The sequence below is a fragment of the Schistocerca piceifrons genome, chromosome 11 (genome assembly GCF_021461385.2).
Source record: "Schistocerca piceifrons isolate TAMUIC-IGC-003096 chromosome 11, iqSchPice1.1, whole genome shotgun sequence".
Taxonomy (NCBI): Eukaryota; Metazoa; Arthropoda; class Insecta; order Orthoptera; family Acrididae; genus Schistocerca; species Schistocerca piceifrons.
Genome location: NC_060148.1, coordinates 40,989,419 through 41,133,597, shown reverse-complemented (window position 1 = coordinate 41,133,597; position 144,179 = coordinate 40,989,419). Strand labels below are relative to the sequence as shown.

Genomic DNA, 144,179 nt, shown 5'->3' with positions numbered 1-144,179 from the left:
ATCAAAGAAATCGCTTGTCTTCTGTTCACTGCAATGCGATATGTTACCACTCGGAGCGCTAGCATCGCTGCAGCGTTCTGTCGTCTGTAATGTTTTTATAACCATTGCCGGTAAATACAATTGGTGTGTGCCGACAACTACAGAATTAATAGAGATGTCTGAAGCTTATGAGGCGCTTTACAACGTGAGGCACCCTGGATACAAAAATACATTAAGAAGATTGGAGACCTAACCTAACATAACCCTCTCGTGTAGCAAGGAATCGGAGTGTTATAGTGAGCCTGTCTTCTGAAGATATAGCAGTTCTTAAGTGAAAATTGTGCTTTGTGATATGAGGATACACTTCATTGAGCACATACAGAAATGTATGCTCATCCATTCTTAAGTAATTGATGTACGACTTGACGTCTTCCACTGTAAGCTCACGTAACAAGTTTTGTTGAATGCTTTTATCGTGTCGTCGTAAAACCCACGGCTTCACCCAGATTAGATTAGTTTTTCGTTCCATAGATCCGTGCTGAGGAGATCCTCGTGGATGTGGAACATGTCGATTTTTTTTAAGCTGAAATAAAAATACTAATAGTATGACTAAATACAATACATCATTTGTTTCTATTAAAAATTTCGCCAATGGAGTAGGAGGAGTTGGCCAGTAGTAAGTCTTTCAGGCTCCTTTTAAACTGATCTTTATTTCTAACTAAATTTTTTATGTTTCCTGGCAAATTATGGAAGATGAGTGTTCCTGAGTAGTGGACCCCTTTTTGAACTAAAGTAAGTGTTTTTAAGTCCTTGTGCAGATCATTTTTGTTCCTGGTATTGTATGTATGAACTGAGTTGTTTGTTGGAAAAAGAGATATATTATTTACGACAAATTTTATTAAGAAGTAAATATACTGAGAGGCAGTAGTTAACCTGCGAGCCGGAAGTATAGGGAGAGACTGTCATTTGGGCCTACGAGAGTTATAGTTTTTTTTTGTTTGTTTCTCTTGCCTAGATAACTGTACAAACATATCGTTGCATGTATTGTAATAATCATTACATATAATGATCCACATGCAACAATATCTCTACGGAAGTATCTAGGCATGAAATACAAAACAAAAAAAGCTAACCTGCAAATCTCGTACGTCCAAACGACAGTCTCACTGTACTTCTGGCCCGCCAACAGTTTCATTTTCTTTCTTATTTTCCCCCAGTACCAATGCAAGAATCTGAAGTACCCAGTTCTTTGAAGAGGTTTCTGCAGGAGGTCCGTGAATTTACTCCACAAATAATACGTATTACACGCTTTTGGACCTTGAAAACTTTTGTTTGACTTCAAGATTTACCCCAAAATATTATCCCATATGACATTATGGAATGAAAGTAGGCAAGCTTTTTCATTTTTATGTTGCCTATGTCTGCTAACACTCGAATTGCAAATACAGATTTGTTAAGGCGTTTCTGCAGTTCTGTGGTGTGCTCCTCCCAACTGAATTTATTATCAAGTTGTAATCCCAGGACTTTTAAGACTGTCAACCTCGTATGTATGGTTCCATTTTTTCCCCCCACTTCTTTTCCGCATGTGCACACAATGCAATTGGAGTACGTAGAACTGCTGCGGTTAATAACAAGTTGTTGTCAGCCATCTTGAACTTTGACGAAAAATTTGATGACAGTGTAATACCCCTTGTAGCGCTACGTCAAAGATCTTTGTCAAATATATTGGACGGAATATTGGATCACATCTTTGATCAAATCTTTGACAAAGAAATTTGATAGTGTAATACCGGCCTTAGCCACAGCCTGGGGGATGTTTCCAGAATGAGATTTTCACTCTGCAACGGAGTGTGCGCTGATATGAAACTTCCTGGCAGTTATGAGGACCGGGCGTGAGTCGTGCTTCGGTAGCTCAGATGGTAGAGCACTTGCCTGCGAAAGGCAAAGGTCCCGAGTTCGAGTCTCGTTTGGGCACACAGTTTTAATCTGCCAGGAAGTTTCAAGTAGATAGTTCTCTCTAGCGGGACATACGGAACTAGATGTCACTATCGTTTGCTGTATTCGTAAACACTTCAGATAAATTTATCACTCCACTCGTAACTACGTTGTGGGATAGCACTTTCTTCCGCCGAACCTTTCATATGATACAGCAAAATTGAAATGGAATAAATTATATGACTTCCGTTTGAAGCACAAACAGGCCACAAATGGTAAAACTTACCTCAAACAAATGGCTAGTCTGTGCCTTGTATCAATTGGCTCTCTCCAGTTCGTTGTGCACTTCTCGGTGCTACCTTTTTATCAGGCGATGCAGTTCCTCGAAACATTCTCGCGACATACGAAAATATTTGAAGCACCTATCTTCGTCAGACTCCAGATCAATACACAGACGATGGTATTCTCCTAAGCTTTCTCTCTTGCTATTAATGTCGTGCACCCAACATCTCCTCTTCTTGGTGCCATTTCGCATCGCTAGTGCGAGCTACTCATTTCTGCACTTAAACAAAAACTCGCACAAAGAGAACGTGTCCCGCGTGAAGCTTCCAAATCGTCCAACGCCAAGACAATCACGCTACGCATGCAAGCTTATTAATGGGGTTCGGCCCCTTCCACAGTGTAACAGCTGACGCGTCAAGAGTCGTTGCGGCCGGCCGTTGCCTGTGTGGTAGAGATGGGCAAACTGAAACACGTAACTGTTTCGAAACAAATGAAACAGTACAATGTAATGTTTCGATACGCTGTTTCGAAACAGTGAAACAGTTTGTGTTTAGTAATCTAATAAACCTACACATTTTATCATCTTGAATGTCTACTGTATAAGTATGTCCATATAAACACAAATGAGGTGCGAGAGCGCTAATCATATCCCAGAAAGTATGAAACTATCACTTGGGCGTCTTGGCAGTTTCGTATTTCCTGCAGCAAATGCGCTGCTTTCGTGTCGTGTGACTTTCATACTTTTCAATTGGCTGAAGACAGCCATAGCTGAAGACAGAAGAACCACCACGAACGGAACTGGAGGTGGGAGCAAACTGCAGAAACAACGGATATGCTACTGGGATTCCCACATTCCGTTAGTATGGGTAATATACCCATCCTGCTAATTTACATGCACACAAAGGGAATCATTGTGGATAATAGGCACAGTGACTATAGACTCACAGATAATTCGAATAAATAACAAAATAGGGACTGATGACCTTAGCTGTTTAGTCCCCCTTAAACATCCCAACAACAACAACAAAATACAACAGAAAAAATTTTGTCTTTCAAGGTGTTTCGAACCGTTACTGTAAATTCACCATGCTTCCCAGCCCTTCCTGTTCACCATTACACTATCAGTGATACGTCAAACAGATTGCTTGCAATTATACCTACATCAAATTTGTGTATGTGTCTAATAACTGTCACTCTACGCCTTCTTTATTCAAAATGTTGTAGGTTTACTTGTGTTTCTTAATATGATTACTGTACAAGAACAGAGAAGCGTATGTTATAAAAAAAGTGTAATTTAACTGAATGATTTTCACATATTTATTACTTTGACTGTGAATAGTATGCGTTGTTTTATTGTTTGGTTAGTGTTTATAAAGCAGATGTTACGCCATTTTGGAATAGGACAGTCAGCTACAAACGAAGCTTTATTTTCGGATATCTTAAGCTTCATGCTATTGCCTGTCAAAAAGATTTCGACACTCTTGAAAATGTTTCACGAAGTGCTATGTTGTGTTTCAGTACCTGTACCGAGCCCGGATCTCGTCCGACACAGAGCGGAATGAAACATCACTGTTTCGATACAATTAGTCCGTTCCAAGCACAGGTGGACTGAAACAGCCTTATTTTGAAACAACGATACAGTTTCTGTGTCTGGCTCGAGATCGAATCTGGCCCGGTTATCAGAGACAGGGGCGGAATGAAACACCACTGTTTCGAAACAGTGAACCACAGCCGTTCCGAAACACTGAAACAGTTCCACGTATCGATACACTGTATCGAAACATAGAAACAGTGGCCAAGTCTACTGTGTGGCGTCCCTGGCCGCTGACTGGCCCGGCCTCCCGCTGCGCCGTTCGTCTCGGCGGCAGGCCGGATTCTGTCTGGCCAAGCCTTCAGACCGCTCGGCTAATCCCGCGCAGCTCATCAAACACGACAAATCGCAACAAACGGAATAAAAATTCACCATATAACTGGTGCAAATACGTTTAGCACTCGCACTGGCACAACGTTTGTTATTACAGGCCATCTGTCTTAAGATGACCGCAATGTAACTAAAAAAAATTACACCAGACGCGTTTCGCTTTTATTTGCAAAGCATCTTGTGTGGTATTTTGCAAATTGGATACACACGTTCGTATATTTATGTTTTGATTCTTTTAGGTTAAAAACAGCGTTTTCTTTTTGAAGTTGGTCTCTAAGCAACGAGGGTGAGTCAAATGAAAACCATAAATTTGCAATAACAAATCGAAATTTCGCGCTGAAATTTCCTGTCAGTTGGTAAGCATGCTACAAACAGCGTGCAGAATGGCCTGTAGTTGGCAGCATAGTGCAGATGCCTTAGACCATAGATACTAGTAGACTGGCCATGGAGGTAAGAATAAGGGGAGATGGCGCTACGTATCCCAGCCGTACTACGTTTTGAAGCCATGGGGGCGTGGCTCGCTGCCATGACACTCTGACCAAAACATTGCCAGTGTGCTATAGCGCTGCGTGTATTACAGTCGCTAATTGCACCATATACGCATGTAACGCCATCAGATTGGTTGTTTCAAAGTTTTTGTTTAAAATAAAATCTCGTAAAGGCGAAATTCCGCATTTCTTCTGATTAAAAATAGTTTTTAATGTAATATTACGAACAGCTAGCCTTCAATGTAAACGATACAATGTTGTTAATTCAGTAATAAACGTGTATCACAAACTATATAATAGAAACTGAAAACTAAGTTAGCTATACCCTCCCTCCAAAGCCCCATAAATACATCTTGTTTGTTATACGTACTGGGACATTTCAGTTACGTTACACTACTGGGAAACACTGTTCATTACCACCAATATTTACTGAAATACGGTACATAGAATGGCAAATCTACACAGGGTCCTGTTTAGGCCTATACTTTACGCCAGTTAATGTAGTGTTAGCTTTTAATTTGGTACATGATGAAGACAAAGTGAGTTACTCAACACTTCGATTATTGACGATACGTACGTATTATACTGAAACGTGAACTTGAAAACTAAGAATTTAATTCTTTGAATTAACATACCTTTTGCAAATGTTTTGGGTGTGTAGGGAAAACTGATGGTACAGCATTTTCTCGGAGCCTTACTGTTGAAAGGGAAGTTCGGTCTATGTCCTCTTCTCGGAAATGCTGAGAACATATAGTGCTCCATTTAGACGCACACCAATTCTTCCTCCCCACGGCATTCTCCCACAGAGCTTTCCGACTTTCATTTTTAGGAAATCCACAGGAGAAAAACACGCTATAGTACAAGTACCGATGTAGCACACGTTCATTCACAATGAAGTTGTAAAATCACACTTAACGAGACAACTTACACATGAAATGTTATTCCCTTCGATTTCGCATCACAATCAGAAAGATTCGTACATCCGAACACCACACAAGTCACCATAATAGCGCAAAATCCTTCCAAAAGCGAGCGACAAGCCTATGCACACAAGCTTACAGCAGCAATGTTTTGGTCGGATTGAGATGGCTACCCTCGGCTTCACATAGCTTCACAGCTGTGACGTCACGGCGTCTCCCTCTATTCTTACTTCCACGAGACTGGCCTTGCTGTGCAGAAGCTATAGGGCTGGTGTGGCTCCAACATAAACCACGTGACTGTTGGCAAAACGTGGCGGGATTTCAAATCAGCGGTCTGTCATCCTATGTTTGTATCGTATTTTACCCACATTTCTCAATTGACTGTCAAACGCTTCCTTTTTGATTTGCGAAAAATTATGGCAGAACTACATTTGACCTGGATTTGCCCACAGTATCATTTATAAAATCTAACAAATACATCGAACGCCCCTCTGGTGGGCAGTGGGACGAAATTACTATAAACTATCAATTAAAGTAAAATGTCGTAAAAATTCTTTTAAATACTAAGAGTGGGCTCGTGTCAAAACTTTAAATATTGGATTAGCCGCGTTTTGAGCTCTAGTCACTTTATAAAAGAAAATGGTGTATGGGAATTGTGTCAACTATAGGTGCCAAAATTGTCGACTTTAGGAGCAGGTCCATTTTAGAGTATCAATTTTAGGTGCACTTCAAAGGTTCAGTTCCTACGATTTTTACAAAAGTTTAAACTATCAGTTTACAAAAAATGATATTTTAGATGAAAGGTGAGACTTTGAAGTTTCAGAAAATAATTTTGGAGCCTACATTTATTTAATAGTATTAGAAGGTAGAAAAAAATTCTCTTCAAATGTCGACTATAGGTGCTCTTACCTTATTATAATCTCACTTGTATATACAAAAAGGCGCATATGTGCCGATGGCTTAAAGTTTTTCCGTTTCAGGGCCTGTATCCAAAGCTGCCTTTGATTTTCATCCTTAGGGAACCTATGAGTAGGAACGAGAAACAGTTATATTTACTTCTGTAACCGAATTATCACAGATAGTTTCCAAAATTTAATATGAGTCTGACTTTACATGCATCACTTTCACACTTTAATTTACGTGATACTCTATTTCAAGAGTAAAAAAAAAACATATAAAAGTCACTTCAGCAGATTTCAATAAACGCATCTGCACTGTCATAGAAACACAAGTGAAATGTAATGCCATTTTCCCCGACAAAACGCTGAGTACAGCCATAAGCGCAACACGAAACAACCATGTTTTGCCAACATTCACGTGACTTTAGTCCAGAGATGTTGGAGCCACAAAAATGACGTCAGGGCCAGTCTATTATATTTATAGTCGAAGGCAGATGCACACATACCGTCGCAGTATCAGTATAAAGATGGCTGCCCCACTTGGGACTTGCACCAGGGAAGAACAGCGTTCTGTTATTCGGTTTTTGCGTAGTGAAGGTGTGAAACCTATTGAAATTCATCGACGAATGAAGGTTCAGTACGGTGATGCACGTTTGTCACGGCAGCAGGTCTACGAATGGAGTAGGGAGTTCGCAAATGGTGTGACTTCAGTGGAAGATACTCCTCGTCCAGGTCAGGCACAAATAGTTGTGACTCCGCAGAACATTGCAGCAGTTGAAGCCATAGTGAAGGAAAACCGCCGAGTGACACTGAATGACATTGCACCATGTTTAACAGATTAGCCATGGGCCAGCAGACCACATTGTGCACGATGTGCTCCAGTTTCACAAAGATGGGTGCCACGGCAGCTGACTCCTGAAATGAGAGAACGACGTGTCGATGCTCGTGAAGAACTACTTCGGCGCTTTGAACGAGAAGGTGATGGCTTCCTCGCAAGAATCTTTACTGGGAACGAAACCTGGGTTCACTTCCACCAACCGGAAACGAAGAGAGCGAGCAAGGAATGGTGCCATTCCTCATCACCAAAACCAAAGAAGTTTCGAACAGAACCATCAGCATGGAAGGTCGTGCTGACTCTCTTTTGGGACGAAAAAGGCGTCGTTTTGGAGCATTGCATGCCTAGAGGGACCGCTGTCACCAGTGTGTCATACACAGATCTACTAAAAAATCATCTGCGGCCTGCAATCAAATCAAAGCGATGTGGATTGCTGTCAGCAGGTGTCCCTTTGCAACACGACAATACATGGTCCCAGACTGCCCGTACAACAGTTGCAACAATCACAGACCTGCATTTTGACTGTCTTCCTCATCCACCAAACTCACCAGACCTTGCCCCAAGTGATTTTCGTATCTTCGGACCACTCAAAGACGCAATGGGAGGAAAGAAGTTGCGTTCTGATGAAGAGGTACGCCACGCGGTGCACGAGTAGTTGCACGGACTACCAAAAGAATTTTTTTCTAAAGGAATTTATGCACTTTGTAAACTCTGGAGGACTTGCATTGAGCGTGGGGGATATTACGTTGAAAAGTGTTACAGCTTTGTACCACTTCTGCACAATAAATAATATTTAAAAAAATATTTAAGGTGTTTCTTTACATAGTCTGCACCTTCCCCTCTTGATAGCAGTGGTTGATGTAGGTAGGTTTCATTTCACACCTGCACTATTTATAATTGACATTCTTAACTGTTTTTCATTCATCGCTGCTACAGTGTTTACGCCTATTCGTTTGTTTTTGTTCATGTTGTGAGTGTTGCCAACCTATAAAACGATTGTATGTGTGTGTGTGTGTGTGTGTGTGTGTGTGTGTGTGTCTCAGAGAGAGAGAGAGAGAGAGAGAGAGAGAGAGAGAGAGAGAGAGAGAGAGAGTTAGTGTAATTGTCTTGTATGTACATAGATAGGTGAGAGGGGTGATGGTTTTCCATTTTTTTCTTCAAAGGGGGGGGGGGGGGAGGGGGGACGACTGGGATGGCCTGGACAGTGGTTATGGGACAGGTCTGGGAGGAAATGGTAGTGGTAAATGGAGCCTGTGATTATATTTGTACTTTTAATGTTATATTAAGTGTGCAACCAGTTTAAAGAGTTTTTCTGTATTGGTTTTTTGGATGTGCTAGCTTTCTTGTAAGGTGAGGAGGTGTTTCTTGTTGTTTATTTTTATGATTTCCATGTCTGTGTCTCTGGTTGTAATTTTATGTTGGTGTTGGTGTTAAGTGTTCAGTTGGTATATTCCTGATTTCTGATACAGATCAGTTTTTCCTATTCTTTTTGGGAAGTATTTCTGAACTGAGTTGTTGGTTTTGTGTGCTATTTTTATGCCCTGTTTTTTGAAAATATTAGATATTCTCTTTATGTATTTGGGGTTTTATGTCATTGAGTACCATCTTTTACTCTGTGTTTCTTTCACACTTTGTGTTGTTTCTATTCTTGTATTTTGTGTATTTGCTTGTGTGTGATTCTGTCCTTGTGTTGGTGACAGTTGGGTGTTTGTTCTTTTCTCTGTTTCTTGATTTTCTTGTTCAGCTTTGTTACTAAGTTCTCTTTGTATCCATTGTTTGTGGCTATTTGCATTATAGTATTCATTTCTTTTTTGACCGCCGTCGTTCATGGATAGATTTTAGTGTCCGATTCCACTCGTCCGCTTTGAGCAATGACGTCATACCAGAGGCAAGGGCGCCACATGGAGTTTATGTCTGAAAGCAGCGGATGATAATCATAAACAAAGGACTGTAGCATGCGATAAAATTACCATCACAATTCATTTAGCCACAAAATATAGCGAAATAAATAAAAACAAAAAAACAAATATATATATATATGAAACAAGCAAATTGTTACCGCAGTTTATACGAGTAAGAAAAACACAGAACTCCGCCAAAGCCGGTCCCAAGCCCGGTTGAAAAAGGAGGAGGGGGAGGAGTAACACCTCGTTAAAAAACCTTGGCTCACCTGGCCCGGGTGATAGTACCTCGTGAGGGTCCCTAGCCAGGGAAACGGTGACGACCTCAACGGCAGTGAAGGCGGCGATGAAGATCATCAGAACGGCGGAACTGGCGGAAGAGGCAGGCTTTTATATAAAAGCACCAGACTGCAGCGTCTGTTCCCACAGTGGGCGGCTGCAAAAGGCGTCTGTCCCACATGTTAGTGGCGGCCTCACTTATAATTCTAAGCTAAATGCTTGAATTTTTATCATCGAAAGGTTCAACTACCTTTCCCCAAACCAAACTTTAACCTAAGACATGATGGTAAATTTCAAAATGGAAACTACTCCCGGAAGTAACCAATCTTCCATCGCTATTCATGGCGGTGCAACTAGGCCTTTGGATTCTGGAGAGCCTAGAACATCATGTAAGGAAGAGTCGGAGCTTCCTAGTACTTCTTCAAAGATAAGACCCAAGAAAAAACATGTACTGGGGACTCTGAATATCAACACACTTATGAAAGTTGGAAAACTAAAACACCTAACGGACACTCTCAATCAACGCAACATACTTATATTAGCTCTTCAAGAAACAAGGTATCTGGATGAAAATGCATTTGAATCAGGTGGATACAGGATCTACAAAGGAAAACCAGCCATTAAAAATTCCAATAATACGACTATATTAGGGACCGCATTTATGGTCAAACAGCAACTTGCGGAATCAATAACTAATTTTGGCTCCCCATCAGAACGAATTTCATTTCTGACGTTCAAGTCAGGCAATAAACGCTACACTATTATAAATGCACATGCACCTACTAACCAACATAACAGAACAAATGTTGACAAAGTGAAAGCTTTTTGGGAAATGCTTGAACACGAAACATCCATATTACCAAAAGAACGTATAAAAATTTTAGTGGGAGACTTTAATGCACAAGTTGGCAAAGAAATAAAATTTAAATCAGTAGTTGGAGATTATCCAGCACATGCAAGAACTAACAGAAATGGGGGAAGACTCATGGATTTTTGTAGACAGTCTAATCTAAAATTAATGTCGACATGTTTCAGGAAACTTGCAAGAAAGAAAAAAACGTGGGTATCACCTAATCCAAATCAAGGTGAATATCAGTTGGACCATGTGGACTCGCAACTACAAGGAAATCTTGGATGTCAGAGTGAGGAAGGGCCTACACATAGACTCAGATCATTATCTGACAGAAATAAAGACCATGTTCCAACCAAACAAACCTGAACCAAAACCAAGAAGATTTCCAAGAGTAAACACTAAATTTCTCCTGCAAAAGCAGGACAAATTCTGTCATATACTAAACACAAGAAAAATGGATAATTGGGAAGAAATTAAAGAAACAATGATAGAGTCAGTTAAAGAAATGGGACAGCCACGAAGAATACCAAAACACAGATGGTGGAATGAGCTGTGTGATGAAGCAATTGACAATCGACTAAAGGCATGGAAAAAATGGAACAGTAATAAGAAACACGAATACTGGGAAGAGTTTAAAGAAGAAACGAAAAAGACAGCAAAAATCATCAGATCAGTGAAAAGAAAATATGACAAAGACAGATTAGAAGAAATGGATTCTGATTTCAAAAGGAACAACACTAGAGACTTCTATAAGACTTTCAGAGAAGTTTTAACAGGATTCCAGTCACCAAGTTTACATTTTAAAGATAAAAATGGAAAAATGGTTCTAAGCAATAAAAAGAACTGCCAAATCTTAGCTGAATACTTTGAAAATCTATTAAATTGTGGGGAGCCTAATGACAGGTTACAATTTCAAAAACCACAACATGAAAATCCACCGTCGGAACCACCTACAGTAGAAGAAATAGAAAAGATTATCAAAGCATTGAAGAATAACAAAGCACCAGGTGAGGATGGGATAGTGGCAGAAATGTGGAAACTAGGGGGCTTATCCGCATGTCAGAAAATTCACAAAGTAATTAAAGACATTTGGACAAAAGGAATCATACCCAGTGACTGGAAACAAGCATTGATCCGCCCTCTCCATAAAAAAGGGGAGAAAACAAACACCAACAACTACAGGGGCATATCCTTGTTACCAGTGACATACAAAATACTTTCTAAAGCACTTTTAAACAGAATAGAGGAACAAGCAGGACCTAATATAGGAGATTATCAAGCAGGATTTAGAAAAGGTAGATCATGTGCAGAACAGATTCTTAATTTAAAAACAATTTTGAGAGTGAGAGCTATACAAAATAAAAATACAGTAGTCACTTTCGTAGACTTCAAGAAGGCCTACGACTCTGTTGACAGACAAACACTATTCCACATACTTTATGAATCAGGGATAGATGAAAACACCAGAAGACTTGTTGAACAAAAACGCTCACAGATACAACATCAAGAATTAAGTTTCAAGGCGAAATTTCTGAACCATTCAAAATCAAAACAGGAGTTCGACAAGGTGACGGACTGTCCCCAATTCTCTTTAACTTGGTTTTAGATAAAGTAGTAAAAACATGGGAAAACACATTAAAAAACAGAGGCACAAAGGGTATAAGCATGGGCCAAGGAAAGAACAAATTTGAAGTAAAATGTTTAGCCTTTGCGGATGATATGGCATTGATAACTGAAAACTGAACAGACGCACCAGTTATGCTTGGTATGTTACACGAGATTGCTGAAAAGACTGGGCTAAAAATATCCTACGAAAAAACCGAGTATATAGAACACAAACATAATACAGAAAAGTTTATGAAAACAAAGTATGGAAAAATTACAAGAGTTGATAGATTCAAATACCTGGGGGAGTGGATCCAAGCCAATGGACTGGATAACACAACAAATAAAGAAAGAATAAAAAAGTTGGAATTTGCATATAAATTAACACAAAACTACTACAATAAGAAATCAATATCCATACAAGCAAAGATTAAACATTATAATTCAGTTATTAGGACACAAGCAACATATGGATCAGAGTGCCTAACATTGAATAAGAAAGGCGAATTAAGAGACCTAGAAAAAAGAGAGAGAAAAATATTAAGAAAAATTCTAGGTCCTGAGAAAAACAAGGAAAATAGGTGGATTAAAAGGAGAAATGGAGACCTATACAAAAATACAGAAAAGATCACAGATACAATGAGGAAGAGACGGCTAAAATTTTTATGGACATTTAAAAAGAATGGAAGAAACACGGATTACAAGGAAAATTTTTAATTACGTTAGTAAGCTGAAAAACACTGTAGGATGGATAGAAGCAGTAAAGAAAGACGCCAACAAAATAGGTGTTACAGAAGAAATAATACGTGACAGGAATAACTCTAGGCTACTTATAGAAAACGCAAACTATGAAGAAGATGCGCCAAAACCTCGATCCAAGAGAGTGTGGACAGATGAGCAGAGACGAGCAGTTGGCGAGAAAATGAAGAAGTACTGGGAAGAACGAAAGAAAAAGAAACACCATAAGTCTTAAGTTGTATGCGGTCCATAGCTGGCCAAATTCATAATAATAAAAAAATATATATATGAAACAAGCAAATTGTTACCGCAGTTTATACGAGTAAGAAAAACACAGAGAGCCTCTAAATTCAATTACAGTATAGCGCTTGGTGACGTTGTGGTGACATAAAATATCGTTAATTTATAATAATAATTATTGGTTTATAGGGACTGTCGCAGGAAATTAGGGGTTTTGGGCGGGGAAAAACTAAAATAAGACAATGCGAAAACGGAATATATAATAATGTATATGAACAGTAACATGAAATTTGAAAAATCTGGCAAAGAAATCCTAAAAAAGGCCAGTACACAAATAACGAAAATTCTCAAAAAGTAACTAATATTGGAATCGTTAACTCGAATTGACCTATATAATTCTAGTTACCGATTCCAATGTTAGCTATATTTTTGCAGCAGTTGAGAGAGCAATTACAAGAGCATTACATTTCATTGCACATACCTGCTGCAAAAACGATTTAAATAATGAACCATGGAATTGTTGGAATCCATAATTAGAACTCACGTATATAGGAGGACAATTCTAGTTCCCGATTCCAACCAATCGGTAGTTGATGATTTTGACCATGTTTGCAGTAGGTGTGTGTACTTCGTTTTTGTAGGATTTCTAGAGTTCTTACTGACCTTTGAGCTACTGCGAAAAAGTAACAAATATTGTAGGTACTGATTTCAAGTTTTTTGCTTTTCCATAGTAGTACCTAATGTAGAAATCGTATAACACTTTAGTGCACACGTTTGTTGTAAAAACTGTCTAAATAGCCAACTGTGGGATGATTGAAATCAATAACTAGAATTAACCTATACAGGTCAATTGTAGTTACCGATTCCAATATTTGTGGATTTTTCGCTTTACTTCAGAGAGTAATAACAAATGCAGAAATCCTATTAGGTTTCAGTGCATACAAGTGCAGGAAAATGATCTAGATAATGAACCATACAGTTATTGTAAACAGTAACTAGAACTGATCCTAATATTTTTTTCTTTTTGTGAATTTTCGTTACTTGTGTACAGGCTGTTGCTTTACAATTTCTGTGGCGGTTTCTCCACATTTCATACTATTGTTGTTTTGGTGTTTCATATACCGGTATGTTGTTATTAATTTCATTTTCCCGTTGTTGTGTTACATTTCAGTTTCTCCTCACTCAAAATCTCTACTCTCCCGCAGTACTCCCCATTAAGTGCAATAATTATCATTCAAAATTAACGCTACTGTAATTCGCAGTATTCGTCTTCACCCTGCCCTATACTGTGATGGATTTAAAGATTCTCTGTGTTTCTCTTACTCGCATAATATATGGTTATAATTTATTTCAGACACGTATATTTTTCTTTTGCTATTCATATTTTCGTTACTTTAATTCTTTTCGATATAATTAGTGGCTACGTAATTAGTCAGGTGAAATGTGACTGTAATTTTCTCATACACTACATTCGTTTGTTTAGGAATATGATGAGATGCTTTCAAAGATTGCCTCTGTACGGCGTCTTTGCCTTAGGTATGACGCCATTTGTGGTGTGCGTACTGTAAGACCTTCGGTACACACACCATCAGATTATTTGACTTGTCGCTCTAACAAAGTAGGCGAGTGTCAGCAATATGTCTCGTGGTCTTATCGTGGCGTGTTTATCTTCTGCCGTTAGGTCAGACGGTAGAAATGCCACTTGCATGCTTAGAGTAGCAGATTGACGGTGACCAACTTTAAACAGAACTTGATTAATTTTCACACACATTTATTAAAATAAATAAAAGCATAGATATTACGTAACTTGATTCTGGATGCTGTTTACAATTGACAATCTGAAGTTCCTTTGGTCTTGGTATGTTAATCTTATTCTCACATATATCTGATACTTGACAAAAGTGTCTATACATTTATCTTCATGGCTGTGTACAGGAATATGATAATCCTATTAGGCGCAGACTGAAATTTGATTATAGACTGGTACAGACAAATGCAGATGACTAATCGGAGGTCTGTACACTCGTTATAATACCTCGCGTGTTCAGGTATCACTGCGCGAGTGTGATCCACGAGGAGAAAAGGTTCTACGTTAGCAGCAATCTCATTGGCTGCGTTACATATTAATACGCGGATCGGTGGAAGCAGAATTTGGTCCGTCTCTATGGCAGCGCCATCTCGTAGTGCGGAGACGGACAAGTGCTGCGCCTGCGTTGTTGTGCTTAGTGGGGCGCGCTCCATTGGGAAAGTTGTGTACGCTCTGACTACGCGGAACTATGGACACAACACCATTGCTCGAAGCCGAGGGGTGGAATCGGTCAACTGGAACTGACCCTCGTTCATGGCGCCAACTATAGTATTTATCATTATAGTTAGTCTTTAAAGTTAGTGATACAAACTATTCCATGCCTCTCTTGATAGTAAACTGTTCAGCCTTCCACCCTTGTAAGCTATCCTTTATAGAAGTGTTTTACGTGGAAATAAATGGGGTCAACTGAAGAATGTGATACAATCTGTCGGCTTTGAACAATGACGTCACTGCTTACTCACTGTATTGTTTTTTTGGGGTAACTCGACAAACATAGTGCAGATACTAAAAATACAGAAAAAAATCATACGAAATATGTGCACTGCAAATCACAAAGAACCATGTCGACCATTATTTAGAAAACTTAAAATATTAACTCTGCCATCCTTATACATACGTGAGATTATTATATTTTTGTACACCAGACAGGAATTATTTGAGGGAAACCATTTTGTCCATTCTCATGATACCGGAAACAAAGAAAATTTTATGCTCCCCACCCACCACCTCAGACTGTATGCCCAGGGACCCCAGTACATGGGAATGAAAATTTGTAATAAATTAAAAGGGAACAAGATGATGCAGATGAATTTAGGTTCACTTAAAAGAAAACTATATGAGGTACTGACACTGAAGTGTTATTACCCAGAGGATGAATTCATGTGGGATAAACTGGAAATTTGAGCTGAGTAGAATGTCTTATCCTTATAGTGATGTTATTTATTATAGTGCTATTACTTATTAATGTAAAAAACATTGTAATTATTTTATAAATTTTTGACATGTCTCCTGTACGCAAACCAAATGTATTGCAAATGTACGTCATGAGATGAATAAAACACAATTCACAATTCATAGATATTACTGTCTTTATTTTCGAGCCATAGATAAAAAAATCGGTTATATTCTGTGGCGAGTCGTCATCATTGGGTTGATATAAATGTCTTTTAAAAAGACAGGGCAAGACATTGTGTAATAATTTGTCACTTGCATTAATTTAAATCATTTCTTTGTTCCGATTAATTCGATACTTATTTTCATTCTTAGTGAGTTTGGGATATTATACAAGAATTGTTTTTCATTCTGGTCAATTTTTACTTTTTGATTTTCGTTCCTAGGTATAGATTTATCTTTCCTATGCATGTGGAAGACTTGAAGCATGGTTCGTCAACAGCAGCCTTAGTATTACTATGATGTTTTTCAGTTAGTACTAGTACTATCGAAGGCGAAAAGAAGGACATACGAAAAATTTGTATCCCGTATTTCAGTTGACCCATGTAGGACAGCTGAAGAATCCCCAACACTGGCTAAGTTTCACGGAAGCTCGAAATTTAATGCGGACGTCAATGCGAGACGCTATTAATAATTTCCACAATTAAACATTGTCTCAAAATATGGTAGAAAACCCAGAGAGATTCTGGTCGTATGTAAAGTACACCAGTGGCAAAAAAACAGTCAATGCTGTCACTGCGCGATAGCGATGGAAATGTTACCGATCATGGTGCCACTAAAGAGGAGTTACTAAATACAGTTCTTCACGAAAGAAGATGAAGTAAATATTCCAGAATTCGAAACCAGAACAACTGTTAGCATGAGTGACGTAAAAGTGGATATCATAGGTGTTGCGAAACAAATCACTTAAGAAAGGCAAATCTTCTGGTCTAGATAGTATACCAATCAGGTTCCTTTCAGAGTATGCAGATACAACAGCTCCTTTCTTAGCAATCATATACAACCGCTCACTTGACGAAAAGTCTGTTCCTAAAGACTGGAAAATAGCACAGGTCACACCAATATTCAAGAAAGGAAATAGGAGTACCTATTGAATTACAGACCCATATCACTGACCTCTCAATTTACAGCAGAATTTTGGAGCATATACTGTACTCGCACATTATGAATCACCTTGAAGAAAATGACTTATTGACACATAACCCCGTAGTGGCCGAGCGGTTCTAGGCGCTTCAGTCTGGAACCGCGCGACCTCTACAGTAGCAGGTTCGAATCCTGCCTCGGGCGTGGATGTGTGTGATGTCCTTAGGTTAGTTAGGTTTAAGAAGTTCTAAGTTCTAGGGGACTGATGACCTCAGATGCTAAGTCCCATAGTGCTCAGAGCCATTTGAACCATTTGATAAATAACCAACACGGATGCAGAAAATAGCATTCTTGTGCAACACAGCTAGCACTTTATTCCCATGAAGTAAACAGTGCTGTCGACAAGGGATCGATTCCATATTCCTAGATTTGCAGAAAGCTTTTGATACCGTTCATCCCAAGCGACTATTAATCAAACTGCGTGCATACGGAGTATCGTCTCAGTTGTGTGACTGGATTCATGATTTCCTCTCAGAGAGGTCACAGTTAGTGGTGATAGATGGTAAATCATTGAGCAGAACAGAAGTGATATCTGGCGTTCTGCAAGGTAGTGTCATAGGCCCTCTGCTGTTCCTGATTTATATAAATGATCTAGGTTATCTGAGCAGCCCCCTTAGATTGTTTGCAGATGACACTGTAATTTATCGCTTAGTAAAATCATCAGACAGTCAATTCCAATTCCAAAATGATCTAGAGAGAATTTCTGTAATGTGCGAAAAGTGGCAATTGGCACTAAACAAAGAAAAGTGGGAGGTCATCCACATGGGTACTAAAAGAAATCCGATAAATTTTGGGCATACAATAATCGCACAAATGTAAGGGCTGTCAATTCGACTAAATACCTAGGAGTTACAATTACGAGCAACTTATATTGGAAAGACCACACAGATAATATTGAGGGGAAGGTGAAACAAAGACTGCGCTTTGTTGGCAGAACACTTAGAAGATGCGACAAACCCACTAAAGAGACAGCCTACACTACACTTGTCTGTCCTCTGCTGGAATATCGCTGCGCGGTGTGGGATCAGGGCAGCCCGTTTCGTGTTATCGCGCAACAAGGGTGAGAATGTCACTGATATGACGCGAATTGGGGTGGCAGTCACTGAAACCAAGGCGGTTTTCTTTGCGGCGAGATCTGTTTACGAAATTTCAATCACCGACTATCTCTCCCGAATGCGAAAATATTTTGTTGACACCCACATACGTAGGGAGAAATGATGATCATAATAAAATAAGAGAAATCGGAGCTCGAACAGAAAGATTTAGGAGTTCGTTTTTCCCACGCGCCATTCGAGAGTGGAATGGTAGAGAAGTAGTATGAAAATGGTTCGATGAACCCTCTGCCAGGCACTTAAGTGTGAATTGCAGAGTAATCATGTAAATTTAGATACTTCATACATGTGTAACTGCCGGCTGTTGTTGCCGAGCGGTTCTAGGCGCTTCAGTCCGGAACCGCGCTGATGCTACGGTCGCAGGTTCGAATCCTGCCTCGGGCATGGATGTGTGTGATGTCCTTAGGTTAGTTAGGTTTAAGTAGTTCTAAGTCTAAGGGACTGATGACCTCAGATGTTAAGTCCCATAGTGCTCAGAACCTTTTGAACCATGTGTAACTTTGGCATCCTATACCTCAATTGAACAATGAAAGTAGGGGATACAAATCCTACTACGTCGCTATTTTTCGCCTTCGCTAGCAATAGTATCCTATTCTTCAGTTTATCTATATTGGTCAACTGAAGCACGGAACACAAATTTTACCTATGAGGAGTTTTTCGCCTTCGTTAACACTAGTATCCTATCCTTTAATTGACCCATATAAGTCGACTGCAGAACGGGATACAAATTTTCGTCGCTACTACTACTATGATAACTTTCAGTCAATACTATTACTACCCAAGGCGAAAAAAATTTGTTTCCCGCAGTTAAGTTGACCTATATATAGGTGAACTGAAGTATGGTGTACAAATTTTATGTACATCCTTTTTTTCGCTTTCACGTAGTTCAACTGAGGTCAGGATGGCAACTTTATGAACGTCCGTTTTTTCGTCTTCGCTAGCAATAGTATTATATTCTGAAGTATGGATACAAATTGTATGTATGCCTGTCTTTTCACCGTCAGGACGCCCGTGCTATATGTCTATACTCCGTTCACTATAAGAATAAACCTAATGTAAACAAACAGGTCAGAAGCCGTAACACACGTACACTGGTGTTATTACGCTTTTGCATGTTGGTCCTACTTATACAGGGTGTTACAAAAAGGTACGGCCAAACTTTCAGGAAACATTCCTCACACACAAAGAAAGAAAGTATGTTATGTGGACATGTGTCCGGAAACGTTTACTTTCCATGTAAGAGCTCATTTTATTACTTCTCTTCAAATCACATTAATCGTGGAATGGAAACACACAGCAACAGAACGTACCAGCGTAACTTCAAACACTTTGTTACAGGAAATGTTCAAAATGTCCTCCCTTAGCGAGGATACGTGCATCCACCCTCCGTCGCACGGAATCCCTGATGCGCTGATGCAGGCCCGGATAATGGCGTATTGTATCACAGCCGTCCACAATACGAGCACGAAGAGTCTCTACATTTGGTACCGGGGTTGCGTAGACTAGAGCTTTCAAATGCCCCCATAAATGAAAGTCGAGGGGGTTGAGGTCAGGAGAGCGTGGAGGCCTCGGAATTGGTCCGCCTCTACCAATCCATCGGTCACCGAATCTATTGTTGAGAAGCGTACGAACACTTCGACTGAAATGTGCAGGAGCTCCATTGTGCACGAACCACATGTTGTGTCGTACTTGTAAAGGCACATGTTCTAGCAGCACAGGTAGAGTATCCCGTATGAAATCGTGATAACGTGCTCCATGGAGCGTAGGTGGAAGAACATGGGGCCCAATCGGGACATCACCGACAATGCCTGCCCAAACGTTCACAGAAAATCTGTGTTGATGACGTGATTGCACAATTGCGTGCGGATTCTCGTCAGCCCACACATGTTGATTGTGAAAATTACAATTTGATCACGTTAGAATGAAGCCTCATCCGTAAAGAGAACATTTGCACTGAAATGAGGATTGACACATTGTCGGATGAACCATTCGCAGAAGTGTACCCATGGAGGCCAATCAGCTGCTGATAGTTCCTGCACACGCTGTACACGGTACGGAAACAACTGGTTCTCCCGTAGCACTCTCCATACAGTGACGTGGTCAACGTTACCTTGTACAGCAGCAACTTCTCTGACGCCGACATTAGGGTTATCGTCAACTGCACGAAGAAATGCCTCGTCCATTGCAGGTGTCCTCGTCGTTCTAGGTCTTCCCCAGTCGCGAGTCGTAGGCTGGAATGTTCCGTGCTCCCTAAGACGCCGATCAATTGCTTCGAACGTCTTCCTGTCGGGACACCTTCCTTCTGGAAATCTGTCTCGATACAAACGTACCGCGCCACGGCTATTGCCCCGTGCTAATCCGTACATCAAATGGGCATCTGCCAACTCTGCATTTGTAGTAAACATTGCACTGACTGCAAAACCACGTTCGTGGTGAACACTAACCTGTTGATGCTACGTACTGATGTGCTCGATGCTAGTACTGTAGAACAATGAGTCGCATGTCAACAAGAGCACCGAAGTCAACAGTACCTTCCTTCAATTGGGCCAATGAATCAAGGAAGTACAGTACATACTGACAAAACTAAAATGAGCTCTAACTTGGAAATTAAGCGTTTCCGGACACATGTCCACATAACATCTTTTCTTTATTTGTGTGTGAGGAATGTTTCCTGAAAGTTTGGCCGTACCTTTTTGTAACACCCTGTATATTAGATATACTGTTACAAAGTTATGTTAAATGAAACTTTAAGGTATTCAAATGTATTAACAACCATCGACGTTTTTCTTAATCACGCTTTAGATATGTAGTTTTTATATCAGAAATCGTGTACAGTCACAACCTCTGCAATGTTGTGCTCTGATTGTCTGTTAATGCGCAGTATGACAGTGTCTGAGGCCACTTCTGCTCCATAGTGAACAAGCGTGTGGAACAGGTTAAAAAATGCTGAGAAATACGTTGTTCTGAATGTTTTTCATAAATGTACAGTTTTGACGCAGGGACTGTATTATATACAGTATGTATTACATACATTTGTGGCATAAATACACGTTGGACGATTAGAAAGAACGTACTGGATCGATGATTTGCTCCATTCAAGATTTGCTGGTTCAAATCTCGACCGAGTAATTTTTTTCTCGTCTAATTTGGAATGCCTACATCTCGTTAATTGTAAAATTCATCATCATTTTTTATGAATAATGCAAATCATCATGTTTCTAATTACATATTGCACGCGCAATTCCTGTCTTCATTTCAAATTTAAATTCTTAACTATCGATATTTTAGCAAATACTTAACAAAATTTGATTAAATTAAGGAAACATGACAACTTAATTTTTCAAGGCAACAATGAAAAACCAAATACTCTTTATTTGGACTATGGCCATCCTGTGAAAATCTCATTCTGGAAACATCCCCCAGGTTGTGGCTGAGCCATGTCTCCGCTACATCCTTTCTTTCAGGAGTGCTAGTCCTGCAAGGTTCGCAGGAGAGCTTCTGTAAACTTTGGAAGGTTGGGGACGAGGTACTGGGGGAAGCAAAGCTGTGAGGACGGGGCATGAGTCGTGCTTGGGTACCTCAGATAGTAGAGCACTTCCCCGCAAAAGGCAAGGGTCCCGAGTTCGAGTCTCAACCTGGCAGACAGTTTTAATCTGCCTGGAAGTTTCAATTAAAGAGCCTGTTGAAATCATGATGTTGGAAAGCCTAATAAAATTCATTTTTAGGATGATACTATATGATCTCTAGGAATTCAAAAGTCTTTAATTGTACCATTGTGTCCTTTATTTTACAACAGGTTTCAACCAATAAGGTTATCATCAGATGTGCGTGTCTTACTCGCGTGCACCTGTGTTGCTGTGAGGGGTGTTCAGTAAGCAATGCAACAAATTTCGTTTCTGAAAGCGTATCAGTTTTATTCACCATACGAGGTGCATTCAAGTTCTAAGGCCTCCGATTTTTTTTCTCCAGACTGGAAAGAGATAGAAACATGCACATTGTTTTAAAATGAGGCCGCGTTCACTGTCAATGCGTCCCAGAGATGGCAGCACCGTACGGCAGATGCAATTTTACTGCCAGCGGCGAGAATGAGAACTGTTTTAAATAATTAAAATGGCGACGTTTTCCTTACTTGAACAGCGTGCAATCATCGTGTGACAACAAACCGAAACAACCTCGGGCTCGCACAAGCCGGTCTGACGATACCAAGTATATTGAAATGGAGATTATATCTGTACAAGAGCGATGTTATACAATTATGGATTAAAGTTAAGTATTCCAGAAGCTACGTACTTTTCTTTATAGCATTCATTACGTATCCTGTTTCAGACCTGACGCCAGCCTGCGTGAGTTTAAGCGCGTGCCTTTCGGCTTCCTCTCATTGTGTCTAGGCTGTCTTGTCTAGACACAACACAGACAATAGTTCGAAGGCCTCGTATAATGCTGCCGCCTATCGGAAACTGGCTGCCGTAGCTGATTCTATGGAAGCAGAGGTCCTGCTAATCAGTGCCTCTAAAATCCTGTACGTAGCCATATAAGATTTCACTTCTTCACATTCTGCAGCTGTTATTAGAGGAAAAGAAGATAACTTCTACAGATGTCACAAAAGGCACATCCACTACTTTCTGTTACAAAATATATTTGCTTGAATGGGTGTACAGATCATTAGAGTGACTCATGAACTAAAGTTCATACAACATACGCCTCAAAGGCTCAACGTGACTTTAAGATTACAATATATTTCACCTGTCACAATACCATCCTGTCTTTTGTTTTCGTTTTTAGAGAGTGCGGTTGCTCTTTGATAGACAAGCAACAACCAAGCCGTGACGCCAAAATGGAAAAGGCCTCGCCCACAGCAGGTGAAGCGGTTTACGTGTCGCCACACCTCCCGTTTGGTGTCTGCACATATGAAAACAAACCCTCAGTCACAGTGCATGTTCCATGACTTACTCCCTACTTAATATTATTCTGATACGATCATCTTTCCTTGTACTACACAAGGAATGTGAAATGTCGTTTGCCTAAATGGCATGTAACACTTCGCACTATATGGGCTGAAGCAGGACTATTCCATGATGTCCCTCAACAAATTCTGCATTTTTTGCAACCGAAGTTGGTCAAGAACAAATGTATTGCATTACAGGGATGAGGGTGTGTCGTGTAGGGTGGGTAGAGGGAGGAAAGAGGCAGGAGGGAGGATTGTCTGCCATCTCAGTGGAGGGACAGAGGAATGTGACAAATCGGCACCAGGGCCGATGAAAGCATGTGGCACGTGACAATGTGGACGAGTGGAGTGGGTAGTGACAGCTCAGAGGTAGGGGAGACTTGTGTGGAGGTTGTGCACACAGTGGATTAGTGGAGGTTTGCCGGGAGGGTTATGGTGTACTGCAACAAATCTTTCATTCCTGTAACCCTTCTGGCCTGTCTCTGCAAAACCAATGCACCCATGCCCTCTATTCAACAGTCTCACCTTCCTCTGTCCTGCACCTTGCAAGATCCCCTCGCTTCTAAACTGATACTTTTATTACTCACAAGGGAACCTCCCCATCGCACCCCCCTCAGATTTAGTTACAAGTTGGCACAGTGGATAGGCCTTGAAAAACTCAACACAGATCTATCGAGAAAAGAGGAAGAAGTTGTGTGGAACTATGAAAAAATAAGCAAAATATACAAAGTAAGTAGTCCATGTGCAAGATAGGCAACATCAAGGAGAACGCGAGATCAGGAATGCCGTGGTTTGCGTGAGCAGCTGTGGATCGAGAGGTCCTGGGTTCAAGTCGTCCCTTGAGTGAAGAGTTTTAATTTTTATTTTCAGACAATTATTATCTGTCACCAGTGTCGTATAGAATATATCAGACATGTTTTCCTGTGGAGGAATCGGTTGACCTATGACCTTGCGATCAAATGTTTTCGGTTCCCATTGGAGAGGCACGTCCTTTCGTCTACTAATCGCACGGTTCTGCGGTGCGGTCGCAAAACACAGACACTAAACTTATTACAGTGAACAGAGACGTCAATGAACGAACGGACAGATCATAACTTTGCGAAAATAAATTTTTCACTCGAGGGAAGATTTGAACCAAGGACCTGTCGTTCCACAGCTGCTCACGCTGACCATGGGACCACAGAGCTCCTACGCTCATACTCTCCTTGATGTTGCTTATATCGCACATGGACTTCTCACTTTGAATATTTTGCTTATTTTTTTTATAGTTCCACACAACTTCTTCCTGTTTTCTTGATTGATCTGTGTTTAGTTTTTCAAGGCCTATCCACTGTGCCAACTTATAACTAAATCTGAGGGGGGTGCGATGGGGAGGTTCCCTTGTCAGCTTAGCTGCGAGTCTGTAGAGGGTGGTATGTGTGACGTACAGTATGACTGATCAGCATTTCCACCCGGAATTTGCGAGTGTAAGTCGGACCCTCCTCGATCCGACTTGGTGCGTTGTGTCGTCGGATTTCCTCCTACCTGTGCGCGGTGCAGCTCTCGTAAATGCCGTCCCGTGCAGATTCTTCACTGGCGCATTGGATGTCTCTGTCGGTGGAAGCTAATTATCTGAAATTGCTGTCGGTCAACTTTGGGGTATCTGTTTACTCGAAATTAGCATTCAGAATGCCGTAATATCATTTTTATTCCTATTAGATCAATAATGAAACTCATGTCACAAACTACTCGTAACCGAGAGCACGGCTACCATCAAACAAGACAGGAAGAACTCTTAACGCAGACTTTGGCGCGCACTCCGTATCTCTTACTAGTTTCGTCACAGTTCGTGGATTTCCGATCAAGTTATTACTTACTAAGATATGCATTTGTTAATGAACGAGTGTGAATTTTAACGAGACAAAATTTTGATAAATAGTTTTAAAAATTCAGAGGCTCCTCCTTGTATTCATGTTATCATAAATGCCTTTAGTTATTAAATATAAATAAACAAAGTCGGTGGCTTTGACGCCAAGATGGCGGTACTTCCAGTCATGTATATTTCCCAGGCTGACGCTTGTTGCTACGGTCCAGCGCCGAACCCCACCCCTTTATGCTTCGTCACCTAGCCAGACAGCCAGTGTGGGAAACGCTCTCCGACTCATGGCTGGCTACGGACTACAGCACTTCCTAACTATCGTGAATACATCAATAAGAGACAATAATTTATTAAAACTGGTAAAAATGTCTTCTTTATGTAGGAGGCACCTTACAACCTCCTCTGAAACCACTCCTCCATTTCGTCGTCATTGCGCACCACCCAAACTCGCCGGCTCCACTGCCTACCTCGCACGCACATTGCCTCCCTCTGAGCCAAAGGCTGCTCTCCCAACCTTCTGTCCTGTGGCTTTTCTCCTTCTACCCACCTCTAACCTCACCACAAACTATCTGCCAAATTGTTGTCACCGTGTGTGCAACCTGTAAAATGTAGCGACACAGGCAGGTGTGTGCACGCATGCACTGTTGCCTGTACGTACGAGACCTGTCTAAAATGTATCCGACCTTTGGCCAGAAAAAATATTTCGAATACCTGACAGGGTTGGGACCCTAATCCCCTTCAAAGTAGGCCCCTTGTGCCTGCACACACTTAGCCCACCGATCCTTCCACTGCCGGAAACACCTCTGGAAGCCTTCTTTCGGAATGGTGTTCAGCTCCGTCATCGTGTTCCGCATTATCTCTTCTCTACTCTCAAAACGGGATCCTTTCAGTGGCGTCTTCAAATTTGGAAACAACCAGAAGTCGCAAGGAGCTATGTCCGGAGAGTAGGGAAGTTGGCAAACGGCTGTAATTCCGTGTTTGAACGAGAGATTTTGGATTAAGTGGGACGAATGTGCGGGGGCATTGTTGTGATGCAGTTGCCAGGTTTTCGCTGTCCACATGTCTGGTCTTTTACGCCGAACTGCGTCACGGATTCGCCGGAGGACATCTCGATAGTATTCCATTGTCACTGTGCGTCCTTCTGGTGCATATTCGTGATGCACAATTCCACGGACATCAAAGAAGACAGACAGCATCACCTCGATTTTGCTTCGCAGCTGCCGCACTTTCTTCAGCCTTTGAGACTCGGGATGCTTCCATTGCGATGACTGTCTCTTTGTTTCTGGTTCGTACCTGTACCGCCGTGCCTCGTCTCCAGTTATCACGGTGTTCAGAAACCCAGGATCAGTGTCGGTGGTGTCCAGAAGGTCCTGTGCAACGTCAAAACGGAGGTCTTCTTGTTCCGGCGACAACAACTCGGGCACGAATTTTGCCGCCACTCGGTGCACGTTCAAATCGTCACGCAAAATTGCACATGCAGAATCTTTACTTGCTCCAACCTCTCGGGCAATCTCCCACACGGTCAAATGACGATCTGCCATCACCAAATTTTGCACCCTCTCGACAACAGCTGCACTCTGAGCAGTTTGGGGCCTGCCAGAACGCTGGTCACTCTCCCCCGATCTGCGGTCATTTTTGAATCGCTTGAACCACTCCTTAATTTGTGTTACACCCATCGCATATTCTCCAAACACCTCCTGAATCTTACGAATTGTTTCGTTTTGAGTATCACCAAGCTTTTTACAACATTTGATGCAGTGTCTTTGCTCAAAATTTCAGTCATCTTGAGAGAATCGGTAATCCGACGAACACGTCGTGTAGCACCTCACTCGGCGACCGACAAGCAGCGACTGAATTGCTGGGAGGCGGAGACAAAATTCACGTATGCACATAAAGGTCTCTTCCTTTACTGTGTACAGTGCCACCGCACTATTGCCTCTATTTGGCGCGGGAAAATTGAAGGTCGGATATGTTTTAGACAGACCTCGTACGCGCGCTCTACCTCATTAACCCATTTGCCCCAGAGTTAACAAAATTTTCCTTTTTGTGTGTCCCTATCAACAAATCAAAAGATAAAAAGCTTTTTAGGCAAGATGGGCACTGTCAAAATATATGAATGTAATAAAAGTCATTAACACAAATTACTCATTTATTATAGTTTCATTATGTTTTACATCTTTATATTATGGTGACTACCTTCGCTAAGGAAGACAGACGCCTCTGACAGTGACCTCAGGGATCGAACTCAGTCATAAAATTAAGGAAAAATTTTGTAATCAAAGACAATTTTGAATTACACAAATTTTAAAGATTGCGTTGCGCTGTACTGCAAGATGATCATGTAATACTGCATTGTATTACTTGTTGCGGGTAACTAGGAAACGACTCGTGTAAGTTGACAGCCTACATAAATGTTTCAAAAATGGATTATCTTGCACATCATCACACAAATCAAATCACACTTGGGTAATGAAACAAAGTTCTCTTTTAATTTATGGAAGTGCAATTTTATTTTCCTGCTGGTGAAAGAAAATTGTACAACTCAGTTCCACTGGTCCTCTCATACAGCTACAAAATATTTCTGCACTGGATTCAAACAATTTACAAAACAATGGTAAAAAGAAATCTTCCAATGTCTCCAAGACACTGTACACAAGCAGGAGTATGTGAAAAGCACAAAAGCCTAGAAATTCACAATTCTAAAATGTAACCATTCTGGAATACACCAAAACACTTATAGCAACTGTTTTTGTTTTCATAAACAGCAAAAAGCTTTACTCAAAGTACACAGACCAGCTGTATACGCTAGAAAACTTGTGTAAGACTTTAAAACTTACCGAGTGTAAACTATACGAGACACTTTCGCATATGCCAAAGAAAATTTACACATTCAGATTAGCTCTCCTCGGCACCACAGCACAGTATATAAAACGAACTGTGGTTAGCGAGAGAGCGACACAAGAGATACGCGAAACAAGTTGCACATCCTCACACTCCAGCTCTCTGGGTTAAAACCCACAACTGTTAACATTAATCAGCATACACATTACACTGCTCAGATTCATCTTACTCGTTACTCTACATGCTATGGGGGAAAAGGGAGTGTTCACGTATAAACAGGCACATTTCTTACAACTGATCCACATTTGTCCAACACTTACGAGTGTAGTCCCAAATATGCACTGCTCAGTTTCTTATTTTCTCTTTCAATAATGTACCAGAAAAAGCCCAGTGTAAAATTTGCATTTTATATTTGAAACTTTAACATAAATTTCTTAATTCATTCCGAGCTTAAATTGTAAAACAAACAAAACTTACTGCTGCACTGAAGTAAGAGTAACTGTGACTGCTTGACAACACTAAACATCTACAATCCTCCTCCTGACAGTTTCTTGCGGGTTAAAAATTAAAAATTGTGTAAATCAATAGCAAGTCTGAAAATCCCAATTAGCCAAAACTGTACAATTTATTAGTAGTTCCACGAGATGACAATATTATTCCTAGATACAATTCGTGGGTAGAATAGTGGCTTTCATACAAATTCCGTAACACAATGTGCCAACATTCTCAGCATTTTGGCCTCTTAACTGCTTCAACGATCTAAAAACACCTGGGCGGAATTGTATCTGCCTCTATGGCTTATACCCCACACCTGCTGTTGTATGTAATGAATACTTAAGTCCTCTGTGAAATTTTAACATAGATTATTATGAAGCAGATACAACTTTAAAGCCTCTGCTGAATAACCTTCACTGGCAGAACACGAAAAAGCAGACCACTTCAAAACAGACAGTGCTGCAGAATTCCAGGCGTGTGATAGGCACACCACCAAATACACAAACGTGGCAGTTTAGAACGAGTGCAGACATTCGAAAGAGACACATGTGAGTCACTGCTTGGATTTAGCGAATGTACGAGAGAAGAGATAATCACAGCTCATCTACCAGAGTGACCTTTCATATTTTCCTGGGGTGATGGATTAATGGTGCACTTAGAGATATCCAGTCAAGGTTGCTAACTCCGGCCAGACTGTGAACAGCTGTCGGTCTCACACCGCTATTGTGAGTTCGACACCTGCCGCCCACTTCACCTGCTGATGCTCTTTTGTTTTCCAAAACCTCACTGAAGAATTATAACACCTACGAATACTGTTTCAAAGGAACGGATACTCAAACTGAGCAGTTGCGGCGGCAGTTGAAATTGCAAATACCTGAGGAGGTGGTCCAGACTCACAAGGGGAAGGCCTCAGACACGGCCTACGGATTGGGCTCAAATTTGGCAGGTCGCTTGTGTACAACCTAAAACGAAGGAATCTAAGTTATTTTGGGTCAACACCCCTGTGTTTTTGAGAAAATCACCCCTAAAGGTTGTAACTAATGAGGAAGTATTGAATAGGATTGGGGAGAAGAGAAGTTTGTGGCACAACTTGACCAGAAGAAGGGATCGGTTGGTAGGACATGTTCTGAGGCATCAAGGGATCACCAATTTAGTATTGGAGGGCAGCGTGGAGGGTAAAAATCGTAGAGGGAGACCAAGAGATGAATACACTAAGCAGATTCAGAAGGATGTAGGTTGCAGTAGGTACTGGGAGATGAAGAAACTTGCACAGGATAGAGTAGCATGGAGAGCTGCATCAAACCAGTCTCAGGACTGAAGACCACAACAACACAACAACAACAAAGGTTGTGAAGAGCAATTGACTCAAAATTGGAGGGATCGATAGATAATTGTAAATAGAGCATTTTTCCATCATCGGGTATGGGGTCCGCAAATGCAAACTTTTCCAGAAATCGAGGAAAGAAACTTACATAACTGCCGCTTCTGTACCCACACGGTGAACGCTATTTGGCGACAGCACTGATAGCGCACCGGCCAAGGTAACTGGCTGGGTCTCGAAGAACCCGGGTTCGAATCTCAAAAGATAGGACACAACAAACAATAACTAGTTACTACAGCATAAACAGACGAGCTAATTACTACAAACTACATACAGTACTCGTCATATGTTACTTACGGAAGGGCACTGTATTCATTCACAAAACGTATTTCATTTGGTGCATTAACGATGGAAAAATCACTACGTGTATCCGCGAGGTTCGCGGCAGCTTAATGACGGAAAACAGCTCTTTCCGATTGACTTCTATAAGGCTCGCGCTGGACACCTTCACTCTTCCAGGTTGACAACTACGATATGACGAAGAGGCAACCGGGACAACTTAACTCTGCGCGGGTGCATTCTGTCCCGTGCCTCACTGTAAACAAGCGTCGCGCGGTTGGCCATCTGTGATCCCTCGTGAGGAAGTCGCAGCACTTTGATTCGGAGTTGTTTTCATGTGACAAGGCTTAAAAGTTTAATACTTTACTAACTCACGGCATTTGGGAAATTAGTTTGCCTACCTTATTATTATCATTCCTTATTGATTTACTTACCTTGTTAACCCTCCTATCACTATCAATTGAGATATGGAAAGATACAAACGAAAAGAATAACATCCGCTAGGTTTCTTCGAGATTCGAACCCGGGTTTTCCCATTCTGAGTCATTTAACTTGGCCAATGCGCTATCAGCACTGCCGGCGAAAAGCTTTTTGCATGTCGATACAGAAGTGGCTGTTGTAAAAGTGTCTTACCCCCATTTCTGGAAAAGTATGCGTTTTCGGACCCCATGCCTGATGATGAAAAATGCTCTACTTACAATTACCTATCGATCCCGTCAATTTTGTGTTGATTGCTCATCATAACCTTTAGGGGTGATTTTCTCAAAAACGAGGGGGTGTTGACCCAAAATATCTTAGATTCCTTCATTTTTGGTTGTACACAAGCGACCTGCCAAATTTGAGCCGAATCGGTTGGCCGTGTCTGAGGCCTTCCCCTTGTCAGAACACCTGGAGAGAGAAGCCGAGATTCAAATGTCTATCATACGATGGCCCAATATCTGGAAAGATTTGTGTCATACAGAAACATTGCATCAGCGTATTTAACTCCCCTCGACAAAGATAATAAGTCTTGTTTGCAACGTTAAAAATGATGTACGTCCCCGGACGGCGCGTGTGTACCCATTCCATATAAATGTGGCACGGCCATATGTAGGACTTTCCAATGGTTCGAGGAGAGGTGCAAGGAACACCAGTGGGGACCCGGACTAAAACAACTGAGCAAATCGGCTGCCACGAAACGGAACGCAATGGGACCAGTATTGCAGTAAAAAAACACCAAGTTTCTAGGACAGAAGACTTAAAAAATATGTTGACATAAAGATGAATGAAAACGTAATAAAAGGGGTGGAGATTTCGGTTTAAACGAGGCTTGCCATCTGGCACTCTATTTATTAAATCTCAGGAACCGAAACATTCACCAGAGCCCATAAACACAGAGTGAGAGTTTTACAGGGTATCAGTGTAGGCTCTGACATATAATATGAGAGATCACAGAGGGAGATGAATTAATGTAACAACTAGTTTTGGCTATTTAGGTAATTATCCAGTGTTTAGTTAGAAAAAGATGCTGTATGCATAAAAATGTCAGTGTATCCACATTACATGCTGCCGTTCATTTTGGTTCGCAAATTTAACCATTCTCAATGTTTTTGACACTGAGTCGGTGCACGTATCTTTGATCCTGTCTTACGCGCACCAGCTAATTGTTTAAACATCAAGAACATAAGCACACAATGTGAATACGCTGCCATTTTTATATCTAGGGCATTTTTTCTAGAGGAACATGGCTATTAGCTAAAAAGGACAATAATGGTTGTGAAAATTTAAATAAATAAATTCCAAGTGGAAAAATGCTTTACCCATTTGATACATATATGGCTGTAGTTCCATTTTCTGACAGCAGGTGAAAATACGGTCCTGTAAGCAGCCAGAATGTGAAATGTTTCTGTTTTGACGTCAGTATGCTGTTGTCCATTTCGCGGTGTGTGTCGATTCCTTTTGTGAAGTGAATGTTGGTGCAAAGAGTTAAGAAAGTTGAAGTTTTCCACATGAAACACAATGGCTGTTGAGAAGAAAGGCTGTGCACTGCTGGTAAAGTTGTTTTATCAGAACAGCAGCTGTGATGTACCTTTTGGATTTCTTGCTTTTATGTTTCGTTTTCTTTAAAGGCAAAGAGAAAAGGTGAAGCGGTAGCCCAGCGTAGAGCCTGCACCTACCATCGTGTATTTTTTATTTTCAAATGTTAAAAAACATAAGATGTTTCCCCTGTTCCTTGGTAAGAGGAAGGACTCTCTCTCTCTCTCTCTCTCTCTCTCTCTGTGCTAATGAACGAAGGTAGATGTTATTTTAGAGTGTAATCGACGGTAGCCATTTTGGTTATGAGAATAAGTGAAAAGTCTGTATTTTTTGATGTGTGTAAAAGAAATAATACATTCGTATTTAGTTAGTGAAAAATTGAGTTATTATTCCAAGTAGCACTGTAATAATAAGAATTGAAGGCCACCTGTGTACTTCGAAGTTATCACAAAGATTCGATTACCATATCATGGACACAGTCGAGGCTTTGTAGGTGGATACGGCAATCGGACATAGTTTTATTAATCGGTAAGCATAAATCTACAGCAAGGGAAAGACTATTTCATCCACGCAGAATTAATACGAACTAATATGAACTCATTTACATGCATAGTCCAGCTTACTGTGCTCGTCCGAGCGCCAAAAAATTAATCTCATTAATTCCATACATCTAAACATATTTTTTATATCTAAAAACAAAGATGATGAGACTTACCAAACAAAAGCGCTGGCAGGTCGATAGACACACTAACAAACACAAACATACACACAAAATTCAAGCTTTCGCAACAAATGGTTGCTTCATCAGGAAAGAGGGAAGGAGAGGGAAAGACGAAAGGATGTGGGTTTTAAGGGAGAGGGTAAGGAGTCATTCCAATCCCGGGAGCGGAAAGACTTACCTTAGGGGGGAAAAAAGGACAGGTGTACACACACACACACACACACACACACACACAAACACACACACACATATCCATCCGCACATACACAGACACAATGTCTGCTTGTGTCTGTGTATGTGCGGATGGATGTGTGTGTGTGTGTGTGTGTGTGTGTGTGTGTGTGTGTGTGTATACCTGTCCTTTTTTCCCCCTAAGGTAAGTCTTTCCGCTCCCGGGATTGGAATGACTCCTTACCCTCTCCCTTAAAACCCACATTCTTTCGTCTTTCCCTCTCCTTCCCTCTTTCCTGATGAAGCAACCGTTTGTTGCGAAAGCTTGAATTTTGTGTGTATGTTTGTGTGTCTATCGACCTGCCAGCGCTTTTATTTGGTAAGTCTCATCATCTTTGTTTTTACATATATTTTTCCCATGTGGAATGTTTCCCTCTATTATAAACATATTTTTATTATACATAATTTTTTAATTGTATTATAAAGTGGCGACTGTGACAGGACTCGAACCTGCAACCCTACTGTATACTGTCGGAAATAAGTGTCTTTATTCAGGGAGACAGTATACAGTGCTGTATTGTGGGAATATTCCAACAGAAACATCTGTGATGAAGCCCTGTTTCAATAATGGGGCTAAAGAATAGGATCAAGAAATCTGAAGAATCAGGTGAATTGGGTGGTGCAGCAGGGAGAGGGAGGTGGCCATTCCTATGGCAGATGAAGTTGCTGTAGCTGTAATCAACCATGCAGTACGCGCCTCAAATTTAGCAGGCAGTTTTCAAGCTATGTCACAGGAATTCTCTCTCCCTGGTCAACAGTTCAAAAGATTTTGCGGTGTATTTTACACGGGTATCGCTCTGAGATTCAGAATGTACACCAAATGAAGCCCCAAGATAGGCTACAATCCTTGACTTTGCCCTTCATTTCTTGACGCACGCGAAAAAGGATGACACGTGGCCGGGAAACTTTCTTTTACTCTGCACCGTGCCGTGATCGCACAGAACTGTCAACGTGCAGGATTCTATCTACCGCACGTTGTGTAGGAACGTCCACTGCATTCAGCTTATGTGACTGTGTGGTGCAGTTTCACGAGTTTCTCCAACTCGCCCATTTTTCGTCGAGGAGATGACACCTCGCAGGCCTCAGCTTTGCAAGAATGTGACTGTGTCCACACCACTATTTACACACAAGATGGGGCGACACCGCATGCTAGTTGTCAGGTAAAGTCTTTGATAATGATCGCATCATCTCTAGGCCTTCCAGATCCCCCAACCCAAATCCGAGTGACTTTCGGTTGTGGGGATATCGGAAGGACCTCATCTACCAGCGATGTACGTGGACTCTTCCGGATCTGAACGATAGCATACGACAACATATCGCTCCGATTACAGTGGATATGCTGTGACCAACTGTTGACCGTGCCGTGTTACAGAACAAGCTGAGTCGGGAGACCATATTGAAAACGCATTGTAGCTTGTGACCCTATCCTAATAAATGAGCCGGAACCACTGCTATCGTGTCTTTGACGGTTCCCCCCCTTTCCTGCACCCACACCACATTCCGACTGCTTAAAGCACAATATTTTCACCTGGTGGCAGAAAGTGGTACTATTATTTTTTTCAGCATACACTGCAAGTACATCGACTAACAAATATACCTACAATGTTCCAGCGTCCTGTGACGTATGCAACCTGCACTGCAGCACTCAGCTCATCATCAGTTTAATTATAACAACCCAGTACATGTGCCAGGCTGCGAACGGAAACACGTCCGTATTTGACACGTATGCACGTTCTTTTAAACCTGACATAAGTTAATCCGTGACTGGAAGATTGGTTTTGTTTTGCTTTAGGGCACAAAAACAACTGGTGTCATATGCGCCCAAGTCAAAACTATAGAACACAAAGACAGAGAGGAGTTAAAAAATGACTACACATCAGTCCCAATTGACATAATAGAAGACACCTAAAAACAGGCAAGTGGAAAAATGGCTAAAAAAGATACCACACAGAAACGGAGGTCCAAAACTAAAAATTAAATGGTCTTCGCCATATTGCTATGGCGGATAAAAAGTAAGATGTGGTCGACAGCCTACGGGTCATTTGCCAAAACGGTGATAACTAAGACGGCAAATCCAAACGGGAACATAACAGGTTAAAAAAATGGACATTCGATCAGGAAGTGGTGGACGGTTGAAACTCGAGTGCAATGTGTACGAAGTGGTGGGGTAGCACCACTTAGCATATGACAATGGCTAAAAGGGCAGTGCCCAATACGCAGCCGAGTTAAAATAATTTCCTCCTGGCGGGAGAACTCAGAGGAGGTTGTCTGAGCCACTGGGAGAGGCTTAATAAGCCGGAGCTTATTCCCATGAAAAGAGGACCATTGGCGATGCCTAAGGGACACCACCTCCTGACAGACGGCAACACAGAGATCATCAGGGGGAATACATGTACTCGTGGGCTGACGTACGAGGACTGCAGCTTTGGCAGCAGTGTCAGCAGCCTTATTTCCTGGCAGACCGACATGACCGGAGCCCACAGAAACATCACACTGGCTCCACCAAGAGTGAACAGTTGACAGTTTCCCTGGATCCGTGACTGGAAGATGTTCGTCAATTGAAGTCAGTTGCCTGTGAGCAAATACACTGCAGAGCTGGATTTGGTGGCTTCGTGATGCCATTCGTCAGTTCGACAAAGTGTCACTTATGTGATACATTCTTGCCTCTCTTACCAAATAAAATTTGGATAACGTGTCAAACTCAAAGTGAATGCATCAGTTACCTTTGGGGAAACAAGTAACCAACAGCTGTCATATAGGTTGTTTTCCAATTCGTGTTACACTGTTCTATAGGTTGTAGAGGGGACTTCAGGGATCAGTTTTTACACAGGAGCCCACCTCCCGAAACATCGTCCGACGACACTACAGAGTGTCAAAGTTACAGGTGCCAGTGCCTGTAAATGTAGGCATACACAGGGTGATTCTGTGTTGATGATGATACAAATTTTCTAGGATGATGAAGAAGAATAAATGTATCAATCTGAGGTAAGGGTCCCGAGTTCGGAAATTAACGAGTCGAAAGTGTAAGCGAAAATCATTCTGATAACCTCCGAAAAAATGTGTGAAATGTTATGGGACTTAACTGCTAAAGTCATCAGTCCCTAAGCTTACACACTATTTAACCTAAATTATCCTAAGGACAAACACACACACCCGTGCCCGAGGGAGGACTTGAACCTCCGCCAGGGCCAGCCGCACAGTCCACGACTGCAGCGCCCTAGACCGCTCGGCTAATCCCTCGCGGCCGATAACCTCCGACAGAGGAAAAGTATATAGGTACTGTTCTCAGGTTTGCATTTTAGAGCCCCTGTTGACTAAACTTTTTTCTTGTTTTGGCTCATACTCTGAAAGTTGCCTATCCTTCAGAGGTATCAGAACTGTTTTCACTTATAACCTTTGACTTATTTGTTTCTGGTTTACAGACCCTTACCTCAAATTGATACATTTATACTTCTCCATTATCCTGGAAAGAGTGTTATGTTATCACGGAATCACCACGTATATACACACACACACACACACATTTACAGGCACCGGCATCTATAAGATTGACGCTCCGTAGTGTTGTCATACGATGTTTGCAAAACCTGATCTACTAAATACCCTCCACAACCACTAGAAGTGTGTAACATGAACTGTGAGACACCTGTGTGCAGCCTGCTTCTATTGTAATTTTGTTTCCAATGGACCCGCAGTTCGATGTAAGTCGTGTAAAGACATTATGAATCAAGTCCAAAAAGCTGTTTTTTGTTGTTTTTTTTGAGATGTTTATGTAATCACGACAGGCCTGTTTCAGCACTATTGCCATCAACAGGTGATCTGAAAGTAATGGTTGTATTAAATACTATTTTGTAGGGCAGACGGTAGCCTACTTGTCATATTCAGGCTATAACTTCCAACAAATATAGCCTGTCAAAGCTACGCCATAAAATAACTTTGAAAGACGTAAGAAAAAGGCTTAAGTGACTACCCGGCGACGTTATAGGTAAGTTAAGAATTCCATAAATGTACGGTTGTCAATCTCATAAGACAAGTAGGCTACTGTCTGCCCTAGAAAATAGTATATAACAAAGCTATTACTTTCAGATTGCTTGATGATGGCAATAGTGCTGAAACAGGCCTGTCGCGATTAAAAAAAAAAAAGAGATAGAGAGAGAGGGGGGCAGCAGCTTTTTGACGTAATTCATAATGCTTCTATTGTGTATTACTACTGTTGCCTTTACTCAATTTTTTTCACCTCCATTAAACAGCTTAGAAATAAAAGGAAAAAACTGTAAAAATATGACGTCGCATACTTTTATTTTCAAACTTATTTCGTGGGTACCTTCTCCCCCACCCCTCCCAATTCTCGTGGTTATTTCCCCACCGTTTCCCTCCATTAACTTTGGAAATTCCTGATGTCTTCTTTTTGCGGCTGTGGTGGTGTGGTGGGTGGAGTGCTATGCTCTGGCCCTAGGCTCCCGCGTTCCAGACCCTCCAGATGGCCCCGTGCCCTTTCAGCCTTCTATCAAAGTACCGGCTTATCCCCCAGGGCGGTAAAAGGCAGCTGAGGTGATAGACTCATTGCACTCCCCTCCCAGTGCCGTGACAAAGAAAGCCTGCACTCGAGCTGCAGTTGGGAAAATAGCCCAGACACAAGCTTGTGCTATCCAGTGGGTCCCCCCCCCCCACTCCCCCCCGGATCCCTCCCCATTCCTTCTTTTCCCCCATCAGTGTTATACATAGTTGTCTGTCTACAGTCTACAAATACTTTTTATGATATTGCAGGAGGCAAATTTTTAATTGAAAGCTGTTGTCTGGTATTGGCAGATAAATATTGCACTGCCCGTGTTGTTAACGACCGTGCAATGTTCCTTCAGACACGCACACACGTGTGCGTGTCCCAAAGAACATTATATCATTCTTCTTAACAACACAGGCCCTGCAACATCATATTTATCCACCGATACCGGGCAAAAACATTCAGTTAAAATGTCCTCCCCTTTACGGGAATTACATAATGTGTGTACGAGTACAGACTGTGATGCAGGAACGAAGACATATCGAAGTTTGGGTCTGGCCACGAGTTATGAACATGTAACCGAAGCAGATAAGATAGGACCGCATCGACCAGGACTGCACTGCAGCAGAACAGTGTGGCATCACACGACCAAATATTGTTCGTACGAAATTGTACAGGATACTACAACGAGTATCGAGACACTACATGTCATTCAAAATGTAGCTCTTTCGACACGAAATATGAAAGTCAGTTATCGTAACAATGTTAGATGAGGAAAAGTAAGTTGTACGTGTAAGTGGGTATCAAGAGTTATATGACCTTCAAAATAAACATTGTATGAATGGTACCGGAAAAAGCAACATTTGGAAAGAAAATGCCAAGGAAGTGGGAGTAAATGTAATGTACTAATGGTTACAAATAACATGTTTTTTTTTTTTTAATTTTGCGTAACGGACAATTATGTCTTTATTACTACAATTTTTTGCTACTTATTCTCTCTTTGATGACATCGTCTATTTACCACATCATTTTTCTATGCTTATCTACCTCGTGGGGGAATCTTTGACACTACCCAGTATCTGGATAGCATTATTTACAAAACTGCCTCCTGTACGAGGAAGGTCTCATAACTGCATCTCTTCATTGTCACACAACACTGTATCTTGTCCGAGAAATTTGTGGACAAAACAGATAGCAAGAACAGCATTCTCTACATGTCAAGGACTGAAACAGATCCTGCAATAGTAAATCCTAAAATCCGGCACATATTTCTGAAAAGCTTTTCTGAAACTCTTCAGGTTCTTTTATGTATACAGGGTGTTACAAAAAGGTATGGCCAAACTTTCAGGAAACATTCCTCACACACAAATAAATCAAAGATGTTATGTGGACACGTGTCCCGAAACGCTTAATTTCCATGTTAGAGCTCATTTTAGTTTCGTCAGTATGTACTGTACTTCCTCGATTCACCGCCATGATTTCATATGGGATTCTCTACCTGTGCTGCTAGAACATGTGCCTTTACAAGTATGACACAACATGTGGTTCATGCACGATGGAGCTCCTGCACATTTCAGTCCAAGTGTTCGTACGCTTCTCAACAACAGATTCGGTGACCGACGGATTGGTAGAGGCGGACCAATTCCGTGGCCTACACGCCCTCCTGACCTCAACCCTCTCGACTTTCATTTATGGGGGCATTTGAAAGCTCTCGTCTGCGCAACCCCGGTACCAAATGTAGAGACTCTTCGTGCTCGTATTGTGGGCGGCTGTAATACAATACGCCATTCTCCAGGGCTGCATCAGCGCATCAGGGATTCCGTGCGACGGAGGGTGGATGCACGTATCCTCGCTAACGGAGGACATTTTGAACATTTCCTGTAACAAAGTGTTTGAAGTCACGCTGGTACATTCTGTTGCTGTGTGTTTCCATTCCACGATTAATGTGATTTGAAGAGAAGTAATAAAATGAGCTCTAACATGGAAAGTAAGCGTTTCTGGACACATATACACATATCATATTTTCTTTCTTTGTGTGTGAGGAATGTTTCCTGAAAGTTTGGCCTACCTTTTTGTAACACCCTGTTTAACCTTATACTTTTTTCGATTGGTCGTATAATTCTGTACCGGGATAAAGTCTCATGAAATAGGCTTTTAATGGATAAGCTGCATCTCCGAAAACCACGTGGGGCAGTCGAACCTTTGTGTCTGGTAATTCTTTTGGGCCCAGTACGTTCGAGGTGTCTGCTTTAAGTTTCATTGACGAATCTGTCTGTGAAAAGAGTGCCGTCTCGCTATCGTTTCTGAGGTCACGACACGAGTGTTCACATATATAAATTTATAGTGTTCTTCCTCACATAACAAATAAACTATCATCGTACCTACGGCACTTTTTTCATTTTGCTCGGAGGTTGCCAAAGGACTTAGTTACAAAATCTGCAACGTACTGTTGCACCACTGCAGTTCAAATGTGATATACTAAACAGAGCTGCGTCGTGCCACACCACTCTCGCGCATTTCAGTTCCCCTCGGTGCAGTTTTACCTTTAAGGCAATCACTCGCGTAAAATCAGAAATTGCGGTTAGAGTCCCAGTCTGGCACAAATTTTCACTGTCGTCATTCCTTTACACAGCTGACAGTTGTCCATACTTGAAACTGCGAATGCATTGCGTGAATTACTTTTTAGTTTGTGTAGGACTTTGTGGCTGCTTGTAGTGGCCATAACTACTGTTCCAGTTAGGATACAGTACCGTCCACAGCTCATTACCGCTTCTCCACTATATGAGCGTATTTACTACAGAACACGTATTTTGGCCTTGTTACCAGTTGAACTTTTCTCTCGTGTAACAACTACTTTAAAAATAGAATGGGTAGGGGTTGTTTGGGGAAGGAGACCACACAGCGAGGTCATCGGTCTCATCGGATTAGAGAGGGACGGGGAACGAAGTTGGCCGTGCCCTTTGAAAGGAACCATCCCAGCATTTGCCCGGAGTGATTTAGGGAAATCACAGAAAACCTAAATCAGGATGGCCGGACGCGGGATTGAACCGTCGTCCTCCCGAATGCGAGTCCAGTGAAAAATAAAATGGGAACAGCCTCAAAGAGTCACTGCAAAACAAACATAAATAAAGGTAAAACAAAGGTGATGAAATGTGATCACATCAAATTAGACGATGCTCATGGAATTACATTACAACATGAGGAATTATGCTATTTGGGCAACAGAATAAAGCTGACGATGGATGAAGTAGAGAGCACACAATATGAAGACTTGCTATACCGTGGAAAGAATTTCTCAAAAAGAGGAAGCTGTTAACTCTGGACGTAAATTTAATTGTAGGAAGGTTTTTTTGGAGATATTTTTCTAGAGCAGAGGTGTCCAACCCGTGGGTTGCGTGTAGACTGACGCAAGTATTGATGCAGTCCGAGAAGTGAGTTCTATCGTACAACTGGGGGAGGGGACGGGGGGAGCGATGGGAAGAATCCGTGTTAAGTTACGATGAATTACGTATTTTCAATTTGAAACTCCTGCCACACGATTCTATTCTCCCATGATGTACTTGAAACTCAAGAGCCTCGTTTGTATCACTAGCCAATCTCAGACGTGCTGGTCTGTTATCTTCTGGCTACACCACTATCACGTGCAAATTTAGAGATTTAGAAACATATAATGAAATTAATTTATTGACATACAAGCAAATTATGTGTTATTTCTATGCAGTTGTGATACAGAACCTTTTCCACCCTAGTTATTATTACTGAAACTCGCTATTAGTTAGAAATCTTCAAGTGGATTGCTGCTATCTGCTGTTTGCTATCTAACGGTTCCACAAGCCTGTTATAGCAGGTTAATTTGATATCATTTCCATTGCTACAAGTAAGATCCACAGTTGAACATGAATGTCTCCACGAAGGGCTTTCAAGAAATCTTTTTACTTCTGTGTGCAATTTCTACCATAGCAGAGGATAGGTGCAAAGAAATGAGCTTTTATTCAATTCAGTTTCTTCACTCAATAGTCCACCGACTGGATTCATATAGGTTTGAATTACCGTCAATTCCAGGAATTCCTCAGAAGTCTGGATGCTGAGTAGGTGGTATCTCGTATTTTACAGAAATGAGGTCACTCAGTCAAGACCAAGTGTTACAAAGATTTCGCCAGAACTTGATGATGCCAACTGGGTGACAAATTTAGCATTTTTGGTAGATTTGACTGCTGACTTACATGACTTAAAACAGGTATCAATACGCTGTTTCAAACAATAAAATCATTCCAAATGAAATTTTGGTAAGCACATGTAAATGCAAACAATTTTTTTCCATTTCAACATGCTGGCCAAACATAATCCCAAAGATGGGGTGAAATATGCAGCCATATTTTATTGTAAGATGCAAGATTTTTAAAATCGATTTCAGGATTTTCAAAAAAATAATCAAATATTTTGTATTTATGTGACACCTATTACAAACACTGCCAGCAGATCTGCAGATGGGCTTTATCGAATTGCAGTCTGACACCCAACTAAAATAAAAATTTGATCACATGCCTTTGTTGGACTTTTGCGAATCATACCCGCTCGGAGTTGTACATTACATATGTCTTATTTGTTTGGAAGCTCTATGTTTGTGAACAGTTATTTAAGAGTAAAGCACACAAAAAATAAAAATAGAATAAAGATCTCAGATGGAACACCTTGAGAACACCCTGGTAATTGCAACCACTTTGAGTGAACCTGATATTGATACATTAGTAAAATTAATTCCCTCTTGATTTTTTAGAATAAAGAATAATACTAAAGCCTAAATTACTTAAATTTGCTCTCTCTTTTTCCTCAGTGGTTACTGTTAGTTACTGGCCCAAAAATATTAATCTTCCCCAATCTGGGTCAGGCAAGCTAAAAGTTCGGACACCTCTGGTTGATTATAACCTTCTATGAAAGTGGAACACAGACAACAAACAGTTCAGACAGGAAGAAAATAGAAGCTTTTGAAATCTGGTGCTACGGAAGAATGCTGAAGATGAGATGGGTCGATCATGTAACTAATGAGGAAGTACTGAATAGAACTGGGGAGCAAAGAAATTTGTGACACAGCCTGACTAGATGTAGGGACTGTATGGTAGGACACTTTCTGGGACATCAAGAAATCACCAATTTAGTACTGGAGGCAAGAGTGGGGGCTAAAAATTGTAGAGGGAGACCAAAAGATGAATACAGTATGCGGATTCAGAAGGATGAAGGTTGCAGTATTTATTCGGAGATGAAATGCTTGCACAGGATACAGTAGCACGGAGAGCTGCATCGAACCAGTCTTCATAATAAAGACCACGGCGACGAAAATAACAATATGTAAAATGCATATTCACCATTTTGACTGCCTGTTATGCAAAACAAATGTTCATAGATTAGTCATCACTTAAAATATGTTCACGTCTCACAGCTATGAACACACAAAACTCACCTATGATGGGTGTAGAGGTCTTAGGAAAAAACAGTGTTTCGCATAACAGGCAAACCTCATGTCCAGTAATGTATGACAGAGCTTATATCTCTGTACGATATCACTTATACGAAAATATCAATGATAAACTATATCGTTGTGGATGCGTTTGCTTTTTCAAGCTACTGCCAGTGAGTAATCACAAAGAACTACCCCAATTACATTCTCGAGGGCAATATTGCCATCTGCATTCAGAAGTGTCCCTAGTAAAAAATTATTGTCACTAAATTAAAAGTAACAGCTCCAGCTGCAGAATAGGATTACAACACACAGTTTCAAAAAATGGCATCTTCACATCAGTTTTCACCAGCTCAAAACTTTCTTCCTTTCCAAGGAAAGACTAAACCCCCTTCAATAGACATACAATCTACATACATGGCACAGTGTAAAAGCTTTCTTTTCCCCAGGACGACATCAGTCACAGAGATACGAAAATGATATAAAAAAATGCCCTAAGGCACAGTTCTTTTTGTAACTGTGTAAGAGGTAAAACATCACAATAACAGTAAGTGCTAACTGGTAGTACAGCATAAAACACTAAGATAGGAAAGCAAGTATAGTAATCGGGCAATTAAACAGTCTAATAAGTACATTATGTACGTTTTTCAGGTTTTATAGTTAAGCAAACAAAATACAAAACTGTAACAGAAACTACACTGCGTCTGACGAGATCCTTACTAAAAGTAACACAGCAAAAGAAACTGGCTGAAAACCGAGGATGCATTCCGTAGGTGCACAGTGAGTGAATCTGCCGGTGCTGTAGCAAGTGGACATTCTTTGGTAAGACACTCTATCTTCCAGCTGCCAAAAAAAATGATTATGGGAAACTTATCACCTTTAGTAGCAAAAGACTGCTACCCCTGTCAACATTGTGACAAGTATTTGTTATGCAATACCACAGCAATCTCATTCAGTGCTTCCCACAAATCCCATCTCGCACAGGCACCATACGAAGCACAACAAACTGTCAACAATATCTTCACCGTCGTCATCGTCGTGTCCGTAATAAAGACTATTCCACGAGTGAAGACAGGTGGGTGGTGTTTCTTCTATAAAATCTTCTCTCCCTGAGACCGCTGCAGCTCAGTCCACTACAGCACGTGATCATCCCCTGCACACACAAACATAACATTACATTTATAAGTGTAAATACAAAAATTTTAACCCTTTTAGCGCCTGGCTTTACATTAACGGTACACTTGACACGACTAGACTTTTACCGGTTTTCTCGACAGCAGTTAGTCTCTACATACAGTGTAGGGAAGCAGCCTACTCATGCCATATAAAATTCATATGCTTTCCATTGCGTGCCAGCGTAGTCTGCTGTAACTAGCTATGACATGACGAATGTTGCACAATACCTTAAAAGTAAAATAAATAATCTGAAAAGTTAATAGCATGTCAGGAATGATGCTAAAGTAATCACGTATTAAGTTTCAGTTTAGCAACTTCAACAGTTTTCGAAATTTGGACGCTTTACGTAAAAATCATCAGCGCAACAGGAAGGAGCTAGAGACTTCAAAATTTATATTCAGATTCCTTTTTCATTGTAATTTAGTGGTACAGCACAGCATGCTGGATCTCACAAAGTAATATTTTGGTTGAAATTCATGATTTTCTGTTTTTGTATCCTAAAAATTCGGAAGCAAGATAGATTAAGTAAGTGATTAGATACAGCAAGGGTGTTTAGATTTAGGTAGAAGGGAGATACGCTATAATAACAAAGATGTGAGAAGTTTCAAAAAGGTAGCTATAAAACTATAGCTGTAGTGTCTCTCCAAAGGGCAAGTTCAGAGCTCACCTATTGCGTGCAGTACAACTAAAAGAATTCTCTCGCGAAAAGTATTTAACCTAGCCACATTAGAATTTTATTATAGATTACCTGTGTGCTGATTGCACAATTAAATCGAGAGCTTCATTGGCCTTCAGCGAATGAAGCAATTAATTATTTAGTAACTTGAAGTGGTGGTTTACTAGCCCCAGCGGTGGGTTGAGAAGGCAAATGCTGTCGACTGCGCCTTCGGCGGTCCCCACCGCGCCTATATAAATAAGAGCGTGCGAGCTAGAGTAGGGTCCAGTTCTCTTCTAGATTCGTATCAGCACACACTCCGTGTCAGAAGCCGCGTCACGTTTGTTCAGTTGCAAGGAACAGCCTCGGATGCCGTATTACGTAACTCGATATGCACTTAACAGTGAGTTCACATTGGGGTAAAGAGTTAATAACGGAACAACTTCAGTGATTTATTCTCAGTTGGTATATGTCATGTTCTCTTCTAGATTCGTATCAGCACACACTCCGTGTCAGAAGCCGCGTCACGTTTGTTCAGTTGCAAGGAACAGCCTCGGATGCCGTATTACGTAACTCGATATGCACTTAACAGTGAGTTCACATTGGGGTAAAGAGTTAATAACGGAACAACTTCAGTGATTTATTCTCAGTTGGTATATGTCATGTTCTCTTCTAGATTCGTATCAGCACACACTCCGTGTCAGAAGACGCGTCACGTTTGTTCAGTTGCAAGGAACAGCCTCGGATGCCGTATTACGTAACTCGATATGCACTTAACAGTGAGTTCACATTGGGGTAAAGAGTTAATAACGGAACAACTTCAGTGATTTATTCTCAGTTGGTATATGTCATATTTTCACGTGTTGCCGCAGGGCAGACTTTCTACCATTACTAGCGTGGCGTTTGATGAGTATTAACATCAAATTTTGGCGAGCATTCACTCTAAACATTTACATCGATAACGATTATTGAACAGTTTCGTTATCTAGGGATAATAGAATCCGCCCAATAGACTCTGAACAGCTCTGGTGCTACAATAGCTGATATCGGTAATCATTTGTCTGGAATTTAACGCTTTATCGTTTTCAGAATATAGTGAAAATCGTTATAGTAAACTGCATTTTCTATGAATCCCAGACATCATCCAAAATCCTCAGAGAAATGAACTTCAATAATCAATAACTTTTATTCTCCATCAGAGTGGGCACAGTGAACTCTAATTACAGGCATCACTTTGTGGTTACCAACATTGTAGTTAGAGAGCCTGTGTTGAGAACGGCAAACAATATATACAGGGTGGCGCACGAAATGTGTTACCATTTTGTTTTTGGATATAAATTTTATTGTCAATACAATCTGAAAGGAACATATACTACAATGAAGAGCCGTCCATGGAGATTTGTTCTAACTCAGGACATGCTCAATATGTCCACCATTCCGTTTCCTAACTTCCTTCAAACGAACACTGAAGTTAGTGATTACCCTACGGCACATGTCCCCCGTAATTTCACTGCAAGCTTGATGATTAAGTCTTCTGAGCTCCATTAAATCACGTGGACATTTCGGGAAAATTTTTCCTTTAGGTACCCCCAAAGAAAAAAGTCACACGGATTGAGGTCTGGACTACTGGGGGCCAATTTTGTCCGTCATTGAAGTGACCTGGAAACCTGAGTGAAATGATCCACATGTCGAAACGCTCCTGTAAAAACTCCAACATAATGTTTGCAGTATGTGCCCTTGCTCCATCTTGCATGAACCACTGCGTGTTGAAGGGCAAGGCAGTAGCAAGAAGCTGTGGAATGAAGCTATTGCGAAGCATGCTCAAATAACGCTCGCTGTTCACAGCTTCTTCAAAGAAAAAGGGTCCAATATGTCCGTGACTGGAAATTGCTGCCCACTTTGTAATCCTCAGAGCATAATGTTGTCGTTCATGAAGCACTTTCGGTTTTTCAGTGGCCCAAAAATGTACATTTTGTTTCTTAACCACACCATCTAAATGAAAATGCGCCTCGTCTGACAACCAAACGTTGTTGAGAGTTTCTTCCCTGTCCTCCGCCCACTGAGCAAACAGTAGTCTCTGCTGCTTGTGTTCTTCAGTAAGCTTCTGTGCACAGGTCATCTTGTATGGGTACATATGGAGGTCACTTTTAAGAATGCGTTGAACGGAGCGTCTGGATATTCCCAGTAGCACTGCTGCCTTTCTACATGATTTCCCGGGACTTCTCTGTACAGCAACTCGTACTGCTTCAATATTCTTCGGCGAACAAACAGGCTCGGGCCGAGGTCGCTTCGCTTCCAATACTGTTCCTTCCTGTACAAATTTATCGTACAACCTGTGGATGATCTTCTTGCAAGGGACCCACCGTGTGTTAAACTGTTGTCGAAAATGCCTCCGAGTCACAACACGGCTTTTCGTTTCACGAAAAAGTAACACAATTGCCGACCGTTGCTGTGTCGTCAGTCTTCCATTGTCAGCCATTGCTTCTTACTAGTCCCCTGGCGGCAGTATCGTGAATTACACGTCATTTCGTAACTCATTTGTTTTTCCAATCTCTGCTGGTACTGCTGCAGAGATCCCAGCAGGATATCTAATGTGCGTCGTAAATTGTGAAAGAAACAATTGGTAACACATTTCGTGCACCACCCTGTATATAATAATAACATTTATTTTCCACCCGCCGCCCCACAACAGGCTGAACACGAATAAAACCAACAAATTGCAAGGACAGGTTCCTGACTGGATACGGAGGAAGAAAGTCCTACGAACATGTGTTCAGAAATGCTCCGTTGCTACGTTAGATGGCGCCGACAAATGGAGGTTCCTCTGACTGTGCGTTCCTCGTGTGTCGCAGGCCGTAACATTGACACAGCGTACTGTAAGCATGATCCGGTATTTATGTCAGGAACAATCCGAGATGGGTGTCTGTGTACGGCCAAGCTGATAGAAACAGTTGAGAGGCAGCGTGACTGTACCGAACCGAGTACCGTAAAAGACACCGACATCACACAACGTGTCAAGTCCTTTTTGGGCACTTGTGCGATTGCAGGTCCTTTCAGACAGGCGAACATACAAGATGCCAGTGGAGGACCTGGTTTTACCGGATATTGAGACAAACCCCAGTATAAGCTCCAGGCAAATGTATAACACTATCTCGGCTTGTTCCTGATATGAATATCAGACCGTTCTGCTACTTAACAGTATGTTGTGTCAATCACACAGCCTGCAACACACAGTCAGAGATACTTTCATTCATCAGCACCGTCTACTGTGCCAACAACGGATTTCCAGACACATGTTTATTGGACTTTCTTTTCCTCCATTTCCAATCAAGAATCCGTCCCTACAGTTGGTTTTATTAATGTTCACCCTGTTTAATCTTGTTATGCTCATTTAAGGATTGTTCAGCATCTATCCTTTTATTCCACTGTTAGTCATTGTGAGAATAAGTCTATTACTGGAAACAACTGGTGTCTGAAGTTAATCATTTTTCTAAAGCCTGAATCTGATCACAGCATAGATTTTGAGTAGGTATAAGTATTGAAGTATTTTATCACTCCAGTTCAAAAGCTATAAATAGTTCCTTAATACACCAACAATTTATTTAAATTATACAACCTTATTTGTATCGCACTTTCAGCCTTGCATAAAAGTACACTAATGAGAGCACTATAATTAACTTTATGTGTCATCCTACATGGGGCATTCGATAAGTAGCAAAACACATTTTATTTCTCAGCCTGTTTCAGTTGGAAAAATGCAGAATTTGTTGTGGGGTATCATGGATTATTCTTAGTTCAGTCCCTAAAGTTTCATGAAGATCCAATAGATGGCGGCACTATACGAGGGGCATTTGAAAAGTCCGTGCAAAAATAAAAATTACTTTCGTGTTTGGGGTAAACCTTTATTTTTCGATAGTCTCCTTTTAGACTTATACACACTTCTTCGAACTCTGTTCTAATTTGTTGATCCCTCCCGAATAATAGGAATTGTCCAAGTCTGCAAAATAGCTATTATTTGCTGCAATCACCTCCTCATTTGAATAAAATCTTTGTCCCCTCAGCCATTTCTTCAAATTGGGGAACAAATAGTAGTCCGAGGGAGCCAAGTCTGGAGAACAGGGGGGATGTGAAACGAGTTGGAATCCTATTTCCATTAATTTTGCGACCACAACTGCTAAGGTGTGTGCTGTTGCATTGTCGTGTTGGAAAAGGATTTTTTTGGGGTCCAATCGTCGGCGTTTTTCTTGCAGCTAGGTCCAATAACGATGAATATTATGCACCTGTAATAGTTTTACCCTTTTTCAGATAGTCAATGAGGATTATCCCTTTCGAATCCCAAAAGTGAGTCGCCATAACTTTTCCAACCGAAGAAGTTGTCTTCGCCTTTTTTGGTGCGGATTCTCCCTCGGTAACTCATTGTTTAGTTTGTTATTTTGTCTCAGGAGTATAGTAATGTATCCATGTTTCATCCACAGTGACGAAACGACACATAAAGTCCTGCAGATTCTTTCTGAACAGCTGCAAGCAATCCTCGCAACACTTCACACAATTTCGTTTTTGGTCAAGTGTGAGCAATCGTGGAACCCATCTTGTGGATAGCTTTCTCATGTCCAAATTTTTATGCAAAATATTGTGTACCCATTAATTGGAGATGCCCACAGCACTAGCAATCTCACAGACCTTAACTCTTCTGTCATCCATCACCATATCATGGATTTTATCAATGATTTCTGGAGTCATAACCTCCACAGGGCATCCAGAACGTTCAGCATTTCTTGTGCCCATATGGCCACTCCAAAAATTTTGAATCCACTTATAAACTGTTCTAATCGAAGGGGCAGAGTCGCTGTAATGTTTATCAAGCTTCTCTTTAGTCTCCTGAGGCATTTCGCCTTTCATAAAGTAATGTTTAATCACTACACGAAATTCTTTTTCGTCCATTTTTTGACTATCACTCGACCTTGATTCCCACAAATGCCAAACACAAAGAAATAGACCAATATGGCTGAAATTTGGTGTGCGTTGTTTCCAAAGATGCTACTAACTAAAAACGACCTCGATACGTGCCAGTGGTGCCATCTCTCGGACTTTGCACGGACTTTTCAAACACGCCTTGTATGAGGTGACAGATCTCCTGAAGTTTTCTGACTCGGCTTCAACTACAAAGAGTGAGCCAGGAGGTACATAAAACCCTAAATCAACAAGAAAAACACTTCAATGTGGACTGTGACCACAATTGTTTGGTTATGGACTGTGGATTAAAAATGAAGAAACTGCAAAAAGGTAGGAAATTAAGCAGATTGGATAAGTTGAAAGAACAAGAGGTTGCTGAGAATTTCAGAGGAAGCATTACGCAATAGTTGGCTAGAACAGGGGAAAGGAATACAGTAGAAAATGAATGAGTGGCTCTGAGAGATGAGATACTGAAGGCAGCAGAAGTCCTTGGATAACACACGAGGTACTGAATTTAATTCATCATAGGAGAAAATACAAAAATTCAGCAAATGAAGCAGGTGTAAGGGAATACAAACGTTTAAAAAATCAGATTGGGAGGAAGTGCAAAATAGTTAAGCAGGAATGGCTAGAGGACAAATGTAAAGATTTGAAGCACATACTGTCTCCAGGAAAATTAAAGAGGCCTTTGGGGGAAAAAGAAGCAGCTGTATTAATATCAAGAGCTCAGATGGTAAACCAGTCCTAAGCACAGAAGGGAAACCTGAAAGGTGTAAGGAGTATATAGAGGATCTATACAAGGGAAATAAAACTTGAAGGCATTATTATAGACAGGGAAGTGGACGTACATGAAAATGCCACGGCAGATATGATACTGCGTGAAGAATTCGACAGAGCTCTGAAAGACCTGAGTCGAAACAAGGCCCCCAGAAGTAGACAATATTCTGTCAGAAGTACTGATAGCCTTGGAGGAAACAGCCGTGGCAAAACTCTTGCATCTGGTGAGCAAGATGTATGAGACAGGTGAAATACCCTCAGACTTCAAGAAGAATGTAGTAATTCCAATCCCAGAGAAAGCAGTTGCTGACAGGTGTGAAAATTACCAAACTATCACTTTAATAAGTAATGGCTGCAAAATACTAACATGAATTCTTCACAGAAGAATGGAAATACTGGTAGAAGCCGACCTTGGCAAAGATCAGATTAGCCTCCAGAGAAATGTAGAAATACATGAGACAATACTGACCATATGATTTATCTTAGAAGATCGATTATGGAAAGGCAAAACCTACATTTATAGCATTTGTAGACTTAGAGAAATCTTCTGACAATGTCAACTGAGATACTCTCTTTGAAATTCTGTAGATAGCAGGGGTAAAACACAGGAAGCAAAAGGCTATTTACAACTTGTACAGAAACCAGATTGCAATAATAAGAGTCAAAAGGCATGAAAGGGAAGCAGTGGTTGAGAAGGGAGTGAGATGGGGTCGTAGCCTATCCCTGATGCTATTCAATCTGTATGCTGACCAAACAGTAAAGGAAACAAAAGAAAAATTTTGAGTAGGAATTGAAGTTCAGAGAAAAGAAATAATAACTTAGAGGTTTGCTGCTGTTACAGACACAGAAAATTACTCGGAAGAGCAGTTGAATGGAACCGATATTCTCTTGAAAGGAGAACATCAACAAAAGCAACACAAGGCTAATGGAATAAAGTCGAATTAAATCAGGTGATGGTAAGGGAATTAAGATTAGGAAATGAGACTCTTAAATTGGTAGATGACTTTTCCTGTTTTAGCAGGAAAGTAATTGATGATGGTAGAACTAGAGAGAGGATATAAAATGTAGGGTGCCAATGGCAAGAAAAGTACAGGGTGTCCAAAAAGTCTTTCCCTGATTACACAAACTGATAACTCAGGCTAGAAGTAAGGTACAAATATGAAAGTGGTGTCTAATTGTTTACAAACTATCAAAGTTTTTTTCACACATCAGTAAACTTCCACATGAGCACCCTTGGTAGCATGCAGCACATCTACGCGATATTCAATTTCCGTCCACACATTAGCCAACATCACTGGAGGGATCGATTCAATGACTGTGATTATCCGTTGCCGCAGGGTTTCAAGATCTGGTACACATGTTCAGTAGACCTCATCCTTCACATAACCCCACAAAAAGAAGTCTAATGGGGTTATGTCAGGAGAGCGTGGAGGCCAAACCGTTGGCCCATCACGACCAATCCATCGCCCAGGAAAGGTCATACCGAGGTACGCACGGACGTCCAAACCCCAATGAGGCGGTGCACCGTCTTGCTAAAACAAGACATCGGGGTGACACTGAAGCAGCTGAGGAACAGCATACAGCTGCAACATGTCCAGATACACTGCAGATGGTAGCCTCAGCGAAGAAGAATGGTCCGATAATTCGATCGTGCAATAGCGCGCACCATACATTCACCTTTGGACTGCCTCTGGTGCACTCCATGACCTCGCCAGGGGGTGTGAACCCCAAATGCGCACATTATGGTGATTCACTACTCCACTGACAAAAAAGGTCGCTTTGTGGGAAAAGGCGATTCGTCTGAGATAACCATCATCGTCCTCAATACGTGATAGCATTTCGACCGCAAAGTCATATTGACGTGTACTGTCATTGGGCAACAATGGAAGTGGAAGTTTACCGATGTGTGAAAAAAACTTTGATAGTTTGTAAACAATTAGACACCAGTTTCATCTTACTTCTAGACTGAGTTATCAGGGAAAGACTTTTCGGACACCCTGCACTACCGAAGAACAGACATTTGTTAACATTAAATATAGATAAAAGCGTTACGAAGTCTTTTCTGATGGTATCTGTGTGGAGTATAGCCATGTATGGAAGTGAACATGGACAATAAACAGTTTACCCAAAAACAGAATAGAAGCATTGAAAGTGTGGTGCTACAGAAAAATACTGAAGATTAGACAGGTTGATCATGTAACTAACAAGGAGATACTGAAGAGAATTGGAGAGAAGAGGAATTTATGGCACAACCTGACCAAAAGAAGGGATCAGTTGATAGGACACAGTCTGAAGCATCAAGGGATCACCAATTTAGTACTGTAGGAATGGGCGGGTGGTAAAAATTGTAGAGGGAGACCAATAAAGCAAATAGATTCAGAATGTACGTTGCAATAGTTATTCAGAGACGAAGATGCTCGCACAAGGTAAGAGTAGCATGGAGAGCTGCATCAAACCAGTCTTCAGACTGAAGTGGTTGAGTGGGCAGTATTGTTTGGCATCTTGACAAAATTTGGAGTGGACTCTAAAACAGAGGGAATTATCAAATATATTCTAACACAGACACATCCAAAGGTATAAACTAAAGGAGATCTCTCCAAAGAGTTTTTAATTAAAACTGGAACTTGACACGGTGATTGTTCCTAGTTATCTTCAACTGTGTGTTAGGTAAGGTCACCTGAGAATGGTAAAAAGAATTAGTCACAAAAGGTCTACTGAAGAAATTCACATTGAAGAATCAAAGAATGGTATTAGAGTCAGCTGCCTTGCATTATATTACATAACTTCTTCTTTCGCAGGTAAACAGCTCGCATAAGCTCATAATATGACATCTGCTTTATACTTTTACAAAATGAGTTGCAAACAGTGTATTACTTGGTTCTTTTATATGGATTGACAACAAGCCTGCTTTGGCATTTATGCCATTTTCAAACACACCTGTTGATACTGCATTTCATAAGCATTGTATTCTACGTGCATGTAACAGTATTGTACAACTTTTATCTTATATTATACATACGCCTAGGTAGAGTGGCATCCATAAAACATCTTGCAAAGTAATTTCTTTTATTTATTGTGTTGTTAATATTGGTTATGTATTCATCTTCTAGAGAAATGTATAACTTTCTAACAGTTGTCAAATGACAGATTGTTCCATTGATGCATTATGAAAGCTATAATTTACTTGTAAACATAATGCATCAATTGAATGATCTGTCATTTGACAACAGTCAAAAATTTACACAAAATTACTATTGAAGCTAAATGCATGACCTATATTAACAACACAGTAAATAAAAGAAATTCCATTCCATTATGTTTTATGGACGTCATCCATCTAGACATACACTATATGATCAAAAGTATCCGGACACCGCAAAAACATACTTTTTTCATATTAGGTGCATTGTGCTGCCACCTACTGTCAGGTACTCCATATCAGCAACCTCAGTAGTCATTGGACATCGGGAGAGAGCAGAATGGGGCGCTCCGCGAAACTCTGACTTCGAATGTGGTCAGGTGATTGGGTGTCACTTGTACAGTACGCCTGTCCGTGAGATTTCCACACTCCTAAACGTCCCTAGGTCCACTTTTTCCGATGGGATAGTGAAGTGGAAACGTGAAGGGACACGTACAGCACAAAAGCGTACAGGCCGACCTCGTCTGTTGACTGACAGACCGCTGACAGCTGAAAAGGGTTGTAATATGTAATAGGCAGACATCTATCCAGACCATCACATAAGAATTCCAAACTGCATCAGGTTCCTCTGCAAGACTATGACAGCCCAGCGGCTGCTTGAAGATCAATAAAATAAAATAACTTCAACAGACATAAGCCTGTAAAACTACATATGGCACCGTATGTCCTCCGTATGTCATCTAATTTTCAACACCCTTCTGTAGCAACACACCTCATATGCTTCGATCCTGTTATTTTGCAGAGTGTTAGCCCGACTAAAGCCAAATATTAGATGGGTAGATCAGAATAACTAATGAAAAGGTACTAAATCAAATCAGAGAAAAGAGCTAGGAAGACTTGTGCACTTAGGGTTCCGTACAAACTTAATTAGGTATACAGTTCATCCATTCCGGGAATCGAGAATCTCGACTGTTTTTTCCTGTTGTCGACATTGATACTGGCAAGATGTCGGTTCTGGGGATTCCAAAATTTTAAAAATGTCTCAATTTCAATAGTATAAATGTGAAATAAAGTCATACAGGAGGCAGGCAACGATTATTATAATAATCAGTCACGCTGTCTGGGTCACAATGGTAAAAGTATGATATCAGGCAAGGAATGACTCTATTGCTCATATGAAGCGTTTCGTAATTTTTTCCTTTAAGTGAACTGTGAAAGCTGGCTTCTTGCTAAATTTCACGATTCGACTCAAACGTGAAATACCAAATAGGTTTCGACGAGGGGGTTCGTAAGTATCAAAATGTATGACCGTATCTTTTGACTGCAGTGACTTAGAAGATTCACATCTTACACAGCTGAAGGACCACAGACCTCAGTGTGTGACATAAATTTCACCTCGATACGTCTACGTGTTACTGAGAAAATTTTTTTGACTGAAGATGGAGGGGGGAGAAAAGAAAGGGAAGGGAAGAGACTATCGATGTCAGTTGCAGCGGGACTTCGTGCGGAACGAGTGGCAGTGAGTGAAAATGTGTGCCAGACCAGGATTTGAACCTGGGATCTCCTAATTACTAGGCAGTTGTATTAACCCTATGTGCCACTCACAGTGTTTTTGCAACTGTGCGGATTAGCTCGGCACGCTTCTAGGCTGACCCGGGTTCTCACCCAGCGCGACCTGTCCACGGTCTCCGTCTGCGTCCTCGGTGCTCGCTACTTTGAGATTCCCGCAGGAGGTCGGACATAATTAAGCATCTGGACTGAATCTGGTGGCTCCGTTGCCCATTGAGGTGAATCAGTTACACAAATGTGTGGTGACTGTTTTTTTGGACACGTCTGAAAGTACAGACAGATTATGCAGCGTGTACATAAAGTCTGGGAACATTTTCAATTATTTATTGCGCAAGAACCAAACATTGTACACATATCATACATATGTCATTTTGAAGAGGACCCTGAAACTTTTTTTCCCCCTCCCGTTCATGTATACCACCAAAGCATAGTTTGGTAATTTGCTGATAGTCAGTGCTAGTCAGAAACGTGTCGAATTCAGGTGCAGAGCGAGCTTCCTATGTGTCAGAGTTCGACAAAAGGACAAGGAAGGCCATTTACCATTGGCAAAACAAATTCGTTGCGACAGGTTGTTTGTGCCCCACAAGGGGGAGGGGGCGTCCCAGTGTGAGTGAACTGAATCTGGAGTGCGTACGAGAAATCGGTGCGTTGTGCATCCCGTGAACTCGAAATGGCTACAACGGCAGTGTGGAGAGTCTTGTGACAGAAGCTGTCTGTGAAACCATTCAAATTGGAGCTAGTGCAGAAGCTCAATGATGACGACAAAGACAAGCATTTTAAGTTTTGTTTGCAGTTGCAACAATTGAATGAGGATAGGGATGGCATTGTGGATCGCTTAATTTTTAGTGAGGAAGCCACTTTTCACACTAATGGGAAAGTGAACAGGCATAATTGTCCAGTTGGGGTACGAAGCATCCACACGAATACATTGCATTTGAATGTGATTCCCCAAATGGAAACGTCTTTTGTATCTCGTCACGTCTAAAACTGTACGGGCCATTCTTCTTCACCGAGAGCACTGTCACTGGATATTTCTACTCGGACATGTTGCAGTAATGGCTGATGCCTCATATGCAATCGGACTCTCCGATCATCTTTCAGCAGGCTGGGTCTCCACCCCATTTTCATTCGAAAGTTCGTGGATACCAGAACACGGAGCTGCAGCATCGACGGATCGGCCGTGCTACAGAAAGGGACAGCTGTTTCGTGAAATGGCCTCCCCAATCACCAGATCTAACTCCGTGTGACTTTTTTCCTTTTTTCTGTGGGTACAAATTAAAGATCTGGTTTCTGTAGCACCTCCACACGTGATGTAGCAGAGTTCTGGGAGAGAACAGGGGAAGCGACTGCCACAGTCGACGGCGCCGTGCCGGGACAGGTACGGCAAGAATTCGATTACCCTATTGACGTCTGCCGGATCCCTTGTGGTTCACAAATCAACTGTTTGTAAAAAACAAAACTTTCATAGTTTCTCTTCAAAATGCAATCTGTACGATGTTTAATTCTTGTGCAATAAATAGTTGGTGTTCCCAGACTTTACGTACACCCTGTATTAGATGTATTTTTTTGTTCCAATTAATCCATAGTGAGATCCCCTAGAATGTGGAACATGTCAAAATACAAGGATACACAATAAATATTTACAAAATAAGAACAGATATGCTAATGTACCTTCCACAGAGCCTAAATGAAATTGCCGTAGTGGATGTGGAACCGGAAAAATAAAAAAGAAATTCTTAAGCATACTTACATTTAAAAGAATATATAACTTGTCACCAAATATTAAATATTCAATACACTCGGATGAATTTGATAATTCTTAGGCTGTTGTAGCCACGTATCATCAAATAAATAAATACAATAAAAACATTTTACAGCAGCTATTTACAATGATCGCATTACTGCACAGAATTTGTACAGAACACTGATTGTACACAATATTCACATTAAGTGATATTATTAATAACACGCATGATTCAATCATTTCTGCTAAGAAATTCATCAGTGGAGTGGAAGGAGCAGCCACCAATAAATCCTTTACACTCACTTCAAACGGAACTTTATTATTAGTTAAACTTTTTATGGCTGCTGACATGTTACTGAAGCACGAGTACTGCTGGATAGCGGCCACCTTTCTGAACCAAAGTGACTGACTTTAAATCTTCATGAAAGTTATTCTTATGTCCATTATAATTATCCGGGCTGTTATGCCGTGGTCGGTTGATGAATTCTGTTCAATTCTCAACGTTTCCTCGCCGACTGCGGGAGACATCTTCAAGGGGGTCCGTAGCTCGTTGGAAGGTCCAACACACCCACTGGCTCGCTACTGACTGCCGATAAATTCCGTGTCCGCGCGCTCCCACGCCGCGGCGTGACGTCACGTGTTTTAAAAACGTCAGTGCAATTGGCCGCTGCCGTCGATCGCCGTTACCATCACCCAGTAGTGGACGGGTGGTACACATCTTCTGTAACACCGGCATCCATATACCGTTTAATTTCACACCCTCCTCCTTTCGGTTGAAATTATTTGGGTGTTTAGCTATTTCGATTGCCTCCCTGTAGAGCCTTTCGTAATATCTGCTTGTGGCCGCTAGTACTTGCGTCTCCTCTAAACGAATATTGTGGTTCCCTGGAAAGCGTGCTCAGCAACAGCTGATCATTCCGTTTCTCCTCTTCTACAGTTGCCCTTGTGCTCTTCCAGATGTTTAGAAACAGTTCTCTTTTAGTGGTACCCACATAAACATCTCCACAGCTGTATGGGATCCTGTACACTCCAGGTTTTTCCAATGGTTTGCGAGCGTCCTTGGCATGCTTAAGGTATTCCTGTATCTTCCTTGTGGGCTTGTAAATTACGGTAATATTCCGCTTCGTCAAGATCCTGCCTATTCTTTCCGTTACATTTTTACATTTTTAACAAACGGCAGGAAAACCTTAGATTTTGCAGTAGCCTGTACGTCACTACGATTTCTGCATGGCTGCCTCAATGCACGTTTTATTTCGGCGGACGAATATCCGTTCATCATTAGTGCATTGTGGGGATGTTCCATCTCAGCGATCGACGGCGACGGACAGCGGCGAATTGCACTGGCGTTTTCAAAACACGTGACGTCACGCCGCGGCGTGGGAGCGCGCGGACACGGAATTTAGCGGCAGTCAGTAGCGAGTCAGTGTGTGTGTGTCGGACCTTCCATCAAGCTACGGACCCCCTTGAAGATGTCTCCCGCAGTCGGAGACGAAACGTTGGGAATCGACACAGAATTCATCAACCGACCACGGCATAACAGCCTGGATAATTATAATGGACATGATATTTCCGGCCGTGAAAGTCTACATTTTAGTTATTCTTGTTTCTGGTATTGATTCCACGAACTGAACTTCTGATTTGAAAAATTTGTTTTTTAATGAAAAATTTCATTAAGGAATAATCACAAGGCGAAGCACTAGTTAACATTCTCAGTTCCTTAAACAACCCTCTGCAGGTTGTTCTTTAGATCACAACATAAATAATTCATGTTGCATGTTTCTGATACCTTTAGCTTACTTCAGAAGATAATCCCATATGATATTATGGAATGAAGGTAAGCATAGTACGCTAGCTTTTTTATAGTTATATTAACTATGTCTGACAACATTCGCATAGCAAATAAGAGTCTGTGTAGGGAATTCAGCAGGTTTGTGGTATGTTCCTTCCCATTAAATTTATTATTAAGCTGTAATTCCAAGAATTTGACACTGCCAACTTGTTCTATCTGCTTGTCATCACCACGCATTCATGTAAAAATATTGTTAACAGTCAGACAGACAGATGGACAGACAACAAAGTATAGGGTGTTTCAAAAAGAATATACTTATTAAAAAGTATTATTTTGTCCAAACTATTGATCCCTGCACTTTGGCTCAGCTATTGGGGAAACGAATACATAGTCTAGTGCAATTCCGTGATTACAGTGCAAAGATGTTTCAGGTTGAGGTACCTAATTGATCGTCCAAATGGGTGGAACATTTGCAGATGGTATCAACAGTTTCTAGATACAGGATGCATATGTAAAGGAAAGAGTCCTGGACACCTTCGTGTTCCGGAAGAGAATGTTGCACGAATTCAAACTGCTTTTCAACATAGTCCTCCAAAATCAACTCGTCATGCCAGTCGGGAGTTACAACTGCCTACACCAACAATTTGGCGTGTTTTGGGATGTCGGTCAGCTATGAAGCCGTACAAGTTACAGCTTTTCAACATAGTCCTCCAAAATCAACTCGTCATGCCAGTCGGGAGTTACAACTGCCTACACCAACAATTTGGCGTGTTTTGGGATGTCGGTCAGCTATGAAGCCGTACAAGTTACAGCTGTCACAAACTCCTGTGTCCTGATGACAAACGCATATGTGTGGCATTTTGTAACGAGATTCTTGATGCTATTGACAGTGATAACACTTTCGCACAATGTACCGTGTTCAGTGATGAAGTGACTTTCCGTGTTAGTGGTCAGGTAAACAAACACAATGTTCGCATTAGGGGCCTACAGAACCCACATGCAGCCATTGAACGTGTGCGAGATTCCCCCAAAATCAATGTGTTTTGTGCGATATCCCGATCACCTGTTTATGGTCCATTCTTCTTTGATGGAGACACGGTTAATGGTCAGTAGTATCTCGCTATGTTACAAAACGGGTTGTTTTCAAGGCTGCACGAAGACAAATTCATTTTTCAACAAGACGGCGGTACTCCCTCATTGGAGCCACCACGTGTGTGAATATCTGAATGAAACTCTACTGAACCGTTGGATCGGTCATCAAGGAGCTGGCGACTTAGCACATCTCAACTGGGCTCCACGGTCACCGGATTTGATACCCTCTGACTTCTTCCTGTTGGGTTTCGTTAAAGACAACGTTTATGTACCAACACTCTCACAGAACCTGGAAGAGTTGAAGAACCGGATCCATACTGCCATAACACAGTGACGAAGGAAATGCTTGCCCCCGAGTATAGGAGGAATTTGAGTATCGATGTGATATTGTTTGTGCCACTGATGGAGGACATACTGAACATCTATAATCTGAACTTTTTGTAAATATGCATGTAAAGTTTCATTAAAATTCAATAAATATATGTATCAAAATATGTATATTCTTTTTGAAACACCCTGTAATTAAACAAGGGTCCTGTTTTTCCTGATTGAGGTATTTTTCCTGATTGAGGTACGGAATCCTCAAAAATAATTATGCCCCGACTTGGCTAAAAGACGGGATTGGCTGATAGTACACATCCTGAGGCATCAAGAAATTGTCAGTTTGGTAAGTCAGGTAAGTGTGGGAGGGGGCAGGGGTAAAAGCTGTAAAGGGGGCAATGCTTGACTACAGTTAGGAAATTCAGGCAGATTTATGGCGCATCAGTTCAGCAGAGACAAGGAGTCTCACATAGGAAACTCCAGGTTGCAATAACAACAGTATTAGGAATAGGATAGATTACTACTCGACATAAAGATGATTTGCAGACTGGCACAACAATAAGACTGTTATATATACCGATGAGCCAAAACATTATCACCACCTGCTTAACTTGTTTGTCCATGTTTGGAACGAAGCACATGACTGATTCTGCGTATCAGGGATCTGACAGTTTGTTGGTACGTGTGTGGAGGATATGCAGCACTAGATGTCCGTGCACCAGTCACTTAACGCGTGTAAATAACAGGCCGCCGATTGGCGTACGCGGCGACAGCGGCCCGGACAGGTTCCGTAGGAAACTTCCTGGCAGATTAAAACTGTGTGCCGGACCGAGACTCGAACTCGGGACCTTTGCCTTTCGTAGGCAAGCGCTCTACCGACTGAGCTACCCAAGCACGACTCACGCCCCGTCCTCACAGCTTTAATTCCCCCAGGCTGTGGCTAAGCCATGTCTCCGCAATTCCCTTTCTTCCAGGAGTGCTAGTTCTGCAAGGTTCGCAGGAGAGCTTATGTGAAGTTTGGAAGGTAGGAGATGAGGTACTGGCGGAATTAAAGCTGTGAGGCCGAAGTGTGAGTCGTACTTGGGTAGCTCAGTCAGTAGAGCGCTTGCCCGCGAAAGGCAAAGGTCCCGAGTTCGAGTCTCGGTCCGGGACACAGTTTTAATCTGCCAGGAAGTTTCATTTCAACGCACACTCCGCTGTAGAGTGAAAATTTCATTCTAGTTTCCGTAGGATTTACATCGGGCGATTTCGGTCGCTGCGACATCGTCACGAGTTCACTGTAAGTTCCTCAAACCACTGTAGCACAGTTCTGGCTCTGAGATACTGACAATTACACTGCCGAAACATGACATCGCTGTCGGGGAAGACGTCAACCGCGAAGGGATGTGAGTGGTCTGCTGCTGTCAGCTTCTCTTCGATTACTACCACAGGTCTCACTCGAGCACAGGAGAATGTGTCCCGCAGCACAATACTGCTCGCACGAGCCTGCACCCGTGCCGTGCAGCACACTTCGGACTGTCGTTCACCTCGATAATGGCGTTCGTGGAGATGTGAATCGAGCCAGAGTGATTCACGCGAAGAGCAGACACGTTTCTACTGACTGACAATCGAATCCCTACAGTCCCTGCCCACTGCAGTCTCAATAGAGGTTGTCGGCTCAACACGTAGGGGTAGTCTGCTGCGGAGCTCCACATTCGACAATGTACAATAACTGGTGAGCTCAGAAACACTCGTGCGCGCACCGGCATCGACGACATTTTGGCTGAGGTGCCACTGATTGCCACCTATCCTACTTTACACGGCAAGCTTCCGAGCCCCACACTCTGTGAAGAGTCTGCCTAGTGGAAGTTTCACTGTCCTCCTACCTCTTCCCACAGATCTTCACGACAGTAGCACGTGAACATTCGACCAGCTTCGCCATTGTCGAGATATTCATTCACAGGTTCTGCGTAGTAATAATCTGCCCTTGGTCAAACTCAATGGATTTCCCCATTTGCAACCCATATCTTCTTTAGGCGGTAACCCCTCTGTGTCTGCTCTGCTTACACACTTTTCTTACCGTGTCACATGCCCACAATGCCACCACGCGACATCCGGTGTCGCAGTGGGCAGTGGTCATTATGCTTTGACTTATCAGTGTATGAAGATATTGTTCAAAGCCATCTACATCTACATTTATACTCCGCATGCCACCCAACGGTGTGTGGCGGAGGGCACTTTACGTGCCGCTGTCATTACCTCCTTTTTCTGTTCCAGTCGCGTACGGTTCGCGGGAAGAACGACTGCCGGAAAGCCTTCGTGCGCGCTCGAATCTCTCTAATTTTACATTCGTGATCTCCTCGGGAGGTATAAGTAGGGGGAAGCAATACATTCGATTCCTCATCCAGAAGCGCACCCTCTCGAAACCTGGCGAGCAAGCTACACCGCGATGCAGAGCGCCTCTCTTGCAGAGTCTGCCACTCGAGTTTGCTAAACATCTCCGTAACGCTATCACGCTCTCCAAATAACCCTGTGACGAAACGCGCCGCTCTTCTTTGGATCTTCTCTATCTCCACCGTCAACCCCACCTGGTACGGATCCCACACTGATGAGCAATACTCGAGTATAGGTCGAACGAGTGTTTTGTAAGCCACCTCCTTTGCTGATGAACTACATTTTCGAAGGACTCTCCCAATGAATCTCAACCTGGTACCCGCCTTACCAACAATTAATTTTATACGATCATTCCACTTCAAATCGTTCCGCAAGCATACTGCCAGATATTTTACAGAAGTAACTGCTACCAGTGTTTGTTCCGCTATCATATAATCATACAATAAAGGATCCTTCTTTCTATGTATTCGCAATACATTACATTTGACTATGTTAAGGGTCAGTTGACACTCCCTGCACCAAGTGCCTATCCGCTGCAGATCTTCCTGCATTTCGCTGCAATTTTCTGTATACTGCAGCATCATCCCCGAAAAGCCGCATGCAACTTCCGACACTATCTACTAGGTCATTTATATATATTGTGAAAAGCAATGGTCCCATAACACTCCCCTGTGGCACGCCAGAGGTTACTTTAACGTCAGTAGACGTCCCTCCATTGATAACAACATGCTGTGTTCTGTTTGCTAAAAACTCTTCAATCCAGCCACACAGCTGGTCTGATATTCCGTAGGCTCTTACTTTGTTTATCAGGCGACAGTGCGGAACTGTATCGAACGCCTTCCGGAAGTCAAGGAAAATGGCATTTACCTGGGAGCCTGTATCTAAGATTTTCTGCGTCTCATGAACAAATAAAGCGAGTTGGGTCTCACACGATCGCTGTTTCCGGAATCCGTGTTGATTCTTACAGAGTAGATTCTGGGTTTCCAACAACGCCATGATACGCGAGCAAAAAACATGTTCTAAAATTCTACAACAGATCGACTTCAGAGATATCGGTCTATAGTTTTGCGCATCCGCTCGACGACCCTTCTTGAAGACTGGGACTACCTGCGCTCTTTTCCAATCATTTGGAACCTTCTGTTCCTCTAGAGACTTGCGGTACACGGCTGTTAGAAAGGGGGTAAGTTCTTTCGCGTACTCTGTGTAGAATCGAATTGGTATCCCGTCAGGTCCAGTAGACTTTCCTCTGTTGAGTGATTCCAGTTGCTTTTCTATTCCTTGGACACTTATTTCGATGTCAGCCACTTTTCCGTTTGTGCGAGGATTTCCTCAGCAATGGCGAAGCTGGTCGAATGTTTGTGCGAGGATTTCCTCAGCAAAGGGCACAAACACATTCACACAAGTGAGCAGCTAAGACCGGAGCCGCAGGTGGTGGCCGCCGAGTGTGCACGAGGTGTGAACGTGTGCGTTTTCTTTCGCGAGGAAGGCCTTTGCCGACAGCTACACGTGTAACATCTCCTCATTGTAGCCGTCTGCAACTCGACGGGTCATCTTTACAGTGAGTAGCAGTCTATCCTATTCCTAATATACGAGGTGGACCATTTTAATATGCAATGGGGAATAACTCGAGACAGAGATGAGATACAGAAAAATATTTTACCTAAAAATTGTAGGTGACAAAGGGGGTCATAAATTGCTACTAATGGTCGTGACCTCGAACAGGATTTTCAGGGTGATTTGGAGGTTAAAGTGATTTTTTAAAAATGGGAACGCTTATATTTGATCTAAGGTTTGAAAAGATTGGCAAATTTCATGTATCAAATGATACATTACTTGAGGTTTAATGAAAGTCAAATACGCAAATATATTTTCAGTTCTAGTACGGATTAACTCTGAAGAGAGGAGTGATACAGCGAAATACAATGTCAGATACAAATTGGAATGAGCATAAGGGGTCAAAAGCCACTACCAATAATCACGATGTCAGTTATCGAAGGTCATTTGAAGGTCGAGTTTTGTTTCACGGAAACCCGTATTTGTTATGTGGGATTAGGAAAAAACGAGGAAAGATTTGAAATTTATGTATTAATTAACATGTTTATTGGCAAAAATAAATATATCGCAATGGATAAATGTTATTTTGACATTTTAAGACAGAACAAACATAAATACGAGGGCTATCCACAAAGTACATTACGTTTTGGAATTAAAAATAAATAAAGTATTGGAAATTTTTTTTATTATATACAGATGAAAGCCACACTTCAATACTACTTTTCTACATAGTTGCCATTTAAATTAAGGCACTTATCGTAGGGATGGACGAGCTCGGAAATTCCTTCGTCGTAAAATTCGGCCGCCTGCGCCTTCAACCACGTGGTCACCTCTTCTCGAAGCTGTGCGTCGTCATCAAAACGCTGCATAGCCAACCACTTCTTCATTGCTGGGAATAAGTGGAAGTCGCTCGGTGCCAGGTCGGGACTGTACGGCGGATGAGGAAACAACTCCCACTTAAAAGATTCGAGAACTTCACGAGTGGCATTTGCCGTGTGGGCCCGGGCGTTGTCGTGAATCGGCAAGATCTTTCAGCCCAACTTTCCCCTGCGCTTGTTTTATATTGCTCTTCTGAGGTTGTGCAGAGTTTGGCAATACCTTTGAGAGTTTATTGTAGTGCCTCTATCCAGGAAATCCACAAAAATCACACCTTTTCTGTCCCAAAAGAGGTAACCACGTGGTTGAAGGCGCAGGCGGCCGTATTTTACGACGAAGGAATTTCCAAGCTCGTCCATCGCTAAGATAAGTGCCTTAATTTAAATGGCAACTATGTAGAAAAGTAGTATTGAAGTGTGGCTTTCATCTGTATACAATAAAAAAATTCCAATACTTTATTTATTTTTAATTCCAAAACGTAATGTGCTTTGTGGATAGCCCTCGTAAAACATACATCGCCGATTTACAAGTCGTCAAGTGGGTCCCCTCACTTCTAATTTCTCTGGAGCCCTTTCCAATTTGTATTTAACACTGTATTTTGCTGTATCTCTCCTGTACTCCGATTTAATTCCTACTAGAACTAAAAATGTATTTGCTTAAATGCATTTGCTTATTTGACCTCCATCGAACATTTCCACGACGTGGAACATATCATTTTATACGTAATATTTGCCTCTTTTAAAATCTCAGATATTGGGGTTACCCTTTTTAAAAATTCACTTTAACCTCCAAATCACCTTTAAAATCACGTTCCAGGTAACAGCCATTAGTAGAAATACGTGACCCAATTTGCCACCGACAACTCTTCTCTAAAACATTTTAATCTGTTTCCCAAGTTATTCCCCATTGAAGATTAAAACGCTCGGTAGAATCTCACATAGGATAGTAGTTCGAGAATGGAGGAAGGCCATCAATACTAAAGGGATTCAACTAGGGAGAAATCCGAACAAGATCACTGTCGACTGTTTAGCCTTCGCAGATGACATGACATTGATTACAGATTCACTAGACAATGCCCAGGAACAAATAAGAGAACTACAAAAACAAGAAGCCAAAGTAGTACTTCAAATATCCTACGAAAAAACAAAGTTTATGACAAACATCTGTGATGCTCCTCAAAATATTGCAGTTGACAACAACACAATACACAAAACAGATTCCTTTAAATACCTAGGAGAGTGGATTACATACAATGCCAAAGAAAAGATAGCTATAGAAACTAGAGTGCACAAAATGGAAAGAGTGTTTCATATGACCAAAAACGTTTATAATAAAAAATCCTTGTCCTGGAACACGAAATTAAGACACTACCAAACAGTGGCCAGACCTGAAACTCTATGCGGCAGAAACACTTAAACTAACAAGAAATGGAGATCTTGAGAAACTAGAGAAGGTCGAAAGAAGAATTTTAAGGAAAATACTGGGAGCTAAAAGAAACGATAATGCTGAATACAGGTTAAGACCAAACAGAGAGCTATATCTGAAAACGGAGAAACTAACTGATGTAATGAGGAAGAGGAGACTACAGTTTTTTGGACATATATTCAGAATGGATAACAACAGACTAACCAAGCGGATATTCACATTACTCAATAGCTACAAATCCAAGCCAGCACGGTTCATAGAGACTGAAAAGGACATTGAAAATGCTGGAGTTACAATAGACACAATAGAAAACAGAACACATTTCAGAAAGGCAGTTCAAAAGGCAGAATTTCAGGAGAGAAAGAAAATAACTAGACGAAAGTGGACTCAAGAAGAAAGGGAACAAGACTCTAAAAGGATGAAGGAAATTTGGAAAGTGAAGAAATCTAATACAATGAAGAGTAGCCAATGTTGATTCATCGTACCCTCCAAATGGGTTGTTGTTGTTGTGGTCTTCAGTTCTGAGACTGGTTTGATGCAGCTCTCCATGCTACTCTATCCTGTTCAAGCTTCTACATCTCCCAGTACCTACTGCAGCCTACATCGTTCTGAATCTGCTTAGTGTATTCATCTCTTGGTCTCCCTCTACGATTTTTACCCTCCACGCTGCCCTCCAATACTAAACTGGCGATCCCTTGATGCCTCAGAACATGTCCTACCGACCGATCCCTTCTTCTAGTCAAGTTGTGCCACAAACTTCTCTTCTCCCCAATCCTATTCAATACCTCCTCATTAGTTATGTGATCTACCCATCTTATCTTCAGCATTCTTCTGTAGCACCACATTTCGAAAGCTTCTATTCTCTTCTTGTCCAAACTAGCTATCGTCCATGTTTCACTTCCATACATGGCTACACTCCATACAAATACTTTCAGAAACGACTTCCTGACACTTAAATCTCGGTGTTAACAAGTTTCTCTTCTTGAGAAACGCTTTCCTTGCCATTGCCAGTCTACATTTTATATCCTCTCTACTTCGACCATCATCAGTTATTTTACTCCCTAAATAGCAAAACTCCTTTACTACTTTAAGTGTCTCATTTCCTAATCTAATTCCCTCAGCATCAGCCGACTTAATTTGACTACATTCCACTATCCTCGTTTTGCTTTTGTTGATGTTCATCAAATGGGTTATTGGAAAGAAAAAAAAAAAAAATTGGATAGACTACCTCGGAGAGCTACATCAAACCAACGTTCCACCAAACGACAGGGAGCAGTCTGCTACGTAACAATAAGCTATATCTGAAAACGGAGAAACTAACTGAAGTAGTGAGGAAGAGGAGACTACAGTTTTTTGGACATATATTCAGAATGGATAACAACAGACTAACCAAGCGGATATTCACATTACTCAATAGCTACAAATCCAAGCCAGCACGGTTCAGAGAGACTGAAAAGGACATTGAAAATGCTGGAGTTACAATAGACACAATAGAAAACAGAACACATTTCAGAAAGGCAGTTCAAAAGGCAGAATTTCAGGAGAGAAAGAAAATAACTAGACCAAAGTGGACTCAAGAAGAAAGGGAACAAGACTCTAAAAGGATGAAGGAAATTTGGAAAGTGAAGAAATCTAATACAATGAAGAGTAGCCAATGTTGATTCATCGTACCCTCCAAATGGGTTGTTGTTGTTGTGGTCTTCAGTTCTGAGACTGGTTTGATGCAGCTCTCCATGCTACTCTATCCTGTTCAAGCTTCTACATCTCCCAGTACCTACTGCAGCCTACATCGTTCTGAATCTGCTTAGTGTATTCATCTCTTGGTCTCCCTCTACGATTTTTACCCTCCACGCTGCCCTCCAATACTAAACTGGCGATCCCTTGATGCCTCAGAACATGTCCTACCGACCGATCCCTTCTTCTAGTCAAGTTGTGCCACAAACTTCTCTTCTCCCCAATCCTATTCAATACCTCCTCATTAGTTATGTGATCTACCCACCTTATCTTCAGCATTCTTCTGTAGCACCACATTTCGAAAGCTTCTATTCCCTTCTTGTCCAAACTAGCTATCGTCCATGTTTCACTTCCATACATGGCTACACTCCATACAAATACTTTCAGAAACGACTTCCTGACACTTAAATCTCGGTGTTAACAAGTTTCTCTTCTTGAGAAACGCTTTCCTTGCCATTGCCAGTCTACATTTTATATCCTCTCTACTTCGACCATCATCAGTTATTTTACTCCCTAAATAGCAAAACTCCTTTACTACTTTAAGTGTCTCATTTCCTAATCTAATTCCCTCAGCATCAGCCGACTTAATTTGACTACATTCCACTATCCTCGTTTTGCTTTTGTTGATGTTCATCAAATGGGTTATTGGAAAGAAAAAAAAAAAATTGGATAGACTACCTCGGAGAGCTACATCAAACCAACGTTCCACCAAACGACAGGGAGCAGTCTGCTACGTAACAATAAGCTATATCTGAAAACGGAGAAACTAACTGAAGTAGTGAGGAAGAGGAGACTACAGTTTTTTGGACATATATTCAGAATGGATAACAACAGACTAACCAAGCGGATATTCACATTACTCAATAGCTACAAATCCAAGCCAGCACGGTTCAGAGAGACTGAAAAGGACATTGAAAATGCTGGAGTTACAATAGACACAATAGAAAACAGAACACATTTCAGAAAGGCAGTTCAAAAGGCAGAATTTCAGGAGAGAAAGAAAATAACTAGACCAAAGTGGACTCAAGAAGAAAGGGAACAAGACTCTAAAAGGATGAAGGAAATTTGGAAAGTGAAGAAATCTAATACAATGAAGAGTAGCCAATGTTGATTCATCGTACCCTCCAAATGGGTTGTTGTTGTTGTGGTCTTCAGTTCTGAGACTGGTTTGATGCAGCTCTCCATGCTACTCTATCCTGTTCAAGCTTCTACATCTCCCAGTACCTACTGCAGCCTACATCGTTCTGAATCTGCTTAGTGTATTCATCTCTTGGTCTCCCTCTACGATTTTTACCCTCCACGCTGCCCTCCAATACTAAACTGGCGATCCCTTGATGCCTCAGAACATGTCCTACCGACCGATCCCTTCTTCTAGTCAAGTTGTGCCACAAACTTCTCTTCTCCCCAATCCTATTCAATACCTCCTCATTAGTTATGTGATCTACCCACCTTATCTTCAGCATTCTTCTGTAGCACCACATTTCGAAAGCTTCTATTCTCTTCTTGTCCAAACTAGCTATCGTCCATGTTTCACTTCCATACATGGCTACACTCCATACAAATACTTTCAGAAACGACTTCCTGACACTTAAATCTCGGTGTTAACAAGTTTCTCTTCTTGAGAAACGCTTTCCTTGCCATTGCCAGTCTACATTTTATATCCTCTCTACTTCGACCATCATCAGTTATTTTACTCCCTAAATAGCAAAACTCCTTTACTACTTTAAGTGTCTCATTTCCTAATCTAATTCCCTCAGCATCAGCCGACTTAATTTGACTACATTCCACTATCCTCGTTTTGCTTTTGTTGATGTTCATCAAATGGGTTATTGGAAAGAAAAAAAAATTGGATAGACTACCTCGGAGAGCTACATCAAACCAACGTTCCACCAAACGACAGGGAGCAGTCTGCTACGTAACAATAAGCTATATCTGAAAACGGAGAAACTAACTGAAGTAGTGAGGAAGAGGAGACTACAGTTTTTTGGACATATATTCAGAATGGATAACAACAGACTAACCAAGCGGATATTCACATTACTCAATAGCTACAAATCCAAGCCAGCACGGTTCAGAGAGACTGAAAAGGACATTGAAAATGCTGGAGTTACAATAGACACAATAGAAAACAGAACACATTTCAGAAAGGCAGTTCAAAAGGCAGAATTTCAGGAGAGAAAGAAAATAACTAGACGAAAGTGGACTCAAGAAGAAAGGGAACAACACTCTAAAAGGATGAAGGAAATTTGGAAAGTGAAGAAATCTAATACAATGAAGAGTAGCCAATGTTGATTCATCGTACCCTCCAAATGGGTTGTTGTTGTTGTGGTCTTCAGTTCTGAGACTGGTTTGATGCAGCTCTCCATGCTACTCTATCCTGTTCAAGCTTCTACATCTCCCAGTACCTACTGCAGCCTACATCGTTCTGAATCTGCTTAGTGTATTCATCTCTTGGTCTCCCTCTACGATTTTTACCCTCCACGCTGCCCTCCAATACTAAACTGGCGATCCCTTGATGCCTCAGAACATGTCCTACCGACCGATCCCTTCTTCTAGTCAAGTTGTGCCACAAACTTCTCTTCTCCCCAATCCTATTCAATACCTCCTCATTAGTTATGTGATCTACCCACCTTATCTTCAGCATTCTTCTGTAGCACCACATTTCGAAAGCTTCTATTCTCTTCTTGTCCAAACTAGCTATCGTCCATGTTTCACTTCCATACATGGCTACACTCCATACAAATACTTTCAGAAACGACTTCCTGACACTTAAATCTCGGTGTTAACAAGTTTCTCTTCTTGAGAAACGCTTTCCTTGCCATTGCCAGCCTACATTTTATATCCTCTCTACTTCGACCATCATCAGTTATTTTACTCCCTAAATAGCAAAACTCCTTTACTACTTTAAGTGTCACATTTCCTAATCTAATTCCTTCAGCATCAGCCGACTTAATTTGACTACATTCCACTATCCTCGTTTTGCTTTTGTTGATGTTCATCAAATGGGTTATTGGAAAGAAAAAAAAAAAAAAAATTGGATGGACTACCTCGGAGAGCTACATCAAACCAACGTTCCACCAAACGACAGGGAGCAGTCTGCTACGTAACAATAAGCTGTGAGGGCGGGAGGAGCGAGGGAGGGCAGTGCGTACCCGGGTGCGGCGGCGCCTTACAGGAAGTCCTTGAGCAGGGTGGTGCGCCGCTTCTCGGCGATGTCCATCTGGTTCTCCAGGTCGCCGCGGTCGGTCGTCTCGGCGCGCTCCACCTTCCAGGAGAGGTTCTCGATCTCGGCCTCGAGCTGCGCCTGCTGGTACTCGAAGAGCGCCTTGCGCGGGCCCGCCTCCATGTAGTAGGCGTACGGGTAGGTGTACTGCAGCGTGTAGCGGCACTTGGCCAGCAGCGCCGCCGCGTCCAGCAGGTACTGCCAGTCGATCCACGTGCCCGCCGCCTTCATGATCTTGTCGTCGATGCGGCGCCGGATGTTGCGCAGCGTCTGCTCCTCCAGCTTGAGGCTCTTGGAGTGGTTCTCCCAGCGCTCGTAGTAGTGCAGGTACTTCTTGAGCGCCTCGCGGGCGCGCGTCAGCGCCGACTCCTGCGCCGCGTCCGGGTTCTCCTTGTAGCGCGAGCACTCGTAGTAGTCGGAGCCGTGCGACTTCCAGTCGCCGAGGCACATCCAGCAGAAGTCGTGCTTGCAGTTGTAGCACTGCATGTGGTTGCAGCCGCCGTTCTTCTCGATGCAGACGTGGCAGCGCGGGCAGTCCTTGGTGTGGGCGCTGATGTAGTTGGCCGTCTCGCTGTCGTCGGCGCACTTGGTGAGCCAGCGGCGGATGGTCGCGCAGTCGGTGGGCGCGTGGTAGTCGCCGCCGCACAGGAAGCAGAAGGCGGCCGCGCAGCTCGAGCACTGCACGCGCTTGGCTCGCGGCTCCTTGGCGCGCACCACCGCCCGGCAGTTCAGCCCGGGGCAGAACTGGAACTCGGGGTGCGACTTGACGTAGTCCCGGAAGGCGAACTGCTGGTACCTGCGGACACGGACGACACACGTGGCTATTTCGGCAGGCGCCGCACCGCTTATTTTAGGAGGATGCTAAGTTCACCCAACCTGGATATGATGTGACGTCATTCTGACGTATATACGCTCTGCACCTGATGGGATACCAGTTCAATTTTACACAGAGTACGCGAAGGAACTTGCCCCCCTTCTTGCAGCGGTGTACCGTAGGTCTCTAGAAGAGCGTAGCGTTCCAAAGGATTTTCAAGAAGGGGCGTCGAACACATGTGCAGAACTATACACCTATATCCCTAACGTCTATCACTAGTAGAATTTTGGAACACGTATTACGTTCGAGTATAATGACTTTTCTCGAGACTACAAATCTACTCTGTAGCAATCAGCACGGGTTTCGAAAAAGACGGTCGTGTGAAACCCAGCTCGCGCTATTCGTCCACGAGACGCAGAGGGCCGTAGTCACGGGTTCACAGGTAGATGCCGTGTTTCTCGACTTCCGCAAGGCGTTCGATACAGTTCCCCACACTCGTTTAAATGAACAGAGTAAGAGCATATGGACTATCAGACCAATTGTGTGATTGTATTGAAGAGTTCCTAGATAACAGGACGCAGCATGTCATTCTCAATGGAGAGAAGTCTTCCGAAGTAAGAGTGATTTCAGCTGTGCCGCAGGGGAGTGTCATAGGACCGTTGCTATTCACAATATACATAAATGACCTGGTGGATGACATCGGAAGTTCACTGAGGCTTTTTGCAGATGATGCTGTGGTGTATCGAGAGGTTGTAACAATGGAAAATTGTACTCAAATGCAGGAGGATCTGCAGCGAATTGACGCATGGTGCAGGGAATGGCAATTGAATCTCAATGTAGACAAGTGTAATGTGCTGCGAATACACAGAAAGAAAGATCCCTTATCATTTAGCTACAAAATAGCAGGTCAGCAACTGGAAGCAGTTAATACCATAAATTATCTGGGAGTACGCATTAGGAGTGATTTAAAATGGAATGATCATATAATGCTGATCGTCGGTAAAGCAGATGCCAGACTGAGATTCATTGGAAGAATCCTAAGTAAATGCAATCCGAAAACAAAGGAAGTAGGTTACAGTACGCTTGTTCGCCCACTGCTCGAATACTGCTCACCAGTGTGGGATCCGTACCAGATAGGGTTGATAGAAGATATAGAGAAGATCCAACGGAGAGCAGCGCGCTTCGTTACAGGATCATTTAGTAATCGCGAAAGCGTTACGGAGATGATAAACTCCAGTGGATGACTCTGCAGGAGAGACGCTCAGTAGCTCGGTACGGGCTTTTGTCAAAGTTTCGATAACATACCTTCACCGAAGAGTCAAGCAGTATATTGCTCCTTCCTACGTATATCTCGCGAAGAGACCATGAGGATAAAATCAGAGAGATTAGAGCCCACACAGAGGCATACCGACAATCCTTCTTTCCACGAACAATACGAGACTGGAATAGAAGGCAGAACCGATAGAGGTACTCAAGGTACCCTCCGCCACACACCGTCAGGTGGCTTGCGGAGTATGGATGTAGATGTAGATGTAGTCGATTAAAACACCTATCGACTACGCTATTTTGTCGAAAGTCGACATGTTGAGAAACGTGGCTGTTGTACTAAGGTTTATAATTTATAAAAAAACAGCTACCAGCCACATGTATGGTTTAAAAAGGTTTATTATCTTCAGACCATGACCGGTTTCGGATTTTTCTTTACAAATCCATCTTCAGATGGCAGTTACAAGCATTCTAAGTTGGACCTAGTTTTGTTTTTGTTATTCGTTTGCTGCACTGGGAAAGAAAAGAAATATTTTTGTTGTCATATCGGTAATGGTATTTTAACAAAAGATTTACTTCTTCTACAAAATCTAATTGCTCATGAGATAGTTTTATGTTTTAAACTTAGTAAACGTGCAGGTTATTGTACTTACGAGCTAGACACACTCTCTCAAAAAATAAAAGAAAAAATTGCTAGCAATGAGTCTTTGCAACAAGCAACAGCCACAATAACTATGAAAGACAAAAAAATCAGTAAAATATGTAGCCCTACCATATATAGGCCCACTTTCATACAAAATTCCAACCTATTCAAGAAGAAGAATGTCAAAATCAGTTTCTCTACCAATAACAAACTCCAACAAAGAGTCATACACTCACTCCCACACAATAGCATACCCCATAAAAGATCTGGAATTTATAAACTCAAGTGTAACAACTGTCCTAAATTCTGCATCGGCCAAACAGGTAGAGCTTTTGAAACAAGATTCAAGGAACACCTTGATGCCCTACGTCTGGAAAACCTAAGCAAATCTGCTTTCGCCACCCATCTTGCAGAAAACAATCATACAGTTGAGAATATAGAAAACAACCTGCAGATATTACACCTCAAAGACAAGGGTTTCACATTGAATGTCTTAGAGGAGATTGAGATTCATACACATAAAAACAGGTTCCCTGATCTCATTCTGAATGAACAGACAGAGTCAGTTAACACCCCCTTCCTAAATAACTTTGAAGAAGCTTTCACTTTTTTAAAATAACTTAAGCCTAATATTCCATTAAAAACATTCAGTAGACAGGCCCCCAAAAACTGCTTATATGTCATTGTAACATTGCATAATGAAAACATGTGCATTGCTTATCATGTCATATATTAGAATTTATCTCCTACTATTGTAACAAATAATTAGTAACACACAGTATTTCTGTACTACATATAATGTTTGTAATCTTATTTATATGTAATTTTATTTATTCCGTTTTAGATTAATCTCATACAATAGCAAAGAGTTATTTTACTGTACCCATATCGACTATAAGGCAACTGTAAGTTAACATCGTTATGACTGTAACCTCTTTGCAAATATTGTTCTCGTTTGTAATATGAAGCTGGGCCACGTTTTGTAAACGTTATTCGTGTGTGCTGCGTGTGTAATTAAGATGATGAGGTTGAAAGTGACGTCCGTTGACTGGAATAGCACTCACATAGTGCATATTGAAAAGTGTATTGAGCTTGCGCTCGAAAACATAAACGCACGAATATTTCGTCAGGCAGAACTACATAGCTCGTAAGTACAATAACCTGCACGTTTACTAAGTTTAAAACAGAAAACTATCTCATGAGCAATTAGATTTTGTAGAAGAAGTAAATCTTTTGTTAAAATACCATTACCGATATGACAACAAAAATATTTCTTTTCTTTCCCAGTGCAGCAAACGAATAACAAAAACAAAACTAGGTCCAACTTAGAATGCTTGTAACTGCCATCTGAAGGTGGATTTGTAAAGAAAAATCCGAAACCGGTCATGGTCTGAAGATAATAAACCTTTTTAAACCATACATGTGGCTGGTAGCTGTTTTTTTTTTTATAAATTATAAACCTTATACACCTATCGACTTTTACGAACGTTCGAGATTCTAACTGTCGTCAGCTAGTGGTTTGTTTTGACACGTGCGATTCCGAAAGCAGCTCAGTGTGGTAGCGTATATGTATTTCCCCAAAATAAAAGAGCTGGATATTAATAAAAATATTCCTGACGTGGCCTTGAAAACACCACGTAAAAAAGTGAAGACTTCTTATGTCCCGACCAGATTAGATTGTGCGATTGTTGTATTGAATGCTTACGCCAAGAATAATATTTATTTATTATCAACATTTTAGTGTGGTTTCATACAATTGGTCTTGTCAGTACATATTAGATTGTAGCAGCATACTCTTGCTGACTTTTTTTCTTAATTTATATAGCTGGAAGAGAACTCATGCAAGTTTGTTAGCTAAGTAATTTATAAGTCCATCCCAAGATAGTCTTTTATCAACCATAATTCCAAGTAATTTTACACTCGGACCGCAGAGAAAGGTACCTTAGCGTCCAGTAATGACTGGTGTATAGAATGATTGAATTTCGAACTTAAAAAGAAAAATATGAGCCATTGTAGAAGAAAAATCGTCGACCGGAGATGAAATACGAGGGGAAGTGGATTTCTCAATGTAATCTTAACCAAAGGTTAGTGTCTAGTACTGATTGACGTATGAAATGATTGAATGCAGTGTCAAAGCATTCCATGGTGGTAAGGTTTTCTCTTATTAGTCTCTCGAATGCTGAACACATAACTAGAGACGAGCAAACGAAAAACAACGCACAGGACACAAACACAGTACAATACACGATTTAAACGCAACGAACGCAAAACACATTTAAAGAATGGCGCAGAGCACAGCGCTACCCTGTCACAACCTCTCGAAAGTTCACAAAAGTCGAATAGTCGATATACGGTTCCTATCGTTTTCGATGTAGCGTGTATACGTCATAATGACGTCACATCGTATCCAAGTCCGGTGAACTTAGCATCCTCCCTTATTTTATCACTGACGTGCTGCCCGACAGTCGGAAAGACTCCGGTACGGACGACACAGTAACGAGCTTTCCCATATTCTCGAGCCACAATTGTGCAATATTTTTTGAAAGAATAAACTGCCATTTGGCTGTGTATTTCTGTATTTATCTTTTGTACCATCTAGATTTCAGCTTTTATGCCATTATCAAGTATAATGCTGTAAGTCCTTAGATCAGTAATATGTCATATCCGTTAAGGCAGAGCAAAGCAGGTAAACAAGGCTAACACATAGTTGGACAGTTACATCTTAAAGGCCTATGTTGGTCTTGTTTCCTGCTTTGGACTGCCTCGAGAGATATGACATGTTAATGGTCTAAGAACTCTTAGCAGTGTCCTCGATAATTGCATATAAGCTGAAATCTCGATAGTAGAGAATAGAAATACAGTAATAGACAGTCAAATGTTGGCTTATTACTACAGAGAAAAAAGAAAAGAAAAGAAAAAGGAAGAAAAGAACACAGTAGTAAGCATTCCCCCGTGTTGAGAAACAACTGAAAGTGTTGAAAAGAAGCAAGTCTTTCCTTAGTTGTGAGCTCTGCAATATCCATGTACTAATTTATATTTAAGTGACAAACCCTAATTCTAGGGCTATATTTCATTTTTGACAAATGGATCTACGCCGACATTTGTAAAAACGGCGATGGTACATTAGTCCTTACTAATGTAAAATTGCCACCTTCTGAAGAAGACAAATTTATATTTGTCGAAACCTAGGTAAATAATTCTTTATCCACTGCAACTGGTCGGCTGTTTATAATTTTATTACGTGGAACCGTTGCTGTTGTGCAGCTATGTTTAAAATATTGACCTTCCTTAGTTTGTATTTTTCACCAATCTACCCCCTGGCAAAACGTCCTGAGCAATTGGCAAAATGTGCACGTGACTTCTCTATAAGAAGGGCTAAAGAACGGACCTGCAAAATTACACACGGATATCTTTTAACATTGGTTTGCTGCAAAATTCTTGAACATATTCTGAGTTCGAATGTAATAAATTTCCTTGACACCCAGGCACTTATATCCACAAATCTTCACGGTTTCATATGGCAGCACTCGTGTGAAACTCAGCTTGCCTTGTTTCCACACGATTTGCTGCAAACTACGGATGAAGAGCAACATGCAGATTCCATATTGCCAGATTTCCGAAAAGCATTTGACACAGTACGCCACTGCACACTGTTAACGAAGGTACACGCATACAGAATACTTTCCCAGATATGGGGCTGGCTCGAAGACTTCCCGAGTAATAGAACCCAGTACGTTGTCGTCGACAGCAGGTGTTCGTCGGAGACAGGGTAACGTAGTGAGTGCCCCAGGGAAGTGTGATTGGACCGTTGCTACTGTCTGTATAAATAAATGATCTGGCAAACAGGGTGGGCAGCAATCTGCAGTTGTCGCTGACAACGCTGTGGGGTACAGGACGGTGTCAAAACTAAAATTTCCAGCTCGTGTGACGAATGACAGCTAGCTCCAAAAGTACAGTGTGTAAACTTTTAGATGGCAGACCTCTCCCTAGTTCTGAATCGGTAGAAGTCGGTAAACGTCGGGAGGCTTCGGTAGGCACGCAGTTTCGACTGCTGCCAACATTACGTAGCTGACTGTGTTGTACAAGGTAGCCATTGTCGTCTGCTTCGTTATTGTTTTGCGCTGTACTGTTCTGCGTGTTTTTATTGTGCAGTTGTGCTAAACATTATCAAAAGGAGTGAAGTGGCAGTTGCTGGCCCATCCAGGGAGTCGCCAACAACCCCTACCGGTAGGCCTACGGTTAGAAGGAAACCAGTATTACAGGCCTATTACAAATGATTGAAGCGATTTCATAAATTCACTGTAGCTCCATTCATTGACATATGGTCACGACACACTACAGATACGTAGAAAAACTCATAAAGTTTTGTTCGGCTGAAGCCGCACTTCAGGTTTCTGCCGCCAGAGCGCTCGAGAGCGCAGTGAGACAGAATGGCGACAGGAGCCGAGAAAGCGTATGTCGTGCTTGAAATGCACTCACATCAGTCAGTCATACCAGTGCAACGACACTTCAGGACCAAGTTCAACAAAGATCCACCAACTGCTAACTCCATTAGGCGATGGTGTGCGCAGTTTAAAGCTTCTGGATGCCTCTGTAAGGGGAAATCAACGGGTCGGCCTGCAGTAAGCGAAGAAACGGTTGAATGCGTGCGGGCAAGTTTCACGCGTAGCCCGCGGAAGTCGACGAATAAAGCAAGCAGGGAGCTAAACGTACCACAGCCGACGGTTTGGAAAATCTTACGGAAAAGGCTAAAGCTGAAGCCTTACCGTTTACAATTGCTACAAGGCCTGACACCCGATGACAAAGTCAAACGCTTTGAATTTTCGGCGCGGTTGCAACAGCTCGTGGAAGAGCATGCGTTCAGTGCGAAACTTGTTTTCAGTGATGAAGCAAAATTTTTTCTTAAGGGGAGTTGGAATGCCGGAAAATGGAAAAAATTCACATTTTCAGTTTTTAACCTTATAACTTAATTTGAAATTTTCTGCTTAAAATGGTGCAAAATTTGTTAAGAAATTCCAATTGGAAGTATTTTTATTTAATTTTTCAAAATTACATGTGCGCCCAGCAAAGTTACCCATCTTGTGATTTGTACACATTTAAATCTTCGCATTTCCGAAAACATTACATATAGAAGGCTGTGGATTTCACTCTTCAGTTGTAGAATCTTTGATCCTTCCATAGGTACCATTGTTTTTACGACTAGCTGTGTTTATTGTTCAGTTTTTGATCTGTGAGTGTTTGTTTTGAGCCTCGAGTTTAGTTTGTCGCTCATTTGGAGTTTGTTATCTGTCTTGTTTTGACTTTCAGTGGTGAGTGCGTAGTTTCTACGATGCCTAGGAGTGCATCATTATTTAAAAAGCGAAAGTTTCGCGGTAATAGATTTACAAATAACGTTTGTTCAAGTGATTCTGCTTCAGCACCTGTTGATGCTGGTGAAAGTTCTGACGTTTGTACAGCTGAGATGTGTGAAGGAGACACGCCCACCAGTGCATCAAAAAAGAAGTTATCAAACTGTGCAAGTGAAATTACAGATGAAGCTTCTAATGAACAATATGTTTTAGTCGACTTTCCTGTTTTTACTGAGTTTATGAAGAAATGTTTGTGTTGTAATCTTTGTGGAGGTTCTTTTGATATGAACATAACAAAATCTATAGGACTTTCCTGCAAAATTGCTATAGTTTGTGCCAGTTGTGAAAATGAGACCTGTTTTTGGAGCTCTAAAACATGCAGTAGCAATTTGTTTGAGAGTAATATCAGGCTAATGTATGCAATGAGAGCAATTGGTAAAGGACATACTGCTGCTCAAACATTTTGTGCCATAATGAATCTTCCACCTCCACCTGCTAAAATTGACAATTACACTGAAGTGATAGGAGATGCTGTTCAGTCTGTAGCAGATTTATCAATGAAAGCTGCTGCCAGTGAAGCAAAATATATAAATGAAGGAAACCCAGATATCCCTGTTGCTTTTGATGGAACCTGGCAGAAAAGGGGTCACACATCCAAAAATGCTGTTGCTACTGTTACTAGTGTGGACAGCGGTAAAGTTTTGGACTATGAAGTGCTCACTAAACATTGTTACCATTGTGCATCTGGTAAGATAGAAGCAGCTCACATATGTAGCAAGAATTATGAAGGTACGAGTGGAGGCATGGAGGCTGCCGCTGCTGTGAAAATGTTTAGCAGATCAGAAAAAGAACGGGGAGTATTTTACACAAAATTCCTTGGAGATGGGGACTCCAAGGCATACAAAAGTGTTACAGAATCCATGCCATATGTCAATAAGACAATAACTAAACTAGAATGTGTCGGTCATGTTCAGAAACGAATGGGCACTCGTCTAAGGAAACTGAAACAGAATCTGAAGGACAAAATTTTGTCAGATGGTAAAACCATTAGAGGTCGCCTGTCAGATAAAATTATAAATGAATTACAACAATACTATGGTATGGCAATAAGAAATAATGCAAATAATTTGCAGGAAATGAGACAAGCTGTATGGGCCACATATTTACATCGATCATCAACTGATGATAATCCTCAACATTTTGCTTGTCCAGATGGTCCTCAGTCATGGTGCAATTATAGAAAATCTCAAGCTACTGGGGATCCTTATCACCATAAAAATTATATTCCATTGGCTGTTATGGAAGTAATTAAACCAATATATAGAGACTTGGGGCATCCTGATCTTCTGCGAAAATGTCTTCATGGTTGTACCCAGAATCAAAACGAGTCGTTCAACAACCTCATTTGGACTCGTGTACCTAAGAATGTATTTGTTGGGATAAAAACATTGAAATGGGGAGTCAGTGATGCTGTTATTTCATTCAATGATGGTCATATGGGTAGGCTAAAGGTCATGGCAAGGCTCGGCATTGCTCCTGGTATCAACACCATCAGAGGTCTTCAGCTTCTGGACAGCGTGCGAGTAAGGAAGGCTCAGTATGCAGCTGAATTTAATACAAAAAAAGCAAGGGCAGCAAGGAGAAGAAAGCTTCTAGGTGAAGAAGAAGAACTAGAAGATGACCCTGATTACTCTGCTGGACACTTTTGATAATAGAATAAAAGGTATTTGTGAATTTTCATAATAAATTACTTTAATCGCATTTTCTGGCATTTGACATTTTTAGTGTTACATGTACCTTTATCTCATAAACCACTCAACCAACAACATTCAAATTTTCAGAAATGCTGCAAAACAGTTCAAAGAGGCCACTGAACTAGAATCATGACAAGAACTGGCTTATTCTCTGAACTAGGGAAGTTTATGTTATACTTTTTCCAATAAAAAATGGCTTAATGGTAAAAAATTCATAAATACTATACCAACAAAAAGAAAACATTGGTTCTAGTTCAGTGGGCTCACAATATATGCTGAAAACCTCTGCCAGAATTTCAAAGTTCTGAAGATAATAGTTCCAAAGAAAAAGGTACACAAAGTTAGCAAATTTAACATTGGCGAGATAGGGCATTCCAACTCCCCTTAATGGTGAAGTGAACAGACACAATGTGCGAATCTGGGCGGTAGAGAATCCTCACGCATTCGTGCGGCAAATTCGCAATTCACCAAAAGTTAACGTGTTTTGTGCAATCTCACGGTTTAAAGTTTACGGCCCCTTTTTCCTCTGCGAAAAAAACGTTAATGGACACGTGTATCTGGACATGCTGGAAAATTGGCTCGTGCCACAACTGGAGACCGACAGCGCCGACTTCATCATTCAACAGTATGGTGCTCCACCGCAGTTCCATCACGATGTTCGGCATTTCTTAAACAGGAGATTGGAAAACCGATGTATCGGTCGTGGTGGAGATCCCGATGAGCAATTCGTGTCATGGCCTCCACGCTCTCCCGACTTAACCCCATGCGACTTCTTTCTGTGGGGTTTTGTGAAAGATTCAGTGTTTAAACCTCCTCTACCAAGAAACATGCCAGAACTGCGAGCTCGCATCAACGATGCTTTCGAACTCATTGATGGGGACATGCTGCGCCGAGTGTGGGAGTAACTTGATTATCGGCTTGATGTCTGCCGAATCACTAAAGGGGCACATATCGAACATTTGTGAATGCCTAAAAAAACTTTTTGAGTTTTTGTATGTGTGTGCAAAGCATTGTGAAAATATCTCAAATAATAAAGTTATTGTAGAGCTGTGAAATCGCTTCAATCATTTGTAATAACCCTGTACGTAGCGATGCTCGCAAAATTATATTGCGTGTGATTGAATGCTGCGAAAGGGAAAGGGAGCAGAAAAAATTGCTTCACCCCATTTACAAATCTTCAGTGAGAGCTGCTACGTACACAGGACAAAGCATGCGTAGCATTGTAAGATTCAAACAGTTTTCCAAGAATCATCCTGGCGTATCACCACAAACGCCTGGCAAGAAAAGGGGAATTTCCATTTCAAACATTTTGTTCGCGATCACTTTGAAGGAGCCCCCTATTTCGTCCGAATTACCTTATATTTAATTTTTCCTTGCTACTGTATTGCTTTGTATGGAAACACCACTGGTTACTGTATTATTTCGAAACACATTAATATTACAGTACATTTCCAAATTCAAAAAATACATGCAGTGCAGAAGGCATGTTCTTATAAATCTTTCTCTCTCTTTTAACTTAGGAAAAGAAGTGGAGAAATCGAAGTAATGATCGATGATTTCATTGCAATCGGATGAGTGTTTTGTGAGCGCATACATATATATTATTTATATATAGATTTTAATGTACGTGACGATTTCAGTTTCGTTTACGAACAACATTTAAAGCGAGTTTTACTTCCAAGCCTTTCGTCTGCTTTCGTGTAAGCAAGACGCGCAATTTGTAGTGCCAGCACTGCAACTGGTAGGCGTCCCCCGGCTCCTCTCTCCTCGCCAGCCAATGCTTGCTTCCTCCTCTCCCCGCACACCCCTCACAACTCGCCGTATTACAGTTAACACACTGTATTAGGTCTACAACTTTGCTTCCGCCGTTTTGCAACAGATGGCAGTAGTGACAAGTGGCGTTCGGCTGTTTGGTCATAGGCATCTGTAAACATAATGCCATAAAAATATTACTCGATTTGTGATTGCACCATAAGGTTATTCTCGATAAAGTACGTCAGCTTAAGTACCCATTTCTTGACATTTGCGGGAAGTTTCTAATTTTCTGCTTTGACACGAAGAAATCTGCGGCTGTGGCTCTTAAAATGCTGGGTAAGACAAACGGTGACGGAACTATTAGTGGAAGAACGTGCAGAGAATGTTTTCAACGCCTTAAGGGGAGCCGGAGGTGGTCAAATCCAAAAAATTACGATTTTTTTTTCCTACCGAAAATTAATTGGAACATTCCTCTTTAATGTAAACTTTGAATTATTGTTCTATTCGCCCTAGAAGTGGAGTTATTACCATTTTCCCCCACGCCTGCAGAGGAAATGGGCGGCCGCTGAATGCATCTAACACCCTCTCGTGACTTCCTGGCGAACTGCTTGGGATTTTCTCGGCCTGTTACGCATACAGCGCCTTATGTTACGCATACAGCGAGTGTGCAAGGGTTGGCTACATTGTTTTCTGTGACAAATGAACCGCTAAGAGCGCGGAACATCGTCTCTTTGCTGTTTACCGTTTCGAATTAGTTCAGTGTTGCGCCTGTTGTTGGTAGTATTATACTTCTTGTGTAAAGCGTTGTTCTGGTTACAATGCCACGTTTCAGTAACCGTGTATATAAGAAGAGGAAGACCGTAGGGAAAAGAAAATTAACACTAATACCAAGTTGCGATACTACAATTTCTGAAACAGTGCGTTCTTCTGCTAAGCAACACATGGCCGACCATAGCCCTGTGACATCTTCTAGCAAATACTGCCTTGGGGATGGTGACTCCAAAGGTTTCAAGACTATAGAGGAACTGAAACCATATGGAAATGAATTTGTAGTTGAAAAGTTGGAATGCATTGGGCATGTGCAAAAGCGTATGGGTGCACGGCTTCGAAGGCTCAAACAAACTTTGGGTTCAAGTAAGCTCAGTGATGGAAAGACAATAGGAGGGAGAGGCAGGCTTCCTGACGAGGTGATTGAACGTCTAGAGAGATACTATGGGTATGCCATAAGGCAAAATACTAGTAATGTTAGTGACATGCGAAAAGCAGTGTGGGCATTGTTCCTTCAAACTGCCTCTTCCATTGAATACCCTCAGCACAGCCTGTGCCCAAAAGATTCCTGGTGCAAATATAATGCAAAAAAGGACTATGATCACAAACACGGTTTGCCAGCAGCTGTGATAAATGCAATAAAACCAATTTTTCATGACTTAGCACAGCCAGAATTGTTACACAAGTGTCTACACGGAAAGACGCAGAATCCTAATGAGAGCGTAAACAATTTGATTTGGAAAGTGATTCCTAAAAGGGTGTTTGCAAGCATAAAAACACTGCACTTTGGCATTTATGATTCAATAGCAACCTACAACCAAGGGAACAGTGTGAAGTGTGAAGCTCTGAAGGCATTAGGATTTACAGCTGGGGTGAACACTGTACGAGCACTAAGAAATATTGACAGAGAAAGGATAAGAGGAGCAGAAAGAAGAGAAAGGCATATGAAGTATGATGGAACAACAGGCCAGAAAAGGAGACAGAAGAGGAAGCTTTTGGAGGATGAAGAAGAATAATCCATCCTATAGTGCAGGAATGTACTGAGAAACTTTGATAGCCATTTCCCGTAAATTAGAATTTTTCGAACATAAGGAACATTTTCTCAAAATCCACTCAAGCTAGAGAGATGAAATTTTTATACAGCACTCTTAGTGGTCAAACTTACATTGTAACACAGCCATTTGGCAATATGTTCAGTAGTTTCATTTCAGTTTAATTATAAAGCAATTATTTGTAAAAAAATTTGGGTCATTAATAAAAAAAGTAATTGGAAGGAAACTAGAAAAGATTCTCCAAAATCCCTCTGTCATAACTGCAATACTAAACCACTCTATATGTAAAAAAAAAATTCAAATTTTTCTATTTGGTAATTTATTCATAAATGTTCCTCAAACTTAGTGATTTTAACATGGGCAGCATAGGCACCTCCGGCTCCCCTTAAGAACGGTGATTTTGATGTCGAAGACCGGCACAGTGGTGGAAGACAGAATGTTTTCGTAGCTACTGAAACAGACTAAGACAGTCACACGACATCATTATTGAAAGCAATTGATGCGTTCGAGCCCAGCACAGAAACACAAACGGCCACAGTACAGCGATAGACACATAAAGGTAATTTTGCAGCAGGTCAGTGCTCAACCCTATGTCGCAAAACCAGTCAAAATATACAAGGAAACGTTGAAACGAGAAATCCTATCCCTCCCGCCGTACTCTCCACACATTGTTCTCTCTGACTACCACCTTTTTCGATTAGTGGCATACAGTCTGGCTGACCAGCACTTCCGATCATATGAACGAGTGCAAAATTGAATCGATTCATCGATTCACGGATCCCCACAGAAGAGGCCCAGTTCTTCCGCCACGGAATTTGTACGATATCCGAAAGATGGGAGAATGTAGTGGCCAGCGATGGGAAATATTATAAATCAATTTTTTTGTAAGTTTTTCACAATAAAGTCACAAACTTCGAGAAAAAACGGCAGAAGCAAAGTTGTAGACCCAGAAGAACAACGTAAGTTAATGCAGGTGAGTAGGAAAATCAAACCCGTATTGTTTGAAGCACTAATAGCGTCCTGATTGACACAGTCATGTCATTTGGATATCTGGGTGTAACATTGCAAAGTTATACGAAATGGAATGAGCATTTGAGGATTACGGTAGGCAAGGCAAATGGTTTGACTTCATTTTGTCAGGAGGATTTTGGGAAAGTGTAGTTCATCTGTAAAAGACACCACATACAGGATACCGGTGTGACCTATTCTCGAGTACTGCTCGTGTGTTCTGGGTCAGCACTAGGTCAGATAAAAGGAAGACATCAAAGCAGTCAGAGGCAGGCTGCTAAATTTCTTATAGGTAAAATACAGGGAGCGAAAGGCTATTTACAATTTGTACAGAAACCAGATGGCAGTTATAAGAGTCGAGGGACATGAAAGGGAGGCAGCGGTTGGGAAGGGAGTGAGACAGGGTTGGAGCCTGTCCCCGATGTTATTCAGTCTGTATATTGAGCAAGCAGTAAAGGAAACAAAAGAAAAATTCGGAGTGGGTATTAAAGTCGACGGAGAAGGAATAAAAACGTTGAGGTTCGCCGATGACATTGTAATTCTGTCAGAGACAGCAAAGGACTTCGAAGAGCAGTTGAACGGAATGGACAGTGTCTTGAAAGGAGGGTATAAGATGAACATCAACAAAAGCAAAACGAGGATAATGGAATGTAGTCGAATTAAGTCGGGTGATGCTGAGGGAATTAGATTAGGAAATGAGACGCTTAAAATAGTAAAGGAGTTTTGCTATTTGGGGAGCAAAATAACTGATGATGGTCGAAGTAGAGAGGATATAAAATGTAGACTGGCAATGGCAAGGAAAGCGTTTCTGAAGAAGAGAAATTTGTTAACATCGAGTATTGATTTAAATGTCAGGAAGTCGTTTCTGAAAGTATTTGTATGGAGTGTAGCCATGTATGGAAGTGAAACATGGACGATAAATAGTTTGGACAAGAAGAGAATAGAAGCTTTCGAAATGTGGTGCTACAGAAGAATGCTGAAGATTAGATGGGTAGATCACATAACTAATGATGAAGTATTGAATAGAACTGGGGATAAGAGGAGTATGTGGCACAACTTGGCATGAAGAAGGGATCGGTTGGTAGGAAATATTATGAGGCATCAAGGGATCAAAAATTTAGCGTTGGAGTGCAGCGTGGAGGGTAAAAATCGTAGAGGGAGACCAAGAGATGAATACACTTAGCAGATTCAGAAGGATGTAGGTTGCAGTAAGTACTGGGAGATGAAGAAGCTTGCACAGGATAGAGTAGCATGGAGAGCTGCATCAAACCAGTCTCAGGACTGAAGACCACAACAACAACATCCCTACAAAGCGTTACACCCAGGTATTTGTTTGAGTTGGACGATTCCAATAGTGACTGACTGATATAGTCACAGGATACTACATTTTTTAGCTTTGTAAACTGCAATATTTTACTTTTCTGAACATTTGAAACAAGTTGCCAATCTCTGCAGCACTTTGGAATCTTATCAATAGCTGACTCAATATTTATGCAGCTTCCTTAAGGTAGTATGTCTTTACAGATAACTGCATCATCTGTAAAAAGCTCGAAGTTACTAATAATACTGTCCACAAGGTCATTAATATACAACGTGAAGAGCAAGGGTCCCGACACACTTCTCCAGGGACACCCGAATTGATTTCTACCTCTGACAATTACACTCTGTCTGAGATAACGTGCATCTCCACGAGTCGTGCTCAGGTAACCCAGACTGAGCAGCTCTTGCCCGCTGAAGGCAAATGTCCTGCATTCGAGTCTCAGTCTGCCACCGGCACAGTTTTAATCTGCAAGTACGTTTCATAAAGTGTATTTCTTATCCAGTAACAAATTTTCACCTCTGCCATAATGCCTGCCAGTTTCAGAGGATTACTTTTCCAATCATCAGTCTACATCTACATCTACACGATTACTCTGTAATTCACATTTAAGTGCTTGGCAGAGGGTTGATTGAACCACAGTCATACTATCTCCCTACCACTCCCCTCCCGAACAGCGCGCGGGAAAAACGAACACCTAAACCTTTCTGTTCGAGCTCTGATTTCTCTTATTTTATTTTGATGATCATTCCTACCTATGTAGGTTGGGCTCAACAAAATATTTTCGCATTCGGAAGAGAAAGTTGGTGGCTGAAATTTCGTAAATAGATCTCGTCGAGACGAAGAACGTCTTTGCTTTAATGACTTCCATCCCAACTCGCGTATCGTATCTGCCACACTCTCTCCCCTATTACGTGATAATACAAAACGAGCTGCCCTTTTTTGCACCCTTTCGATGTCCTCCGTCAATCCCACCCGGTAAGGATCCCACACCGCGCAGCAATATTCCTTCCCCACAATATTATCTATGTGGTCTTTCCAACTGAAGTTGTTCGTAATTTTAACACCCAGGTACTTAGTTGAATTGACAGCCTCGATAATTGTACTATTTATCGAGTAATCGAATTCCAACGGATTTCTTTTGGAACTCGTGTGGATCACCTCACACTTTTCGTTATTTAGCGTCAGCTGCCACCTGCCACACCGTACAGCAATCTTTTCTAAATCGCTTTGCAACTGATACCGGCCTTCGGATGACCTTACTAGACGGTAAATTACAGCGTCATCTGCGAACAACCTAAGAGAACTGCTCAGATTGTCACCCAGGTCATTTATATAGATCAGGAACAGCAGAGGTCCCAGGACGCTTCCCTGGGGAACACCTGATATCACTTCAGTTTTACTCGACGATTTGCCGTCTATTACTACGAACTGCGACCTTCCTGACAGGAAATCACGAATCCACACAACAGAGATGATTCCCCATAGGCCCGCAGCTCGATTAGAAGTCGCTTGTGAGGAACGGTGTCAAAAACTTTCCGAAAATCTAGAAATACGGACTAACGTCGAATGCTCTATCTACATCTACATCCATACTCCGCAAGCCACCTGACGGTGTGTGGCGGAGGGTACCTTGAGTACCTCTATAGGTTCGCCCTTCTATTCCAGTCTCGTATTATTCGTGGAAAGAAAGATTGTCGGTATGCCTCTGTGTGGGCTCTAATCTCTCTGATTTTATCCTCACGGTCTCTTCGCGAGATATACGTCGGAGGGAGCAATATACTGCTTGACTCCTCGGTGAAGGTATGTTCTGTAAACTTCAACAAAAGTCCATACCGAGCTACTGAACGTCTCTCCGGCAAATTCTTCCACTGGAGTTTATCTGTAATCTCCGTAACGCTTTTGTGCTTACTAAATGATCCTGTAATGAAGCGTGCTGCACTCCATTGGATCTTCTCTCTCTCTTCTATCAACCCTATCTGGTGCGGATCCCACACTGGTGAGCAAATTCAAGCAGTGGCGAACAAGTGTACTGCAACCTACTTCCTTTGTTTCTGGATTGCATTTCCTCAGGATTCTTCCAATGAATCTCAGTCTGGCATTCAATTTACTGGTGATCAACTTTATATGATCATTCCATTTTAAATCACTCCTAATGCGTACTCCCAGATAATTTATGGTATTAACTGCTTCCAGTTGCTGACCTGCTATTTTGTAGCTAAATGATAAGGGATCTATCTTTCTGTGTATTCGCAGCACATTACACTTGTCTACATTGAGATTCAATTGCCATTCCCTGCACATGTTTTGCAGTACTTCAGCTTGTTACAGATAATGTTATGAACTGTACGAGTACTAACTCGAATGTTATCAATTATCATTTCCACAGTCAGACGGAGGTCAGCACGAATAATGTTATCAATTCGACTCTCAAATAAGGGAGTTGAAACTGCAACTGGTCGGCCAGAACAGTGTTCGTCACATATTGTGTCGTGACCATTTTTGAACTGCTCTACCCACTTGTAAAAATTTGCACGACTCATATGACCTTCACCATAAACTTTAGACATTCTACAGTATATATTCACTGGTTTCTTGAATTCAACAAGTAAAAAATGAATAGCAGAAGGTTGTTCAACTAATGTGGTCGTTTCAAGAGGACTTGCGACCTTGAGCTTATAAACAAAACAATGTCGGTATATCAGTGATCAGGGCCCGTGCCAGTGATGCCAACTTAAGGCCATAAAAGTGCCAAAATTGCCCTACTAACAGTGTTTCCCCCAGACCAATTTGTCTGTTTAATTACTGAACGATCTTCGTATTACGACATTTCCAATGCACATATTGTGACATTTCTGAAGACCACTGGGAATACTGCAAACAATGATCGTCTGACACAGTTGCTCTGTTTGTCCTTGGGGAGGCAGCTGATACTGCTGACTAGAGATGGGCAATCTGAAACACATAACTGTTTCGAAACAAATGAAACAGTACAATGTATTGTTTCGATACGCTGTTTCGAAACAATGAAACAGTTTGTGTTTAGTAATCTAATAAACCTACACATTTTATCATCTTGAATGTCTACTGTATAAGTATGTCCATATAAACACAAATGAGGTGCGAGAGCGCTAATCATGTCGCAGAAAGTATGAAACTATCACTTAGGCGTCTTGGCAGTTTCGTATTTCCTGCAGCAAATGCGCTGCTTTCGTGTCGTGTGACTTTCATACTTTTCAATCGGCTGAGGACAGCCATAGCTGAAGACAGAAGAACCACCACGAACGGAACTGGAGGTGGGAGCAAACTGCAGAAACAACGGATATGCTACTGGGATTCCCACATTCCGTTAGTATGGGTAATATACTCATCCTGCTAATTGCCATGCACACACAGAGAATCGTTGTGGATAATAGGCACAGTGACTATAGACTCACAAATAACGCCAAATAATTCGAATAAATAACAAAATACAACAGAAAAATATTTTGTCTTTCAAGGTGTTTCGAAGCGTTACTATAAATTCACCATGCTTCCCAGCCCTTCCCGTTCACCAATACACTATCAGTGGTACGTCAAACAGATTGCTTGCAATTATACCTACATCAAATTCATGTATATGTCTAATAACTGTCGCTCTACGCCTTTTTTTATTCAAAATGTTGTAGGCTTCCTTGCGTTTCTTAATATGATTACTGTACATAAACAGAGAAGCGTATGTTATAAAAAAAGTGTAATTTAACTGAATGATTTTCACATATTTATTACTTTGACTGTGAATAGTATGCATTGCTTTATTGTTTGGTTAGTGTTTATAAAGCAGATGTTGCGCCATTTCGGAATAGGACAGTAAGCTAGAAACGAAACTTTATTTTCGGATATCTTAAGCTTCATGCTATTGCTTGTCAAAAAGATTTCGACACTCTTGAAAGTGTTTCGCGAAGTGGTATGTTGTGTTTGAGAATCTGTGCCGAGCCCGAATCTCGTCTGACACAGAGTGGAATGAAACATCACTGTTTCGATTCAATTAGTCCGTTCGAAGCACAGGTGGACTAAAACAGACTTATTTTGAAACAACGATACAGTTTCTGTGTCTGGCTCGAGATCGAATCTGATCCGTTTACCCGAGACAGGGACGGAATGAAACACCAGTGTCTCGAAACAGTGAACGACAGCCGTTCCGAAACACTGAAACACTTCCACGTATCGATACACTGTATCAAAACATAGGAACAGTGGCCCCCTTTACCCGAGATAGGGACAGAATGAAACACCAGTGTTTCGAGACAGTTAACCACAGCCGTTCCGAAACACTGAAACACTTCCACGTATCGATACACTGTATCAAAACATAGAAACAGTGGCCCCCTTTACCCGAGACAGGGACAGAATGAAACACCAGTGTTTCGAGACAGTTAACCACAGCCATTCCGAAACACTGAAACACTCCCACGTATCGATACACTGTATCAAAACATAGAAACAGTGGCCCCCTTTACCCGAGACAGGGACGGAATGAAACACCAGTGTTTTGAGACAGTTAACCACAGCCGTTCCGAAACACTGAAACACTTCCACGTATCGATACACTGTATCAAAACATAGAAACAGTGGCCCCCTTTACCCGAGACAGGGACAGAATGAAACATTAGTGTTCCAAGACAGTGTACCACAGCCGTTCCGAAACACTGAAACACTTCCACGTATCGATACACTGTATCGAAACATAGAAACAGTGGCCAAGTCTACTGCTGACCAGACTGATGCCACGTTCCTTAGTTGGAACACAGCATCTCGACTTAACGGAGGAAAATGTTCAGCATAAAACTAACTTTGGGTTGCAAGTGTACAGAATTTGGCTGAATGAAATTAGGGAATTTTCCCATAAACATTCGAGTGTAAAATTTCTGTATCCTCGTCATCTATAAATGAGCAAGCAACGTCTACACCTAATGTTAATGTGACCACTAGTGATGGGGGAGCTCGCGAATGAGTCGTTCAAATGAACGCTTCGCTCCAGTGAAGTGTGAACTAACCACTCAATTTCAGTGAACTGGTACTTCGAACTCTTCACAGATAACACACTCCATACTTTTTTCTAGTTCACTCACTCTCTTCCCCTCTCCCTCATCCCATCACATCGGCGCTACGTCACTCATTCTCCCTTCACTTCAGGTCCCCCTCTACTGCCTGTCATTGAATCGCGCGGCGTTTGTGGGAAACGATTGGTTTGCCAGGGGTTGTTGCGGTGAGGGGCGAGGGGAAGGCAGCGTCAGCTGCTTCCTGCAGTGCTGACATCATTACCCGTGACTATTTGTGCAGTTCGGCTATACTTCGCGTCTACGGGTAGCCTACCGTTGGCAGCGCTTGCGGACAAATGAATAATACAGATACAAATGAAGAGGCTGGCTGTGTGAGCACGCACAGCCAACATGAAAGTAAAAGGTTTGTTAATAACACTGAAAGAGGGATTTTACCTGAAATCGTTCCAATGACTACAGGTGACAGTTTAAACTGTTTTGAATCTGGAGGGTTATTATTCTCAACAAAAATAAAAACTACAGGAAAACTTCTGAATAATTACTTAACGTAGATATATAGACTTTGTGACAGTGGTAAACATACACATTCTATTTTGGATTAAATTTTAAAAGGAACATAAAATTGGAATGCATTTCGTTGGTAGTCCCAGTTTTCAGTCCATGAATACAACAAATAATGTTTCACTTGGCAGATAAAGACTTTTTTGGGCGCTTCATGAGAAAATGTCGAGCAAGATTAAATGTAGTACCTTCTTTACGTGACAGGCTCCTCTGTTTATCTTTCCTCTGTCCCCTTCGACCATGCTCTATTTAAGTTAGCTCAGACGCTGTAAGAGCGTAAAACGTTGCGTGCACGTTACTGCATAGTTTGGCCATCTGTTGGTAAAATTATGAAGTATTACGAAGCTTTATTGTACGAGCGAGGCGAAGCGAGCGTAGCCGCGGCTGAGCGGCGAACTGGGCAACTTCGCCAGGCTTCCGTACTTCATGAATGAACTACTTCATTTGAACGCTTCACGGCAAAGAGTGAAATGAATGAAGTAGTTCACGGGAATGAACGAGTTCGACCCATCTCTAGTGACCACCGCCTGCGTTTGACGTCACTGTGCAATAATCGCTCACAGACAGAAGGTGGCAGCAATAGCAGCGGAAGGTGTGTAAAGCGTTTCTCAGGGGCGCAGAAAACAGTGCAGTCATCGTCGTAATGTGGAAACGGAGTGATTTATCTGACATCCAAAAGGACCTGATATTTGGATGTCCGGCCGAGGCTGAAAGTATTTTCGAAATGCCTAAGCTTGTAAACTGTTTACATACCACTGAAGTTACCGTATTTACTCGAATCTAAGCCGCACTTTTTTTTCCGGTTTTTGTAATCCAAAAAACCGCTGCGGCTTAGAATCGAGTGCAAAGTAAGTGGAAGTTCTGAAAAATGTTGGTAGGTGCCGCCACAATTAAGTTCTGCCGTCGAATATATGTAGCGCTACACAAAGATAAAAACTGGCGCCAAAACCTCTGCGTCAGTAAATAAATTTTAAAAAAAAGTGGAAGATGAGCTTTTTTCTCCGCTCCGAGTTTCGACCACTGCATTTTCATACATTATCCAATGAAGTAAATACAAATTCCGTATTGTTCATCTTCGAATGTCGCAGCATTTCAATGTACTACGAAAATCCGACTGGCAAGACTGTTTGGGATGTTTGTCAGACCTCTTACGTTCTGACTTTTTTCCTACCTGTGAGAAGAGATGGTTGCTAATAGGAACTTTTATGTATTGTGAAACACATGCACTATTCTCTTCACCATAAGAATAATACGAATATAAACATTTTGCCATGTATTGTTTCGTGTTTGCTGCTATCTCATTTAAATCCTGTCTGCCTAATAAACTACGAAACTCGAGTGAAAGAACAGCAAACGCGGAAGAATATACATATTATGTCATGTTTATATTCATATTATTCTTATGCCTAATAGTGATACAGTCAGAAATGAAGCACGGCAATTGACTAGATTTTGAAATCTAAGATGACTCTAATTTCTGTGCAGAATATAATCTACTAAAGAGGCGTCTGCAAAGATTTTTAAACGGAGAAAAATTTTCGCTAAATTCTCGTTCAGAACATCTTCTATCATACGCAGTCTATTATTTGGTTCTTGTTGATCATTATCGAAGAAAGCAGCAGTGTAAGTAACAACAAACAGCAGTCTCTTGCCATTGTTTCGCTAATGAGACGATCCTCTCTTTTGTTTTTTAATTGTAAGCGGCGGTAGCATGCACAAAAGCAAGCCATGCCGCGAGTGGCGACAGGTCGTAAACACACATTATCAAAATGCGACAAACAATACATGACACAGTACAGTAACGCATTTTCAGCTTAGAGTGACGTAAACACCTAAAACAAAGAGAACGACACTTATCAGATCAAAGAAAAATAACCAATCAACTCAAACCATATGAAGCACGTGAAAAAGGAAGGGTACCCGTATAAATACGGACGGAGCGCCTGACGCATGGCAATGGCTACCTGGTAAAGCTTTAACTGCTAAGCTTACGACTCGAACCAAACTACTGTAGCTGTATCGTCATTCATTCGACCTAAATTATGTCTCATATTACAATGGACGAAACTTTGTTTCGATTTGGAGGTGCGGCCTAAAACTTTTCTCTCCCCTTGAAATTTAGAATCTCAAATTTCAGGTGCGGATTAGATTCGGGAATTTTTTTTTTTTTCCTCGATTTCGAGTCTCATTTTTCAGGTGCGGCTTAGATTCGAGTAAGTATGGTAAAGTATACTTCGCGTGCCAAAATGGCGCTACCCAAAACCGCCACTGAGGCAAGTGTACTGCACCGCAGGCCACAGGTGACGGGGGTGAATTACGGCCTCAGAGATGCGTACAGGTGAAAAGACGTGCAACTGACCACCGAGGTGACCCCAAGGGCTACCGACAGTGCCTCCTAAACAACTGTTCAGTGAACACTGCTGCATATGAGCCTCCGCAACAGGTGCCTTGCTAACGGAGCCATGGTGACTGCTGTTCACCAGCGACAAAGGCTGGAATTTGCGTGCTAATAGCGCAACTCGACGCTCACTTAGTGGCAACAGGTGACTTTTTCTATGCTACACACATCAAAAAAATTTTTACATCACCTCGGTTCTGAGAGTTTCGGAACCTGTACAGAAAACTGGAATAGAGATCAACATCAGGGTGTATACGTGGACAAGGAAAAAAAAATTCGCGGATTTTTCCCGGATTTCCAGGTTAAAAATACACTTTGTCCCAGATAAAATACACTTTTTCCGTGTTAAGTAACAGTATAATTTTCCTTTCAATGCTTGTTGTTTTATACGACGACGTAGAATTTCCCGGCACTTTAGAAAACGAAACTCAAGGGAAAAAACACGTTTGTGAAAGATTTTTGATGTGCAGCAACATATACACTGCCTACTTTCGTATTACAAAAGTATAAATTCGAATTCCACCAAACACAGCATGTTACTTTCCGAAGAATTGAAATCGAGATTGCGATGCGCTTTTGTAAGCCAGTCGTAGCTCGTGTCAAGCTCGGCTAACCCCGCGCGGCAAAAGACGAGATATGCAAGACAGTACACATTTCATCAATCCTTAAGTCCTAGCATTTTTTTCTCTCTAACCTTGCCACGGCTTTATATGGCGCACTTACCTTTCTGTGAAACAATCTATTACCTCATCAAAGTTCGTCAATCGTTTTCCTACATGAAATATCGAAAGATCGTTGTCTGCTGTTAATACAAGTAGTACCCAAGACTGATGTGGTTTCTCGATCTGATTACGTGTATTTTGTCACCGTGTGCTAGATAAAACGAAACAGGCCTGGCTAATATTGCAGCAATTGTTACACACACCAAATAAACGAGACTGTTTTGGCACAAATGGTCATTTTTATAACACGACAGAATATAATTCACGAAGTACCAATATCAAATGCCTATTAGGCCTACTACAAGCAAAAAGTTTTATGTTAGGAAATAGCTTCAAATTTCATTCATACACTCTAGCTTCTGAAGCATGAGATTGAAAAGTAGTTGTATGAAATTTATATAAAAATTGGAATCGTCATATTCTTCCGTAATCTGTGAGAGTCTCCGTTTCTTCTCCTTCCTCGTTCTAACAAACAATCTTGTCATCACTAATTCTGTAACTATTCCTGCCAGTGTCAAAATTTATTCTCTGGTTAACTTCACTAATCCTGCCACAATCACCGGTTTAGTTATCCCGCATTTGTTCTCCGATTAGGCGTTATTACGCGTTCATACAACGCGTTTTCCGCGCTACTCCCAGAATAGAACTTTAACGGCTGCTAGCCGGTGACTGTATAACTGGCCCTTAGTAGTGTAGCGGTCTGGCCAAAAATGTTTAGTTAAAATTTTATTTTCTTGGATACACGGAGAAGACAATACGTAATCTTAGTTGCCTGTTATTCCTTTTAGTCGTTTATTTCCACTCTGGTTGTCTTAATCTATGGAATTCGCTAGTAATTATAACAACGCTAATCATTTGCAAACCCAGTCAACCACATAAACAGCGATTGTCATTCACCCTTTCAACTTTACTCGCTCAGCTTGCATCGACCTGTCCCATTTTGTCTACAGGAAAGTTTATTTCTAGATGCGACGAATGCTAGGCACTTTGTGAAACAAGGTCTTTTTCCTCAATAATATGAATTTGGCGACTCCCCTCCCCTCCCTGAAACTGCCCCCGGGGGCAGATACCCCGCTTTAGCCCCGCCTGTTGCGCATACGTGAATCTGTAGCTTAGGTGCACCAGCAAAAGTTTTCCAGATAGCATCTGTCTTCGTGCTGCAATTCCTTGTACAGCTAACTGCCACACTTCTGTAGCCAGAAGCGGGAGAAGGTACTACTCTTACGCGACTCAACTGCACATGCGCATAAGCTCGCTCCCAACCGCTCAAACGAATCTATGTAAACAGTTGTGACGTCACGCTCATCGGAGGCGATTTGTTGTAATGAAACACTGCATACTCTTCCTAAAGGCTTTGACACATTTTGCTGTTGGCAGACACTTGTATGAGCACTGTGTTTTGTTCTTGTATATGGTGCATTTCCTTTGCAACTTCAGTTTTATTTTCGTTTTTTTCTCTCGTTTGTGTTTTATTGCTGCAGTATTATTCTGCATTAGCGAGATACAGTAATATTCTTTGTTAGAGTATTGGTTCTTACTAGTCAAAGTTATAAAAATGTAACTAAAAACTAAAACGACGAAAAATTCCCTGAATTCTAAAAAATTACCGGGTATTTCCCGGTTTTCTCCCGGATGGAAAAATTCCCGGGTTTTTCCCGGATCTCCCGGTTGTCTTAAGTCGTATACACCCTGAACATAGACATAATTTCCGACCTTTTTGTTGCTCACGAAAACCACACATTGCAAGTTGTACCACCATAGAGCGAGACCTTCAGAGGTGGTGGTCCAGATTACTGCACACACCGGTACCTCTAATACCCAGCAGCACATCCTCTTGTGTCGATGCATGCCTGTATTCTTCGTGGCATACTATCCACAAGTTCATCATGGAATTCTTTTAGATAAGCTAAATCATTATGGTTTGAGTGGGGCAGTGTACAAATGGTTTAATTCATACTTAACTGGAAGAATGCAGAAAGTTGAAATAAGTGGTTCACGTAATGTTAAAACAACAGATGATTCCTCAAACTGGGGGGCTATCAAGTACAGTATCCCACAGGATTCGGTCTTAGGTCCTTTACTGTTCTTGATATACATATATGACTTACCATTCCACATTGATGAAGATGCAAAGTTAGTTCTTTTTGCTGATGATACAAGTATAGTAATAACACCCAAATCCCAAGAACTAAGTGATGCCATTGTAAATGATGTTTTTCACAAAATTATTAAGTGGTTCTCAGCAAACGGACACTCATTAAATTTTGATAAAACACAGTATATACAGTTCCGTACAGTAAATGGCACAACTCCAGTAATAAATATAGACTTTGAACAGAAGTCTGTAGCTAAGGTAGAATTTTCTAAATTTTTAGGTGTGTCCACTGATGAGAGGTTAAACTGGAAGCAACACATTGATGGTCTGCTGAAACGTCTGAGTTCAGCTACGTATGCTATTAGGGTTATTGCAAATTTTAGTGATAAGAATCTCAGTAAATTAGCTTACTATGCCTACTTTCATTCACTGCTTTCGTATGGCATCATATTCTGGGGTAATTCATCGTTGAGTAGAAAAGTATTCGTTGCTCAAAAATGTGTAATCAGAATAATTGCTGGAGCCCACCCACGGTCATCCTGCAGACATCTATTTAAGGATCTAGGGATCCTCACAGTAACCTCACAGTATATATATTCACTTATGAAATTTGTTGTTAATAATTCAACCCAGTTCAAAAGTAATAGCAGTGTGCATAGCTATAACACCAGCAGAAAGGATGATCTTCACTATGCAGGGTTAAATGTGACTTTGGCACAGAAAGAGGTAAATTGTGCTGCCACAAAAGTCTTTGGTCACCTACCAAACAGCATCAAAAGCCTGACAGATAGCCAACTAACATTTAAAAATAAATTAAAAGAATTTCTAGATGACAACTCCTTCTACTCATTGGCTGAATTTTTAGATATAAATTAAGGGAAAAAAACAACAACAACTTAAACATTAGTGACATGTCATATTTTGTGTAATGTAATATCTTGTACAGACATCTTTTATTAACCGACACGTTCCACATCATTACGAAGTGTCGTATTCATGATCTATGGAACAAGTATTAATCTAATCTAATCATCGAGGCACTGTCAGTTTAGATTGACCCACACCTCAACAGCAATTCGGCACAGATCCTGCAGACTGGTCGGTGTGTCACGTCGTCCGTAAACGGCCCTTTCCAATCTATCCCAGGCACATTCGATAGGGTTCACGCCTCGAGAACGCGCTGGCCACTCTAGTCGAACGATGTCGTTATCCTGAAGGAAGTCATTCACAAGATGAGCACAATAGGGGATCGAATAGTCGTCCACGAAGACGAATGCCCCGCCAATGTGCTGCCGATACGGTTGCACTATCAGTCAGTGGATGGCATTCGGGTACCGTACAGCCATTACGGCGCCTTCCGTGACCATCAGCGTCGTACAACGGCCCCACATAATGCCACCCCAAAACAGAAGGGAACCTCCATCTAGCTGCACTCGCTGGCCAGTGTGTCTGAGGCATTTGGCATAACCGGGTTGCCTGCAAACACGTCTCCGACGATTGTCTGGTCGAAAGCATATTCCACGCTCGTCGGTGAAGAGAACGTGATGCAAATCCTGAACGGTCCATTTGGCACGATGTGGGGCCCATCTGTACCGCGCTGCGATGTGTCGTGCTCGCAAAGATGGAGCCCGCCGTGGACATCGGGAGTGAAGTTTCGCATCGTGCAGCCTATCGCGCACAGTTTGAGTTGTAACATGACGCCCTGTGGCTGCACGAAAAGCATTATTCGACACGGTGGCGTTGCCGTCAGGGTTCCTTCGAGCCATCGTCTGTAGGTAGCGGTCATCCTCTGCAGTAGTAAATATCGGATGACCTGAGCGAGCACGTAATCGACAGTTCCTCCCTCTCTCTGTATCTCTTCCGTGGCCGAACAACATCGCTTCGGTTCACTCCGAGACGTGTGGACACTTCCCTTGCTGAGATCCCTTCCGGGCACAAAGTAACAATGCGGATACAATCCAACCACGGTATTGACCATCTAGGCGCAGTTGAACTACTACAGACAACACGAGCCGTGTACCTCCTTTCTGGTGGAATGACTGGAACTGATCGGCTGTCGGACACCCCCCTCCCGTCTAATAAGACGCTGCTCGTGCACGGTTGTTTACATCTTTGGGCGGGTTTAGTGCCATCTCTGAACAGTCAAAGGGACTGTGTCTGTAATACAATATACACAGTCAACATCTATCTTCAGGAGTTCTCGGAGCTGGGGTGATACAAAACAATGTGTGTGTGTGTGTGTGTGAAACAGATGACCGTTGGTGTGTACGGTGTACGGCGTGACATGTCTGAAAGCAAACAAGGAAGGAGTGCTATGGTCCGAGGAATGTTTTTGTGGCAACCACTGGTTAATCTTGTCATTCTGGAAGGAACAACAGATTAATTTAGGTATGCATCCCGCCAGTTTGTTTTCCCTTAGCACGATGGCATCATTTACCCAGGGTACGTGTGTGGTTCGAAGACCACCAGCAGGAGTTTATCGTGCTCTCCTGGTCACCAGACTCCGCGGTTTCAATCCAATCGAGAATCTGTGGGACCAGTTCGACTGGGGTGTTCACGCCACCGATCTTCTACATAGAAACCTAACGCAGCTGACCACAGCACTGGAGTTGACATGGCACCACCATCCCTGTGAGTACCTTCCACAGCCTCACTGGCTCCCTTCCTGGACGTCTCAAAGCAGTCTGCACTGCAAAAGCTGGTCATTCAGCTTTCAGATAGTCGACCGCATTAATGTGACTGGTGAGTTGTTTTCTCCACTCGTAAATCATTTCAATGTAATGAATTGCACGTAAATGGGCAGACACACCAATTATTGTACGATTACACAACCACAGAGCAATTACTGGAAGCCATCACATTCATAAAATGTCTAGGGGCAATTTAAAGTGGAACGACCTCATAAAACTAATTCAGGGCTTAACAACTGGCCGGTTTTGAGCGCGAGTACTCGCGTCTGCTCAGGCAGGTGCTCGCGAGCAGGTGCAAGGTCGCGGAATAGGGAGGGAGGGGAAATGCGCGCGCACGTTTGAATAGGGCCGCAGCGTGCCTATTGAATTCGCGCCGACTGTGTAACCTTTAAAGTACTACGATCAGCTCTTAACAGTCACTTCGCTGGTTAAGAATCATGTGAAGTCGCCGTTGTGTAACCCCAACCATGCTTTCGCAGTTCAACCCCCACTGGGAGGAATTGTATCTGTTTACTGAAAAAGATGGTGTTGCAAAATGTTTAGTATGTCACAAAACGCTGAATTCTTTCACGAAATTTAATTTGCAGCGACATTATATGTCGTACCACGCGAAAGACTACGGACGTGGAAAATGTGATTGACCAGATCGTGTACAGGAAGTTATTAAACTTAAAAGGAAGCTATCCGAAGATGATCTGGACGACGAAGAAAAATCAACTGAGGCAGCTCTCAGAGAGAGCTACAAAATTGCTTTGTTTTTAGCAAAATCCCTGCGCCCCTTCACTGATGGCGATTTAATAAAAGAATGTGTGGTAGTTGCAGCGGAACATTTGTTCAAAAATGGTTCAAATGGCTCTGAGCACTATGGGACTCAACTGCTGAGGTCATTAGTCCCCTAGAACTTAGAACTAGTTAAACCTAACTAACCTAAGGACATCACAAACATCCATGCCCGAGGCAGGATTCGAACCTGCGACCATAGAAGTCTTGCGGTTCCAGACTGCAGTGGAACATTTGTGTCCATTTCAAGTTGAACAGTTTCGGATTGTGCCATTATCTAACATGACCATTATGCGTCGCATACAGGACATAGCAGACGACGTCCAGATCCAGCTTCCAAATATCTATAAAGATTTTATGGCGTATTGTCTAGCTCTGGACGAAAGTGTTGATATCACTGGAACAGCGCAGCTTGCCATATTTGTTAGAGGTGTTAATAGAGATCTTCAGGTGAGGGAGGAGCTACTCGATGTAGTAGCCATGATGAACACTACAACTTGAGGTGATATTTTGAGTAGTGTTGAAGAAAGTGTTGAAAATATAGGATTGTCGTGGAATTCTTTAGTTTCAGTGTCTACAGATAGTAGAGGCATACACTAAGCTAATAAAATTATGTGGCATGTGTACATTCTCCTTTATTTGTTTCATTTGTCGCAGTATAATTCGTGAGTGATTGACTGGCGGCAGCTGTTGTGTGCCCCACGTGACTCTCCCCACTCTCCGCTCTGGTCCGGTAGTGGGGGTAGCGTGCTCGCGCATTGCTGCTCACAGCTTCCTCCGCGAGCACATATGTTGTGAAGCCCTGAACTAATTGCAAGTACGGCAGATACCGGATTCAGTTTCACTGGAAGAATGCTTGAGAAGTGTAGTCCACTCACGTAAATGGTAGCTTACAAGACCCTCGTTCAACAAGTACTCGAACACTGCTCAGCAGTTTGGGACCCTTACTAGATAGGATCGATAGAGGGAATGGAGGACATTCAAAGAAGGGCAGCACAATTTGTCACTTGCCACTTACAAGGGAACCTCCCCATCGCACCCCCCTCAGATTTAGTTGTAAGTTCGCACAGTGGATAGGCCTTGAAAAACTGAACACAGATCATTCGAGAAAACAGGAAGAACTTGTGTGGAACTATGAAAAAATAAGCAAAATATACAAACTGAGTAGTCCATGTGCAAGATAGTCAACATCAAGGATAATGCGAGGCAAGGAGTGCCGTGGTACCGTGGTTAGCGTGAGCAGCTACGGAATGAGATGTCCTCGGTTCAAGTCTTCCCTCGAGTGAAAAGCTCACTTTCTTTATTTTCGCAAAGTTATGATCTGTCCGTTCGTTCATTGACGTCTCTGTTCACTGTAATAAGTTTAGTGTCTGTGTTTTGCGAGCGCACCGCAAAACCGTGCGATTGGTAGACGAAAGGACGTGCCTCTCCAATGGGAACCGAAAACATTTGGTCGCAAGGTCATACCTCAACTGATTCCTCCACAGGAAAACACGTCTGATACATTCTATATGACACTGGTGACAGCATGTGCATCACGTAACAGAAATATGCTGTCGACCCACCTAACTTGTACACTGGACGAATGGGTAAAAAGATTCTTCTACCTTGCCCGATTTAGGTTTGCATGTGGATGTGATAATCACTCCCAAAAAGGTGATGAAAACATAAGAGTTTGTCACATAAACTGCAACAAATGAATGAAACAGTTTCACAGTCGCACAGTTTTCCCTGTGCTCTGTCAAAACATATGTTTTTAACGTTTTCAAATTTTTCCGTGTGTAGACCGTCAAATCCTGCATATGTCCTAGCAAATCTGAACATGTCCTGGAATTTTGGAGAGCGAAGTTGAGTGCGAGTGCCTGAACTTTGATAAAATTGTCTGAAAATAAAAAATTAAACTTTTCGCTCGAGGGAAGACTTGAACCAAGGACCTCTCGTTCCGCAACTGCTTACGCTAACCACGGGACCACGGCGCTCCTGATCCCAGACTATCCTTGATGTTGCACATCTTGCGCACGGACTACTCAGTTTGTATATTTTGCTTATTTTTTCACAGTTGCACACAACTTCTTCCTGTTTTCCCGACTGATCTGTGTTCAGTTTTTCAAGGCCTATCCACCGTGCCAACTTATAACTAAATCTGAGGGGTGTGCGATGGGGAGGTTCCCTTGTTAGTACGTCTGAAAATGTCACTGAGATGCTCAGCCAACTGCAGTGGCAGGCACTGCGAAGTCACACGAAGGACTAGCAACAACTGTCCCTCCTGCACACTGTTCACACCTGGAACAGGAAGGGGTTGAAGTGGCAGTCGGTACACAAAGTACCCGGTGGATTATTGATGTAGATGTTGAACAGGCTTAAGGGAATAGATTTACTGCCATCCTATTGGTTCACAACTAGTTTTATGACTTTGAAATCACACCGTCAGGTAACAAACAACTAACCTAAATAAGATGCAATATACCTTGTCTTATAAACTATATACCCTAGATTACAGGACAAAATTTTAATTACATTGTAAACAACAAAAGAAGGATCACAAACTTTCTTGGACACATAAGCTGCCTCTCAATAAAACAGAGATGTCCCATACCCTAATAGTGACTTCAGCAACTATCAAAAACTTTTCAATTTTAATTTACATTTTACTGGCATTGCACCACATCTCAAACCCAGAAGTATTGCCCAAATTCAATCCTAGTAGCACAGGAAAGAGGAGTGAAACAAATATTAATGTCAGTGGTCAGAATGAGATTTTCACTCTGCAGCGGAGTGTGCGCTGATATGACACTTCCCGGAAGATTAAAACTGTGGTCCGGACCGAGACTCGAACTCGGGACCTTTGCCTTTCGCAGGCAAGTGCTCTACAAACTGAGCTACCCAAGGACGACTCACGCCCCTTTCTCATAGCTTTACTCCTGCCAGTACCTCGTCTCCTATCTTCCAAACTTTACAGAAGCTCTACTGCGAACCTGCTGAACTAGCACTCCTGAAAGAAAGGATATTGCAGAGACACGGGTTAGCCACAGCCTGGGGGGATGTTTCCAGAATGAGATTTTCACTCTGCAGCGGAGTGTGCACTGATATGAAACTTCCTGGCAGATTAAAACTGTGTGCCAGACCGAGACTCGAACTCGGGACCTTTGCCTTTCGCGGGCAAGTGCTCCACCATCTGAGCTACCGAAGCACGACTCACGCCCGGTACTCACAGCTTTACTTCTGCCAGTATCTCGTCTCGTACCTTCCAAACTTTACAGAAGCTCTCTCGGTCGGGCACACAGTTTTAATCTGCCAGGAAGTTTCATATCAGTACACACTCTGCTGCAGAGTGAAAATCTCATTCTGGAAACATCCCCCAGGCTGTGGCTAAGCCATGTCTCCGTAACATCCTTTTTTCAGGAGTGCTAGTTCTGCATGGTTCGCATGAGAGCTTCTGTAAAGTTTGGAAGGTAGGAGACGAGGTACTGGGAGACAAGGTACTGGCAGAAGTAAGGCTGTGAGGACGGGGCACAAGCCGTGGTTGGGTAGCTTAGTTGGGAGAGCAAGTGCCCGTGAAAGGCAAAGGTACCGAGTTCGAGTCTCGGTCCGGCACACAGTTTTAATCTTTCAGGAAGTTTCAATGTCAGTGGTGTTCAGAAACAACAGAAATCATTGAAACGGAACACAGCTCTGGAGCCCAATGGAATCGCTGCCACATTCTATACTGAATTTGCACCTGCGTTAGCCCCTCTTTTAACTATAGCCTATCGTAGATCCCTCAAACAAAAAACTGTGCCCATTTCTAGGAAAAAATGTACAGATCACCTGTCAACAACAAGGGAAGTAGAAGTGATACACAAAATACCATTCAATTTGATGTGGTATCTTGAACACAATGGGCTCCTCAACACCAACTAGCACAGAATCCAAAAACATCGATCATTTGAACCCCAGCTCAGACTTTTCTCACACGACATACTGAAACCTTCGGATTGAGGCAGTCAGGTTGATGCTGTATTACTTGATTTCTGAAGAGCATTTGACTCAGTACCACACCTACACTTATTGTCAAAAGTACAACAATATGGGGTATCAAGCGAAATTTGTGACTGGACAGAGGACTTTTTGGGAGGGAGGACACAGTATGTTATATTGGATGGAGAGTCACAGTCAGATGTAGGAGTAACTTTGGGTGTGCCCCAGGGAAGTACATTGGGACCCTAGTTGCTCTTTTCATATTAATGAGCTTGCAGATAATATTAATAATAATCTCACATTTTTCACAGATGATGCTGTTATCTACAATGAAGTACAGTCTGAAAGAAGCTGCATAAATATTCAGTCAGATCTTGATAAGATTTCAAAATGGTGCAAATATTGACAACTTGCTTTAAATGTTCGAAAACATAAAACTGTGCACTTCACAAAATGAAAAGACGTATCCTATGCCTACAATACCAGTGAGTGATACCTGGAATCAGTCAACTCATACAAATATCTGGGTGTAACACTCTGTTGGGACGTCAAATGGAATGATGACATAGGCCCAGTTGTGGGTAAAGCAGGTAATACATTTCGGTTTATTGGTAGAACACTGGGGAAGCTCACTCAGTCTACAAAGGTGAATGCTTGTAAGCACTCATCTGACCAGTTCTAGAATATTGCTCAAGTGTGTGGGACCCATACCAGGTAGCACTAACAGGGGATATTGAACGTATACAGAGAAGGAGGTGCGAATTGTCACTGGTTTGTTAAGATTAGAATTATTACAACAGGCACAGAGACATTCAAACAATCGTTTTTCCCATGCTCCATACATATACAGGGCTATTACAAATGATTGAAGCGATTTCATAAATTCACTGTAGCTCCATTCATTGACATATGGTCACAACACACTACAGATACGTAGAAAAACTCATAAAGTTTTGTTCGGCTGAAGCCGCACTTCAGGTTTCTGCCGCCAGAGCGCTCGAGAGCGCAGTGAGACAAAATGGCGACAGAAGCCGAGAAAGCGTATGTCGTGCTTGAAATGCACTCACATCAGTCAGTCACAACAGTGCAACGACACTTCAGGACGAACTTCAGCAAAGATCCACCAACTGCTAACTCCATTTGGCGATGGTATGCTCAGTTTAAAGCTTCTGGATGCCTCTGTAAGGGGAAATCAACGGGTCGGCCTGCAGTGAGCGAAGAAACGGTTGAACGCGTGCGGGCAAGTTTCACGCATAGCCCGCGGAAGTCGACGAATAAAGCAAGCAGGGAGCTAAACGTAACACAGCCGACGGTTTGGAAAATCTTACGGAAAAGGCTAAAGCTGAAGCCTTACCGTTTACAATTGCTACAAGCCCTGACACCCGATGACAAAGTCAAACGCTTTGAATTTTCGGCGCGGTTGCAACAGCTCATGGAAGAGGATGCGTTCAGTGCAAAACTTGTTTTCAGTGATAAAGCAACATTTTTTCTTAATGGTGAAGTGAACAGACACAATGTGCGAATCTGGGCGGTAGAGAATCCTCACGCATTCGTGCAGCAAATTCGCAATTCACCAAAAGTTAACGTGTTTTGTGCAATCTCACGGTTTAAAGTTTACGGCCCCCTTTTCTTCTGTGAAAAAAAACGTTAATGGACACGTGTATCTGGACATGCTGGAAAATTGGCTCGTGCCACAACTGGAGACCGACAGCGCCGACTCCATCTTTCAACAGGATGGTGCTCCACCGCACTTCCATCACGATGTTCGGCATTTCTTAAACAGGAGATTGGAAAACCGATGTATCGGTCGTGGTGGAGATCACGATGAGCAATTCGTGTCATGGCCTCCACGCTCTCCCGACTTAACCCCATGCGACTTCTTTCTGTGGGGTTATGTGAAAGATTCAGTGTTTAAACTTCCTCTACCAAGAAACGTGCCACAACTGCGAGCTCGCATCAACGATGCTTTCGAACTCATTGATGGGGACATGCTGCGCCGAGTGTGGGAGGAACTTGATTATCGGCTTGATGTCTGCCGAATCACTAAAGGGGCACATATCGAACATTTGTGAATGCCTAAAAAAACTTTTTGAGTTTTTGTATGTGTGTGCAAAGCATTGTGAAAATATCTCAAATAATAAAGTTATTGTAGAGCTGTGAAATCGCTTCAATCATTTGTAATAACCCTGTACATCTACATCTAGATCGATACTCCACAAGCCATCGTACGGTGCATGGTGGAGGGTACCCTGTACCACTACTTGTCGTTTCCTTTTCTTTTTTTTTTTATTTACTATTAAAAACAGTCTTGATCACGATTTCTTTATCAGGAACCTACTCAATGGTCTGAAGATAACCACAGTAGTGGTCAAAACCGGTCGCCTTGATAAATAAATCGTGATCAAGACTGTTTTTAATAGTAAATATTTATAAGACATTGATCACTGCTTTTCCCGTAATGTATTCAAAAGTTTCCTTTTCTGTTCAAGTCCCAAATAGAGCGATGAAAAAACAAGTGTCTGCACGCCGCTGTGTGAGCCATAATTTATCGTATCTTACCTTTGTGGTCCTTACTCACAATTTATGTCGGTGGCAGAAGAACCATTCAGCAGTCAGCTTCAAATGCCACTTCTCTGAATTTTCTAAATAGTATTTTTCGAAGTGAACACCACCTTCCTATTAGGGATTCCCATTTGAGTTCCTGAAGCATTTCTGTAACACTTACGTGTCATTCGAACCTCCCAGTAACAGATCTAGCAGCCTGCCTCTGAACTGCTTCAATGACTTCTTTCAGTTCTACCTGGTACGGATCCCAAACAGTGAGGCAGTACTCGACTTGCACCAGTGTCCTTTACAAGTGAATCCCCCTTTCCTAAAATTCTCCTGTCCCAAATGGAATGGGAAGAAACCCTAATACGGTACCCTTTCCGTGCAGAGTGTGGATGTAGATGTAAATGTAGATTAGCTATTGTGGCTACGACTCAGATTACCTGGGCTCATCTTTCTGCACATGTGCGACAGGTCGGTTTTCTATGTATTATCCCAATGGTCAGTGTGTGCTATGCTGTGGCTGTGCCACTCCATGCACATCCTCTCAGTACGGCTTATGTAAGCACTGTCTATTATTAAGAAGTCTTACAATGTGTTCTCAATTCCCCTCAAGTAAACATTCCCTTATAATTTGTCCGTTTTAGGTTAACATCTTGCACGTACTCCACAGTCAATTTTTTGACTGCTACGTTTTCTGTGCTACGATCAGCATTAGGACAGGGGACACTACGTTTTATTGAGGGACTGCTTCCATGTTAAAAACTGTCTGTGGTCCTTCTTTGGTTATTTCCAAGTGATTAAAATTTTGTCATACGGTTTAGCTGGGGTGGATGAAATTAAGTTGGAACTCATCAAATACAGTGCAATGTCAGGTCTTAAATGGCTACACAGGATAATTGAAATGGCCTGGGAGTCGGGACAGGTTCTATCAGACTGGACAAAAGCAGTAATCACACCAATCTTTAAACATGGAAACAGAAAAGATTGTAACTACTACAGAGGTATCTCCATAATCAGCGTTGTGGATAAAATCTTCTCAGGTATTGTTGAAAGGAAAGTGCGAGTATTAGTTGAGGACCAATTGGATGAAAATCAGTGTGGGTTTAGGCCTCTTAGAAGTTGTCAGGACCAGATCTTTAGCTTACGGCAAATAATGGAGAAGTGTGATGAGTAGAACAGGGGATTGTATCTGTGCTTTATAGATCTAGAAAAGGCATATGACCGGGTTCTTAGGAGGAAGTTATTGTCTGTTCTACGAGATTATGGAATAGGAGGCAAACTTTTGCAAGCAATTAAAGGTCTTTACATGGATAATCAGGCAGCAGTTAGAGTTGACGGTAAATTGAGTTCATGGTTCAGAGTAGTTTCAGGGGTAAGACAAGGCTGCAACCAGTCTCCACTGTTGTTCATATTATTAATGGATCATATGTTGAAAACAATAAACTGGCTGGGTGAGATTAAGATATGTGAACACAAAATAAGCAGTCTTGCATATGCGGATGACTTAGTTGTGATGGCAGATTCGATTGAAAGTTTGCAAAGTAATATTTCAGAGCTAGATCAGAAATGTAAGGACTATGGTATGAAGATTAACATCTCCAAAACGAAAGTAATGGCAGTGGGAATGAAATATAAACGGATTGAGTACCAAATAGGAGGAACAAAGTTAGAACAGGTGGACGGTTTCAAGTACTTAGGATGCATATTCTCACAGGATGGCAACATAGTGAAAGAACTGGAAGTGAGGTGTAGCAAAGCTAATGCAGTGAGCGCTCAGCTACGATCTACTCTCTTCTGCAAGAAGGAAGTCAGTACCGAGACTAAGTTATCTGTGCACCGTTCAATCTTTCGATCAACTTTGTTGTATGGGAGCGAAAGCTGGGTGGATTCAGGTTACCTTATCAACAAGGTTGAGGTTACGGATCGGAAAGTAGCTAGGGTGATTACAGGTACTAGTAGATGGGAACAATGGCAGGAGGGTGTCCACAATGAGGAAATCAAAGAAAAACTGGGAATGAACTCTATAGATGTAGCAGTCAGGGCGAACAGGCTTAGATGGTGGGGTCATGTTACATGCATGGGAGAAGCAAGGTTACCCAAGAGACTCATGGGTTCAGCAGTAGAGGGTAGGAGGAGTCGGGGCAGACCAAGGAGAAGGTACCTGGATTCGGTTAAGAATGATTTTGAAGTAATAGGCTTAACAGCAGAAGAGGCACCAATGTTAGCACTGAATAGGGGATCATGGAGGAATTTTATAAGAGGGGCTATGCTCCAGACTGAACGCTGAAAGGCATAATCAGTCTTAAATGATGATGATGATGATGATGATGTTTAGCCTATGTAGTTTAACAAAAAGTGTTTTGCATCTTTTTTTGGTCAATCACTGGGCACTTGAGGGAGTGACTTTACAGTCACTAAACTACTTGTAAACCGACAGGAGATCAGTAATTCTTCTCACGACAGCTGTTGAGATTATACGAGGGTCAATTACTATCCACAATTTAGTTATATTTTTGCTTATTTTGGTAGTAGTGTTGTTTTACGTTGATGACGCACGCTTTGTTTATTTGTTGTTATATCTTCACAATTTTCAAGCTACTAGGTTAGTTTCATTATCACTGCCTCGGTCTTAATCGTGCCTGCTCCGCTGTCTACTTGCACCAAAGAAGAGCAACGTTCAGTGGTCCGTTTTTTGTGGTCAGAAGGCATATCAGAGGCCGAAATTCGTCGAAGGCTTTCGGCACAGTACGGGAACAGTGTTTTGCCACAACGGACTGTCTAAAAATGGATTGAAAAATTCTGAAATGATCGCACAAGTGTTATTCACAATGAAGTAGCCGGAAGTCTGTTTACCGCCACAGAAACCATTGAGTGTTCACGTGAAATGATTCTCTTAGACAGATGATTAACTACTGATGAAGTGCCACATCGTCTGTAAATTAGTCACGGTTCTGCCTACGAAATCATCCACAACAGACTTGGGTTTCATAAAGTTTGTGCAAGATGTTTCCCAAAACAACTCACATAGTTGCATAAACAAACACACTTGGACATCTGCAAAAAACATTTGGATCACTATGGTAATGAAGGGGACAACTTCTTAGACAGGATCCATCATTACAAGCCAGAGAGTGAACGGCAGAGTATGGAATGGAAACATCCAAAGTCGCCGTGCAAGAAAAAGTTCGAGACCCAACCGTCTGCAGGAAAACTGATGTTTACTGTTTTTTGGGCGGCACAAGGTCCAGTACTGGAACATTATGGGGAAAGGGGCACAGCAATAAACAGTGTGCGTTACAGTGAGATGCTTACTGCCAGGCTAAAGCCTGCAATTCGAAGCAAACGCCGAGGATTGCTGTCAAAAGGTGTTGTGTTGTTGCACGACAATGCCCGTCCGCATACTGCTGCCCACACTGCTGAAACGCTCCAGAAACTCAAATGTGAAGTACTGGATCATCCTCCATATAGTCCCGATGTTGCCCCTTCTGACTATCGCTTGTTTGGTCCACTCAAACAGGCATTAAGGGGCCGTCGATCTGCCTCGGACGAAGCAGTGAAAGAAGCGGTGCATTCCTGGCTCGCAGCTCAACCGAGAACCTTCTTTTACGAGGGCATCGAGAGTCTTGTACAACGATGGACCAAATGCGTTGAAACGCAAGGAGACTATGTCGAAAAATGATGTTCTTTTAAGTTTCCTATTTGATTACAATACAATCTTATAACTACTTCGCGGATAATATTTGACTTACCCTCGTATATTTATTCAAATGGAGTGCTACAGCTGTGGCTGCCCCACTCAGCATGTGATCTACATCTACATGGCTACTCTGCAATCACACATAATCGCCTGCCACAGGGTTCATCGGACCACCTTCACACTAATTCTCCACCATTCCCCCGTCAAACACCACACGGAACAAACAAACACCTGTATCTTTCTGTGCGAGCTCATTTTTCCCTTATTTTATTACGATGATCACTTCTCCCTATTTAGGTCGCCATCAACAAAATATTTTCACATTTGGAGCGGAAAGTTGGTGATTGAAATTTGGTGAGAAGACTCGGCCACAATGAGAAATGCCTTTGTTTTAATTATGTCTACCGCAAATTCTGTATCGTGTCTGTGACACTGTCTCCCCCATTTTTTGACTATATAAAACATGCTGTTCTTGTTTGAACTTTCTCGATGTACTCCACTAATCGTATCTGGTAAGGATCGTACACCGCACAGCAGAACTCCGAAAGAGGACGGATAAGTGTAGTGTGGGCACTCTCTTTAATAGGTCTGTTGCATCTTCTACGTGTTCTGTCAATAAATCACAGTTTTTGGTTCGCCTTCCCACAACATTATCTATACGAATGTTGCAATTTAAGTTTTTCATAACTGTAATTCGTAGGTACCGAGTTAAATTTACCGCCTTTAGAGTGGATTGCTTTATCGTGCAACCGAAGTTTAACTGTTTCCTTTTAGCAGTCAAGTGATTGATCTCACATTCTTCATTATTTAGGGTCAACTGCCAAATTTCGCATCATACAGATATCTCATCTAAATTGTTTTGATCTTCTGATGACTTTACTAGACAATAAATGACAGCATCATCTGTAAACAACTTAAGACGGCTGCTCAGATTGTCTCCTAAATTGTTTGTATGGAAAAGGAACAGCAAAGGGCCTATAACACTATCTTGGGCAAAGGCAGAAATCACTTCCGTTTTACTAGACGACTTCCTGTCAATTGTTATGAACTGTGACCTCTGACAGGAAATCACAAATCTGTCTCAGAACTGAGACGATATTCCACAAGCAAGAAATTTGATTACAAGTTGCTTTTGAGGTATGCTGATAAGAGTCTTCAGGAAATCTAGAAATACTGAATCAATTTAAGATGCTTTGTCGACAGCACTTGACACTTCCGTAGAAGTTTACAAGAATTCAAAAGTGTATACAGTTTCGCGATATTTGTCTTGAGAACATATTCTCATCGATGTTCTGTTATACTCTTTACATCACAGGTGTCCAACATTTAGCTTACCTCAGACACAAGCTTTACATTCTGTGTGTGACTACTTTTGTAGGGATCCTTTTATACGCAACTTGTTCTGTATTCATGTTACTTCAAAACTGAAAAGTGTTCTTTCTCTTAGGCTTCCATATCGAAACACTTCTTCAATTTATCTCATCATTTAATAATGTCTGACATTCTCAACAAATAACAAAACCATAGCTCTAATTAAGCAAACATTAACATACGCACATTCTAAATTTAGAGGTAAAATTTCTACAAGTTTTTAGCTCAAAACTGGATCCAGACAGGGAGATGGTCTCTTACTGTTGTTCTTTAATTGTGCCCTAGAAATGTCACATGTGAATGTAGAATGTCATTAGAAAAAACCCCGGGAGTTAGATTAGGTTACAGTAGGGACAACCTATAAACTGATTCTGTAACATTTATTTTCACACACTCAATGGAAACAGCTACTAGGCATACAGAATTGCCGAAAAGCAGACTTACTGATCTCCTCGAGATAACCATATCCGTCACATTAAGACAGCCACCACAATAACGAAAACAAAACATGTAAAAACTGCGAGGAATGCTCAAATATGTATGAAGTAACTGAACAAGACACTTCACAGGAAGAAGCCATTCCAGTGGTTACTGCCTGAAACCACCGCCATTTTTTAATTCCTGTTTCTTTTTTCTTTTTTTTTTAGCCTTTCACATGAAACCACTGATGCTATTGCAAGAGACACACTTCTAGTGGTACACTGAGGTACTTCTATGAATGTAGTTCATTGCAGCAGTCACTTATAGCATTCGAAGCAACAATCAGCACACACTCCGCTGCAGAGTGAAAATCTCATTCTGGAATCAGCACGGAGATTATGCTACATGTTTGTACAAGATTGTGACATGCACTGTTGTTGTTGCTGAAGTAGTGATCATACTGAGATCACTGACAGTGAAGGTAAGTATATCAAAGTTACTGTATTGTATATTTGAGTTTTTACTACTGCTTTTATGAGTATTATAGGAATCAAACTACTGGAACAATATATAGTTATAATACAAAATTAATTAAATTTGATTCACATTTCTGTTTCTTATTCAAGACTATAATTTGTTTTAGGTGCTAGGAGTTCATGGAAATTTTAAGATGTGGGATTTTGTCTAGGAAAATTTTGAAACTGCTTTCAAATATAGACATGAAATGATGAGAGGTTGAAAACTGTGTGGCCCAATGATTCCAAAGGGAAACCATCTCCTTAAAACAGCTGATTGTTTACCTTTTGCCAATTTCATCTTATATTTGATGTTTAGTTTGATAATAAAAATTAATTCGGTGAAAATCTTTACATTTATATTCCATGGTGCAACCATCATCTTAAAACAATTGAGGCACCGAGAACCATAAGGGCCCAAAGCACAGAAACAAAGTTTTGAGAAAAATATATATTTGCAAAAATCAGATTTGTAAGCAAACTATCAGTCTCATAGGCTTGACTTGTTTTTTAATCAAACCTCAACTTCCTACATTTCATATAAAAAATCATGAACCCACTTTATACCACATCTTAGTTATTATTATTATTACTATTGAAGCTAATCTGCAAAATTTTCATGTATAGGATAGTGGCAACAGTATCTCTTTGACTGTTATATGGTTTGTACAAGGGCCGTTCAGAAAGTAACCTCCGGTTGATTTAAAAAAATACACCAAGTTAAATAAAAATATTTTAATATATACATCTTACAACTACATCTTTGCACTATTTTTCTACATAGTCTCCATAGCAATTGAGGCACTTATTGTATCTCTTCACAAGCTTTGAAATTCCTTCTGCATAAAAATCACCTGCTTGTGCCTGGAGCCAGCCTGTGACCGCATCTTTGAGCACTTCGTCGTCATCAAACCGCTGTGACCCGAGCCATTTCTTCAAATGCATGAAGAGGTGATAATCACTTGGCGCCAGGTCTGGGCTGTAAGGTGGATGGTTGATAACGTCCCACTTGAAGGACTCAAGAAGGGCCGTTGTTCTGCGAGCAGAGTGAGGACGGGCGTTATCGTGCAAAAAAACGATACCGGAAGTCAGCATACCACGGTGTTTGTTCTGTATAGCCCGTCGTAACTTTTTTATTGTTTCACAGTACACATCTTGATTAATAGTCGCACCACGTTCCATGAATTCAACCAACAACACCCCTTTGGCATCCCAAAACACCGTTGCCATCAGTTTTCTGGCAGAAAAATCTTGCGAGGCTTTTCTTGGTTTGGTAGGCGAATTTGAATGTGCCCACATCTTTGATTGTTCTTTTGTCTCAGGGTTCACGTACTTAATCCAGGTTTTGTCACCGGTCACGATTCTGTTTAACAGTGGTTCTCCTTCGTCCTCATAACGTGACAGAAAGTCTAATGCAGAGGCCATTCTTTGAGTTTTGTGGTGGTCGGTAAGAATTTTGGGCACCCATCGTGCACAGAACTTACGGTAACCCAATCTTGCTGTCACTATCTCATACAAGAGAGTCTTCAAAATCTGTGGAAAACCAGTAGACAACTCCAGCATTGAGAAACGTCGATTTTCACGAACTTTTGCATCAACTGTCTGAACGAGTTCGTCAGTCACCAATGATGGTCTACCACTCCTCTCTTCATCATGAACGTTTTCTCGTCCACTTTTAAATAAACGTACCCATTCACGGACAACTCCTTCACTCATAACTCTTGGTCCGTACACGGCACAAAGCTCACGATGAATAGCTGCTGCAGAACATCCTTTGGCTGTAAAAAACCTTATGACAGCACGCACTTCACATTTGGCGGGGTTTTCTACTGCATCACACATTTCAAACTGCCACAAAAACTAAACTAGCGCAGGTACGACGTTCACTCGACCACGGCTTGATGCCGACTGACCTGTTGAGTGCGTGAACGCACAGATGGCGTCGCTACTCCCCCCACAACCCGCACTGTGACCAATTGGAGGTTACTTTCTGAACCGCCCTCATAATTAATGTAACACTAGAATCAGAACACAAAAAACAGATAGTAAAATGCACGGCTCGCACAATTACAACCTATCCCAACACCTCATGGTCCTCATTATCATCATTTTTGTGAAGCCCATTCTCTGCCTTGAGGTTCAGATAAAACTGTCTGTTCACTTTAGACACGAAATCTACTAATTTTGTTAGGTATGTATGTTTCAAGTTTGATCTAGTCATTTTGTTAAGTCTTTCTATTTTGATATTTGGTTCTCACATATGTTTTTGGGCATTAGATTTTGCAACAGATCTACAAACTGAGAGGAAATGAGAAACTGTGGTCTGCGTTGATGTGGCCTAAAGAAAATGGTAGCCTCCCACGACTTCAATGAAGAATAATATTATGCTGGATTTTCCATTGTTCAATGAAGAATATGTTACTTCAAACAACATTTCATGGCAACCAGTTGAAAACTTCAGCTTTGTAAAGTTTCTGAAATGTACATTGTCACCACAAACATCAACTTTTCGTTTGGTAGTGAGGTCAGTAACACTCTCTAAGGTTCCGGAACCTTCACTGTAAATTTTAAGAACTGGAATGCTGAAACCAAGAGATTAAGGTAGAGTATTCCTTCAAGAGCTTCCAGTTATTGTGAAGAAACAGGCATCAGTGTGGCCAGGGAGCATTCCTACAACAGTGAAAATTTGTGCTTTGGACCCTTACAGAAGTGAATACTGGAGAAATTGGTGAGACGGCTTTTCAAAAATGTTCATGTACAGAGTGTAGGGAGAACAGCACTTATAAAACTGGTTCACCAAAAGATCAAAAGATGTCAGGAGCCTGCATAATGCTACTATCTCAAAATCAACAACAGTGTTCTTTATTCCCTTATTGTTCTCAGTGCCTCAACTGATTGTTTAATTTTTGCCTATTTCTTCTTGTATTCATGGCTTACTATAATAATAAAGGTTAATTACTTGAAAAAAATTAAAATTATACATTTTTCAAACTATTGGGACTCAAAGGGTTAATAAGATGAAAACAGGGTGCTATTTCACTAAGGACACATACAGTGCTGGAAATTAGTATAAAGCCATGGTTATTTGTCGAAAAAACATGTTTATTTATGTATTTGGTATTGCATGCATTTTTCCTGTACAGTTTACAACAAACTAAAGTGAAACACATTTTACCATAAGCATTGATATTTAAGAAGTTTAATGAAACAAGACAACCTTAAAGGTGGAAATTAATATAAATGCATTTACGAACTATCAGAATAACATAACATATAAAGTAAATAGATCACAATCACAGTCTGGGACACACCTGAAGTTACTTCTTCATCTGATGACTTCTTTTCATCTACGATAACATGCTGTGTCCTCCCTACCAAAAAGTCCTCAATCCAGTGGCAAATTTCACTTGACACCTCATATGATTGTACTTTTGACAATAAGCGTAGGTTCAGTACTGAGTCAAATGCTTTTCGGAAATCAAGACATGCTGCATATACCTGACTGACTCGGTCCATAGCTTTCAGTATATAACGTGAGGAAAGTGCGAGTTGGGTTTCACACGATTGATGTTTTCGGAACCCACGATGGTTGGCATTGAGGAGGTCATTCTGTTCGAGACACCTCATTATGTTTGAGCTCAGAATATGTTCCAAGATTCTACAACAAATTGATGTCAAGGATATTGAATGGTAGTTTCGTGGATCACTTCTACTACCCTTCTTGTAAACAGGTGTGATCTGTATTTTTTTCCAAGAACAGAGCATGGTATTTTGTTCAAGGGATTTATGACTGTTTATAGTTAGCAGTCCTTGAGAAAAAAGGCACTCGTAACCAATCTTGGGGTATTTTAAAGATTTTATACACCAATGCCATAGCTCTCATTGGACTTCAGGACAGTGAGAAACTGAGAATTTGAAGAGGAATCAGGCAAAAAGATTCAACATCAACAAAACTATTCACAGAAGCAGTCGTGGGAATCTTCAGATCCATCAACCGAAAGGTAGAAAAAGGAATACGGTATAGTGCACTAATGGTGTACGTGGGTCTCGTCTTGTGTACCTGTGTCGGGAATTTGTTGACATCCATCAAAGTCAATCAGGTGATAGTAATATGGTAGTTGATGAGGATCACTACAACTAATTATTTCTCTCCACAAAAGCTACGACTTAATTACATTTGTTTTCAACGTGGGGAATGCAAGAATAACTTTTGCTGATCTGGTTGTCATGAATATTAAGGTTGCTTACTGGTTTCTTTGGTGATGAAAAAACCACACGAGCTGACAGACTGATATCTAGCAAAGCCTGAAGCCTAGGTTAGGCTGGAGTGCGACAATTTTGTTGTGAGTTCACAGTGTCAATGAATGTGAACTGAAGAGAGACACATGTAGTGACAGACTGACCTTTAGTGTAGGCAAAGATCAGTTGGAAAGTGACAGTTTGCCTGTGAGTTGGTGAAGCGAATGAATGTAAATAGGAGAAAACTACAAGTAGTAAAAAACTGACATATAGCGTAGCCCGAGGCCTAGTTTGCTGTGAGCCGACAGAATTACTGCACAAGATGAAAACACAATTTCCATAATACACTGACATGTGGCATAACCTGAGATATACACTGCTCAAGCCAGTCTTGGCCTCGGTCTCTGGTGTAACGTCACATGACCTGGACTGCTGTTGAAATTGCTCATCAATATTTTATAAAGTTTTAGTCTTCAGTTACTTATTTTAAACTTTATTTGTGTTAATATTTGCCGTAAAAGTAACTTATTAGTGAATTTTCATTCATCTCAGCCTTTCTTTCTGTGTTACTGACTTTAGTGGTCCGTTATTCGTGAGTGTGCTTACGTTGTTCATCCAAGTCACACGCCTCAGTACTGTCTTTACATTTCGTGGTGTGCAGTTGCAGCTGTAGCGGTTATAAAGCTAAGTACTAACAAAGTTGTTTGTGCACTGTATTCGAATATTAAGTGTGGAAGTTTTTAATCGTTTATTCAAATATTAGCAGTGTGTTTACATTTCACAACGTGCAGTTTTAGCTGTAGCGGTTCTTAAGTTCTAACAAAGTTGTTTGTAGCGAAATAGCAGTTTAATAAACTTTTGGAAACATTCGCTCAATGTTTTTGAATTTTCTGTACGTTGAAGTCGTTCAGCAAATTTTGTGTGGTAGTTTTCGGCTGAGGTTTCTTATTGTTTCTAGTGAAATATATCAGTAAAATTTTCATTCAGTGTTTTAACTTCGTTGAGTGCTCCAGTGGCCACTTGAATTTTTGGTTTTAGCTAATAAATTGTTTGAAGCTTTGTTGGTATTGGTACTAGTTATGGTTTGCTAGTATTAATAAAAGTTGTCGCTTTCTTAGCAGAGAGAGAATTTCGAGACTACTACTGATAGGTCTACAAATAGTTCCACTAGTGTAACTGAACTTAGGTAACGTAGATGCAGACGTCTAGTTTTTTCAGTAACTAGAAAATTTTGCAACGCGTGATAAGTGTGGGCTTTGTCGTAGATTTATGAGTAGTGGGTTACGGTGTGGGATTTATTCAAATATTTTCACTAGGGGGAATGCAGTGGGAAATCAAGACCCTCTCCTGGGAATGCAGAATTTGTAGTAGAAATAAGCTGATAGAGGAGTGGGAGTGTAAGATCTGTGCCCTTCAGGTGCAGTTATAATACGCAAAGGAGGAACTAGGTAGGTTGAGAAGGGTAGTGGAGACAAGCCTCTTGTAGCTGTAGGTGTAGGTGTAGGAAACATGCAACGGTCCTCAGCAGTTAGGAGAAAATCAGTTGCAAAGTCTAACAGAAAGAAGAAGGTTCTGCTGCTAGGTAGTTTGCACGGAAGAGGTGTGTGCCAGCACTTGCAGGAAGTGTCGAGGAGCGAGTACCAGGTCACCAGCATTGTGAAGCCTAGTGCAGGGTCGGTTCAGGTGACTGGGAGTATAGGAGAGTTATGTACAAATTTTACGAAAGAGCATCAGGTATCGATTGTGGGTGCAGCAGGGAGTAGTCTCGATAGGGACGGGGAATATGACGTAGGTGGTGACCTGGTAAAGATAGCTACCTAAACTCGTGGCACTAACGTGCATTTCGTGCAACTGTTTCAGCGTCACAATCGACCTCATCTTAATGCGGGTGTTAGGTGCGTTAACACGGGGCTGGAGAAGGCGCCGATGGCAGAGGGCACGGGTCACATCTCAGTGGTGCCAGTTGGACCTATCAGATCAGGTTTCAGCAAGCATGTCCTGCACCTCAATAGGTATGGGAAGGGGAAGCTGGCAAAGTTTATAGGTGACAATGTAGTGGGTAGTGGTGGGATCACTCGTGGAAAAATTCCTGTAGTACTTGGTGTTACAGCTGCACCGTTTTTAGACTGAAGTCAGCTGATAAGTATACCTGCTTAAAGAGAGTCCCTCTAACTAAGAAATCACCTTCAGAGGAGGTCAGGTATCCAAGTAGAGAAGGAATTAGCATATTTCATCAAAATATAAGAGGTATTAGAGATAAAGTTAATTCAGAGGCTTCCTTTACCAGGATACAGATTAGCTGGCTGTTTTTTAAGGAGTTCCCAGTGGAGTGGGGGAGTCGCCATGTACATAAAAAACAGTCTTCTGTTTGAGTCCATAGATGAATCACGGCACAGCACAGAACAGATATTTGAATGTTGGGCAGCACCAGTTGTATTTAGCGAAATTACACTTCTAATTGTTATTGTTTATAGGTCCCCTAACTCTGACTTCAGAGCATTTCTGCTCAAGCTAGAGAGGTTTCTTGATTCACTTTATAGGAAGTACCAAAAATCAGTTATATGTGGTGACTTCAATATTTATTTTGTATATGATTGTGCAAGAAAAAGGATTATGGTAGATCTCCTAAACATATATGATCTGATGCAGACTGTTTTTCCAACTAGGGTGTAGGGGAACAGTAATTCAGCCATAGACATATTTTTATTTGTTCTTCATTATTACATGGGTATTCTGTTAGTAAAAGGGTGAATCGCCTTATAGAACATGATGCACAAATTTTAACACTAAAAGGTTTTTGTATTCAAACAAATGTTACAGATAATTACAAACTACTGTATGTAGAGAAGCTAATCCAATGGCAATAGAGAGTTTTTTAAACCTCGTTAAGGAACAAGAGTGGCAGGATGTTCATAGTGCCGATAACATAGATTACAAAATAATGCTTTCTCACACTCTTTTAGAGTTGCTTTCCATTAGAACATTCTACATGCGGTACTAGCAGTTAAAGGCAGCCTGGGTGGCTGACTGGTGGGATAAGGATATCGTGTATATCAGAATGTTAGAAGGAGTCACAATCAAGCTACAAACAGTATTGTAATGTGCTTAAAAATGTTATTAGGAAGGCAAAGAGTATGCGGTACAGAAACAGAATAGTTAATTCACTGGATAAAATTAAAACCATATGGTCAGTTGTGAAGGAAAAAGTGTCTGGTCATCAGCAAAAGGTCGATGAAATGAAGTCAGTTTGTAGTAAAAATATTTCTGTTATTGATAAACCAGACATATGTACATTATTTAACAATCATTTTCTGGGTATTGCTGGTGACTTAAATAAAAATATAGTCTCTATGGTGAATCATATTACTCTCTTAGAAAATGCCTTTCCAACACTGATGTCTGAAATATTCCTGACAAGGGAGAGATTGAGTCAATAATTAAGTCACTGATGACTGAGGACTCTCATAGATATGATGGAACGCCTAGCAGAATATTAAAGTACTGTGTTGCACACGTTGGCCATGTGCTTAGCCATATCTGTAATTTTTCCTTTAAGAATGGTCAGTTTCCCAAATGATTAAAGTACTCAGCAGTAAAGCCACTTTATAAAAAGGGAGAAAGGGATACTGTAGACAATTTTAGGCCTATTTCTATGCCATCAGTTTTTGCTAAAGTTATTGAAAAGGTTTTATGTATCCTTTATGTAAGGATAATTGAGCATTTTATATCAAATAATTTGCTATCAAATATAGAGTTTGGCTTTAGAACTCATTTTAACAACTGAAAATGCTATATTCTCTTTTCTCTGTGAGATACTGGATGGATTAAACAAAAGGTTTCAAATGCTAGGCATATTTTTTGATTTGGAGGCACCCATAATACTAGAGAGCATATCATTTATATAAACAAGGAACTAAAGCGTTTTATTGTATTTATCACAAAATATTGCTCCAGAAGTTGGAACATCTTACTTTAACAACAGACAGCAAAACATCATTATTTACAGTGTTGAGAATGGCTGTGGTGTAGGGTCTGAGTGGGGTATGGTCAAATGGTGGTGGTGGTGGGGGGGGAGGGGGAGTGGAGGGGGTGCCACAGGGATCAGTTTTGGGGCCACTCTTGTTCCTTGTTTATATAAATGATATGCTCTCTAGTATTATGGGTACCTCCAAAATATCTTTCTTTGGTGATGACACTAGCTCGGTAGTAAAGGATGTGTGCAACATTGGCTCGGTTTCAAACGTTGCAGTTCATGACATAAGTTTGTGGCTTGTAGAAATAAACTAATTCTAAACTACAGTAAGAGTCAGTTTTTAGAGTTCCTAACGCACATTTCGACAAAACCTGACTTTTAACTTCACAGAATAGGCATATGAGTAGTGAAACTGAACAGTTCAAATTTCTAGGTGTCAAGATAGACAGTAAACTGTCATGAAAAGCCTACATTCAGGATTCTGTTCAAGGATTTAATGCTGTCATTTTTACTATTCAAACGGTATGTAAGTCACATGGTGTTATATTTTGGGGAAACTCTTCCCATTCTAAAAGGATATTTTCGGCTCAGAAACAGGCAGTTCGGGCAATAACTGGTGTAAGCTTGCGAAACTCTTGTCAACGCCTGTTCACTAGTCTTGGTACTCGTGACATTGTCCTCTCAATATAGATATTCTTTACTGTCATTTCTTGTAAACAATATCAGCTTATTCCAAAAATTAGCAGCTTTCACTCAGTTAATACTCGGCAGAAATGCAGTCTACATTTTGATCGAACTCTTGTGCAGAAAGGTGTGCAATTTACTGCTGCATACATTTTCAATAAGCTACCACAAGAATTAAAAAATCTTAGCACTAATCCAAGTGCTTTCAAATCAAAACTGAAGAATTTCCTCGTGGATGACTCCTTCTATTCTGTCGAGGAGTTCCCTGAAAAATTAAGCTGATTTTTATGTTATACTGTTGACTGAATATACTTAAACTTACAGCTTGACTTTTTTGGGTTGATAAACATTGTATCTGTAATTCCTTTTATGTTGTAATTTCATGTACTGACACATTCCATGACCTTTGAGATTTGCTTCTCAATTTGGTCCTATGGAACTAGACGTGCAAATAAATAACATTATGACGACCTACCTAATAGCTGGAATGTCCACTTTGGCACAGATAATAGTGGCAACTAATCATGGCGTGGAAGCAATGAGGCCTTGGTAGGTTGCTGGAGGAATTTGGCACAATTTCTGCACACACAATTTCGGGAGGGGGGCGATGAGCTCTGATACCTCATTCAATTACATTCCAGATGTCTTTGATCGAGTACAGATCTGGTGAGTTCATCGAATCACTCCATCACACTAGTGGCCTTGTGATACAGCGTGTTCTCTTGTCGAAAAATGCCACTGCTGTCAGGAAACGTGATCGTCAAGACGGGGTTTACACTGATAGCAAAGAGTGTACAATACTCCTTGGCCGTTACAGTGCCTCGCATGAGCTGCACTGCACCCAGGGATGCCCACATGAATGTTCCCCAGAGCACAATGGAGCCGCCATCAGCTCGCCCTCCCGTCGGCACTATGAAGGAGGTATCGGGATTCGTAAGACCGTGCAATGCTCAGCCACTGTGCTGAAGTCTAGTGCCCATTTCACTCACAGTCGCCAATATCGTGGAGCTAACACCGGCGCACGCACGGGTTGTCGGCTACAGAGGCCTGTCTTTAGGAGTGTTAGGTGCAATGTGTGTTCAGATACACTTGTGCTCCTGATGTTACCCTACTGGGCATCCAAATTGCTGCACCACGAAGATCACGTGCTACAGACGCGAAATTTAACCGACAGGAACAAGATGCTGTGATATGCAAATGATCAGCTTTTCAGAGCATTCACACAAGGTTGGTGCAGGTGGCGACACCTACAACGTGCTGACACGAGGAAAGTTTCCAACTGATTTCTCATACACAAACAGCAGTTGATCGGCGTTACGTGGTGAAACGTTGTTGTGATGCCTCGTGTAAGGAGGTTAAATGTGTACTGTCACGTTTCCGACTTTGATAAAGGTCGGATTGTAGCCTATCGCGATTGCGGTTTATCGTATGGCGACACTGCTGCTCGCGTCGGTCAATATCCAATGACTGTTAGCAGAATATGGAATCGGTGGGTTCAGGAGGGTAATACGGAATGCTGTGCTGGATCCCAAAGGCCTCGTATCACTAGCAGTCGAGATGACAGCAATCCTATCCGCACGGCTGTAACAGATCGTGCAGCCATGTCTCAATCCCTGAGTAACAGATGGGGACGTTTGCAAGACAACAACCATCTGCACCAACAGTTCGACAACGTTTGCAGCAGCACGGACTATCAGCTTGCAGACCGTGGCTGCGATCACCCTGGAAGCTGCATCACAGACAGGAGCGCCTGCGGTGGTGTACTCGACGACGAACCTGGGTGCACAAATTGCAAAACATCATTTTTTCGGATGAATGCAGGTTCTGTTTACAGCATCGTGATGGTCACATAAGTGTCTGGTGACATCGCAGTGAACGCACATTGGAAGCGTGTATTCGTCATCGCCATACTGGCGTATTGCCCGGCGTGACGGTATGGAGTGCCCTCGGTTACACGTCTCGGTCACCTCTCGTTCGCATTGACGGCACTTTGAACAGTGGACGTTACATTTCAGATGTGTTATGACCCGTGGCTCTATCCTTCATTCGATACCTGCGAAACCCTACATTTCGGCAGGATAATGAACGACCACATGTTGCAGGTCCTGTACGGGCCTTTCTGGATACAGAAAATGTTCGACTGCTGCCCTGGCGAGCACATTCTACAGATCTCTCACCAATTGAAAACGTCTGGTCAATGGTGGCCGAGCAACTGGCTTGTCACAATACGCCAGTCACTACTCTCGATGAACTGTGGTATCGTGTCGAAGCTGCACGGGCAGCTGTACCTGTGCACGCCATCCAAGCTCTGTTTGACTCAATGCCCAGGCGTATCGAGGCCGTTATTATGGCCAGAGGTGGTTGTGCTGGGTACTGATTTCTCAGGATGTATGCACCCAAATTGTGTGAAAATGTAATCACATGTCAGTTGTAGTATAATATATTTGTCCAATGAATACCCGTTTATCATCTGCATTTCTTCTTGGTGTGGCAATTTTAATGGCCAGTAGTGTAGTTCTGCCACAGTTCACCGCCTGTTGTATTTTACCCGACTGCCCAGACTACGACGTCTGACACCTGTAATGAGATGTGGCTGCCCATTCCCATGATGTCTGGATACGGTTTCACCTCGGTTTCATCACATGTTGAAGACACTCACCACAGCACTCCTCAAACACCCAACAAGTCGTGCAGTTTCCACCATGCTTGTGCTGAGCCTCCAGGCCATCACAATGTGCTCTCGGTCAACTCGGCTACCTCGTGTGCCTTCCCCACGACGAGGCCCATACAACGGGCTTAAAGTGAGTTTGCTACAGCTTGTTTAATAGAAGTGACAAAACCTTATGGTTATGCATCAAGTTTTATAAAGTTTACTTAAGACATGGCTTGTTTTAGGCAAACACTTAAATAATATTTCATGTTCTGAAGAAGACATTATTACCAACGTTGAAACCTAGGTAAACGATAAAGTTAACCTGCAACTGTAGGCTGTATATTCTTATATAAACAATATTAGTTGTTGTCGCTGAATAAAAATATAAAAAATTAAGAACATAATATCTTCTGCAAACTGTAGTAAATAAAGAACGAGAATCAAATTCTCTCTCTTCATCTGAGTCGAGCTTTGTCGTGTCAACTTAATTCGTCGCAAGAACTATTGTTGACAACAGCATGCAATGGGAAAGGCGCTGACCCTGTAATTGCTGTTGAGGAGACATATCTTAAACACCTCCTTTCCACTCTTAACACTGCACTGTTTGCCACCAGTACAGTTAAACTTATCAAAGCAATAGTGTGCCTACAGAACAATTATGCAGTTAACGTGTGAGAGAGACAAACCGCAAGGAATGACAGATGGCTGACATAATTAACAACATTAAATTACGAAATGTAGGGGGATTTGGTTGAGGAGCTTTCTACTGTGACACATTTGCTGGCTTTGTCAACTCTCAACCAAACTCCCATCTTTCGAGCTCATGTAGTACCTCGGGGTACCCTATACTTCAATTATCTTTTTTTTTTTTTCCTTATGTAGATATTTTATGTAGATTTCCCCCCTTAAACACCATAATGCTAAGTTATACTAAGGGTAATTCAAAAAGTAATAGCAAACTATCAATATTAAATGCAATTAAGACATCAGGCATTTAAACTTGCAGGAAGCGAAAATGCGTGCTTTGAGAAGTTCCGGCATATGTTGACAAATGGCAAGACGAGCTGAATAGGAAAGGCAGTTGAAACAAAATGGCCACATTCCTATCTGTGTGCACCGTAGAAAGAACAACGAGCAGTAATACAATTTTTGTGGTCGGAGGGCACAAAACCACAACAAATCTGTAAAAGGATATTCGAAAGGTATGAAGACGGCTGCGTTAGTGAGAAAAGAGTGTACGACTGGGTAGTTGCCTTTAAAACCAGACATACGTCAGTCGCAGAGCACCACTCTAGTCGTCCCAGCAAGACCGTTACTAAAGTTGTGGGACTTGCCAATGCCACGATTCGCGAGAACTGACGTATTTCTGTAGAAGCATTAGCCAGAGATCTGAGTACCAGTGTCGAATCCAGTCGTACCATTATTAGCGAGGTTCTCAAGTATCGTATTTTGTGTGCACGACAGGTGGCTAGGATGCCCACTGTTGAACACGAGATGACCCGTGTTCAGGCAGCCACATTATTTCCGGTGCAATATAACGCTGAAGGACACGACTTTCTGACACGTGTCGCAACAGGAGACGAAACCTGAGTGCATCACTATGAACCAGAAAGCAAATGACAGTCTTTGGAATGGCGACAGACATGATGATGATAATGATGATGATGATAGATGTGTGGGGCACTCAACTGCGCAGCTATCAGCGCCCGTACAAATTCCCAACCTTGCTCAGTCCAATCTCGCCACTTTCATGAATGATGAGGACAACACAACCACCCAGTCATCTCAAGGCAGGCGAAAATCCCTGATCACGCCGGGAATCAAACCCGGGACCCTGTGCTCGGGAAGGGAGAATGCGACCACGAGAACACGAGCCGCGTACAGTCGACATACATCTTCTCTAGCCAAGAAATAATTCAAGTCTCAACTTTCTGCTGCAAAGGTTCTTTTTGACTTCTTCCAGGATACGAATGGACCGATTTTGGAGCACTGTCCGAAAAGGGGTGAAACAGTTAACAGTGCTCGGTCCAGCACCACACTGGAGAACAAACTACAGCCAGCAATACGAGAGGTGTTGTTCGCCCTCATGACAATGTGTGCCCCCACACCTCAACTGCAACTTTTGCCATCATTCGGAGACTGAGATTTGAGGTCATAATGCATCCCCTATACACCCCCGATCTCGTTCCTACGGATTACCGTGTGTCTGTACCCCTGCAGGACGCTCTCAGAGGAAGACGATTTGAAAGTGAAGACGAGGCTAAGGAAACTGTACACTCTGGGTTGCAGACACAATCGAAATTCTTTTATTCAAATGGAACAGAAAAGTTGGTGTAACAGTATGAGAAGTGTATCAAAAAGGAGGATAATTACCTTGAAAAGTGACATCTTGTTTTTATCTGTAAGTAAATACATGCTTCACAAAAAATACTTTGCTATTACTTTTTGAATCACTCTTCTATTATGTGCTATATCATAACAATTCCACATCTACATATATATTTCGTAAGCCACCGTACAGTGCGTAGCAGAGGATACACAGTACCAATACCAGTCAATTACCTTTCCTGTTCCACTTGCAAACAGACTAAGGGAAAAATGCCTATATGCCTCTGTACAAGTCCTAATCTCTTTAATCTTATCTTCATTATCCTTATGCAGATTGTACGTTGGAGGTAGTAGAATCATTCTACAGTCAGCCTCAAATGTCAGTTCTCTAAATGTTCTCAATAGTTTCCTGTCAGGAAGGTCACAGTTCATAGTAATAGACGGCAAATCGTCGAGTAAAACTAAAGTGATATCAGGTGTTCCCCAGGGAAGCGTCCTGGGACCTCTGCTGTTCCTGATCTATATAAATGACCTGAGTGACAATCTGAGCAGTACTCTTAGGTTGTTCGCAGATGATGCTGTAATTTACCGTCTAGTAAGGTCATCCGAAGACCAGTATCAGTTGCAAAGTGATGTAGAAAAGATTGCTGTATGGTGTGGCAGGTGGCAGTTGACGCTAAATAACGAAAAGTGTGAGGTGATCCACACGAGTTCCAGAAGAAATCCGCCGGAATTCGATTACTCGATAAATAGTACAATTCTCGAGGCTGTCAATTCAACGAAGTACCTGGGTGTTAAAATTACGAACAACTTCAGTTGGAAAGACCACATAGATAATATTGTGGGGAAGGCGAGCCAAAGGTTGCGTTTCATTGGCAGATGCAACAAGTCCACTAAAGAGACAGCTTACACTACACTCGTTCGTCCTCTGTTAGAATATTGCTGCGCGGTGTGGGATCCTTACCAGGTGGGATTGACGGAGAACATCGAAACGGTGCAAAAAAGGGCAGCTCGTTTTGTATTATCACGTAATAGGGGAGAGAGTGGGGCAGATATGATACGCGAGTTGGGATGTAAGTCATTAAAGCAAAGACGTTTTTCGTCGCGGAGAGACCTATTTAGGAAATTTCAGTCACCAACTTCTTTTTCGAATGTGAAAATATTTGGTTGAGCCCAACCTACATAGGTAGGAATGATCCTCAAAATAAAATAAGAGAAATCAGAGCTCGGAGAGAAAGGTTTAGGTGTTCGTTTTTCCCGTGCGCTGTTCGGGAGTGGAGTGGTAGAGAGATAGTAGGATTGCGGTTCGATGGACCCTCTGCCAAGCACTTAAATGTGAATTGCAGAGTAGTCATGTAGATGTAGATAGTCCTCCTCAAAAAGAACGTCACCTTCCTCCACGGATTCTCACCCGACTTCCCAAAGTATCTCCGTAACATTCAATAAATTTTTTTTCTGGGTTTGTGGGGTTTGTGAGCATTGTCAACATATATAAAACTACCGACGTTTTGGTCTCTGTTGCAAGCGACCTTCCTCAGGGTGTGAACCGGGACCGAAATGTCGGTAGTTTTATATATAGGGCGAGCACAAAGTCTTGCCCTGATTATAAAAATTTATAACAGAATAACAGTTTGACATAATAAGTTACTTTTGATGCCATTACATAGGTTAGTGTTACTAGTTGTTGTGACCAGCAGATGGCACTAGTGCTCCACAACACCGATGCGGTCTGTTAGGTCACATCAGTTGCTGGGAAAATGGCGTAGAAGCAGGAGAAGGCGCAATGTGTGCTTTGGTTTCACAATACGAAATCGCCCATCAGTGTTCAGTGTACATTTTGGCACTCTTACGGATGCACCCCTCCTGACATTTAATCAATAAAGCTACATGGTATGCAGATTTTAACAAAACGGGCAGCGTTGAACATCGTCCTCAAAGTGGCAGGCCTCGTGTAGGTGATGCAACTGTCAATTGTGTTCTGCAATCATTTCAACGGAGTTCGTCTAAATCAACTCGTCAAGCATCACGTCAACTTCAAATACTGCAAGGAAGTGTGGTGAAGATTCTTCATGAAAGGCTTAGGTTGCATGCTTACAAAGAGCAAATCGTGCAGGCCTCGCAACCCAATGATTTAGTGACACGCGCTGAATTTGCAACTGAGACTCTCAACAGGATTGATGGCACTAACAATTACTTGATTCACATATGCTTTACCGATGAATCCACCTTTCATATGTCATTGGAATGGTAAATAGACATAATGTCCCCATATGGAGTTCAGAGTCTCCACATGCTACTGTACAGTTACAGCGAGACAGGGAAAAAGCTAATGTTTGGTGCGGCCTCATGCATAACAAGGTTTTTGGACATTTTTTTGTGGAAAAATCCATTGCCGCTAACATTTACTTAGACGTTTTGCAACAGTTCATTGTCGCACAGTTAGAAGAATATCAACCATGGATACTTTTCCAGCAAGATGGAGCATTCGCCGCCGCCCCCCCCCCCTCCTCCCCCCATGGCTCTGACGGTGCGTGACTTCCTGGATGAAACATTTCCGGATCGGTGGATTGGAAGGAACGGTCCAACACCCTGGCCACCCCGCTCTCCAGACATTACGCCCCTTGACTCTTTTTCTGGGGCTGTATCAAGGACAGAGTCTTTCTCACACCAGTTGCTGACGTCAACGAACTGAAGGCTAGGATAGAAGCTGCTGTGGGTACTGTGACAGAACACATGTTAAGAAACATCTGGTGGGAACTGCAATTTCCGAGCTACCCAAGGGAGCACACGTTGAGGTTTACTAACGTAAGTGGTCTTAAAAAAAACTACTAACACTAACCTATGTAACGGCATCAATGTAAATTATTATGTTGAACAGTTATTCTGTAATAAATTGTTATAATCAGGGAAAGACTTCGTGTTCACCCTGTATATTGAGAATGCGGTCACAAACCCAGAAAAATTTTATTGAGTGTGACAATGGCTGCAGAAGCCTACATTTATATCTCCATAATGTTTGCATGTTGTTCGAACCTACCAGCAACATCTAGAAGCCCGCCTCTGAACTGCTTCAATTTCTTCCTTTAATCTAATCTGGTGGGGATCCCTAGCACTTGCTCTAGTGTCCTATATGTGGTTTCCTATAAAACATATAATATATACCAAATTAAAAGGAATAAACATATTACCAATGGCCCTTGGTTTGCTGAAAAGTTTACTCCAAAATATTTTAATGGAGAAACGTTACTACACCATTGAATTCGTGGAAAACAGTCTGACACTTTGAACAATAAAAATCGATAGCTAATATTGTATTGTTGTCTGTGTACAACATAGGAAATTGGTAAACTGTTACTTTATAGTAAATATTGTAGTGTTGTATTTATTGGCATTATTCTTGAAATAGTGTAAAAAGAATTTCTGTAAATCACTATAATTATATTTTTGCTAAACTTGATGTGTCTCCTGTACAACAGATCATATGATCTGTACAATGTATGTAATGAGACTAATAAATCACATTTTACACATTCTTACACAATAAAACACACTTTGATAAAATCTGCCAATAAACCAAAGTTAACCATTCACCTTCCCTAGTACAATCTTTACGTGCTCATTACATTTCTGACTCTTTTTCAACGTCATCCACATTAACTTACATTTTTCTACATTTAGAGCTAGCTGCCATTCATCACAACAACTACAAATTTTATCTAAGTCACCCTGTATCCCGTTACAGTCACTCAATAATGACACCCTTCTGTACACTACAGAATCGCCAGCAAACAACGCCAGATTGCTGCCCACCCCTCTGCCAGATCATTTATGTAGGAGGGGGGAGTTGGAAAATACGTTTCCACTGTCAACTGTGGTCAGCGTTGCGTGTGAAAGGAAAAAAAAGAGAATGAGACATTAAAGATAAGACATATCTTTATTTTTCTACATAATTTCAAAGTACATTGAGACATTTGTCATACTGCTTTATAAGCTTCAAAAAGCCTTCCAGGAAAAAATCAGGGTGTTGCATACGGAAGAAGCGTTGAACGGTTCGTTAGACGTCAGCATCGCTGCCAAAGCACTTTCTGCCGAGAGTCTTCTTCAAAGCAGGAAACAGACGGAAGTCACTTGGTGCGAGATTCGGACTGTAGGGCGGATGGTGTACGCATTCCCAACCAAGAGTTGCAATACGGTTTTGCGTTGCCGTCGCCGTGTGTGGTCTCGCATTGTCATCCGACAGCAGAACACCAGATCTGAGAAGGCCAGGCCGCTTTTCCCGAATCACCTCTTTCAATTTCAACAGAGTGGCACAGTACCGTGCAGCATTGACAGTTGCATCCTCCAGAAAGTCCAGCAGCAAAACTCCTTTGGCGTCCCAGAAAACGGTGAGTAGCACTTTACCTGCAGATGGAGTTCTTTCGAACAGGTGATGACGGATGTTTCCGCTCCACGGATGCAGCCTTTGATTCGAGCGTGTAATGGTGGACCCACGTCACAATCCAAAACAGAAGGTCAGTGCCAGATTTGTGGTAACGCACGAGCTGTTCCAGCCTGAACGACGTGCGTTGTTCTGTGTGTGTCAGGGTCAGTTAGCGGGGCACCCATTGTGCCGACACCGTCCTGTATCGAAGAATGTCGTGGATGATCTAGTGAGCTCGCTCGTGTCCAATTCCAAGTTCTGCCACTAGTCTATCGATGGAGATACGTCAGTTCGCTTTAATCGTGTCATCCACCTTCCCGACAGTTGCATCTGTAGTGGCCGTGCGCGTCTTTCAAGGGCTCGGTATGACTTGCACTTGCTGACGTCCATCACTGAATTGCTGTCACCACCTCCGCACCATTTGCCTCGACATCACACCTGACCCGTACACCTCAACAAGGTGGTTATGAATTTCTGTGCCTGATACACCACGTGCCCATTCATAGCAGATAACAGCTCTCACTTCTGCCTGTGACCACGATTCCAAAACACACCTTCTCTCCATATCTCCGGGAAAAGACTGAGTGGTTGGCCTCCACTTTGCTCAGGCTCTGCGACAACCCCATCTGCTCGATTGTGGTCAACCTCTACCCAATAGTGTATCGGTGTCTCGCACTTGCGTGTTTACCTTCCATGTCGTCTTTCACCCATATCACACAACTCTGCCCACAGTCGACAGGGGAAACTTATTTTCAAACTCCACCTCGTATATATAGGATAATAGCACTCCTATCAAATTTACCTGGGGCACTGCTGACAATACCCTCGTCTCTGACGAACACTAGCGGTCGAGTACAATGTACAGGTTTGCCTTACTTGGGAAGGTTTAGAGCCACTCGCGTATCTGGAAATCTATTCCACATGCTTCTACTTTCATAAACAGCACTGTGTCAAAGGCTTTTCAGAAACATAGAAATATGGAATCTGTCTCTCGCTCTTTGCCCACAGTTTGCGGCAGCATATCATGTGAGCAAAGGACAAACTGCGTTTTGCACAAGCAACACTTTTTAAAATCCTTGCTGGGTTGTGGACAGACACTTTCCCCTCTCCCGGAAATGATTTATATTCGAACTGAGAATATCTTCAAGGATTCTGCAGCAAATATATGTTAAAGATATCAGTCCATAATTTTGTGGGTCAGTTCTTTTACCCTTCTGATATACAGGAGTCACTTATGATTTTTTCCAGACACTCTGGGACTTTGCACCAGGCAAGAGATTAGCAATAAATTCGAGCTAGGCAAGTGGTCAGTGTTGCCGAGTACTCTGTAAAACTGAAATAGGAATGCTACTTGACAGTGTAGCATCAATTTTTCACCATGTTACATCAGACCTGTTTCCCTAAAAAAGGCAGTCAACTGCTTTCAGTTTTAGTGAACCAACTTCACAACAGTCTTGTTTTATAACATTTACAGACACCTCGAGTACCTATCTTTTCAGTTTTAATGTTTTGTAAATAAACAGCAATACTTGTATTTGAGTTTAAATGGTTCCATGAAGTGGCAGACGGTTTTAAAGAAATATCGACAGAATCTAGTATCGGTGAATATTTAAGACAGAATGTCTGAAACTTCAAGCATTCTGCTTCTAGACTCACATACTGGACAAAATTGAAACGTCTGAATGGTGACATCTCCATTAAAACTGGATCAAGTGTCTGATCTAAAAACAGATACTATGCATCCAAAATTCTTGCTGTCTAGGATTTTAGACTTGATATAATTGAAAAAAAAAAGAGTAAAAAGAACAATGAAACAATGGAAAATCCAGGATGGAATGTAACAATTTTATGAAAAGGATAGTTGCTACTCACCACATAGCAGAGATGCTGAGTCGCAGAAAGTGAGCTTTCAGCCAACAAGGCCTTCATCAGAAACAGACATCATACACACACACTCACACAAATGCAAATCGCACATACATGACCACAATCTCAGCTTCAACAGCTACAGACTGTGATCATGTGTGTGGGGGAGGGGGGAGTGGGGGCTATTTTCAATGAAGACCTTGTTGGCTGAAAGCTCACTTTTCGACAGTCTTTGTTGTGCCTGTCTGCGACTAAGGATTTCCGCTATGTGGTGAGTAGCAAGTATCCTTCTCATAATATTGTTACAAAACAACAATATATTTACATGTCAGAGCATTGGATCATAACTCTAAAATCAACAAAGAGGAATTTAAGTCTAAACTCACAGTAGTTACCAGAAATAAGTTGCAAGCACCTGAACTTTGGGAAGCGTAATAACTATTTGAAAGTAGACTGGCTATCAATTGCATGATTATATGCTATCCGAAATTTTAATAAGGCTTTCCTTAAATTAGTATTTGAACAAACAAATCCTGTATCAAAAGGGTAATCTGGGAAACAAAGGACAAAGAAAACCTCTGCGAAGTCAAGCAACTATGCATCAATATTCAATTGATATATCCAGAAGACCAGTGAGGATACAAGAGAAGAGCAATTTGAAATCATCCCTGCAATATGATACACCAATGAATCACATATACTTTAAAGACATTGCAGTAGATTTGAACACATGCTCTAGCAATAGCACTTTGCAGAATGACAATGACAATATTAGTGCTTATTATTCGAATATTAAGAACTTCAGTATGCAGTTGTGTTATGTGTAATAAAATTACAGGGTATCTAAGCACCAGTTCTTTGAAAATTGAGAATATGAAAGGTGTTTTAACTGATATAATGAGAAACAGATACGTATATTCCTTAATACAAAACTAATACTGATAATAAATTTCATGCCATACATTTTCCTTGAAGTTTCAGAGAGAAAGTGAACCACATCCAATAAATTTTATCCTTCCAAGCAATAACAGTACGAAAATCATCAAAACGAATGCAACCGGTCACCTCTGTGGCGACGGAATTTTTTTGTTTACCATGGCCCCACTGCTTTCAAGACACACAGCAACTCATCATCACACAGCATACATTTTTTATTTGTTAGTAGCCTTGTGGGAATTGACATGTGGAGTTATTTACAATCTGTGTTTATTCTTGGAGCACATGTGATGTTGGCAAACATAGCACTACACACATTGATCCGCAAAAACGTTAACAAACAAAGAAGACATGTATACCATCTGACGATGAGTCACTATGCACCTCAAAACTGGTGATGGTAAAATAAAACAATCTCTACCATCATGAAAAACGACTGCCTGCAGCCATTCCAATAACCTCCATCCATCTTTTACAGTGTTCCACATCTACAATGGGTAAAAGCATAATAACTGTATTCGAGTAAGTGAATATAAAGTAGCATACTAGCCTATTTAAATACTTACCAAAGATATAGTACCTGAACTGTGAAACAATTGAAATTGCATGCTTAATTAATTAACGTTGGTTTCCCTTTCCAGACATTACTCTGGAAACTGACTTTAATGGACTTGTCCACTTTCATTCTGATCTTTTTGTGGTAGATAAAAGATATTTTTGTAGCAAGAAAGAAAAACAAATTTTTATCATACTTTATGTTGCAAAATACAGGGGAAAAAACGCACACAGAGCATAAACAAAAACAAAGTTTTAGAACTGAGGTTTCCATAGTGTTTCACACAATGCAAATCTTTGTGCCTCCGTAGGAGGGAGGCACTCACATCACGATTAGATGTAATTAGGGCAAAGGCACCACTTATGGCCATCTTACAGACAATTCAGAATAGGCTATATGTTCACTACAGAAATAAAGTTTGCAAATTACTTCAAAAAATAATACCTATTGTTTCCAAGCCTGTACATTATAACTATGTAGGAATATATGTTTTTAAGTTTTATAACAAATTTTAAAAAAATTGAATAAATTCATACATTTCCCAAGTTTTGGCCACATTAATTCTAGCTATGGCTGCCCAGTCATTTCCGCACTTTTGGCTGCATATTAGGGGCCTATAATAAAACTGGGGCTTTGAGTTGTTGTAAAATCAATTTGCTATAAAGTAATTTGTTGTTTACACAAGCACATAAGGAAACAAAATAGCACAAAGTACATAAAGTTACAACAACTGAGTGGAACAGAAAAACAATTAGCCTAATGAAAATTGTTGTAATTCTATCTATGATTAATTCCCCTTCAGGAGCCAGAAAAAAGGTTTTATCCATAATAAAAACTCTGTTAGGATCATCTGACATATCCTTATTATTTACATTTTCAGGTTCTTCCTGGAACTACTTTTTTTTTTCTTCCCCCCCCCCCCCTTCCCAGTCAAAAAACCTCTGACGCCACTAACATTCAGCATCTTTGTGACTAAACTTTTGTATCTCTCCAGAAAGTCATATCACTTTTTCTCAGGCAGAATGTTTGCAAAGGAGACTTAGAAATTTACGAACCTGCCTTTACAGTAAGGTTTCGCATAGACACATGGAGATTTTTCTTAGTACCTAGAAACCCCATTAGAGACAAAAACATGGTGACAGTAGATTCTTGTGGAGGTAGACCAGAAATTGTATTTCTTAATGTTGTTGGAGCATTGTAGAGCCAGTAGCAGCCTTCCTTTCCTCAACAATAGCCTCCAGGGCCTATTTAACTTCATTGGGAGATTACTGAAACCTCTTGTTCTTTGGTTGACTCAAAATCCTTGAGCTAAAAATGTTACATTTCATAATTTGTATTGCATATTTTAGTATGTTACAAGGATAGAGAAATTAATATGGGATGCTCCAGCAATCCTATTAATTGGGTCTATCTTGATATTAAAAAATACCAGAAATATTTTAAATAGGCCCACTTAAATGAAACTAGCTTAGTTAAAATACAGACAAAATTTGTATTATAGATGTTTCGTATAAATTTTTAAGTGGCAAAAACAGGACATGCATATGTCTCCACTTATGGACACAAGCATGGCCATAACACGGAACCAAGAATAAATATGGATCTGTTGCTGGCCACAGAAGTTTAAGTGTACTTTTGGGTTGTACAACATTTAACTTGTAAGAAATGAAACCTTACCTACTAACAAGTTAAGTTTCTACTGATGTTTTATTTAATCATGCAGAATATGAAAAACTGATACTGCATTGCTTAAAGAAAAATGCTATTAAGTTCAACTTCTTCAAAATAGACCTTTTCACAAAATTACAACTCCGAACAAGAAAAGGCATCTACACCTAACTGAACAGAACATTTCATTTTGACTGTAATACACTATTGTAAGAGTAGTTGGTATTCAAAAGAGATTAAAATTTTACTAATTACACCAGAGTGGTCATATTTGGGGTAGTAGCCAAAACTGGAGCCTTGATCCCACATTTATAGAACACTCCAAATATGCAATGATTTTTTGGATGGGTTGAGTGCTACACCACAGTGAATCACAGACAATTCTACTGCCAATAAATATGTTCAAATTGAAGTCAATTGAACCACACACTACCCTGATCTGCCATAAGTGTGCATGTCATGGTGGGTGACACTCCACAGAAAACTGCACAACACTCTACATGTACATCCACATCTATACTCTGCAAACCAGCAAGAGGTGCATGGCAGAGGGTACGCCCCACTGTACCAGTTATTAGGGTCTCTTCCCGTTTCATTCACATAAGGAGCACAGGAAGAATGTTGTTGAATGCCTCTTGGCATGCAGTAATTATTCTTATTTTAACCTCAGAATCCCTATGTGAGCAATACACAGGGGGTTGTGATATATTCCTAGAGTCACCAATTAAAGCCAGTTCTTGAAACCTTGATAATAGACTTTCTTGAGGCAGAAACTTTTATACCTAGCTTCTACCAGTCTACCACTTCACTGCCTTCTGTATCTCTGTGACACTCTGCCATGGATCAAACAAACCAGGGACTGTTCATGCTGTCCTTCTATTCAGTATTTCCTGTTAATCCTCTCCGGTACAGGTCCCACACACATATTCTAGAACCACTTACACATGTGATTTGTGAGGAACCTCCTTTGTAGCTGAGACGATGTGATCATTCCATTTCATATCCCTACAAAGTAGTACAAGCAGATATTTGTATGAGTTAGCTAACTCCAATAGTGACTCACTGATATCAGTCATACTACATTTTTCGTTCTGCGAAGTGCACAATTTTAAATTTCTGAGCATTTAAAGCAAGTTTCTGGCTGAATAATTACATTGACAATGGTCTCTAGAACTTCTTGTATTGTTTTTGAATAACATGGGAAACATGATACAAATGTAATTTAACAGAAGTTATCCAGCAGAATACATTTTAAAAACGACACAAGGGATTGATGGAGAGGGACGGCCAATACAATAACAACTGGGACATAAATTTGAGGCTAAACTGTATAAGAATCCAAGTGTGTGTGTGTGTGTGTGTGTGTGTGTGTGTGTGTGTGTGTGTGTGTGTGTGTGTGTAGGGGGGGGGGGTGAAAATAAGTCTATTAATTAGAAGCTGAAAAATATGAGAAATAAGGTACCTCTCTCTGGTGGCAGGCCGTGAGACCTGTGACAGAACGAAGTCTTCTGGAGCGAGAACGTCACAGTCTTTCGCCATGCAGCCAATGCCTGTCGAAACTCCCTGCAGTATTTGCACCTCAAAGTGCACCGACCAACAGTCCTTACAGAACTTGTGACCGCACGAAAGGGCGCTAAATTTATCATGCGGCTGCGTTAGTAGGCACACTGGACACTGAATGGCTTGTAGGGTTGTGCGGATCTGTCCCTGATCCACAGCCCCCGTTGTAGAAGACGCAGACGACTTGCGGTCCAGGAGGTTCACAGATTCGTCACCGAATTTCTTCACTATGTCCTGCACTGACCACCGGTTAGTATGCAACAGCACTTTAGCTAATGATGGGGTTATCTGCAAGCTGTTACTTAATGCTTCAACTGAGACGTTTAGATGCCGTTCCACTTCTTCCACACTCAGGCACTCGTAGCTGAAATATTCTGGATCTCGCTTCGTCGGGTCCGGTTGCTCCATTTCGCAATCATCCTCGTCATTGTAATAATCCGCGTAGCCACACTCGTCCTCTGAATAATCCATTCCTGATTCGCATTCCTCTCCAGACATCTTTGCTGCTAGCAATAAGCTGCAGCACTAAACGATTTCGTTATAACTTTTATTGTTGTTGTTATTGTTGATACTGCACGACGGTATGAAGTAGTACACATAACAAGCGAGGGAGAACACACTCTTAAAATGTTATTGATCGCATCAACACACTACCCAGTGACGACACTAATGTCAAAAGCCACTCGTGTGTAGGTTAACTTTTGCTGTCGCAGCTACTGCAAAACTTCACCGCATAACAGCGCTGCGGATCATCTCGTAGTGCGTGTGGTCACCGACAGTTGGCAGCAACAGAAATCATTTAAAAAAATGGCGGCTGGGCACTGGTGGTGAATAAATTTAATGACTGCTCATTTCAAGTTGCGAGAGTAAATATTACGGATGTGGACAACGTCGTAACTAAATATGGCTATTTTCTTAATTATATCTGTCTGAATTAAAAGAAAAACATGTGAAGTAAATATATACTAAAGGGAACATTGGTACATTCGAAACTGATTCGCGTACTTTTTTCCATTATATGAAACTGTAGTTAAAAAGTCGAAAACCAACAATGATTAGGGTGCAGGAATAACAAGCAATGTCTAGGGCGTGCGGGCCAGAAATATAACGTAAATACTTCGACGTCTTCGTTCACACACACGTAAACAAATGTAAAAAGAAACTATTAATGATCTCTACATTAGACATAGTTTGAGCTATTCTTATTATGCTTGTCCCCTCGTTCCTATCGATACAATCATTTTGCCGATGTAGGTGTTTTTATTCCGTGCTTCTACAACTCTCTGTTATAGATCCTCGCAGAAATTCTATCCCAAAAGTAAATGTGATTCGCCACTCGCAAGCCTTATATTGTAACTAGAAACTTCTCTGAATATTATCTAGTTAAAAATTGGGAAACCTAATAATAGTTTAACCAATATTACAATTACTGGAGAGCCACCATTGCTGGCAAGATACTGAACAAGAACAAAGGCTGAGAGGAACACATATAACAGAGGAGAAAATATAAAAGTATAATTACCAAGTTGTTCATACTTCCAAACATCCCCCTCTATTTAATAATTCCAATGGGAACTTCCAAAAATGACACATACATGTGGCAAATCACAAGCACAAACATTAACACACCAAGCATCTCTCACTTTCAATGTCCCCAACCTGAAACACCCTGTTGAATTGTGAACTCATAAATGCTTTTCTTAAGATATCTGCCACTTTTTCCTTGGAGCTGATAACTGAACATGTAGATGTCCGATGTAGAACAGTTGTATAAAATTGTATTTTATATCCACATACTTCACTCATTGATGTTCACATTTCTGTAATAGCAGTATGCACAATGATAATCGTCACAAACTGTCATAGGTTTCACAGATAAATTTAGCTTTACGTGTAGGAATGCATTTTGTACATCCACTTACTTCATAAAAATGTTGTGTTTATTTATTACACACCATGAAAAAAAAAGTAGTATCCTATTACTATGCAATATGACTCATATTTGGGATTGGTCAACACATAAAAATACCTGGGGGTGTAGCACTTTATAGGGATATGAAATGGACTGATCACATAGGTTCAGTCATGGATAAAGCAAGTGGCAGACTTCAGTTTATTGATAGAAAACTGGGAAAATGCAGTCAATCTACAAAAGAAGTTATTTACCAGTCACTCGTTTGACCCATCCTAGAACACAGCCAAAGCGTGTGGGACCCACACTAGGTAAAACGAACGGGGGTCAGGCGATATTGAATGTATACAGAGAAGGGCAAGATGAATGTTTGACCTGTGAGAGAGTGTCACACAGATGCTGAAGAAACTGAACTGGCAGTCTTTTGGAGACACTTCACCATCTTCGACTCCATATTGAACCATTGTGGACAGCGACCACCTATTATTATAAGGAAGGATAGAAATACCACAACCTGTCACAATGGGAGTAATAATCCAACAAATTTCCAGCAGGACATGTCACCAGTTTACTCCTGACTGTACACCAATAAAGCAATATGGTGACAGGAGTTAATTTGACTATAGCTCACTCAAATGCAGTTAACATGGCTATTTATAGCTGAAATCTGGTATGCAATAATAATTAAAAAGCCCAATGGGACTGCTGTATTCCTGTTCTTTCTCTCGAAGATAGACATAAACTATCCTGAGAAAGACTGCTTACAAAGTTTCAAGAATCAAATTTAAATGATGACTCCAAAATTATACTGCATTCCTTATCACTCCCATAGGGATTGTGAGAACAAGATTAGATTAATTACAGCACAATGGAGACATTTAAACAATCATTTTTTCCACAATCCATACATGAATGGAATGGGAGAAGACCCTAATAACTGGTATAATGGGAAATACCTCTACCATGCACTTCACAGTAGTTTGCAAAGTACAGATGTTGATGTAGGTGTAGATCCCTCCTCATAGTTACTCTCTTTTACCCTTGGACAGCCTGTAATGGCATGCCTTATACCTTTTACTATTTCCAGATACATCTCTTTTTACTTTGCACATCTACTTGCTGATAAACAAAGTAAGAGCTAATGGAATATCAGACCAGCTGTGTGGCTGGATTAAAGAGTTTTTAGCAAACAGAACACAGCATGTTGTTCTCAATGGAGAGACGTCTACAGACGTTAAAGTAACCTCTGGCGTGCCACAGGGGAGTGTTATGGGACCATTGCTTTTCACAATATATATAAATGAGCAAGTAGATAGTGTCGGAAGTTCCATGTGGCTTTTCGCGGATGATGCTGTAGTATACAGAGAAGTTGCAGCATTAGAAAATTGCAGCGAAATGCAGGTAGATCTGCAGCAGATAGGCACTTGGTGCAGGGAGTGGCAACTGACCCTTAACATAGACAAATGTAATGTATTGCGAATACATAGAAAGAAGGATCATTTATTGTACGATTATATGATAGGGAAACAAACACTGGTAGCAGTTACTTCTGTAAAATATCTGGGAGTATGCGTGCGGAATGATTTGAAGTGAATTGATCATATAAAATTAATTGTTGGTAAGGCGGGTGCCAGGCTGAGATTCATTGGGAGAGTCCTTAGAAAATGTAGTCCATCAACAAAGGTGGTGGCTTACAAAACACTCATTTGACCTATACTTGAGTATTGCTCATCAGTGTGAAATCCGTACCAGGTCGGGTTGACAGAGGAGTAGAGAAGATCCAAAGAAGAGCGGCGCGTTTTGTCACAGGGTTATTTGGTAACCGTGATAGCGTTACGGAGATGTTTAGCAAACTCAAGTGGCAGATTCTGCAAGAGAGGCGCTTTGCGTCGCGGTGTAGCTTGCTGTACAGGTTTCGAGAGGGTGCGTTTCTGGATGAGGTATCGAATATATTGCTTCCCCCTACTTATACCTCCCGAGGAGATCACGAATGTAAAATGAGAGAGATACGAGTGCGCACGGAGGCTTTCCAGCAGTCGTTCTTCCCGCGAACCGTACGTGACTGGAACAGGAAAGGAAGGTAATGACAGTGGCATGTAAAGTGCCCTCCGCCACACACCATTGGGTGGCTTGTGGAGTATAAATGTAGATGTAGATGCTGTCAATGGCTTTCTGTAAGTGTTACATTAGTCTAAGTTCCATTGCATGATAGGGAGCCCAATATCACTCCTTTATTGCTTTTGCCTATTCTTCCTCGTTGTGCTTATCCTTCACATCGTCAAAATTCTGAGATAAATTTTCCACAATTTTTTCTGCATTCAAAGCCAAAATAACATAGCCATCCAAGTATCTGAATCTTCTTATTATTCTTTTGCTTTGCTGCAAAGGGTCTGTTTTCTGCATCTCTTCTGAAGTCAAGAGCTCTGAGTTACTTCAGCAGTTTCTTCAGATCCCCCAAAGTTTTTTCATTCTGGCAATGTTTACCTTCTGCTGTGTTCCATGTTATGTTGTCCATTTAAATAGCTTGCTTCATGATGCAGTCATCACTACTTTCAACTTCAAATAGAAATTTGTCCTTTTTAAAGTTTAAGCCTCTTCCAAACACAAATTTGTGTTGTTTGGGACACCATAATGTGTAACCGTCCAGTGACAAAACGCATTGATGCCCTGGTGTCACACTTGCTTCTTATTAATTCCTTTGGAATTTGCAAGCGCACAACACACCCAAACAAGCATAATGTCTTCAAGACTGATAGAAAGTTAAGCATAGAGGATAAAATCACACTAAATATAGAAGGACAAAAGACTGAAAATCCACATAAAATTGCCAATAAATTCAACAGCTACTTTTCAGAACTTTCCACAAATCTCCTAACCAACTCTTCAAATACTATACACTCTCTTCCCACAAATCTCCTGACTAACTCTCCAAACACTGTACACTCTCTTCTCAAAAACAATACTCATCTGAACTCCTTTTTCCTATCTCCTACAACACCATATGAAATTGAAGATATTATTTAAAAAAAGAGTTAAAAAGATTTATTCTGCAGGGAATGATATGATACCCTGCTTCTTACTTTATAAGTGTTCAAATTACATCAGTGGACCCCTATCAAATATCTTAAACATCTCTCTACAAGAAGGGAGAGAAAAGAGGTATAGCAAATTATAGGCCAATTTCTATACTACTTGCCTTCTCAAAAAAAATTGAATACTGTATGTCAGTTAGATTAGAAATATTTTTAAATTCTAACAACATAATCTCATCTTACCAATACGGATTTTGGAAAAATAGGTCCACCACACACGCTTTGTATCCATTTCTAGAATAATGCTCAAGTTTTGTTGACCATAAACAACCTGCTGTTGGTGTATCTCTCGATCGGTCTAAGGCATTTGACGTGGTTGACCATAAGCTGCTTCTTGTGAAATTCCAGAAGTATGGTATTAGAGGTGTAGCCGACAATTGGTTCCATAGCTACCGTAGTGAAAGAAAGAAATATGTAAAATTAAGAAAATCAAAGACGTCCAGGTACTGCAGGTCAGATACACTACATACAATAA

At 41.4% G+C, this 144,179-nt stretch overlaps 1 protein-coding gene across 2 annotated transcripts; it reads right to left on the bottom strand.

The window, feature by feature from the left end:
- Positions 1–42,706: 42,706 nt before the first annotated feature.
- LOC124720119 (potential E3 ubiquitin-protein ligase ariadne-2) lies at positions 42,707–139,429 on the bottom strand. Of its 2 annotated transcripts, none has more exons than XM_047245418.1 (3): positions 138,603–139,429; positions 71,244–72,089; positions 42,707–44,046 (listed from the first exon to the last, which is right to left on the bottom strand). In XM_047245418.1, exons 1-3 carry the CDS (start codon positions 139,196–139,198, stop codon positions 44,040–44,042), a joined length of 1,449 nt encoding a protein of 482 aa, XP_047101374.1. In that variant the 5' UTR covers positions 139,199–139,429; the 3' UTR covers positions 42,707–44,039. The 2 variants fall into 2 exon arrangements, with proteins under 2 accessions (XP_047101374.1, XP_047101375.1); XM_047245419.1 differs by having other exon boundaries at positions 42,709–44,046; positions 71,223–72,089.
- Positions 139,430–144,179: the final 4,750 nt, after the last annotated feature.

What these genes read in the sequence shown, in the direction of transcription:
- LOC124720119 (XM_047245418.1), bottom strand. Translation starts at nt 139,198, where the DNA reads ATGTCTGGAGAGGAATGCGAATCAGGAATGGATTATTCAGAGGACGAG. An exon ending in CGGCCTGCCACCAGAGAGAG is followed by an intron (nt 72,090 to 138,602) that starts GTACCTTATTTC and finishes CCGTGTCCGCAG; the next exon opens with GTACCAGCAGTTCGCCTTCC.